At 39.1% G+C, this 140,827-nt stretch overlaps 13 protein-coding genes across 21 annotated transcripts; 5 read left to right on the top strand and 8 right to left on the bottom strand.

Annotated features, from left to right (window-relative positions):
- Window positions 1-277: 277 nt before the first annotated feature.
- aPKC (protein kinase C iota type) lies at window positions 278-33,032 on the top strand. 3 transcript variants are annotated; one of them, XM_014352125.3, is made up of 10 exons: window positions 278-423; window positions 1,981-2,056; window positions 2,981-3,198; window positions 27,467-27,517; window positions 30,176-30,261; window positions 30,500-30,785; window positions 31,005-31,541; window positions 31,643-32,112; window positions 32,305-32,420; window positions 32,853-33,032. In XM_014352125.3, exons 1-10 carry the CDS (start codon window positions 279-281, stop codon window positions 32,938-32,940), a joined length of 2,073 nt encoding a protein of 690 aa, XP_014207611.2. In that variant the 5' UTR covers window position 278; the 3' UTR covers window positions 32,941-33,032. The 3 variants fall into 3 exon arrangements, with proteins under 3 accessions (XP_014207611.2, XP_014207610.2, XP_089453306.1); XM_014352124.3 differs by lacking the exons at window positions 278-423; window positions 1,981-2,056; window positions 2,981-3,198 and adding an exon at window positions 13,206-14,211; XM_089597180.1 differs by lacking the exons at window positions 278-423; window positions 1,981-2,056; window positions 2,981-3,198 and adding an exon at window positions 13,206-14,211 and having other exon boundaries at window positions 30,500-30,713; window positions 31,053-31,541.
- Window positions 32,945-34,047, top strand: LOC111643138 (uncharacterized). The gene has a single exon (XM_023390345.2). The coding sequence runs from the start codon at window positions 33,190-33,192 to the stop codon at window positions 33,598-33,600; it is 411 nt and encodes a 136-aa protein (XP_023246113.2). The 5' UTR covers window positions 32,945-33,189; the 3' UTR covers window positions 33,601-34,047.
- A 3,814-nt stretch (window positions 34,048-37,861) lies between these two features.
- On the bottom strand, window positions 37,862-44,705 carry LOC106638778 (transcription elongation factor Spt6). Its single transcript, XM_089597179.1, has 7 exons — window positions 44,061-44,705; window positions 43,296-43,574; window positions 43,075-43,200; window positions 42,719-42,879; window positions 38,606-42,639; window positions 38,157-38,499; window positions 37,862-38,070 (listed from the first exon to the last, which is right to left on the bottom strand). Exons 1-7 carry the CDS (start codon window positions 44,097-44,099, stop codon window positions 38,013-38,015), a joined length of 5,040 nt encoding a protein of 1,679 aa, XP_089453305.1. The 5' UTR covers window positions 44,100-44,705; the 3' UTR covers window positions 37,862-38,012.
- A 6,949-nt stretch (window positions 44,706-51,654) lies between these two features.
- scf (Calumenin B scf) lies at window positions 51,655-53,719 on the bottom strand. The gene is made up of 4 exons (XM_014352127.2): window positions 53,325-53,719; window positions 52,442-53,006; window positions 52,244-52,359; window positions 51,655-52,169 (listed from the first exon to the last, which is right to left on the bottom strand). Exons 1-4 carry the CDS (start codon window positions 53,424-53,426, stop codon window positions 51,981-51,983), a joined length of 972 nt encoding a protein of 323 aa, XP_014207613.1. The 5' UTR covers window positions 53,427-53,719; the 3' UTR covers window positions 51,655-51,980.
- Window positions 53,720-55,931: 2,212 nt separating this feature from the next.
- On the bottom strand, window positions 55,932-74,830 carry hrm (solute carrier family 16 member hermes). Of its 2 annotated transcripts, XM_089597197.1 has the most exons (7): window positions 74,773-74,830; window positions 74,014-74,693; window positions 59,433-59,660; window positions 59,224-59,350; window positions 58,931-59,110; window positions 57,991-58,841; window positions 55,932-57,898 (listed from the first exon to the last, which is right to left on the bottom strand). In XM_089597197.1, exons 2-7 carry the CDS (start codon window positions 74,174-74,176, stop codon window positions 57,429-57,431), a joined length of 2,019 nt encoding a protein of 672 aa, XP_089453323.1. In that variant the 5' UTR covers window positions 74,177-74,693; window positions 74,773-74,830; the 3' UTR covers window positions 55,932-57,428. The 2 variants fall into 2 exon arrangements, with proteins under 2 accessions (XP_089453323.1, XP_089453322.1); XM_089597196.1 differs by having other exon boundaries at window positions 74,014-74,813.
- A 5,809-nt stretch (window positions 74,831-80,639) lies between these two features.
- LOC106642142 (uncharacterized) lies at window positions 80,640-81,769 on the bottom strand. Its single transcript, XM_014356859.2, has 2 exons — window positions 81,739-81,769; window positions 80,640-81,631 (listed from the first exon to the last, which is right to left on the bottom strand). Exons 1-2 carry the CDS (start codon window positions 81,767-81,769, stop codon window positions 80,640-80,642), a joined length of 1,023 nt encoding a protein of 340 aa, XP_014212345.2.
- A 1,699-nt stretch (window positions 81,770-83,468) lies between these two features.
- Sln (monocarboxylic acid transporter silnoon) lies at window positions 83,469-96,715 on the bottom strand. The gene is made up of 9 exons (XM_089596372.1): window positions 96,614-96,715; window positions 96,169-96,551; window positions 95,238-95,704; window positions 91,169-91,312; window positions 90,682-91,089; window positions 90,138-90,300; window positions 89,631-90,044; window positions 89,267-89,487; window positions 83,469-85,992 (listed from the first exon to the last, which is right to left on the bottom strand). The coding sequence occupies exons 1-9, from the start codon at window positions 96,713-96,715 to the stop codon at window positions 85,802-85,804; spliced, it is 2,493 nt and encodes an 830-aa protein (XP_089452498.1). The 3' UTR covers window positions 83,469-85,801.
- A 6,394-nt stretch (window positions 96,716-103,109) lies between these two features.
- Window positions 103,110-104,380, top strand: Gip (hydroxypyruvate isomerase-like protein Gip). Its single transcript, XM_014362198.2, has 4 exons — window positions 103,110-103,455; window positions 103,523-103,695; window positions 103,765-103,884; window positions 103,969-104,380. Exons 1-4 carry the CDS (start codon window positions 103,142-103,144, stop codon window positions 104,154-104,156), a joined length of 795 nt encoding a protein of 264 aa, XP_014217684.2. The 5' UTR covers window positions 103,110-103,141; the 3' UTR covers window positions 104,157-104,380.
- Window positions 103,447-109,276, bottom strand: LOC106646219 (uncharacterized). 2 transcript variants are annotated; one of them, XM_089596650.1, is made up of 13 exons: window positions 109,114-109,276; window positions 108,210-108,829; window positions 108,013-108,125; window positions 106,721-107,938; window positions 106,432-106,643; window positions 106,233-106,361; window positions 105,846-106,156; window positions 105,628-105,758; window positions 105,472-105,561; window positions 105,189-105,293; window positions 105,033-105,118; window positions 104,686-104,939; window positions 103,447-104,614 (listed from the first exon to the last, which is right to left on the bottom strand). In XM_089596650.1, the coding sequence occupies exons 1-13, from the start codon at window positions 109,261-109,263 to the stop codon at window positions 104,506-104,508; spliced, it is 3,528 nt and encodes a 1,175-aa protein (XP_089452776.1). In that variant the 5' UTR covers window positions 109,264-109,276; the 3' UTR covers window positions 103,447-104,505. The 2 variants fall into 2 exon arrangements, 1 of the variants encoding a protein (XP_089452776.1); XR_016293345.1 differs by lacking the exons at window positions 103,447-104,614; window positions 104,686-104,939; window positions 105,033-105,118 and having other exon boundaries at window positions 105,225-105,293; window positions 105,680-105,758.
- Window positions 109,277-110,817: 1,541 nt separating this feature from the next.
- Window positions 110,818-120,251, bottom strand: LOC106645215 (palmitoyltransferase ZDHHC15B). The gene is made up of 11 exons (XM_014361195.2): window positions 120,197-120,251; window positions 119,643-120,100; window positions 119,141-119,167; window positions 118,970-119,064; window positions 118,585-118,705; window positions 118,279-118,502; window positions 118,021-118,150; window positions 117,628-117,754; window positions 115,928-116,011; window positions 114,342-114,511; window positions 110,818-111,105 (listed from the first exon to the last, which is right to left on the bottom strand). Exons 2-11 carry the CDS (start codon window positions 119,761-119,763, stop codon window positions 111,092-111,094), a joined length of 1,113 nt encoding a protein of 370 aa, XP_014216681.2. The 5' UTR covers window positions 119,764-120,100; window positions 120,197-120,251; the 3' UTR covers window positions 110,818-111,091.
- Window positions 120,252-124,609: 4,358 nt separating this feature from the next.
- LOC106647539 (uncharacterized) lies at window positions 124,610-126,447 on the top strand. The gene is made up of 4 exons (XM_014363989.2): window positions 124,610-124,763; window positions 124,885-125,557; window positions 125,654-125,784; window positions 125,869-126,447. Exons 1-4 carry the CDS (start codon window positions 124,732-124,734, stop codon window positions 126,356-126,358), a joined length of 1,326 nt encoding a protein of 441 aa, XP_014219475.2. The 5' UTR covers window positions 124,610-124,731; the 3' UTR covers window positions 126,359-126,447.
- Window positions 126,448-126,470: 23 nt separating this feature from the next.
- On the bottom strand, window positions 126,471-136,048 carry tho2 (THO complex subunit 2-like protein). Of its 3 annotated transcripts, none has more exons than XM_089597155.1 (27): window positions 135,655-136,048; window positions 135,250-135,293; window positions 135,046-135,137; window positions 134,863-134,976; window positions 134,669-134,784; window positions 134,456-134,586; window positions 133,998-134,377; window positions 133,741-133,919; window positions 133,070-133,662; window positions 132,745-132,979; window positions 131,323-131,440; window positions 131,092-131,254; window positions 130,827-131,008; window positions 130,459-130,743; window positions 130,084-130,392; window positions 129,884-130,012; window positions 129,684-129,812; window positions 129,359-129,616; window positions 128,681-128,844; window positions 128,477-128,636; window positions 128,259-128,361; window positions 128,161-128,195; window positions 127,979-128,092; window positions 127,848-127,905; window positions 127,555-127,616; window positions 126,894-126,958; window positions 126,471-126,649 (listed from the first exon to the last, which is right to left on the bottom strand). In XM_089597155.1, the coding sequence occupies exons 1-27, from the start codon at window positions 135,819-135,821 to the stop codon at window positions 126,619-126,621; spliced, it is 4,416 nt and encodes a 1,471-aa protein (XP_089453281.1). In that variant the 5' UTR covers window positions 135,822-136,048; the 3' UTR covers window positions 126,471-126,618. The 3 variants fall into 3 exon arrangements, with proteins under 3 accessions (XP_089453281.1, XP_014219414.2, XP_014219423.2); XM_014363928.2 differs by having other exon boundaries at window positions 126,472-126,649; window positions 128,477-128,606; window positions 128,684-128,844; XM_014363937.2 differs by lacking the exon at window positions 127,555-127,616 and having other exon boundaries at window positions 126,472-126,649; window positions 128,477-128,606; window positions 128,684-128,844.
- Window positions 136,049-136,575: 527 nt separating this feature from the next.
- On the top strand, window positions 136,576-138,117 carry RpL31 (ribosomal protein L31). Of its 3 annotated transcripts, none has more exons than XM_014363968.2 (3): window positions 136,576-136,650; window positions 137,140-137,370; window positions 137,887-138,117. In XM_014363968.2, the coding sequence occupies exons 2-3, from the start codon at window positions 137,150-137,152 to the stop codon at window positions 138,035-138,037; spliced, it is 372 nt and encodes a 123-aa protein (XP_014219454.1). In that variant the 5' UTR covers window positions 136,576-136,650; window positions 137,140-137,149; the 3' UTR covers window positions 138,038-138,117. The 3 variants fall into 3 exon arrangements, with proteins under 3 accessions (XP_014219454.1, XP_014219446.1, XP_089452687.1); XM_014363960.2 differs by having other exon boundaries at window positions 136,635-136,695; XM_089596561.1 differs by lacking the exon at window positions 136,576-136,650 and adding an exon at window positions 136,806-136,829.
- Window positions 138,118-140,827: the final 2,710 nt, after the last annotated feature.

Below are 140,827 nucleotides of genomic sequence, written 5' to 3' on the forward strand. Positions count from 1 at the left end.
ACCCCATCCCCTCCTTCCGAATATCTTGGATGTAGAAAAAAAAAAAAAAAAAAAAAGGAAAGGCTAAAAAAAAATCCAACAACCTCTCCGTGACAGTACCCGACGTGGCCTTAAGCCGTCGTCTTCTTAAGCACCACGACAAAAGGATCAACAAAAAAACAAACTGTATACGCAAGAGCAGAGCCACGTGTCGGATGGTGTCGGGGCGTTTGACAATAAACTCCGATCGTGTCGTCTCCCCCATGTAATATACTCGCGTGTCCATGGCTACGAAGATGATGACGACGGCTGGGATAACGAGCCCATCGAGCGCCCCGAAACCAGCTCAGTACGTCCTGCTGTTGAGCAAGTCGCGCAGGAGCGAGCTCTTCTTCCTCAACTCCGGCTTCCTGCTGGAGATGACTCTTCGCAGGGTGTTCAAGGGTGAGTGCGGCCACGTCGTGCTGCTACTGACTTATTGGTTCCCGATCGTTTTCCTTTTGCGGGATAATTCGTCCTGTATGGAATATGTATAGTGTTCATTGGGGGCGAAAAAGTGTTTTTTTTTTTTTTTTTTTTTTTTAACCCGCTGATGTTACATGGGCAGGAAATTTAATCAACTGGCGAGGAAAAATTGTTTGCCGATTCCGGTCCTTGTGCAATTCATCCAGTAAAACTGTGTGTGAGAATTGATGTCAAACACGAAAAAGAGAAGGTCACGACCATCGAAATATTATGCAAAAGTTTCCCCCCCCCCCCTTCGTCCAAAAATGTGGGCGCACGTGCAAATGGACTATGGATCGGTTTTCATGTATGGCCGATTAATTTTTCACTCATACGCAGTTGTACATATACGCGCTTACTAATGTATATTCATAGAACACCTAATATACTGTATACTTTTGGATATATTGTTAATCTTTGAAAAGTTCATAAATGTAAAAGTACGCGCTGGATCACTCAGTATAACTCGTTGTGTTGACAAATTTTAAATCACCCAAAAAAGGCAATAGTATTGAATTACACCACAAAAATATACCAATCACTATCCAAACTCGTCTCGACTATTGTAAAGATCAGCTGTCCACGTTCGTTTGCTTTTACGAGTCGGACTAGGAGTGTACACCTAGTTTCCCAATGACGAGATTATAAGAGCTGTTTTTTCGGACGACAATAATAGAACATTAGATAAGAGTGTAGCCACCAAACTCGGGGTCATGTAGGTATAGTTGTGGTGGTACACTAGTCAATTTGACAAACTCCTTCGATCTCTTGTGCTGCTTAGCTAATTTCAGTGTGTCAGTTTTCCCCATAGCGTTGATTAATCACGTACAGCCTCCTTTGCCTCTTATTTTCATACTACGCCCTCTTTGCATGCTTTACAACGTATAATTATTTACTTTCAAAAAGTACTTTGTGCACGGATTACGTCACATTGCAGTTGTAACGATAAAACAGATCCATCAGTAAAGAGCACGAAATATCCATCCGATCTTTGTCTAAAAACGTCCTTATAACAGCACCACGTTCCACTTGCAGGTGAAACAAAATTGCCATCAGACCAAGTGTTTGAAATGTACGAAATCACTTAGCACGCGCGCATCGTATAGTATGCGCTTATTGACCAATTAACAGGTGCAGGAGAGAGAAAATTAAAACGGCGTGAAAACAGCCTACTCGCTCGTTTTGCGTACATATATACACACATCTTATAGTATACACGTAAACGCGCGACTCGTGTAATATTAATACATGTACACGTACATACAAGCAGCCGATGCAGCGACGCAAGAGCGCACGTAATAACAATTACGTAAAGCCATCACCCAGAGTAGCGAAGTAAACAGTGTCTCTCTTTGCAGGATATCGATGCGTATCACGCGCGAGTGATGATGATGCTGCGTACATATACATAATTATAAAACACCTTTTTTTTTCTCCCTGTCCCTCTGTAATATTATATATTATGATAAATCGAGGGCTTCTTTTTTATTGTTGCAGGCAAGGGAGCGCGTGCGAGGATGCCCACGCAGACAGCGGATAACGATGACATTCGCGTGAAAATCGTCTACAATGGGTGAGTTTTTTCTCTGTTTGAAATTTTCGAGTCTTTTTGAAATAACGTGCGGTAAACTTGCTTGTATGTATATAGAGATGAAAAAAAAAAAAAAAAATCCCAAAACATGTAATTTAAACTTATCAAGATATGCGACGACGGACAATCGATATCTTTTTTCCTTTTTTTTTATCGGCTGCCGTTGCTTGAATTGATTATATGCTCTGCACTGTCGCTTCAGGCTGCTACACAGTGGACGCGTGAATAACAAAGTGCAATGTATGGAAGTTAGTGAGAGAGAGAGACGTAGTTAACGCCGTATACTTATTATTGGGATCTTTGTTTTGTCACCGATCGCTGCTGCGTCTCTGGTTTCAATATGTTACGTTGTGTTTACATTTGGGTGGTCACCAAATCCTTTTTTTTTTTTTTTTTTCTTAGTCGAGAGCAAACATAATTAGGGCGGTCAGAGAGGCTTCTTCGGCTTTTTTTATTTCGAAGGCGGAGTCGTGAAGAGATAAGCCCTCGGGAAAACCTTAATGAACGATCCCGCCTCTCTCGCCACCCCTCAGCCGGAGCTTCTTGAAAACTCCTTCCTCATCTCTGGAACGCGCGAAATGAGCAGCTTCCAGCTTACGTGGTCACAAAAAAAAAGTCTCGATGGGGTTAATTGGGATGGAAAAAAAAAAACAGGGCACGTGTCGGTCGATTTCGGGGGTGGGGCATAAAGTTGGCTCCGTATACATCTTAATGACGTCGTCGTCGAACGAAAAAAAGTCCCAGACGCGGCAGTATAGCAGCGCGTTGCTAATTAAGAGTCCATAGCTGCAGCCTTTTTTCTCGTGTTATCATCGTATCTTCTCGATTGAAAAAAAAAAAAAAAAAAAACAAAAACAGGAGCCGAGTAAGGTAAAAGTCTAGAGCAAATAACCGCATTTTTCGCAGGGAGGTCCAGATCACGTACATCACCGCGGGAATCAGCGTGGACAAGCTACGCGAGGAGATGCGGACGATCTGCGGCTTCGGTAACCAGGCCCCGGATCAATTTACCATGAAATGGGTCGACGACGAGGGCGACCCCTGCCGCATTGCCTCCCAGCAGGAGCTCGATGAGGCCCTCAGGCTGTACGAGCTCGAGAAGGACACCGAGATCACCATTCACGGTTAGTACTTGATTTTTCTGTTTTTGTCCAATGATTTTGGTTTTGCTATCACTAGAGTGTATATTTCTCTAGAGATGGATTTTTAATTGTTTCGTACACCTTTGAAATTAAATTCACGTGTGAAATTTAAGCGAGACGAGTGACCACACCAGCAAACCCCCAATTTTCACTTGTTCCCAACCAAAGACTCGAGTACAGATGAATCTTTTAGGGCAACGAATAAACTAGCAGATAAGGAAAGGAGGTATACGAGGATGTGCTTCGGAAAAAGTAAAAGAGCCATGGCTGGAGTTAAAGCGCGGCTTAAGGTCCTTAAAGCTTTGGAAGGATAATTAATTTTCCGGGGGTAGTCGAAGAGTTCGGGAACTTGCGGTCGCAGCGATTTTTTCCCTCATCATCTTTATACGCTTTTTTTACAGTACTTGGGATCGAGGAAAAGTTTAATTACCCTCTTCCGTCGAGTTTTACCGAAAAAAATATTTGAGCTGCTCGGATATAACTTTATCGGCTCGGGGATCGAAAAAGTTTCACGGCTTTAAAAATATTTCGACCTTTATCGAGAGTATATTTTTGTTCACAAACTCGAGTGAGTCGATGGATTGGCAAGTGGTCAAGAAATCATGAGCACGTTTGTCTTTGTGATACGCCGCTCGGGCTGTTTTCCAGCGATTGAACGCCGATTCCGTTCGCATCGGCTCTCCGCGAGTATTTCCGGAAAAGTATTATACATTGAGTAAAGTCAATCGTCGAAAGTGCCACGCGGAAATGACATTTATTACGATTTCCGAGCATTTTCAAAATAACAAAAGATCGAAGGCTTGCCAAAGGGGAAAAAAGTTATTGCGCCAAGATACCCCCCCAAAGCAAGTCAGCCGTGTTTTTGTTACAGGCTATTTCCTTAGCGAAGCCGATCAAATGGAAAAATTCACGTTCGTAACAACCAAAGAAAGATGTTAGCCATGAGCTTACATCGACCGGTTTTCGGAAAATGTACATACAAAAGAAAAATAAAAACGAGAGCTTTTTTCCTTCTCTGACCTTCTCTGCGTTTCCTTCGCACTTCAATACGTACAGTTACGCTTGTTTCCTGGTAAAAAATGTTTCGCGTGCCATTTTCAGATGAGAAAACTTTTGAAAACGCGTATGCAATCGAATTTCGAATCAGAGGAGCAGAAACGAAAACTGGATGTATCGACGATATCTTGGAATTGCAACTCACAATTCACCCGTAAATTTGTTGATAAAAAGAAGAATAATACACACGACAGCCAAGTTTCGCCTCATCTTTTCACAAACTTTTCTTCCCCTCCTTCGATCAAAACTTATCCCAACAAGCGCACACGTATACACGCGAGTATAATATAGAAAGTTAACTCGAGCACAAATCGCGTGGACGATCGGTCAGCTGGAAATCCTCGCAAACTATGATACGTACGTAGTGTACGCGATGAACAGCTGCACGTATCCGGTGCCTATATATAATTGCGTGCTCTTCGATAGATGTACCTATATGTATGTGTATACACTATATCCCATGCACGGGAAAGTAAGCTTTTCGTAGCGTGTATACATATATACATATATATCCTCCCTTGCACGCGATAGTCCTGCCAAATCGACGGCGTGATGGGCCCTTATGAAGATTTAAGCTGCCGCTGCGATGCGAGGGGGGAAAGTTTGATGTTATTTTTTGCCGGTGGATGGCCGCGTTTACGATCTATCGATCGAACGGATATGGGTGCTCCGGTGCAGGGGTGGCGGTAGAAGACGTTTGTGCAAAGTTTAAGTTTGTTGTTGGCTCGATTCTCCCTCGTGTATAGGTATACGTACATCATTCGTCCCTCATAGGCTCGAGGTTTGAGAATCTCCGATTTTCCCCTCCTCCACCTCGATTTGCTCCGAGTACTCAAAGAAAGACAACAACCAACAACCCGATCACTCCCGAGTATAGTCTCAAAGGACGAGAAGTAAATTGCCGAGCTTTTCGAGCGATGCAGGAAAACCTCACCTCGCAAAAAGTAGATTGCCACTCCTTTCCTTGTCGTTGAAAAAAAAAAAAAAAAAAAAAAAAAGAAAAAACTCCGTGATACTCGGATGAAAGTGCAATAAAATTGTACTACGCGCAAATATCGCCGCCTTCGTGGAGCGGTCGATCCATTTAAACCCCGGTGACAAAGTGCAAAAATATATATATTCAAAGGAAGCGAGATAAGACTACGGAGGCACCCTATATATATAAATGATGTATTATATATATGGCGGAAAGAGATGCCAGATGAGCCGTTATTGATTCCCCGGTAGCGCGCCCTTCCTCAATTTCCTCCCGAGTGAAACCTTGCATAACTCATCGGGATATCCCCACCCTCCTTCTCCTTTTTTTACCTATCGCGAACAATAGATCCTCGCTCGGTCTCCCTTTTCTATATCACCTGTGCGACGTTAACAAAGAGGACAAAAAGAGAGAGGCTATCGCGACCTTGGCCGGAGCAACGAGAGAGAGAGAGACGGGGAAATAATCTCCTGGAGGCTCCTCTTACTGGGTCAGGGCGTGACGAATCAAATATACGTGTATATATTACATACATGATACATTTCTTTCTTTCTTACTTTGGATCCTTGGGTCTTTATTACCTCCGCAGCATCTTCGCTCCGCTTCTTTTTCATCCCCCTCCGTACGGGGCCCTTCAATTATTCCGTGCTACGAAATTCGCAGTCTCCTATTGTCCCTCGGGCTCTTTTCTTAAGCAATGAGAGGAAGAGCTGCGGGGGAGAAATTATCTCTCATACGAGTCCAACGAAGCAGGAGTTTTTTAATTGCCGACTTTGTTTTTTTCTTATTTTCGACGTGTAAGAAGAAAAAAAAACCGAACGTTTGTCTCATCCGTGTCTTCGGCTCGTAAAGGACTTGCTGGACGTTTAAGCGCGTGGCTCGATGGCTGCAGACTCGTTTTGGTATACCATTATGTATGTATAATTATAATTTTGTGGTTTCTTCAACTTCAGAGAAGGAAGGGAGCCTTGTAAATTGTATGAACTTGAATAAAAAAAGAAGCTTCGACTCAATTATTTTCTGATTCTTTTCAATGAAATCCAAGGGTGGGGTGTGTATATAAGCTTGTGACTAATGAACTCGATAGAGCTCGATTCGAGTGAATCACCATCCCTGAAGCCACGCAACGAATCAACTCGACAGCGCGTATATTGATGCCACTGCGACCGATTGAGCGTGTAATCCGTTCATTTTCCTTAATCAGCTATACACTGTCCAAACGTCATTAATTTTCTAATTAAGAACAATGATTTTCCACCTTTTGTTTTTCTTTTTCTTCATATCTTCCCATGTTGGTGCTTACCAACAAAAGTGTATCGCAAGAGTTTTCTCCGATTGGAAAACGGATAATCTTTCTCAAATGAGTAATCGACGATGACAGCAATGCTATATATATATATACATACCAACGACAGCGTATAGCAACGAGTTTTTATTTATCGTGTACAATAAAGTAAGAGATTTATCCCACGGACGCTGCAAAGCAATTGAAGCGACTGATTCATTGCCCTGGGGTTTTCTAGTCAATAATAAATTACGATGTACAGTATATATACAACATTGTCGTGTCTGCACTTGACTCGTATGGTTTATGTCCCTGTTATGACTGTCGATTTTAGTCTTAAGTAAAAAAAAAATCAAACGATTACAGTTTCACTTTGCAACACAAAACAAATGAAAACGCCCAATCTCTCGAAAGAGGAAAAAAAAAAAAAATCCAACCTATGATTACCAAAATGAAAATATCTCATGGTCGCGTACATTCAAGAGATCAGAAGCGTCAAGCGAAGCGCGCGCGCAATGATCCGCGGTGTAAGACGAGCCGTCGGTGAGCGCGGTAATGTAACAACAAGTAAGTAGACGAGCCGCGTGCAAAAGATTCACGTATATATAATCTCACCTCTGCTGCACCTTTCGTACACGCGTGCATCTATATATATATATATATACAAGTAACGAGAAAAAAAAACAAACAAAAATCCAGCACACTCGCGCGCGTCAAAGGCCCCTCTGAGAGACCCCGCCGCCCATTTTCTTTTCCCGAGAGAAGGGAAAAGAGAGAAAAAAAAAAAAACCACCACCTCAGCGCCAAAAGGTGCATTAGCGGCGACGAGGTGTTGGAAAAAGTCTTGGAAGAAGAAAAGAGTATGTGAGGGTGGCGTCGCTGAAAGCCACCGTGAGTTGACACGCGCACGCGGCGAGTGGGAAATTGTGCATATGGGGGAGACACGAAAGAGATCTTATGCGGATATGGATTGTTTCCACTTTTGACTGCAGGTAATCCGGGCGAGCTGGTGATATGGTTAATTCCACGGGATCAGCCGGCTCCTTGTTACCATTCGATTGAGCGACGTTGTAATTTGAATGGACAATCAGAGCCACCAGCTAAGATCTTCCTATGCTCTCCCGGTCAAAGGGACAATGGGATCAGTACCAAAGTATGGAAATTAAAGAAAGAAAAAAGTCCCATCTCTTTGTCGATTGGCTTTCGGATCGCGTTGCTTCGTCCGCGCTAAATTAAAAGCACAGCCGTGTTGAAGCAACGTCAAAGAGAAGAAATGTATATTATATACTCCTATCAACTCCTGCTCGATGGTGCTAGGTAACGAGAGTTAACTGCTTCCCTCCCCTGCCCCCCCCCTCCTCCCGTGAAATGGCTCAGCGATTCTTTTTGCAGGTTCGCGCATCGGTAAACTGCAACTCTGCCCGAGTTCAAGGGGCTGGTTATTTTCGCTCGCGTGAGAGAACGCTTTAGATCAATCCGGATGTACTCTTATATGTATACTTACCCTTTTTTTTTGTTCTGTACAAGTGCTCGCATTTTTTTTAAGAGATTCGTTTCGATGATTTGTCTCTTCTATACTCGCTCACGCCTCTGACACTTGAGTTTTGATTCTCACAAATTTGGATTTTACCCCCCAAGGTATACAAATAATGAAAAAAAGGCGAGGCCTATACCTCCCAGCTCTATGTCATTAACGCATGAAGCAATCGTTTTTACCTATATGCACTGAAATTTAATTACCCTTCGTATATTTGTCCTTTTTATTATTCCGCTCATTTTACGTACGTATAATTATAAGTTTGCCTACCAACAGACAGAGCTGGCGAGGCTCGCTCATTTTCCTCGCGCGTTATAAATTTAACGTCCGTGTGTATCTACATATCTGCTATATATACGCAAACTATACTCCAAGTCGACCAGAACAGAAATTAAGTATAGATGTATAGATGCCATATATATACTCTACATACCCTATAATATATTATATACACGCGACTTGAATATGCTAACGAGCAGAGAAGCTTGTCTACAGCCGGTGTTGTATCGTGAAATTGTTCGTGGAATGGTTGATTAATCAAATGATGTATCAATATATTATTCATCTGGAGTATTTCGATAAAGTCATGATTAACGGAGTTTGTTGGTTTTTACGCGAAGGTACGGATCTATATACCTCCTCTGGTGCTTTGTTGGTGTCTTGAAAATCGTGGGTTATGCAAAGAAGAAGAGGCTAAAGGTGTAAATTATACAGCATAGGCTGAACAGAGCGCCTTGATTATCTAATTTCATCGATTGGATGATTGTACCGGTAGATCGGGTGTTGCAGGCGATAGTTGTGTTATGCCTATATGTATACCCACTCATCGTTATTGCCGGTGGATTGGCGATGCTACTTTTGCCGAATAATTGCTGTAACGCATAAGTGCCCACTTTACCTTACCATTGTACATTGTTTGGTTGAAAAATCCCATTTTTTTATGAGCTTTTTTACACCGCTCTATCGATACGGGATTATATAGTTTTTAAGATAATTTTTATTCTATGGAATCACCATGATGTTACAGCTGATATGTGATCTTTGCGACTCATCTGTGGACTCTATTGAGTTAAAAACTATCGAGTTGATGGACTAAAAAAATTTTAATAAGTAGGATGAATTCTTTCGACTTCACTCATTGTCTTCATCCCAGGGTTCAACGTGAAAAAAAATCCAAATCTTCACCTGCACAACAAACTCACTCCAATTCCGTATTAAAACGCTCAGCTTTCTAACCAACTGAAAGCCAATTTTGACTTCATCCCTTACGCCGTTTTCAGAGAGAAAAAAAAAAAAAAAAAAAAATACGGGCGCAATTAAACGAAAATTCGTGTACGCAAGTTACAAAACAATGTCGCTTTGCGAGCTTTGCACGTAATATTTTTCGTACATCTACAAAAGCGCGCCCTTCCTCTCTCTCCCCCAACGTGCAGCTAACGAGGTCGCGGAAGGGAAAAAGCTCCCTCGCGAGGGCCACGCCCGGTATACGACGGAGCAACAAAAAAAAGTTCATTGAGCTGCAAGCACGAAAAAAAAAAAAAAAAAAATAGGGAGCAATAAAATACGAGACGCCTTGCCTGCTCGACGATTAAGCAATAAACATGCACATTCGAGTGCACGACAATCGTCGCTGCTGGTTTCTTTGCTCCGGGGCCAGTTATACGTGTACCAGCCGCGCGGCTCTCGAGCTTAATTAATTGCGGAAACGAGCTTTCCCTCCCACCCTCTCGCCGCTACTGTATATATACGCTATACTGCGCCCGTTTTTGCAATATATACGCAAGAGATGCAGGGCACGTAGCGCATAGGGTACATTTCGTTTCTTTTTTTTTTTTTTTTTTTTTAGTACCACGTGTAGGTGAGAAGAAAAAAATACAGTAAACTTGCGATTGCAATTTTAGTCCCATCTCTACAAAAACAATATATAAACGCACAGGTAAAAATAATACCATTCCGCGCCGTCGCGTCGGACGATTGCTCGATCCATATCCCGTCCGCTGTGGCGTTGGCTTTTTCCTTCGTCCTCCTCCGCGTCAGTCGAGCAAATCAATTTCCGGCGTGTCTCAATTTACCCGATGCCATATGTATACACCGGTAGGAAAAAGGAGCCGGAAGAAGTACAAGGATGATAAAAAACGAGTCTGACTCTAACTTTTTTTTATTACAAATTTCACTTGGATTAGTACTCGAAACAACATGTATGATTTTAAAATAAACAATTATTCGCATTTGAGAAAAAACGAAAGAGGAAGTATATATATACGCGTGGGGTACAACCGAGCCCCGATCATCTTCACCCACAGGAGATTCTGTACGAGGAGAGGGCGCTTAAAAATTTAAGATCCCCTTTCCCCCCACCCGACCTTGCTCCAACTTTCTTGATTCACGTCGCGTCCTCCCTCCGACCTTTCCCTCTTTTTCGTGCATTGTGCACAACACGACGGACAGTACAAAGCGCCTATATGGTTGCCCAAGATCTCGTGCTTCTTCCGTAACATTGCGGACTGCAATGTTTTTATCATACCCGAACGAGAGAGAGGCGATGCGTCTTTCTTTTCTTCTCTCTTACTTCCCGTGTACTTTATATATACCTATAATAGTAAATATATTTCCCCATACTTGCTTTCTCTTATTTTTTGCCTCGGCGCGAATCGAAGCGCTTCGTTACTCGATAATACGCAGTCGAAGCGGCAATTCAATCAGAGTCCGCCGCCGATCTCTTGGATGGAAATTTCAGTCCCTACTCCCCCGTTGACGACCTTTCGGCCGATCGCTCGTAACGTGAGAGCACCCGTACGCCTCTATACGACACGTGAGCTTCGCCGATCGAGGTGTATTGTCCGCTGGTAATTGAAACCGGCTATGTATATATATACACCGAGGAGGGGGAAAAAAGGGCTGTATATAGGTGCTCGTTGTTTAAAAAGCTCTAGCCGTTTGAATGGCCAATATCATTGGACACGATAGTAATGTATATATATACCCAATGGATTAAAAATCGATTTCGGATGGCAACCCAATAAACGTCCAGCCAAGCCCAACGGAGCTAAAGCAACAACAGTTATAAAATCGGCATTACCGTACACGTCGCGTGGGGTGCGGTGGTGTGGCGCCCGACGAGAAGCCAAGGATGCCTCTTTTCCGCGATGTACGCGGTCAAATAAATAATTATATGTATATGTACTTTTGCACAAAAAAAGGCGCTATACAGCTCCGACCGACTTGGCTGCTCGCTCCTTCATCCCCCGCGTGAGCTAGATCCAAACGTTACAGAGCATCGCTAAAATATGTCCCCGCACTGACGTCCCCGCATACGCCCAGCACTTTGGTCCAGTTCCTCCGTGACTCTGACTGATATGCACACGCATCTCTCTGTGAATATAGGTATGTGCAAATGTATATAGCGTCGCGTATATTTACACATGACATTGCACAGAGGGACTACAACGAGCACTGCAGCATCAGGCAGTTGATCGAAGGGGGGATACACGCACCCAACCGGGTAGACTTGCGCCGTTGGCTAAGGGGCAAAAAGTAGTGCGCACTTTTCCCTTTTCCGCGCGTCCCCTTTGTACGTATCGCTTTGCCTCTTTTTCTTCCCAACGACTCGGTTGCTTGAGCAACGATCATCCGCCCACCGGAGCGATTTTATTTTCCCTACCCCTCTAACGAGCGCGGTTTAGCGAGAAAAAAAAAATTATCTTCTCGTGTGGTACTTGAACGATCGTTTTCTCGATAAACAGGCAGCAGACAAAGCCACAAAGCGAATCTCGAGCGCTCGCCAAGACACGTGGACTGTATATACCACATGAGTAAAATCATCGCATTACATCCGCACAAGCGCAAAATTGACGAGGGGAAGAAAAACAAAAAAAAAAAAAAACAAACGCCGGTAATAAAAGCGCACGGCCGCTTAGTCAAAGGAACGATGTGGGGTGGGGACAGGCCGACCCTTACGAAAAAAAAAAAGTGAGGGAGGGAGCGCGCGCACTGGCAGACTCACCCACTCGCGACGGGGGTGTCCGGAGTTTGCGCGTTTCGGGGGTGTATAGTCGCAGGAAAGAGGGTGGCGGCAGCGGCTCGGAGCGAGCACATAGGAAACGAGGCGAGCGAGCCGGGTGGCACCGAGAGTAGTGTGGCTGAAGCGGAGCTCGGCGGCCACCCGTGCCCCAGCAGTCTGCAATCCGGAGCGCGAGTGATAGGAAGGCTCGTTCAGTGGTCGTCGTGGTTTTATCCCCCCCCCCCAGCCTCCTTTACGATTGAACTTTGGTATACACTAAACGCTACAAAAACAATGAGCTCGCGCGAGCTTTAAGGGTGAGAGAGAGAGTGTGTGCACGTAGACAGGACCAGGGCGAACGAGCTCCACCCAGGATCGCAAGGAGGAGCATCGCTCCTTTTTACGCCTCGACAGGCCCAAAATTCACAAATACAACACGGTACCGACACACCAAATCGCGCCATACGCGCAAGGAAGGAAACAATAAAATAAACAGCCGTGCGTGGGCGCGCTCGCGAGTGTGTGTGTGTGTTGGTGCACCACATATTTATAAGTGTATACATAGGTATACATAGCAAGAGACATTCAGGAGGTGCGTGAGTGCTTTTGTGCGGAAGGAGTAGGACGAGGGGCACACACGTAAAGTAAACACGCAAGTCGGCAGAGGAGTAGCATTGAATGTAACCACACGTATATGTGTATATATGTACGCGTAGGGTGCCGAGAGCAGCCCCCATCGATCGAGGCTGCGCCCCGGTGCTGCTCCCGCCGTCTATAACCTTCTTCCCGTGGCGCCACACGGCCCCGGGACAAGCGTCTCGTGTCTCACCCACCCCCCGTTTGGTATTATCCCTTGCTGGGCAAAACCAAGGAAGGGACGGAGACAAATAACACACCCACACAAGCGCTGTACTCACAAGGAGATGAAGTAGAAAGAGGAGGAGGAGGAGGAGGCAAGGTCGAGGAGGGTCGCATCGGCACGCAGTATAGAGTATGGCTCGAGGCTCCGTGCATCCGTCACGTAGAGGCAGCCAGTAGCTCGAGGGAAGGTGCAATCGGAAGTCTGATAAATAAACAGAGAGACAAATAAATAAAAAAAAAAAAAAAAAAAAAAAAAAAAAGAAAATCAGGGGGTAAGGTGGTAGCAATGGCCTGGGGCTACTGGAGCGCGACCTCGGTGAGCGACCGGGGCCGCTCGCCTCGTCGCGACCGCGACAAACACCAGGGCAGCAGCGCCCACGGCTACCTCCAGCAGCACCAGCAGCAAGCGCCCGGCAACAACCTCCTCCAGCAGCAGGAGCTACAGGTTCCCCAAACCTCCCAACAGCAACAGCAGGAGCCCAAGGTCGCGGAGCTCGTCACGGTGCACCACACCGAGCAGTCGCAGCCGTACCCGGCCCAGGGCTCCACGGCTGGTCTGTCCCTCTCGGCCGAGCAGCTGTTGCACGCGGGTGGCTCCGGTACCCAGCACCAGCACCAAATCCAAGCCGAGCTAGCCGCTGCCGGTGATGCCCAAGGCGGTGGCCTACAGGACCGCCCGACCACCGGCAATACCTCGGGCTTCCATCCCGCGTCGTACGCCACCTTGTCCACCCGCGCCCGCGCCGAGAGCCTATCCTCCGGGGTACGGCCCACTCCGAGCAGCTACCCACCCACCTCCCTGAACCACAGCCCCGTCGAGAGCGACTACGAGCTCCTGCCCGGCTGCTACGGTATCCACCATCGCCACGACCACCGCCACGAGGACCGCCCGCTCCCCCAACGCCGGGCCACGTTGTCCTCCTCCTCCTCGTTGCCAGGCCGGGACCACCACCTCGTGCACGCCTCCTCGCGGATGAAGCTCATCAGGGACGACGACGACGACGACGACGAGGAGGAGGAGGGTCTCATCGAGGGCTTGTCCGACGTGGAGTTTGACGACGCCCTCAGCACCGAGATCAGCAATTACCCGAGGTACGGGCAACAGCAGTACCTGCACCACCACCACCACCACCAGCCGTCGGGTTGTCTGTTGCACGGGATGCCGGCCTACAGGGTCTCGGCCTCCGAGAACCCCTCGCCACCCCTGCCCCCGGCCATGGCTGCTGGCGACCACACACCCGGTGGGGACACCCAAGTCTGGCTCGATGACATCTCATGGGGTACGTCACTACCACCGGATATATCGAACCACCATTACGCACTTTGCATATCTTTACGATCCAATGTTTATCATACCTACCCTCCAAATTGTTGGAGACAAACGGTTATACAGGTGGGGGAGGAGGGGTTGTTTGTTCGTATAGCACGACAGCAACGTGCCCCTTGAGATAAAATCTCCCGAGTAGATCAACCCTACTTGTTCGTCGACGAGTGACAAATTACAACGTGTTGACAACCCCATATATGTACAGTGCAGACGGAGAAGCAAATCCAAAAAGGGTCAAAGGGATAAAAGAGCCCTCCCCCTTGGTCGTCCTTGGACAATCGGTAAAGTTTCGCTTCCACCCTCTCTTTTGCTGGAATAAGCTTGGTACTTACACGAGGGGCTACGTGTATACAAAAAGTACGTACAGGAATCACAAAATATGTATATACGTACAGGAAGATGAGAGGAGAGATCTGGTCGAGTTTTCTTTTTTTTTTTTTTCTTTTTTCGCGTGACGTACGTGACGTGTTGCTGGCGCGTTTGCAGAATATAAAACATATACGTACTATACGTACGGGGCAAGTGGCGGAGAGAGAGAGAGAACCGGCTGCACACGCCGTGGACGTAGGGTGATGTGCACGTTCTTAAACCCACGCGCCCACGCTCCTTTTTTTCTTTCTTCTCTTCGACCCAGATGACAAAGTTTTTGCGGGTGTAATAAAAGTTTGCCGGCCTGCTGTGGTGATTGTGGGGTATTTTTGTTTTTCAACTCTTCCGAACGCGCGTTATTACCCGCGTTTTCGCAGGATAAATTATATGCGCCAGGGGATGAAACTTTTTTTTTTTTTTTTTTTTTTTTTTTTAGGGTATCGTGAGCATGACGTGTCTCTTCGCACGCGGCGCCTCTGATCGATTATATTGACTTTCAATTGGACTTCCAGCACTTTTATTTTCTCTGATCGGCTCTGGGCGTTTTTGGGGTACGTCACGGAAATCGTAAACACTCGCGACACGATTGCACTTATACGGTTAAAAGATTCGTGAAATGACCGAGAGATTATTCGTTCTCGCGTGCCGAGGACCGGAGATAAAAATTGCTTGTTTGAAATAACGTTGCTCTCCCCTGCCTATATAGGTATAACTTTAATTGTACTGCGGGAATTCGTTCCGAGAATCGGTGCCCCCGGATAAGTATATACATTTAAATCCCTTTGATCACGCGACCCCCGTGATTAATGCTAAACGCGTGAAAGAAAAACTATTCACATTTATTTTCTTACTCCCCCATTAAGTACAATCTGCATTAATTTTGCGGGGAATTTTAATGAAATATGACAAAAACCGTGCAAGGTTTACATGTACGGGAGGGTTATAATTTAAATTGATAATTTTCCAGTGTACCAACTCGCGCATCGATTAATTTGCCGATTTCCTTCAGATAATAAATCCCATGTACCTGTGAGCAGGGAAAATATTTAATTTACTCGCTGACGGACACGATTTTTAATTAAACCTAAATTTATCGAATCATCTTTGTGCGTAATACATCCTGCATATATATATATAGGTGATTCTTAAATATATGCACTGAATTTAAAAGGTGAATCACTCACACTTAAATCATCAATTTTAATTACTTTGCTGCAGATCCATTAAATCACACTTATTGTTTCGAGTTGATGAAAATAAATACAGCCACCCTCGTAAATTTTCATTAAGTAAAAAAGTACGTTAACATCGTAGGCAGCAATCTTCGCCTCGATCTATCGCTCTTTTCGACCACTTTCTTCCGTGCCTCCTCTCACCACGTACAATATACACGTATACACATTTCACAATCTTAGACAGCCGGCGGCCGACGCCCCGGTATATTTGCATCAGCGACGACTGCGCGGGTCTTATCGCGTGCATGATTATTTTTGCATGGCAATCGCCGTCGCCAGACGACCAAATACAATGGCACACAGCTGCAGCCTCCTTACCCTTATAGAACACTCGAGGGGGGGGGAGGGTGCAAGAGCTTTTGCAAAGTAAAATTCCCTGCCGGTCGCATGTATACACCTATACGTTATGTACACCGGCTGGCCCGTCTCATGTAATATTTACGCGCCGAGTTTAAACTCCCTGGATATATACCTACGCGTCAAAGCGCTTTGTTCTTTTATCTCTTGCATACAAAAATGTTGTTGAACAAATGCACGATGTGTTTCAGAAACTTTCTTTCCTTCGTCCCCCCCGTGCACGACTGTATGCTTGTGTATAATATTACGGTTTCGCGAAACTTTTTCAATTACCCATACTTCCCTCGGTATATCCTCCGAGATGGCTTTTTAATTGAAGCCCCGACGTCGATCCTGTTATTTCCCCCCCCCCCTCCAAAAAATGTCGGCAATTAACACGGATGCCCCACCCCCCCCTGGCTTAGCAAGGACCCAACCTTAGATCTCGATTCTCTCGGTTATATATAGGCGTCATTAGCGCGAGAGGAGGAGCACAAGGCCTCCACCCGCGGCTTATCAATTTGTGTAACAAACGCACACTTGTTGTTCCTGCACGTGCATCCAACTACATCGCGCAAAATATGGGTCAACCGAGATGTACTATATGGTATCAGTCGGTGGACAAAGATTTCGGTGACACGCTTCGATAATATGCAAGAGAGGCGTATACACTATCCGCGTGGGTAGGTGTATATATATATATTATACTCGTGGATGGTGATTGCATTTCAATTTCGCGCCTCGCAGTGTGTGTATCCATACGTACACACGTATGTACGGAGTTCTCTCGCGAACGAGCTGGAAATAAGAGCCGAAGAGAGGGAGAAGAAGAAGAAGAAGAAGCAAATAAGCGTGTAGGTAATAATTGACGCTGATTGGGCTTGATGTGCACTTGAAAAGACTAGTTTTATCCCGATCGCTGTTTAGCCGCGATTATGAGCGATGAGTATCGCCGACACGGCTTGGCGCTGAATATAATTGTTGATACTTGCGAGAAAAAAGGATTGGGGGGGGGGGAGAATAAAGAGGCGCCACGCGCTCGTGTCATCGCGTTGTTGTTCTTCATAAAGGCACTTGCGTCAAAAAGACTTTCCGTGGAATAAAGTGCTGGGATACAATTACGTACTCGCGGACGCGCGTCTTTTTATCGCGAATTCGACGGATGGCTTCAACGAGTCCCCCGACCTTTTCCTGTGGATTCATCTCGCGATGATAATCACAAGGGCTCGATTGAAAATGAACCAAAGCATTCGAGGGCCGACTCGAAGTTCAATCTTGTCTCATACGTGTGACTCCTGATCTCGTTTTTCCAACACGATTTATTCTTTAAAAATACATCTTCTTTACCAAATAATAAAAATCCCGTGTGCTCTGTTAAATATACTTAACTCTCTGATGCTCTCGTACCTGCAGCATACATATGCTTTTGATATCAGCCAAGTGACCTCAAAGCAAGCAACATCGCCTCTCCCTCTCGTAAAATCTTGAGAGCGAGGCCCAAATTCTGAGCAGCGAGGGCGATGAATAATCCACTGCTTGTACAAGACACTGCAACACACACACACACATATATATATATATATATATATACGTAAGGATTGAGGTAAGGCGACGGAAGGTCCTTGCGGTCTCGTCGTCTCTGGTACAGGATGCACGTAGGTAATAGGTGACCTGTGTAGGTATACATCATACAAGAGCCTATCGAGCCGAGTTAGCGGATTAACGGTAATGGCCCTGTTACCCAACACCCAGACCATCTCATCTGGTCGTGCAATTAACCCTCAGTGGGTATTACCCTTTGCACACGCGAGCGCAGTTTCCATCTTGGGTTTGTGGTGATGTTGTACCTTTACATGCAGGTATTGCACTATAACATAAAATACATATTCAAGGGATGATATATCGTACGTATGTATGTATGTATAAGCCCCGTTGACTCGAGTTTGATCTTTGCAGAGCTTGTATACTTGCAGTTATATACGAGTAGGTACTCCCTGGTATACCTGAACCGAAGTAGATATCTCTCGGGAGGAAATTGCATCCCTCGTGGTGTTATAGTGATCACATCAGTGGATTCGGGTGACGATAGAAATTACCCTTTTTTTTTTTAGATTTTGTATAAATTATCGTAACAAAGTTTATCAAATATTTTTAAATATATTTTTTTTTTTTTAAGTAAAAGCGCTAGATTGAAATGTAAATTTTGCCGCACCAGTAACAACTACGTTACATGTTACATTGCAAACTCGTGTGTCGCAGGGCAATAATGCCGGTGACTTCGTTTCCGGGTAATGTCATCGGGACACGCGTAATATACCTTTGCCCCCCTCGCGAAAAATCCACTTTTGAACCCGATCTAGCGTTCAGGGACGCGCGGCCGACTAAAAAAAAATTCGATACCTCCTCCGTTGTACTGCTCGCAAGGTACACAATACTTGCACATGCATGTGTAAAATATCAAATAGACGTATAGGTATAATATATTGAACGCACACATCGCAACGTTATTTTTTCTTTCTCTCGATTGGGATTTTCATTATTCCCAGCAATGCTTTTGTTTGCCGTCGAAGTGAAAAAAAAAAAAAAAAAAAAAAAAATTCGCACAACAAAAGACCCGAAAGAACAGTGAATCGCTGGGGTTAACTTTATTTGGGCTGCATATACCCTATACCTCTCATTATCGCTAATGACGCTTTCGTTCGGCAACGCGTTCCATTATAACTTTTGGGGTCGCGATTATTTCGGTGCAGGTCGCGTAGGCCGCGGTACATCCCCACGAGGGCCGGGTGTTGCTGAATAATACACCTCGAGGGCTCAAAATAAAATAAGCGAGAGAGAAAAGATGGGAACATTAACTTACCACGAGATATTCGAACGATATTCGAGTGGTTCGAGTTAATTATAGATGATTGGGAAAAAAAATAGGGAAAAGACCTTTTTTAATACCTTCTTCGTGTATATGTTGCCCGTGACGTGCCGTCGTTCAACTTGTCGTGGGATCCCGTGCACACAATACTTTGGTACATTAATCGATCAGTTCTATAGTGTGAGCGCTAGTTCTACTTGAATACTTATCTCACATTTATGATGAAAGCCGTGCTGTGTTTTCTTCGACTTTTTCGATGAATCGCTACATACATATACGTTTATCCGCAATTGTACTTATGTACCCACTAATGTTACAAAAACTCCTCGGTGCCTTTATTTTTGCAAATAAATAAAAATCAAGTACATATATAGATTCGTCCCATGTGCATCGGAGGAGAAATAAATGAGTCGCGCGCTGTTTACGTAACACATGCATTGTATGCATTGGCAAAGCAAAAGGGAGAATGAAAAAAAAAAAAAAAAAAAAAAAATTGTCGAGCAAACGGTAGATTGAATGCTCCAAGGGATGGATTTTCCCGAATACATGTGTACCTATATAATGGCACACCGAACGAATGCAGGTCAGGAGAGCGAGAGAGAGTCGTATACGGCAGCTACATATGCATATGTATATACACTGGAGCTGTATAAGAGTAAATGGATGCTCATACGTGCGACGTGATTTAAACGATTTAAATCAAGATTAAATCACTGTTAAATCTTAAATTATTTTGAATCATTGGTAAAAATTATAGTTAGTAAAAATAACTCTGTAAATCATTTGTATAGGTTAAAAATATACGCATACGTGTGTTGTTTTCCGTACACGTAACGAGTATGAAGAGTGAGAAAAAGAGGAGGCGAAACGAGCTTTCATGAGCGATTTGGCTCTTCTGTACTTATTGTCTTGCACGCCGATGGTTCCTCATCGATTTGGCCTCCCCTTGCCTACAGGTTTCTAAATCTCTTTGCCGATATATTCGATTTTTATGGCGCGATTATCATTCAAGAGCCGTTAGTGGAATGTCATCGGTGCGTCCTGTATCGTGTACCCTTGATACGGCTATGGACATGTATCGACTTGGAGGGAGGAGGTGTATGATGTATGGCATCGAGGTGTGGGAAGCAATAATGGTATATACGCTTCGGTTTTATCCTCATACATACCATGTTGTGTTGATTTTTACCGCAAGAAACATTGAAAGAATTTGTTTAAATGCAGAAAGTTAAAATTCGTTATTTACTTGAACGAAAGAGTAAAAAAAATATACAGAGAATATTCCTCTTTATTTAACAATGAGCACTTTTCCTGGAATGAAAAAAAAAAAAAAAAAATCATGTTACGGTTGTACCAAACACACGATGTATGATAGAACCACGATGTTCAATTTGTTGAGTGCATCGTGCTCTTCGCTCTGTGCATGTACAGTAGGTATACACGTTGCAGCAACAAAAACGTAGAGACAGCGTTTATTAAAAAATATTTGATGTTTGCGCAAGTTTTTACAATTTACGCCCACCCAAACACGCACGCCAACACCTTTGATCCCCCATTCCCCTCCTCGTATGTTTTTTCGCGTGTGTAATCTCTCTTGGGCATTAGACGTGAAAAATAGATAAAAAATTTGCGCCATGTTTTAAAATTTTTAGCTTACACGCACTCGCAAAGGATTACATAATAGGAAAAATAACAGCACAAAGTCTACTACTGTTACCTTTAAGCATAAAAAAAAAAAAAAAAAAAAAAAGAGCCAATCGTCGTTTACTCTCATCAGCATAAATCTCACCCGCCAGCACTTTTCTGTCCACTATTACAGCTGCAATGGGCTTTGTTATCAAATTAGCACGAACCGAGAGATAGCTCGAGCCAAAATCCACTCCGGAACAATCAGAGAGGAGATACTTTGCATAAACATCGATGTGCCGCGTAAACACTTCTCTGCTTTTCTGGCCCTCTAATTGATTACGTCCAAACATCACCGTCCCTACATTTACATAGCCGTGTATTTTGCAATAGAGCAATCGATCCGAAGACGAGTCTCACTACTAAACAGGTTAAAACTGGATCTTGCGATTTTGCCAGTCGTTATCGTACGCTTTTCACCCAAGTGGCAATTAATTGGGTCTCTGATTCTTTCGCGATGAGGCGCGCGAGGATAAGGGCTGTCCTTGCGTCCGTGGGTCCGGGGAAGAGTAAAAAAAAAAAAAAAAAAAACAGAGGGTGAGGGCAGATTACACCCCGAAATTGCTCCCGTAATTCATTTCGTGGGCGCCCGCGTGTAAATTTCGCGTCCTTTCCTAATATCGCACATATGATGTACCTGCGCTTAATGTGCGATATATATGTGGTAACGTTTATGCTACATACATCTACAGACATACACATACTACAATTATTACCCGAAAGATAACCGGGGATGACTTGAAACGTACTCTAAAGACGTAGAGCGCTTTTTTTCGCCCTCTTTCTCTCAAAATTTCGTGCACCTCGTCGATTAATAATACCCACCTCACCTTCTGTCTTTTTAATTTCGGTCCATTAATATTCCCTACGATGTGTTGTCATTGAAATTTATCAATGGCTTTGATGTCATCCAAATGGGTATACGCAGCCAAAGACAAATATGTCGTCGTCCCGAACCCATCGGGTAACTCGCGTGACCACCACGGCAAACTGAAAATCGATTCCGATAAATTCTCAAAATCGTCGATCAATCGATTTTCTTGCACGCGTGACCTACACATATCTACGATCATTCGGGAGTCCGATACAAAAGTGTAGCAGCGATGGACCACTGCTTGGCGTATAAGACATCCATAAATATGTACGATCGTGTAACCGACGCGTCGAATGAAACTTGGCGTTCGCGAAAACTTGTATCAATTGACGAGGCACGTGTGTCCTTCAATGGAAAAGAAAAAAAAAGGGCGTATCCAAGCGGTCCCGGCTGGCGGGGTTCCAAGAGCTTATTTTCTGGCTCTCCGCAATTATATATAATACAACACAGTCCGCATATTTATGGGAGCTATGCGTGACAATGATGCTGTGTGATGGTACAATGTACTGGTGTAGGGCGTGGACATTTTTTTGTTGATGGATCGGCTGTTTGCGCTTTTCCCTACATCTCCTTGAACCGTGTGTGTCTCTAGCACCTTTTAAGGTTCTCCGTTCTAAAAGAAAAGCTACTTGAGCCAATTGTCTGACGTTTGGAGGGATGTGAGAGGCTCGAGCAGATGTAATTTATACACAAAGTGAACTCTGCAAATGTTACAAGGGGAAAAAAAACTGTCTCTTATTTTCTTATTTTAAAACGATAAATATCAGGCTGAAATTCTTCAAAGAAAAAAGGTTGGGGAAAAAATTGGCAAAAAAATAACCTGTGAATATAACTGTAAAATACACGTACTGAAGAGTATTTCGTACTGTAATATTTTTATCACGTCCTAACCTTGATCCATCACATGAGTGAAAAAAAAAAAAAGATGTCGAAGAAACAGCCGCTATCAATCACTGAAACGATTCATTTCCTTTTTCGATACACCTGTATTGTTTTTTTTTTTTTTTTTTTTTTTTTTTAACTTGAGTATATCAGAATGTTTACACACACACACACCGGAAATATATATTTCAAGCTGCTCCAAACACGAATATTCCATCATGAGCCATCGTAACAATAGCTGCCAAATAATACGTATACGTGTTATTTCACCGCCACTTGGAGTACCTACGACTCTTTTTTCCCAAGAAATCGCCGATCCGATTTTTGTACGAGGACCGATACCAGGACACAATATGGTACTCGTGAATGAAAGAATTAAAAAATCACGAAAAATCATTAATGGGCCAAAAAAAAACAAAAAAAAAAAAAAAAAATCTCTATGAGCTTTAGATAAATCCAAATATCGATTAGCCCAATGGCCTCTTGAAAAGCAAAAACATTAGAGCCAGACTCAGTGATGAAAATATATCATCGTCACCATCAGCTGGCTCAGCGATTATTTACGCAACCAAAATAATAATAATAATAAAAAAAGCGCAACTGCCTTCGATAAGCCCGCACTGCTAAAAAAAGGTCCAGCACACGCTCTAGGTACCACTAGACGATAAAACTAAAAAAGAAAAAGAGGAAAAAAGCTATGCAGTCATCAAAATAAAGAAGCAGAGGCGGAAAGGGAGGTCCGATAAGCAGCTTTGTGTCGAGGAGCTTTTCCCTCTCTCTCTCTCTCTCTCTCTCTCTCTTTTTATTGATCCCTGCGCCACACGTACATACATATATTGTATACACTAACAAACACCCAATCCAAGATAGTATACGTAATAAAAGCAAAACGTGTTTGTTTGTACGTCTCTATCTATCGGCTATCGTTATCTCTCCTATACATATACACAAACGTATATATATATTCGCGCGTAAGTACCTACTTTGCGAGGAAAGTCACGGCAAAGGTAACAGCGACGGTTTAGTTCGACGATAATGCGAGCCACGACTCGACGGCTGCTCATCTGCCGCGTCCTCCTTTGTTCGCATCCTCGGCAACGACGACGTTTGACTGGATCGTCAACGCTTTGCCCGTTACCTGAACAAGTACTCTGTGCGCAACGTGTACCACAGGCTACATCCACATCATCTTTTGTCATGGTGCGCGATTGTCAAGTGACGCTGATACAAAGACATTAGTTTTTTTGTCCTTGTCAGATTAGTACACGAGTGGTAAAAAAAAAAAAAAAAAAAAAAAAAAAGGAATTTTGGCCTATTATTGTACATTTGAAGCTGCAGGTGTCGCGAGGTTGTTTTTTCACGCGACGGTGTACAACATATGAGCGCTGCTTTATCTTATCGATGAGCGAGCCGAGCGAGATTTGGTCAAAGTTCACAATGTGTCAAGTTCAATAGGATTATATTACATAGGTATATATACGTATATCGAAATGTCCACTAGGTGTATGTAGGTTTATGCGTGACCTTGAAATGCATACTTGAGATCAACGAGAGCTTTTTTTTCAATCAACGGGAGAGAGGGCGAGACCATGAGTACCGAGTTCTACTCGGCGATGTTCCGGGCCGCGCTGATCCACGTCTACCCGCTGCCTTACCTTGATTTTCCTGCGCTGGTGCAGGTGCGCCGTAGCAACGGGCCCGCCGACAATGGCCGTCAAGGTCTCTGCAGTCAGGTATATTTAAAAATTTACGGGACGAGCACTGCGGAAACTGTAGGATATATAGGCCGAGTACGCGAGAGGTCGCGATACATTTTTACACTCCTGCACGTTGTAAGGCGTAAATTTGTCATTAACACGGTGCCATTTTCAAATTGGAAGGCGAATACATTTGTTTTTCTCTGCGTTGGTATTATGTCACAAGTAAATTTTTTTTTTGGGTAAATTAAGATTTAGTTTCGTTCGAGTTGGCTCTCACTAATTTATGTCCCGGATCCATGGGTACACCTACCTAGCCATACGATAAAAAAAGTTCATCAGATCCGAACTTTGGTGGGAGCAACTTTCTTTTCGTAAGTACCTGCACTCCGCGCCGCCACTACACAATTACGTTATCATTATCATTATTTTTGCTGTTTGTTATTTCCTGGGATTTCCCGGAGCACGTATATATACATATGAATATACCATATTATATTTTTTGCCAGGTTTTCTTGCGCCCCTCGAGCTTTTAACACTCGGGGAAATACCATTTCATTCTCTCTCTCTCTCTCTCTCTCTTTGTCCCCCCCCCTCACTTTCTTTCTCTCGGGGGAAACAATGAGATTATTTTCGAAAGCTCGAGGGAGGGCCTCCCTTTTATTTCCTTTTCCTCCGGAGAGCCATGCGAGCTGGTCCGGCCTCGTCGTCCTAATTACTTTTTATTCCTTTTCACGTGAGCCTCTTTTGTTTTTTTTTTTTATTAATAATCGAAAAACACAGAATTGATGTTTTTGATTAGATGATTGGGCATATTTTTTTTTGTTTTTTTTTTTTTTTTTTTTTCGTTCGTTAAAAAGTTGGAGGGGAAGGGAATGTTTGCCTTGTCAGGCATCTCGTTATAAATATCCTCGAAGATTCTTCTGTCTCTACAGCGTGTAGACGTTAATTCCAGAGCATATGATAACATTGAAAATCGCAAAATAAAAGGAAAAAAAAAAAAAAAAAAAAACAAAGGAAGAAACGAGCCGAGAAAAGCGCAATGCCGTGTAAGTTTGCGCGCGTTTTGTCAAAGAGAAAACAAAAAAAAAAAAAAAAAAAAAAAACCCTAGATTTTTACGTGCAGAGCTCGGCTGCCGCTGCGACAAACTGCGGTCACAAACTTCGTAAATCTCCCCGGAGCTTCCAGTATATCCTACTCCTTACAGCCCCGAGACACTACCCTCGGCGCCCGTGCCGCTGTAGCTCTTCCTTCGGCCCCTCCCGAGTTGGCAAAGCTCCCTCGTGCTCGCGGATCGGCGCCAACGACGCCTACAACGACTCGTCGCTCGAGCACTTTATGCGAGCCAGAAACGAAACCACGTGCCTCAAAGTACGCCTCTCCGTGTGTTGTATGTATATACGTACACTGTTTTTTTTCCTCCCCCCCCTCTGAGCGCGTGTGCGTATACATACGTACATACACGAGTAAAGTTACAAGCTGCAAGCTCTGGCTTTCGCTTCTTTTCTGCACATTGGTCGCGTGAGGCGTGAGATGTTTGGGTGGGGCTTGAAGTTATTCAACAACAATGTTGTATACGTGTGACTTTTGATGAATTTTTTTTTTTTTTTTTTTTTTTTACCCACACACATTAGGTACATCCCAACAGAACCACTGGGAAAAATCGATGACGATCTTTTCCTCGGTTGGAGAGGGAAATTCGAAAAGGGAGGAAAAAAGCAAGGGGGTAGTGGCGTTAGGTATACTGATGCACCAAAGTAGGCCATTTTCCCTCCATTATACACGTGTACATCGGTGTCTCACATGCATCCAATAGTCGGTCCTCTCTTGTCTCTTTCCTTTTTTTTTTTCGCGTGCACAAGTGGTGTATTACAGCGATGAGGGAGGGAAGTCATAGCAGAGACTCCAGGAACGTAAGAGACGAGCATGGCTGGGGGGTGGATCTGAGCTCGTTACGAGGCTGCAGGTAGTGAGAACTCGCGGGTGATGGTGCTGCAGTTTTATTTTTCAACTCCGCAAAGGTGGCGTTTTTGGATTGCTCTCGAACCACACGCGTAAGATATATAATTTAAAAAAAAAAAACAACGTAACTTGATACGTAAATCAGCGGAAAAGGGGAGAAAACATCACCTAAAGTCCCAAGGTAATCTCAGCGCGTGTCAAGTTAAATAAACTCGAGAGCCATCGCAATGATCATTCCTCGGTGTATCTTTTATTCTGCCCAACGCCTCCTTAACTCGGAGAGGCGCAAATTTTCCAGATTCGGTTACGAAGATAGAACGAAAACTCATCTCTCTTGTATACGTAAATGGATAAGCACCTAAAAGCAAAGGGGGGGGGGAGAGTATATATTTGAAGAGAAAAGCGCGTCCAAGTGAGCGGGAGATATAGATTTACGGAGAGCGACTTTTTGATGTACTATATACGTGTGTACACACGGCACATAGGAGATTATATACACGGCGTGAATCAGAGACTAGCCCCAAAGAAGCTATAGCAGAGCAAACACGAGCGTCTTCTCCAAAGAGAGACATCCATCCCTCTCCCCTCGAGGCGCCTCCGAGTCTCCAACTTGACCCTATCGTGTCACGTCGCTCTTTAACGCGTCTCTGTCTCCGTTCATATATACGTGGACACTTTCGAGTCGGCGATTGTTTGTTTTTCCATCATAGATCGCAAACTTTGGAATACCATTTCTAATCCGCAATCGAGCAAACACGAAACTTTGGGTGTTGTTGTTGTTGTTGTTGTTGTTGTCGTTACATTTTTATAAAATGCAAACATATTATATAATGAGCCCGTATATTTATTGCCTTTTGGAGTGCGACGAACAAAAAAAAAAAAAAAAAACCCCCGTTGCTCATAAATCAGCGTTGGCGTCCGAAAAATAGATTTAGACTCGGATAACGTCAAAGTGTATAACGAGAGCGCCCACAATAGAGTGTACCTATGTATATATGTCATAACGAGGAGGAACAACATTATTCCGAGCGGAAAATCGCACCGATAAATTTCATTCCTACACCCTAATGCTCCAAAGCTCCACCCAGCATGAAACCAAGTCACGTACAAAATATAAACGTATATCGGTATCATTAATTTCTGTACTGCCCAAAAGGGTGTGGACGCTATAGTTTCGCGCAAGTACAAAACTTTGTAGGCATACTTGGGTCGTTTTGTGTAATGCGTACAAACATGAATTTCCATTATGTTTATATTTTAAGCAATAATAAATGTCTCCTTCTGCTTTTCTGTGTTGCAGTCTTTCCCAATGTACCGCCTGCGCCGGGGATGCCATGCCAGGGCGAGGACCGTAAGTATAACATGTATACGTCCATACAGACTTTTCCATGGCCAGGGACCCTCGAGAAATATTTTTTGATTGTCTTTTTTTTTTTTTTTTTTTTTTTGTCATCGATTGTTTCGAGACTATACTGTTTTCAATCAGGGAGAAACCAAGAGGCAATACTTTATCGTAAAATTGGAAATAATTGATGCAACAGAGAATGAAAAGAAAGAAAATTCAAAGCTATCGAATATTTGCCCCTTGTGTGTACGGGTATTATATAGTAGAGAGATAACCATTTAGAAAGAGCCGAGGAAGCGAAACTGCAGGTTTGGTTCGGCAAAAATTCGCCAAGAGCAAAGGAAAAACGGGTCAAGAGAAAATGGGGGCAGGGGGAGAGGGGATATTTTGCCTTCGGGAAAAACCAACGCTAGCTCGCTAATTTAACGAGATCGTGCTCAGAAAGGCCTCTCTGTTTCGAGATTACGTAAAAAAAAAAAAAAAAGTTTTGGATTGGTAGTGTTTTAGGCACGGGAGTGAAAATTGACTCGAGTAGTAAAACTTTGTTTCCCGCGAGCAAAGACTTTGTTAATAAATAATACGTCGAGTTAACTTTCGTGCTCCGCAAAAAATTTTCTGTATACGCTCGAATGAAGTGAAATACGAGATATGTATCAAAATTTTTCCAATCGGTGATTCACGCAAAATCGTAGAAAATGCTGCGCTTCGACTCAATGTGCCCACATAAATACAAGTCGCATATAGAGGCGACACTTTTCGACTTCATAAATAAGGAAAACCATACAAAGCTCCTCCCATTGAAAAATACCTTTCCGGCTTATCGTGAAAATTTTACTGCAGCCGCGCGCGCGCACGTGTCCCTCACGTTGGGTATCCCCGGATGTAATATTTACAAATGTACCTATACTTATGTAAAGGTCCAACACTCTCTCGAAGAGGACCCTGTATATATAATGTGTACAGTGATGCCGGTATAATTTCGTACCTACGCGTATGTATAGGTATATGTTTATGTGTACCGTCTCCGTCACGTGTAAACTATAACGTTTTTGTGCTACAGTTTAGTTGCGAGTGTCGGACATGGAAGAGTATGAGGCGGCAGTGTGTTACCTGCGGATGCTCATAAGCAGCTTTGCACAGCCAGGTGTGGTTTTTCTTTCCTTTCACATTCCTTGATTTCGGGTAGTTTTTCACGGTGAACAAGAGAATAGGAACAAAAAAAAATCAAAGAATTTTCAAAGCTTCCTCGAAATTTTACGGCAAGTGAGAAATTTACGAAAATAAGTCACGTTCAATAAATTATCTAGTTGAAATTGCTGTTTTGCGTCGAATGTGTTGTAGTATAAAATATAGTGTTCACAGGCTCGTGATGAATAACCAAACCAATTTTTCTTTTTCAATTAGATCTAATAGTTGTTTTCAAAGGCAATTGATACGCGAAGGTGCCAAACATCGCGATACAATTATTACAAAATATTTTTCAATTCCATAAGGATATTTGGATCAAACATCAATTTGGTTACTCATTTGCCGATTTACAGTGAAGGTGATATCATAACCGATATAGTGCCGTAAATACGATATATTTGACGTAAACATTTGTGTGGTTTTCTACGAACGAATTCGCGGATTTTGTCATACCAATCTCCGCCCGTAATCGAAACCACGTGTATACGAGGTATATTTTCAAGCAAACGATTTTTCACGCGTATATAAAGCACGAAAACTGTATCCTCCGATCAAGGAGTCACGCGAACTGTGTATGAAAAAAAAAAAAAAAAAAAAAAAAAAAAAACGTGCGAGAAAACAAGGTATAATTAATTTCCCTCTCACGCCCGTCTCGGAGTCCCTTTTTTTCTTTTCTTTAATTTATTTTGCTCTATTTTCCTATAGCGAGCCCGAAAACGAGCACAGTCTCACACGGAGCCGCAAACAGCTCGGCCTCAATTAAGACGCCCCTCTTATATGTACACACGTACTGCACGTGCACCCACGTATTAACACCGAGTGCAGCACACGGGACGTCAGGGAAAATTATCCGAGGCCGATTTTTCGCCGCCCCGACGAGACGCGCGTTGCTCTTCCACTACCCCCCCCCCCCCGCGAGTGTAATATGTATACCCGAGTACACTTGAGCGCGCGAAAAAAGATGTGTGTACACCGAGAGTAAAGACTCGTTGACGGCGATGGAGCATTGAAAGAGATTGAGCAGCAGCTCGAGGGCTTTCCCTTTTTTTTTTCTCATGTATACGAGTACCCTTTTTTTCATCCCCCTCCCCCTTTTTCTATACGTATATACACAAAGTTGTAACGTCTCGCATGTAGGTATACACACGTGTATACATTTTTATCGAGCTTTTCGAGCCATTTGCTTTGATCGAGGGCATTTGTATTTTCTCGTGGGGTTCATTCATTCGAGGGAAGGAGTTGATCTCGTTTATTTACATTTTTATACGACTTATCGAGCAAAACAAACATTGTACGCAAACTTAAATGAAATAAAAAAAGGGCACAGCTTTTCAATTTTCCCCAAAGGGAGCAATTATCCTTATCGTAAAGCGTGATGATTATATTTCGCTCCCCATACGCATCGGATCTGGGCGCTAAATCGAGTGTTGTTTTTTTTTTCTCCTTCCAATCTCACCTTTTATTCGTTATCAACAGGGAGTATCTACAGACGCGGTGCACGCAGATGGAGAAAGCTCTACCGGGTGAACGGACACATATTCCAGGCCAAGCGTTTCAACAGGGTAAGTTGCTTCTATTACGTGCATATTATACCCACAATCGTTGCCACAGACCTTTTATGAATGCGTACATATATACATTTACACCGACGTGGTCGATTCGGCATGAAATTAACTTTATGTAAATTTTAATCTCACCAATCTCAAAGTGCAATGTGTTCGAGCTCGTTAAAAAACCCCCCTCAACCAATATACATGTATAATTATGAAAAATGAAAACAAAAAAAAAACAATTTTCCAGCGCGCCTTTTGCGCCTTCTGCCAGGACCGAATCTGGGGCCTAGGCCGCCAGGGTTTCAAGTGCATCCAGTGCAAGCTCCTGGTGCACAAAAAGTGCCACAAGCTCGTGCGCAAGCCCTGCCTGAACCAGCAACAACAGCCGGGCGGCCCGGGTGACCAGCAGACCGGCGAGCGGAACGGCGAACAGGCCCAACTCGACTCGTCCCCCCAATCGAGTCCTCAGGGGATACACCTCGACTTTTACCATGGCACCGACAACACCAACGAGGAGGGCGCCTACGGCCGACGTGAGTTCCTTTTTTTTTTTTTTTTTTTTTTTTTTTTTATCAAGTACTGCTCTCATCCAAAGAGTCGATAATGCTTGGTCCGAAAATCGGCGTTGTTTGTTACGTCTAAAGAAATAAGCAAAGGACATTATACCGTATAACATACTTCGAAGCGGTCGGTACATTTTACCGCGAGGCATCGGTAAACTTATCGGAAACCCACGCGTCTTTGTTCCACAGTTGGTTCGTCCAAGGATCACCAGCACCGCTACAAGGACAACAGCAAAGCCAGCTCGGATTCGGCGGGAGGTTCAGCCGCGACGACGGGCCCGGGCGAGCTCGAGGGTGGCGAGGAGCTGGCCCTGGACGAGATGGCGGGCGTCGAGGGGGCGAGCGACCGGCAGTACAGCCTCCAGGACTTTGAGCTGATACGGGTGATTGGCCGCGGCTCGTACGCCAAGGTGCTCATGGTCGAGCTCAAGGCGACAAAGCGCATATACGCGATGAAGGTCATCAAAAAGGCCCTGGTCACCGACGACGAGGACATCGACTGGGTACAGACGGAAAAACACGTCTTCGAGACTGCCTCGAATCATCCCTTCCTCGTCGGCCTCCACTCGTGCTTCCAGACGCCCTCGAGGCTCTTCTTCGTCATCGAGTTCGTGCGGGGTGGTGATCTTATGTTCCACATGCAGAGGCAGCGCCGGCTACCCGAGGAGCACGCCAGATTTTACGCCGCCGAGATCAGTCTCGCCCTCAACTTTTTGCACACCAAGGGTCCGTGACTTACTTTTTTTTTTTTTTTTTTTTTTTTTCTTCTCTTCTGTCCGTTTTTCGTGACAATTCTCATTGTATCGTATGTACGAATGCGCGAGCAGGTATAATTTACCGGGATCTGAAGCTCGACAACGTCCTGCTCGACCACGAGGGCCATGTCAAGCTGACCGACTACGGCATGTGTAAGGAGGGTGTGCGCGAGGGCGACACCACGGCAACCTTCTGCGGCACGCCGAATTACATAGCGCCCGAGATCCTGCGGGGCGAGGATTACGGCTTCTCGGTGGACTGGTGGGCTCTGGGAGTCTTGCTTTACGAGATGCTGGCGGGCCGGAGTCCGTTCGACATAGCCGGGGCCTCGGAGAATCCGGACCAAAACACCGAGGACTACCTCTTCCAGGTCATACTGCAGAAGACCATACGTATACCGCGCTCGCTCTCCGTCAAGGCTGCCTCGGTGCTCAAGGGTTTCCTCTGCAAGGAGCCGGCCGAGCGCCTTGGCTGTGGTAGCCGGAACGCCTTCACCGACATCATGAACCACCCGTTCTTCAAAGCAATCGACTGGGAGATGGTGAGGCCAAGTTTTCCTCCTTCGATATTACGAATGTAAACCTAGATACTGCGGGCTGGACGGACAGATATACTGACCTGATTTTTCCGATGCCTTTTTCAATTCGCAGCTGCATATCTTTTTATTTACCTTTTCCTCCAACTCCTTTCATCATAGCTAACCGATGCTTTGCGTTTAATGTGTGTGTTGCAGCTGGAGCAGAAACAGGTCACGCCGCCGTACAAGCCGCGGCTGAATTCCGATCGCGACTTGGCAAACTTCCCGCCCGAATTCACGGACGAGCCAGTACATCTCACGCCTGATGATCCGTAAGTCGCTCTTTTTCTCCCTTGTCGCATAGTTCGTCCCCATCCTTTTCCTTTTTTTTTTTTTTTTTCTTCGTGGCTTTTCGACCGTATTTTTTTATTCCCATCCCGCACGTGCTCTGATTGAGTATACTTTAAGATTTTTGTGCAATATAATCTACAAATACGTACTTGTACAAAAATATTCTTGGCTTTTGAAAGCAGAGGTCTCGGTGAGGCCGTTTCGCTTTGAATTATGCAGCAAATTATTCCACGAACTTTAGCCCGTTGTTCTCTTTGACTTCTTTGTCCGATGAAAGTTTCCCAAGTTTTCTTCCCCCCCCCCGCGTGTTATTCTAGCGTTTTGCAAGCTCTCGGATCGTGCTTTTGTTTTTGCGTACATCTGATTGATGAATTTCAAGTGATGAATTATTTCGTGATTTCTGATTTCATCAGGCGAGTGATCGAGAGGATCGATCAGACGGAATTCGAGGGTTTCGAGTACGTGAACCCGCTGCTCATGTCGTTGGAGGACTGCGTGTGACAAGAGACGCCGAGCCAAGAAGCGTCGTACAGCGAGGAGGATCAACACCTCGCCATCGTGATCCAGCACACCCAGCACCAGCAGCACACCCAGTACCAGTACCACCACCAGCGGTTACCAACTTACATACCCACGGCCTACGATATCGAGCTCGAGCTGGCCCAGCAGCAGTTGCTTCTGCGACAGCACGAGGAGCGCCATCGTCAACTCCACCAGTCGTACATATACGAACTGCAAGACCGGCTGGCCATGCTGCAGTTCAACGGGCTTGACTCCCGGCCCCGTCACCCGCCCCTCGCCATACCGATCGCGGACGACAACTCTGCCCTGCAACATCGGCTCCAGTACAACCGGCAGCCACCGCCGCTCTTTTTCATGCGCTGCATGCAGAGCGACGACAATTACAACAACACGGACTACAGTCTGCCACCGCCGCCTGCCTTTCGTTACGACAGCCCAAGCAGCTACTCGAGATCGTTGAGTTATACAGACGCCAGCTACGATTCCATGAACTCGAGCAACAACACGAACAACAACAACAACGAGGCTGGCTCGTTGATAAGCAGCGTCTTCGATGAGAACGATTACGACGATGTGGATGATGACGAGATACCCAAGAAAGGCCTCTTGAAGCAGATGTTCTGTCTTCCGTTGAATTAGAATATGATCCATGCAACAATACCCACATGCTAGAGGAACGCATGAGTCAGTTGCCGAGTGATGTGCCGTTGTTTTTTCTTTTATTGGTGATGAGCACCGGCTGGAATATGTGGATTGGTGCTGTCTCAAAAGGCTTTTTGTACGCTTTGATATACCACACGTGTCTGGAAAATGTCAAAACAGAATAGTAAAAAAGCCAAAAAAACAAGTCCACGAGGTTGGGGTAATTTTTACAATCTTGAAATGAATTTGCATTCTTAATGATTATTACAATGAGGATTGGTTGTTGCAACCGATTTCAATGAGATTTCTTTTCTTTTTTTTTTCCGTACTTTTCCTTGCATCTGAAGTATTCAGCACTAAAACTTAATATAATCAATAGCGACACGACATTTAAGTATAGAAGAGCTTTAAAATTGTAAAGCAAGTAATTTATAAATAATTTGATCGTGAAAAAAAAAAATGTTTTTTTCTGTCGATTGAGACTGTTTGCGTTAACTCGAAGAGAATTCCTTGAAAACGGCATTTTATGTGCCATTGAAAGTAGGTAGTTAGTTGAAGAATGGAAACTGATATTGAGCCGTGATACGTCTGAGATGATGACACGTGGAAATGCGGGAGAAATTCACGTATAGATTTACATTGATAGATGGAATACAATCACATACTTAAGGCAGGATTTATATTTTTCGATTATAGCAGTGGTTGAATCTATATCTTAATATAATTGAATAATGAAGCTGCGTAGGGTCAAATTTTTACAAGAAAGACTTTTATCTTCAGGCGGAACGTGAGATCTCAATAGATAAGGGCTTTGGGCTTTTGAGCATTACACAATTTTGAAAAGTTTTTTAATGAATTTTTTTTAATTTTGTAAATACGAGAGAAATAAGCTCGAAAGTTCAAAAGCACCTTCTGAGGATCTCGCGTCAAATTGGAATAGATTTTTTTTAGGCATTATTTTTTTTGAATTTACCAAGTATAGATAATTTTTTGTAATCATCAACAAACAATTATTGTAATTTTGAGGAAACAAATACCTTGTTTTTCCATAAGATTAACCATTCCGAATTTTCAAGTTAATAAAAAATTTTGAAAAAACAATAAAGAGAAATATACATACACATATATATATATATATTCACAAATTTTCTTCCAACACTTTTTAATGAGCCTTCTTTGCCTCACTTCCAATATAAAATAATAACTTTTAATTGAGAATTTGAAGGATACCTGACTACTTGCGATAATTACCATTCCAATGAATATAATCGACTTGTGGTCATTCGTTAAAAAATAATCAAGTACATAGCAGCTTCAATAAAAAATACACACACATTTGTATAAGAGTAACTCTATTATCTCCATCTATATTAATATTCGAACGACAACGTTTCGAGAATTGATATTCAACTTAATTTAAATGAATTTGCTGCTTTGCATGATAATTAAATATACATGGTTAATTAGATAGGAAAGTCATTCAAATCAAGTTGAATATATTCCATATTTATAATACAAAAATTTTCTGTTCTTTTAGAGAAATACTTACTATGGTACAATTCAATTCAACACTCGTAAAATTACGATGAATTCATAGTGTAACATCAGTTTGGATAAAATGTCGAATAACTTATAAGCAAAGAGAAAGAGAGTATAATATAGGTATTGTCTGCAAACAAAACGGTATTATGTATTTGAATTCCAAGCGAACAAAAAATCATACACGCAATAAATATTAAGAGAACCAGTGCAGTTTTATTAAAGTTTATTAAAGCTCCTGATGAGTGTAATATGAAAGAAAAATGAGTTTGTACATATATATAGAGAAAGGAAATTGTACTCTAAAAGTCATGATGGAGCTATTTGACATGCACGCGTAGTTAGGAGTTATTAAAAGGTGAATGTTTGTAGTTATATTGTAAAATAAATTAGTGGAAAATTAATAAGAGAAAAATAAAAGAAACCAGTAATTGATATGATATAATGATATTACTTAGAGAAATAATGAAAATTCAGAATAAAGTAACGTATAGGAGAGCCAAGATGCTTGAAATATGTATTTGGAGTTGAAAAAACATTTAGAATAACAATACATGTATGGTAATACTTTGAAATTAACTAAACATCATTGGCAGCAGAAAACCAAAGGTTTGTAATAGAACACAGAGAAAATTTTGGCAATTTTTCCAATTTCTTGTCCCTTGATTGATGCTGCGTTTCTACTAAATTACGTGTCTGTAGATTCGTCTGTATTTACTGAAAAAAGTTTAGAACATATTTGTTCAATAAGAAAAACGAAAAATGAAAAAAGACGATTATTCTCATGTTGAGAAAAATTTGCAAAAAAATTTTCGAAAACATTTGTTACTTGAATTTTTTGCATAAACTGGATCATGTGTGAAAGATATGTTATGAAATCAGAGGCAAGAAAGAACAAGCACTTATATATATATATTCCCGTTATTCCGGTTATAATTATTGCTATAAGCACAGAATATTGATTAATGTTGAATTATAAAGAGAAATTAATGTATAATGGCCTGATGCTGTCTGTTGTGGGTGTGAATATTGCAAATTTGAGATAAAATAACACTGAATTGTTATTGATTATGTGAACGTTGATCGTATTTTTATAAAGTTTAACTTGCATTTTGATTGGTATTACAAACTATAAATTGTCTAAATGAGATTGGTTGACACTCTATGTATTTGTTGTCAGCAGATTAGAATGTAAAAAAGTTATTTTCAAGTGTGTGGCATTCGTTCCTCAAAAAAAAAAAAAAAAAAAAAAAAAAAAAAGAAAGAAAAAAAAACACAGGTGTGAACAAGAGCTATTTACAGAAAAAAATGCGTAAAATCTGTAAATAAGAATAATACAATTATGTTAAAAACAGTATAAATTGACGTCGTAGTTACAATTTGATAATTTCGTAATATAATCTAAAAAAAAAATGAATATTACGAAAAATAGTGGAAAGATTGTTTGAGGGGAAATGAGTCGTCAAAAATCTTGTGAATGTATATATTTATAGTTGATGCGTTAGAAAGGATTATTTAAGAAATCTAAAGGGATTGCCAATTTTAAGATAATAAAAATGTTGCTACTGAGATTGTTTGCAGAGGTCTGATATTTCATTTGAAAAGCGAGAGAATGGCCAATTGAAATATATAATTACATTTGCGAAACGTATCTGTAAGCTCAAATGTTGTTAACTCTTGACGAGTTTATAATTAGGTGTTAATTTTTAATTAATTTCTTTAGACGAAAATTAACAGTAAAATACTAAACATCATTATATCTATAATCATCCACTTATTATGATCCAAGCATTTGACTATTTTGTTAGCACTTTATTGAGCATTTGAACGGATTTTTATTGAATTTGCCAACTTCGTATGGGTAACACATTCTCGAGCAATTTTAACTCATAATACAACATAGGTATTTATTTTATGGTCATAGCTTGTATGGTTTAATTAAACATATTTTACAATTCGAAAATTACTATAGACATTTGTATTGTAGTAGTAAATACTTGTTCATCGGCTTCTGCATATGTTGTAAATTTTTTTTGTTTCATAAAAATATTGGCAATGCTCGTTTGCTCTTGTTTACAAATTTTTTTGTATGCGTAACTGGCAGAATTGAGTATTTACTTTTCAAAGGAAAATAAACTTTAGCTAAAAATTCACAAACATGGGTCTGTATCTATTTATTAAAATCTTTTTGACTACCCAAATTTTTTTATTAAAATACTTTTTCGACCCATAAAACTAACAATTAATCAGTTAACAATCAATTCAAGTAATTAAGAATCTAAGTGAAATAATGTGGAAAAAACTTTTCTGACATGATTTATATCTCAAATCGTTTATAGTATAGTAAAATGAAAAGAGCAAATATTGTCGGTGATATAATATGGGAAGTGTGTGAGTTAGTGTATTCAAATAAGATGAGTAAATAAGTATATACTTATGCTCAATATTTTCAAAAATTTAATAGTTTACATCCTGCAAGTATAAGTTTAGTAAATTTCAACCATATCATCTTTGGAATTTTTAATAACTAAAAAAAGAGCTTTTTCACGTTTGCAATGTTAATCTTATAAACCTATCACTCTTTTTCGTGAGAAACCAACAAATGTACACAATCAAAATTCTGAATATTGTGTGTCATACGTCATTCCCTTGAAAGTCAATAACATTCCATTCTTTTAATATAGTGTAAATGATTTATGAATTAAAAAAAAAAAAAGACTTATGTATTTAACAATTGCTTTTTGTTTGGTAAAACAATGATACACTTAAGACATGTTTATTCCTTCATTTAAACATTTCTTATAACATATGTTTTATTATTAATTAAAAATTTATTTATTTTTATGCAAATACCCTTAACCTACACTTTCTCAACTTTCATCATACAGTGGTGTGCCATCTCCGCTGAGACTCATACTTCTTGGGCTCCTGAAAAAAACATTTTAATAAGATTTCATGAGATAAAAATTCATAGCCAACAGTAAGCCTTTATTTTTCATCAAAATAATACTAACGATGATGATCTGGGAGTTCCATTTGATTGTCTAGCCCAAGCAGCAGCCGCTTTCGACCAATCCGTATTCTGTCCAAACTGACCACCCGACATTGCATGATGACTGCCAGGAGTTTGCTGCGCTGGCGTCTGGTAGGGCGTAATGTACGGTGTTTGACCTGAAGGGGTGTAGGGGGTGTTGATCGCATATGGCGTACCATGCACGGTACCGTATCCCGTGGCTGTGCTCGCTGCACCAGGCGTTTGTGGGTAATGTGGTGTCTGGTTGGCCACTTGTGATAACGAATGTAGCATGTGCCTCGGCATATTTTGCGCCACTCGTTGAATCGCCTCCTGGTTCATGCCTGCAAGCAATAAACAATTAAATGAAACAACGATAATTTTATCCAAGTGTGTACACAGGACATATTAATGTAAAACGGTAAAGTTGAAAAAAGAAAAAAATCTTACCATTTATATTTACGCCGCCACCAGGTGTATTGGCGTATACCCTAGGTGTGCTGGGAGTGTGTTGTCCTGGAATCGGATCTCTGAAGTGTTCTTTGAACCAACGGAAAAGATCGCTGACTCGCGAGAATGTGTTTGTCCTAAATCTAAAACCATCCGGCGTGACTGAAATGTACTCGTGCCGGCACCGAGTACGAGGAAGATACGAAAGCATGAACTTTCCGGGGTAATTCTTAGCCGCTGAAACGACATACGGTATACCTCCTGGATTCTCCTTCTTTTGTTCCTTGAGAAGTTCCTCTGATTTTTCCTTCGAACCCATGATGCTGCCCTTATAATATTTAAAATCAAGTAACTCTGTAGCATAAGCTGCCATGGGATTGATGTGTCTGGCTATGATTTCATCGAGATCCTCAAACTCCTCGTTGCCGATCCACAAGCTACGTCCTAACGAATATTTGTTCTCTTTGCCCTCTTCGCGCACATCGATGTGCTGATGAATACCTTCAGTTACTTTCCACGTAACTGTCAGATGATCGTCGCCCTTACTCGACGGCCGAATGATGGCCTCACCCTGCTGCATCGTCTGCATGAGCTTCTCGGCGTCAGCGTAAGTGATATTGCGGAACGACGGGTGGATAATGACGCGCGTCACGTACATCTGACGCTGACTAACTTTCTTCGCCTCTTCTTCCACGAGATTGTCCTTGGCTTCGACCTCTGCGTCGTAGTAAGGATCCTTCTGCGGCCTCCAGTCGTTGTTTTTATCAGCGAGGTCGCTACTTTTACTCGTCGCTTCCACGCCAAATCTCTCTGGCTCGATCTTGACTATGCGACAGTATATCCGATTTCCGATCCGCACTCGTTCCTCTGGATTGGTGACATGCTTGTCCGACAAGTTCTTTATGTGAATGTATCCCGAGACGCCGTTGTCCAAACGCAACCGGATTCCGACAGCTTTGCCAGGACACGCGCCCGTGTCGAAGTGATTCCAAACTTCGGAGAGTTCGGGAAACTCGTTCTTCAGACAGAACGGACATTGCCAGAGACCCGTCTCGTCGTTACGCACTGGATTGGCTTGTTCCAGCTGTTCACCCTTTGGCTTTCTGTAGCTTATCCCGACGACTGTAGTCTCAAGCAGCTTGCCGACGTAGAAGGTTTCGGGAGTTTCTTTCGTCAGCATGTTGAACAATTGTTCCGGATTCGGCGGCTGGTATGTTGGCCGCAGGTCCTTGTAGCGATTGTTGAGCTCTGACCTGATATCGTAAAGGGTAATGCACTTGTTGCCAAAGCCTTGGCGCTCCAACTCCTCGGCAAAGGCATCGAGGTCGAGATCTTTGAGCCTCTCGGGTGATTCGAGGATCTCCTCGAGGGCACCGCCGTGATTCGCATCCTCGTCGTCGTACTCCAGGGCATCGACAGCCATCTTCCGAGCCCATTCGTAAGTCTCGGGGTGAATACGCGAGCCGTCGAGAATCTCGACGTAAGCCTCGGTGCTGTCGCCCAAGCTGTTTGTGTCGACCTTAACGAAGCCCGCGCAGTTTATATAAATTTTCGGACCCATGTGGTGCAACGTGACCAGTTGCGATCGATTCTCGAGCCGCTGATTCGTTTGCTTCAACAATTTCATAATGTTGGCCGCCTTACGCGGACCTAGACCGCTGATAAATTGCACAAGACTAGAATAGTAAGGCTGTTGGACAGCTTTGTTTATGTCAACGCCAACTTCGCACGTACGATTCACGAACTCCATGTTGATGTTTTCTATGAGATCTTCTTTGGACAGTTGATCCTGTAGCGGGTGATATTTCAGGCAAAGTATTTCGTCATCGGGGTTGCACAACTGACTGAACTCGAATAGAGGATCCTGAAGGCGTCGAGCGAGCGAAATTGCCTGGCGCAAGAGCTCGGGATAATCTAAAAAGTCCGACACGCCCTTGTGACTGTTTGAATAGATGCGAGCCAGTTCGTTGTCCATTATTTCAACATTGATACTTGGAAATTGCTCTTCCATCGTGAGCGCGGTAATAACTTCTCTTATATCTTCGGCGATCATCGTCGCTTCTCTCGACTCACCTCCAATGACGATCACGTGGGGCTTTCTCGTAGCAATGAAATTTCTTAGAGCCAACATATCAGCTTCTTTCATGGTTTTGTCGCTTTCTCGAAAACTATTTTTCTTCTTCAATATGTGAGGCAATTTTAAATGATCAATAACTTCACCTTCCGGGGAAACAACACAAGTAAACGAAGCGACGGAAAAATCAGGCACATAACTAAGACCCATAACCCTGAGACCTTTACTAGTGTCCCAGTCTTCCTCATCCTCGTCGGGGAATTCACACTTGTAAGGTGCAACCTTAAGCCAATTATACATTTTTCGTGCACAGTGGCGCATTACACAGTCTTTGGATTCGGCTAGCAGCATTGAGCGAAGCTCTTTCTTCAAATCAGGAATCACCATTTTTGTCAAAGCCATTTCAACACTACCTACGCGCAGGGCGTTCCAATCTTGGACATTTTTACTAAACTCGTCTCTAACGTAGAGCTGCTTCATTTGTTCCACATAATTATTTGTAGTACTACCTTCGATGTTATCGGAAAAGGATAGCTCAATGAGCTTTTCCTCTTCTGCCATAACTAGTTTCAAAAATTGATCACCAACTAAATCTCTGACAGGCTTGCCCTTCAGGTACTTCATCGTGCTAATCGGATGATTCTCGTCAATCAGCTTGATGCCTTTTTTTGTAGGTCGAACAGAGATCTTAGCCTTTTCTTTATAAACCTTTCTCACAGACTCACGCAGCAAAGGCTCCCTTGCAAGCTGTATTGCCACCATGAGCTGAGCGGCCTTTAGTACTTCTTCTGTCGTTTGGAATTTTTGACTGATAAATTCAGCAGCTACTACACTGGGTTCGTTGGGTTCCTGATCGACTTCGTAGATTTGGTACTCTTCAGCAAGATTTTTGGCAAAGTGTTCTGGTGGCAAACCAAATTTTTTCGCCAAATCTTCTAATCCTGCCTTTTTACAAATTGAGTAAGGACCAGAGCGAATAGTATGCTTTTGCGTCGCATCAAATTCGTCATACTCGTCATCTTCTTCGGGATCTTCAGGAGGCGGTTCTTCGCCAGCTTCTTCGGCATCTGCGATCTGTTGTTTGCGTTTTTGTATCCTTTCGATTCGACGCTTCTCTTTCTCCTCTTTGCGAACTATCTCTTGCATTTTTGATATCTCATGACTGTAATAGAGCATGAAATGACGATAGCAGTCATTCAGTTCTTCGGTCGTTTGGACGCCTTCGAGCTGCTTAACGTCCTCTTCCTCAATGATGCGCATGTTATCGGGAAGAGGTGCATCTATATCTTTCATTATGTGATCCTCCTGATAGCGTTTCATTCTGCGGAAAAGATTTAACAACACTTTTTTGCGTTCGTTCCATTGACACCATTTGGCATCATATTTGTATACCTTCCACAGATCATTGATGTTTAGCTCTGGAAGAACGTATTCTTTGCGATAAAAGGCAATAAATGGCACCTCTTGATAAGTGTTGCGCATGAATTCCAGAGCTTTTTGGATTTTTCCAACAGTTTGCGGACCTTTCTTGGCACGCGTTTTTGCCTCCTCGGTTAAATGAGAGTCCTGTACTGAAATATTTTTCCGCACAAACGCTTGATTGTAGATCCATTGAGCTTCTTCCGCGAGCTCCTCTTCTGTAGCTGGTGTAACTGGTGTCGATCTAAGCTGCATACGCTCGGGAATGTCAATTTTACGAATGTCACTGTCCATTTCAGTAAAGAAACCACGACGAATATCGCTTGGCTCGTATACTGTATGAATCGTACGCCCTGTGCTTTTCTTCTTTGCAGCCTTTTTCTTTTTTCTCGGCTTGTCTGCATCGTCTTCATCAATATAGTCATCTTCCTCATCTTCCTCATCTTGCTCTTCATCCTCCTCTTCATAATCGTCGCCATATTTTCTAAACTCGTCAAAATCATAATCCACTCCAAAAATATCTTGGGCCTCTTGAAGAGCACTGTAATTTCAGTTATTGTGTTTAATTGGTAAGCGAAAACATACATTTTAAACGTTTGGGACTTTTTAGATTTTCTTACCTGTCTGAAAAGATGTGCTTTTTCTTTTTTTTACCTCCACTGATAGGTCTACCATCGTCATCCACAATGAAATCATCGGCATCAGACTCTTCTTCACTTCCTCCGTATCTATCAGCTTCTGGGGCAGGTCTCACACTACGTTCGCTTCTCCTTTCATCCTCCTGTATAAAAATAACACATCATAATTTGTATTTAATAACTCTATAAGTGATGGTTTAATGAAAAGCAGCTATCTTAGACATACCACTAATGTATCTCTTTCCTAGCATGATAAGCATGAAGTAAGCAAAAGTGCAATGAGCATAAGTGTAAGATTACGTTTTCAGCAAATAATTTGCGTTTATCTGAATACTTACGTCACCAGACCCCAATTCAGATGGAAAAAGTTCGTTTGCGATAGCATCTCTTTCCTCCTCTGGCTCTTGTTCTTGCTCATCTTCAGATTCTTCAGCTTTTATTCTTTTCAACCGTTTAAATCGTTTCTAAAATAATCGTTTATCAAAGATTTCTCAATTTAATTACAAAATGAATTAACTTTTATGTTAAACCAGTTTGAAATTAAAATGGATTTGCTTACTCTTTCAACTTTAACACCGAGATTTTCTTCAATAACGTCATAGTCTTCTTCGTCAAGACGGTCATCAAAGTCTTCGTCATCGCTTTTTTTTCGTTTTTTAGAATTGGTGGAATTATCGCTATCCTCTCCATCACTTTCGTCTTCCTCAATAGGGGCATCGTCTATGAGATCTTTAAGCTCTTCTCTAAGCTTTTCTTCGTCATCTTCCTCTTCCTCTTCACTATCAGAGGCAGCAATTCTTTTCAATTTTTTCTTGTCTTTTGCATCCAACATTTCATCCTAAAATATTCAAGTAGATCGTAATGTAATGCTTTACATGACTTATTACGAAAAAATTGTATTTACAGGAACATCACTACTATTCACAATACAGTTTGAATGTAATGAAGGACTCAAAAATTATTCATTTCCTATGAAACATCATGAAAAAGCATAATTATGATTATTTTTGGAATCCTGAACTAAGTGAATGAAATTACATAAGAATTAACCAAGCAGGTGTTTACAATATTTTATTAAAAACAAAAACAATGAGAAAAGAATACAAAGTAGCTTCCAAAACATCCAGCAGTACTCAAGGTCTTTAACCAGTATAAATATAAATAACTTATACGTAGCCAGACGTGTTTTTCTGTATAGGAATCCGACAACAAAGATACGAGCTTTACCAGCAAACCTCGAAGAGGCTGCTCTACGCAAACAATTTTTAATTTTACTCTTAAAAGAGATAATAACTATACATAAACAACAATAAAAGACACCAACCTCACTCTCCTCGGCCTCGGAGTCTAGGAAATCGGCCATGGCTCCAGCCGAATTGAGATGATTTCTCTATCGAAACTCACGGAGACGTACTCAGGGAGACGACCAACACTAACTGACCGTCTCCCGATTTTTCAACAAAAGTTTTTTGCACTTGCGTTTTTTGGTCAATACTATTTATAAACACAATCGTCGTCCTTGCAACAATTAAGTACAAACTACAACCAGCGAAAATCTATTCTCCAGAACGCAGGTATACCACACAGTCGTTACGACTTGCGACACTTGCAACATACAGGACACCAGGACACTGCAGAGAGTGATACAGTATGGTGTATTATGTGTAGTGAATTTAGAGGTTATTCATCAGAGATGAAGATACTGCGTGCCAGTAGAACAGCATAGGTATAGGTACACAGGTATACACTACACCGCAGCATCAACAGTAAAAGAGAAAATCGCTCGTGAGTCTCGTGACCTCGTGACGTCACGCCCACACTATACAGTTTCACACACAGCTCCCTCGAATCTTGGAGCTTATAGATACTTAATCTGATTATTTACCTCCAAAACTCCCCAAAAATGTCTTTTAATAGGCCATACATTTTAGGAGTCTGCAAGACATCTACAAGTAATTAATCTTTAGAAAATGTGTTAACTAGTAATAAAGTATACACTACTCGCTAGTTAGAGTTTACAATTAGCGCTGTCTTGCGCGGCTGATTTGGAACTAAAAAGTGTCCTTTTTGTTTTAAAGAAAGTCACTAGCAAAATTTTCTAGGCTATGGGTGTATTCCGCAAATGCTGCCAGCAGTTAAGTTACGTAGGTCGTGGTAACGCCGCATGGTCGGGCAGCGCTAGCGTCAACCTGTACTAACTGTCGGTGGGTTCCGCATGTCAACAAACTTTGATATTTTTTACTATTTTCTCTCCCATGCCATCTGATATTTCGGAGTTTGTTGACATGCGGAACCCACCGACAGTTAGTACAGGTTGACGCTAGCGCTACCCGACCATGCGGCGTTACCACGACCTACGTAACTTAACTGCTGGCAGCATTTGCGGAATACACCCATAGTCCGCAGGCTAAGTATACGTCCTTAACCGCCTTTTTCACTAACGTTTAGAATAATGATTGAGACAATCAATGATTGTATCATGAGTTTTTGTATAAAGTTCAATTTATACAAATAAGTTGGTAAATATAGGCACACATGATTAATATTTAAACATTTTAAGCTGTATAAATATATAACATAGATTCCAAATATGCATTATTACCGCTGGAATATGCTAACAAAACCAAATATCCGTCTTTCTCACCCAGCAAAATAATAGGTATCTGTATAATCCTGTATCAATTTATTGCACACATGCGAAATGTTCAATGACAGTAAACAATGACATAATTTCAAACTTTACTTTTAACTCTTCATTTCACACGTAATTTTACAATGCAATTGATAAATTATTATTCATACAAAAGTATTAATATTCTTATAGGAGGTCGATTTTCAGGCAAAAGATTATTTGTAAACTGGCCGTAAACAGCACAGCCAATGTCAACTTTTTATTTTCTATCTACACAACTACTTGCGGCTGGTTTTAGCGTTTCAGATTTCTAAACTAAAAAGTGGCCCTAAAATTCTGAAGGAAAGCGTTAGATATTTTAGGCCCTAGAGCCATGTTGTCAATTATAAACCAGCCGCAACTTATTTGACAGATACAAAATGAAAATTCAACATTTTCTGTGCTGTTTGCGGCAAGTTTACAATTTATCTATTACTCGAAAGTATACATATATAGGAGGTCAATATTCGTATAAAACATACACTGCAAACTTGCCGCAAGTAGCACAAACATCGTTAATTATTTATTTTGTATCTATTTCAAGAGTTGCGGCTGGTTTATAAGTGACTAAATGGCTCTAGAGCTAAGCTGCCTAAAGCTCTCCTTCAGAATTTCAGAAGCAATTTTTGGCCAAAAAAATCACGACCGCTAGATGGCGCTGATCCTAATGATTATAACTACTTATAGTAGAGCCATTTAATCAATTATAAACCAGCCGCAACTAATTTCGTAGATACAAAATAAATAGTTAAAGATAATTGTGCTACTTGCGGCAAGTTTGCAGTGTATGTTTTATACGAATATCAACCTCATATATATTTATACTTTTGGGTAATAGATAAATTGTAAACTTGACGCAAACAGTGCAAACAACGTTAACTTTTTATTTTATATTTATGAAATTAGTTGCGGCTGGTTTATAAGTAATTAAATGGCTCTAGGGCTAAGCTGCCTAAAGCTCTCTTTCAGAATTTCAGAAGCAATTTTTGGCCAAAAAAATCACGACCGCTAGATGGCGCTGATCCTAATGATTATAACTACTTATAGTAGAGCCATTTAATTAATTATAAACCAGCCGCAACTAATTTAGTAAATACAAAATAAAAAAATAACATTGTTTGTGCTACTTGCGGCAAGTTTGCAGTGTATGTTTTACACCAATATTGACCTCCCTTATATTTACACTTTCGGGTAATAGATAAATTGTAAACTTGCCGCAAACAGCACAAACATCGTTAATTATTTATTTTGTATCTATTTCAATAGTTGCGGCTGGTTTATAAGTGATTAAACGGCTCTAGGGCTAAGCTGCCTAAAGCTCTCTTTCAGAATTTCAGAAGCAATTTTTGGCCAAAAAAATCACTACCGCTAGATGGCGCTGATCCAAATGATTATTACTATACTTATACTAGAGCCATTTAATTATTTATAAACCAGCCGCAACTAATTTGATAAATACAAAATAAAAAGTGAACATTGTTCGCACTATTGGCGGCAAGTTTACAATTTATCTTTTACCCGAAAGTATAAATATATAGGAAGTCAATATTCGTGTAAAAAATGCATTGTAAACTTGCCGCAAACAGCACAAACAATGTTAACTTTTTATTTTGTATTTACAAAATCAGTTGCGGCTGGTTTATAATTGATCAAATGGCTCTACTACAAGTAGTAATAATCATTTGGATCAGCGCCATCTAGCGGTAGTGATTTTTTTGGCCAAAAATTGCTTCTGAAATTCTGAAAGAGAGCTTTAGGCAGCTTAGCCCTAGAGCCATTTAATTACTTATAAACCAGCCGCAACTAATTTCATAAATATAAAATAAAAAGTTAACGTTGTTTGCACTGTTTGCGTCAAGTTTACAATTTATCTATTACTCGAAAGTATAAATATATAGGAGGTCAATATTCGTATAAAACATACACTGCAAACTTGCCGCAAATAGCACAATTATCTTTAACTATTTATTTTGTATCTACGAAATTAGTTGCGGCTGGTTTATAATTGATTAAATGGATCTACTATAAGTAGTTATGATCATTAGGATCAGCGCCATCTAGCGGTCGTGATTTTTTTGGCCAAAAATTGCTTCTGAAATTCTGAAGGAGAGCTTTAGGCAGCTTAGCCCTAGAGCCATTTAGTCACTTATAAACCAGCCGCAACTCTTGAAATAGATACAAAATAAATAATTAACGATGTTTGTGCTACTTGCGGCAAGTTTGCAGTGTATGTTTTATACGAATATTGACCTCCTATATATTTATACTTTCGAGTAATAGATAAATTGTAAACTTGCCGCAAACAGCACAGAAAATGTTGAATTTTTATTTTGTATCTGTCAAATAAGTTGCGGCTGGTTTATAATTGACAACATGGCTCTAGGGCCTAAAATATCTAAAGCTTTCCTTCAGAATTTTAGGGCCACTTTTTAGTTTAGAAATCTGAAACGCTAAAACCAGCCGCAACTAGTTGTGTAGATAGAAAATAAAAAGTTGACATTGGCTGTGCTGTTTACGGCAAGTTTACAAATAATCTTTTGCCTGAAAATCGACCTCCTATAAGAATATTAATACTTTTGTATGAATAATAATTTATCAATTGCATTGTAAAATTACGTGTGAAATGAAGAGTTAAAAGTAAAGTTTGAAATTATGTCATTGTTTACTGTCATTGAACATTTCGCATGTGTGCAATAAATTGATACAGGATTATACAGATACCTATTATTTTGCTGGGTGAGAAAGACGGATATTTGGTTTTGTTAGCATATTCCAGCGGTAATAATGCATATTTGGAATCTATGTTATATATTTATACAGCTTAAAATGTTTAAATATTAATCATGTGTGCCTATATTTACCAACTTATTTGTATAAATTGAACTTTATACAAAAACTCATGATACAATCATTGATTGTCTCAATCATTATTCTAAACGTTAGTGAAAAAGGCGGTTAAGGACGTATACTTAGCCTGCGGACTATGGGTGTATTCCGCAAATGCTGCCAGCAGTTAAGTTACGTAGGTCGTGGTAACGCCGCATGGTCGGGTAGCGCTAGCGTCAACCTGTACTAACTGTCGGTGGGTTCCGCATGTCAACAAACTCCGAAATATCAGATGGCATGGGAGCGAAAACAGTAAAAAATATCAAAGTTTGTTGACATGCGGAACCCACCGACAGTTAGTACAGGTTGACGCTAGCGCTGCCCGACCATGCGGCGTTACCACGACCTACGTAACTTAACTGCTGGCAGCATTTGCGGAATACACCCTATGTAGCGGAGGGTCTATTCGAGCCGATCTACTAGACCATACGTTCACATCCTAAAAGTTCACTAGTCCCCGTAGCGGAGGGTCTATTGGAGCCGATCTACTAGACCCTACGCTCACATTCTAGAAAATTCACTAAAAAAATTTTCTAGGCAAAAGTCCGTAGCAGAGGAGAGTCTATTAGCGTCCGGTAAGAAAATAATTACAGATTCCTGTTATATTGGCGGAAATCCCGGTTGTATCGACGCTAGATTGTCAGTAAGTATTGATTGTCAGTATGACAGATACCACACCTGTAAGTGCCGTAACTGATGACTGTCGGTATTTACTAATTATCTGGCGTCAATACAACAGGAAGTAACGTCATCGCAGCAGAACTCTGCAAATAATTTTTTATCGGCCGTCGGTCTTTCTCATGCATGCACCCAGATAGCATCACGTGGAGAGCAGGTCGTGCAATAGCTGTGACCGCACCTTGTGCTGTCAGTCTGCAGTCATGGTGTCGTCACAGTATGATATAGCATGCTGTGCAGCCATGCATGCTTTTATTGAAAGTCGAAATTTGCAGAAAATATATATATATATTTAGCGGAAAATTTTCACTGACTATATATAGTAACTTTTGCTAGTGACTTTCTTTCAGAAGAAATAATATGATGTTTTTTTAGTTCGGAATTAGCCTCGCTAGATGGTGCTGATCGTAAACTTAAAAAAAATTAATCATAGCTAGCCGACGACAGTTGGCCAGCAGGAGTCATGGTATAACCTACGTAACTTTACAGCCTCTGATTTTATCATTCTGGTAAAGAGAGCGTGGTGTAAGATGTACGTGAAGTTATGTGTAGTAATTAAAGAAATTACTACTTAGTAATGCCATATGGTCGATTTTATTAAACCATATGAATATCTCTATTTTTAGAGGTCGACTTTTGAGTAAAAAATAGATTGTAAACTTGCAGCAAACAGCACAAACCACGTCAACTTTTTATTAACTATCTGTAAGATTAGTTGCGGCTGGTTTGTGATTATCAAAGTGACTTTGCTGTAAATAGCAAGAGTTATTTGGATCAGCGCCATCTAGCGGTCTTTATTTTTTGGCCAAAAAACGGCTCCTAAAATTCTCAATCAGAGCATTCAGGATTAGAGCTATTTAGTCACTTATAAACCAGCCGCAACTCATTTTGTAGCTATAAAATGAAAAAATAAGAATATGTGTGTTTTTGTAAAATGTATTTGTAAAATGTGATAGTAGGGTCTAGTAGATCGGCTCCAATAGACCCTCCGCTATGGACATTACCCTGTAGTAAATTTTCTTAGTGTATTTGTAAAATGTGATAGTAGGGTCTAGTAGATCGGCTCCAATAGACCCTCCGCTATGGACATTACCCTGTAGTAAATTTTCTTAGTGTATTTGTAAAATGTGATAGTAGGGTCTAGTAGATCGGCTCCAATAGACCCTCCGCTATGGACACTAGCCTGTAGTAAATTTTCTTAGTGAATTTTCAAAAAGTGAGCGTAGGGTCTAGCGGAGCCGCTCCAAAGACCCTCCGCGGTGGACACTAGCCTAGTGAGTTTTACGAGTGAATTTACAGAAAGTGAGCGTAGGATCGATCCAGCGAAGCCGATCCAAATCCAATACTTATAATTGAGTCATAACGGAGATTTTGAAGATTTTGGTTTTACAAAAATAACAAAAATTTTAAGTTTGGTTTGGCACAGAGCAATCCAATCCTGTTTAACAAACAACATTTGTACCCACATGTAATAATTTATAAAAATTAGTTCTACGCAATTTCAATGGTTTATTTATATTAAATATTGTAATATTATTATTGCTTACTCAGGTATTAGAATTAGAAAAGAATTCTACTGGGTTTCATATCATTATTTATACCCTTAAAATAAGATTTTAGTATAAAAATAACATTACTAGTGCAACAAAAAACATTTTGAGAGGATAAAAATTATTTTTAATCGATGAATTACACGGTATATGTCGTGAGTCTTTTGATCTGCAAGTACATGCTTCGAATTCGTAACCACCTACCTGTAAATTTAATTTTATATTTAAATTTAAAAGTGTATTGTCGCACAGTTTTCAGTGATATTTGTCAAGTCCTTGTCTCACCTTTTGAGTGAAGCAACCTTTTTCAATGACATTAATTGTATCTCGTACCATTTTTCCACAAAAAAATGAGCTGTTGACAACTAGATTTCGAAACTGAAGGTAAATAAAAACGACAACTACCTACTTATGTACATAATTTTATACAATACTCGATAGTTTTGAATACTCACTAGCATTGTTGAATTTGTACGTATACTTTACACAACTGTAACCTGGTCTTAAAAGACATCCATATTCCGATCGATTCTTATTGTGCCATATGTCGGTGAAATTTGGAAGTGATGGATTAACTAAAATATTTAATTTTTTCATTGGAAAAGTTCAAAAGACCACGAACTTTCTAATTGTAAAATAATTAACTTACCTTCAAATGGTTCGATACAAGGAATGGTTTTAAACTTGGGATCAGAACAATTTCTATCTTGTTCTGCACCAAATCTGGGCCCAAGCCAAGAAAATTTAAAACAATATGGTTCTCCCTGTTTATATTGATTTTTTAAAAACTGTACGCCTGGTTTAATGTTATGATTAGACAAATTATTCACTTTATAAGGAAGAAAAAGCAAAATTAACATCACCTGATTCGCTATTAACGTTATAAAAATTTAGAAGTAGTAAAAGAACGAAATAATTCATTTTTTCAATTTTATCGACTACAATAGTATAACAATTGCTGCAATGTAATCAACTATCTTAGGATCATTGAATACCTCATTTTATATCGCTGGTTAACTGATAAGATACCCCAACTTGATGGATATCTACAGCAATTGATGAGTAATGTGAGTAATAAAAACTTTGACAAAACATAATGAAAATCTTATAATTCTATTAGTTTTATTTCTTTGGACAATGTCTCACTTATAAAAATATGATAATTTTTCAAGTGGGAACGATATTTTTATCATCAAAATACATTTGAATGGCAGCATCAGCAGTATATAAGATTAATAAATTCATGTAGGTACCCACTGGCACAGTATGCAGTAAGTATTTGTCATGAGATTCTATAATCATATGAAGAACTTTTTAGTTCTGAAAATATAGAGTAAAAATTTTTCTCAAACATCAAGTATAAATATAATTTTATCGATAAATATGTATATTTATATTTATAACGTATAAAAACTTTTATAAATTTCTGAAAAATCTCTCGGTCGCGTTAAAAGCGACTTTAAAACTCGTCGTGTCGCGTCAGGGCTTCACCAAAGTCCGTCGCCTGCGAGCCCACGAATGTATCGTATTTTTCCAAGATCTCCTCTTTTGTCAATTTTTGATCCGCGTCGGAGTCTGCTTCGTAAATCAAGTGCCGCGCTTCCGCTTCAGCATGATCAAAGTCTGCCGGCAAGATCCAACTTTTAACCTAAAAGATGATACATCATTCGCTTATCAAAGTTCGAGACGGATACCAAGAATGAAACAATAAAGTGTATTTACCTCTTCGTGGTTCATAAAACCATCGCCATCCTTATCACGATGAGACATAAACTGTTCCTGCTCATTTAATACCCACTCAGGTAATTCTTGACCATCTTCATCTTTGTACATGTCACCTGTGATTGAGAAAAATGTTGATGAGCATTTACTCTCACCATTTTCTCAATTATATATTTGTTTAGCGAAAAAAAAGCTTACCAATGTATTCTGAGAGGGAAATCTTGCCGTCCTTGTCCTTGTCAATATCCTCTATGGTCTCCATTACAACGACATCTCGCATGTAATCGGTCTCCTCCGGATGCAGGAAAGCAGAAAACTCCTCCTTGGTTAAAGCATCATCATTGTCCTGGTCGGCAAAAGACCAGCGCCTCCTATCCCTCTTCTGCATGGTAGCATAAGAGTAGTTATCATCTTGCTCTTTAAGGCTCTCGACATCTTTTTCATCCAGGGAACCATAAATCATGTTTTTGTACTCTGGCCAAGTTACGTTCTCTTTATTCTCCGGATTATGGGACTTCCATTGTCTCTCCACGTCGTCTCTGATGTAGCGCCTTTGAGTATACCTAATCCAATCTTTGAGCTCTTCCTGGGTGACAAAGCCATCCTGATCCTTGTCAATTTTGTCAACTATCAGGCCAAGTCTCTTTGCACTCTCCTCAGGAGTCAATTGCTCAAATGTCTTGGCTTCCTCTCCCAGAAAAGCTTCGTGATCGTAGGCTGGATTGTGATGGGAGTTTATGAAATGCTCCTGATCACTCAAATCCTATGACATTAAAAAAATACTAAAATTATCCGCATGTTTGACCAAAAACTTATAAATATCTTTTCTTATAAGCATATCAAAACCATTTGTGTTTTAAAACTGACGATAACTATTATTGTGTCAACATTTCCATCTTCACCTGAATTTAAACAAAAAAATATTGTCATCTACATAATTTTCGTCATCAGTCAGTTTTTGATATTGTTTTTATGATTCTTACACGTCATCGTCATCATCAATAATTGATGATGAATTGTGAATGATGAAACAAACGAAGAAAATAAAACCGGCACTTCCACATGCCCATTAATACCTTACCTTATCAAGAACTCGATCTTTAGACTCATCCTCTGATTTTGGTATCGCAGTCGCCAGGACAATTGTTACAACTAGCAAATAAACAACGAGCAGCTTCCACATCCTGGAGTCCAAAAAGTACAACAATGAAACAATCACACACACGTGTTTAACAAACTTTGTACTCAAGTGAGAGGTGTATGTCCTAATTGAGAAGTTAAATCTCAGTCCTAGTAAAACAATAGTTGCAGCAGCAACAGTAGGAGTGACTTATTGGTCTCCAGAGCCGGACTCTTCCACATCATCACCACAGAAAAAGAGAGAGAGAGAGAAAGCAGCAACAGCAGAAAGCCTCTAAAAAAGTCGTGAGGCACTGCTTTTCTTCTTCCGCCTTCACCAACGACGTACAGATTCCTCCGCCGCGTGCTTTTTTATTATGACGTTGCTGTGTTAAGCACTATACGTACAAATGCACACACATGCTGAGATCCCAACGACGACCCCACCAATATATAAATTACACGTATATGTTGCCGGCATGCTACTTTTTTTTTTTTTCTTTTCTCTATTGGTTTTTCACGGGTTTTAAGATTTTTCCTCCGACTGTATGATTAATTGTTTAATTATTGACTTTACTTGGTTGAATTTTTTAATTTATTTCTTTATTTTTCTAATATTTTGCTTGTTAACGTGTGATGAAATTTCACTTGATATTATCGCCAAGAATTAATAAACTAACAAGTAATTTTTTTTTTGTTTTTTTTTTTATTTAGTACTCATGATAAAAATAGGCGTTGGTCCAATAAAAAGCTAGAGCAGTTTCTTGTTATCAAAACATCTGAAAATAAAAAAAATCTCAGCGAAAGAGCTTTTCCATCCGATCGAGAAAAAAAAAAATCGACCGATTTTCGTATCGATTTCCCTTCTCAAGAGGGATAGTAGTGCATATGTATGTATTTCACTACATCCCGGAGTGCCGATGTGGCGTGTTGAACCGACGACCTTTCCCCATAGGTTCTGCGGCCCGTGAATAAGAACACGTCAGTGCGACACGAGCGTAGTAAGTAATATTACGTCTTAATGGAAATCTCATGTCGGATGCAAAGAACAATGAAAATGATTCTTTTTTTTTTTTCTTCTCTTAACTGATAGTATCGGTTTGATTTTTTAATATACTGTATACTTAGCGTTCATGTAAAAATCCATTGACAGCAAAGGTAGTGGGTGGCATGGATGCTGGGATTAAAAAAAAATATATTTATAAATCGTTTACTTAATAGTTTATAATCCATGCACATTTACACGGGTCTTTCACACAATGTTTTTTAGGCACATTGGCTCGAAAAGTTGAGTATTTCAATCTCAATAAACTAAAATATTTAAAAATCAAATCTGCTAACAAAAAAGTGGAAATTACGATGGGTTAGAAAACAAATTTTAAATATCTCCGATTAAAATAAATAAAGTTATTATTTCACAAGCGCTTGTAAAAATAATATCCTGTTGTCGACAAAATCCTGTTTACGTAGTAAAAAAAGTTGAAATTTTTTAAATGAATTTTTTAACGTCCATAAAAAATATGTTGAGTATTTTCAGAACATTAAATATCTTCGATGAACAGAAGGATACATTAATCAAGGGTAATATTAAAACAATACGTTTCTTTCATAGTCGATATATGCATGTGTATATATCGTTATATATCTTTTTATTCACAAAAAATCTTATGTTTACTCTCTTTTGTAGCACAAATCTCATGTCACTTGTACAACGACAAAGATAGAGGTATTCGCTTAAATTTTACATTTTTAGTTTACATCAATAAGTAATAATATTAATAATACATAGCACAAAGCTGCTGATGATCTCCACGTCGTCACATAATCTTATGCATATATTGAAATTGTACATTCTGATACATTTACTTCGTTTTATCTTTAATACGTACGTTTCGTATTATTCTTCTATAAATATATGAACCTTTTATTCCTCTTTTTTTTGTCATCATTACATATATAATACATATTTACAAAAACAAAAAAAAAAAGAAGATAAACACGATAGAATCTTGACATTTTGTGCTATTTTGTTTTTCATTTTATTTACTAAATATGTATATAACATTCGACGTATTGCATATTATAAGTACTTTCTCGAGTGTATGCAGTCAAGATTACATTGTGCAGGTTCCTTCGCGATTCTTTATAATCTTTTTTTTTTTTTTTTTTTTTTTTTATATAATTTTCGTATCGCGCCAGGATTTATACATTTATTTATAGACACATTTTACTCGCATAAAGTATAAGGCAAGACATTGTTTATTTTTACCCTACCTATTCATATATGGAAAAAGGATGTGTGAGATAAACGATTCGCGAGAAAATGCACGAGTTTGTCTTAAATATATAGCATAAAAATGTTTATCTATTTATACGTATATTTTGTATTTATCCATCATTTTGTCTACGTTAAAGATTTTTTTTTCTAGCAACTTAATTAACGTTAAGATAATTCAAAGGAAATGCAGTTTCTCTCATCGTTTCGTACGACCCTCACGTCCTTTAAAAACATTATTAACAAAATAAATTGTCTACCTAAGTATTTTTTTATTTTTTATATCATTTATTTATTAATTTTTTTTTTTTTTTCCAATGGGTATGTATGAAAATACACCTCAGTTAGCATTTTCATAGCGATAACAACTATACAAAAATTTTAAATAAAATATATGTCTATATTTTGTTTGTTTACTTAACAAATATACCTCGTAAAAATCCATTTGTCAACAGATTGATTAAAAATTTTCGCACGTAATTAAATAATTGTTATTTGTCATTTCACGACGTAAGCTAAAATGATGAAATAAAATAATATAAGGCATACATGTATGTAATACGTAATAAAAATGAAATGATAAATTCGACAAGTCCTCTATGGCTTATCGGCGCGCACACACACATACATTTACAGGATTCAAAAAGCGTGGCGCCAAATCTTTCAAAATACTTGAATGCAAAAAGGCTATTTATTACATATGGGACCGTGTCTTACGAAAGATCATCATGTAAAATCGTATTTCGCGCTCGACGTATAGAAGATTTTATGCAAAATTTATGAGGGACATACACGACGACACATTGCATTAAAATATTCATTTTTTACGAAGAAAAAAAAATAAAATAAAAAATATCTTGATAATTTTTGATACGACGTTATTATAAAAAACTTACAGTTATTTTTGTAATTTAATAATTCTCGAGCCTCGAGACTGACATTTTTTTTTGTTTTTATACATAAGGAGCTGGCAGTGTCAAATAAAAAACAAGAGAAATTACAATTGCAATCGTTAATTTCGAGGTGATTGATCATACGCATCAAAAAATATTTCGTTTATTGATGCGGTAAGAAGGTAATGATTGAAAATATTTTAAAAACAGTAGTGTCGTATGTAATACGACCTATATCGCGTCGAAATATTCAAATCGGCATCTCGGACAATCTGTTTTTTTTTATTTTTTTTATTTTTTCATTCAGGCACTTCCACGAGAGATCCATTAAAAATGCCACGCGTATTTGACGTTGCGCAACGCCGCGGAATCGTCACGAAATATAACAAATTTGCTCGCCGTCATCCGCGAAGGATGCAGTTGGCCGCTTTGTACACAATATATTTTATACACGCTTGAAAAAATATACAAAACTGCACCTGTACATTATTATAGTTTACTTTGTATTTCTCTTTAACATCCATATGGACATGGTAAAAATGCTTCTTATACGTAAATACAAGTAAAATTAGGGACCAAAGAAAGCCTCTGTTTGCGAACACCGCTTATATACATACGTAACGTTGAAATTGTTCGCTGTTTTTTTTTTTTTTTTTTTTTTTGTTTTGCTCATAAACACAAGTCAGCTAACGAATATAATGAAACATTATTCGCTTGAGACAACTCCTGTGCAGTGTTAATAAAAACAAAAACGTTTTTTCACCCATTCGTTAACAGCACACTCAATTTTGGCAAATCGTTTCGCAAAGAAAAGAAAATGAAAAAAAAAAAAAAAAAGGCGAGTCAAGCCGTTGAAATAATCTTAATACTGACGCTCGGCTCAACAAGTGTCCCCGCGTTACAGCTTCTCCGGCAAGTGCAGCGCGCTCTCCTCGTCATTGTTGGCTTCGGTCCTCCTCCGAGCCGCCTGGCGTCTCCTGATGAGCGGCACGAAACCCCAAATGAGGGCCCCGGCAATGAGTATGATCCCCAAAACGCTGTATATCTTGCCCCAGTCGCCCAACCGTTCCTCCAGAGCACCGCATATTGGCGGCCCCACCAGCTGCAAGACCCCATTGACGAACAACGATATACCGTAGGACGAGGTGAGCTTCTCTATGCCCAGCATGTCGGCCATCACGACCGCCGTCACACCGACGTACACCCCCGAGGCTATCCCGAATATGCTGCAGTAAAACGCCACCATGACGTAACCCTTGGCGATCGGCAGGATGGTCAGCGAAACCCCCGATATGAAGAGCCCGCCCACAAAGTACCAGTGCTTCGGCATGAGTTTCGTGTCAGACAGCGCCGCTCCGCCGATCCTTCCTACACGATTTCACATTTGTTTTAGTTTTTTTTTTTTGCAATTTATGTAAACACGCGCACCCACACAATATTGTATACATATAGTGAGTTACCGGTGAGGTCGAAGAGCGAGACGACCGATAGCAGCACCGAGGCCTGCTCGTCGGAGTAGCCGAGCTGGAGGGCGTACAGGGTCAAAGTGATGACAAAGTTCGTGTAGCTGATGGCATTGGTCGAGTTTGAAATGAGGATGACGAGGTACATGGGGTCCCTGAGGAGGTTGCAGTCGAAGAACCGGTTGGCGGGCTGCTGGTCCGGCTCCTCGGCGGCCTGGTGGTGCTTGGCCTGCTTCTCCGGGGACTTTCTGAAAGCCGAGCTGATGGCGTTGAGAGTCAAGGTGGACGCGTACTCCGGGTGCAGGGCCGTGAGGGTGCTGCCGTGGTAAGGGGTGCTTATGTAGTTGAAGGAGGAGGTGCTGGGGGATAGGGGCGGGGGCTTGGTGGATTGGTGTTGCCGGCGGACGGCCTGCATGAGGGACCGGTTGCTCTCGGAGCCAGCGCGCTCCGGGACCGCGTGGAGGGCCGGGGTGCTGTGCATCTGGCCGGCCATCTCGCGGTTGCTCACCGGCATGCTGATCTTGCGCGTTCGGCCCTGCACCGCCGGCTTGTAGTAGTTCTCGAGGGCGACGCTCGACGCGCTCTTCGGGACGGTCGGCGAGGTGGCCCCGTTGCTTCTCGGCTCCCCCGGACTCGTCACCGCGATGTTCACGGTCTCGGCCAGGGGCTCCAAGATCCCACCGGTCTCCTCCCCGTCCTCCTCGGCTTGCTCGTCGCCCAACTCCTCCACGGTGATGGCCCCCTCGTTGGCCGGCTTCGCCGGGATCAGGTGTTTCTCCACCGGCTGGTACAGCAGGGCGCACGCCCACACGTTCAGAGTCAGGGCGCCCAAGATCAGCATCGTTTCCCTGGAAGAGAGAGGGGCAGGGGGGAAGGGGGAATGTAAACGATTCAATACATGTTTTGTCGTGATATTGGGGTGTTGAGGGAACCTTACCTAACGTCAAAGACCTGGAGCATTTTCGTGAGCACGGGAGGGAGGATGATGGAGCCGAGGGAGCTGCCGGAGATGCAGAAGCCGTTCGCCAAGCCGCGCAATCGGACAAAGTACGAGGTGACGATGTAGACCGTCGGGGGAAAGGCCAGACCGGCACCGATGCCCACGAGTATCCCGTAACTGAAATTCAAGGGTACACGTATGACACGGATAAAAAATATATATATTTAGGTATGGATGAGGCTCATTGTGAGGTATTGGTGTATAATACATGTATATTAATTTATACTCACGTTATGTACAGGTGTTCGATGCAGGTGGCAAAGTAGCTCAGCATCATTCCCGCCGCGGCGAAGGTGCCGCCGAGCAACGTGACCGTCCGATACGAGTATCTGACCGAAAGTACGCTCGACAACGGACCTATACGTGAAATGAAGAAAAACAAACTAAAAAATTATTGCATACGGAGGATTGTTTAAGCAAAGCCCATATATATACTCACCCAAGGAGCTGTAGAGGAAGTAGCAGATGGCGGGGATCCAGGATCCATTGGTGGCTTTGGCGTCGAAGGTCGTGAGGAAGGCGTTGTAGAGGACACCGAAGGATTTGATGCCACCTGGTATCAGTACGTTGACCATCACCGCCGCGATCAGGACGAACCATCCCCAGCCACCGTCGGGTGGTATGAGCTCGCCCTCGGCTACCAGTGCAGCCGTGGCTTTTGCTTCCGCTACGAAAGGCAAAGGTTTTTTTAGACCAGCTCAGCCATGTCTCGTTTTGGATGCATCACACGGAAAAAAGAGGCGAACCAGTTTGAGCTTACAACTGTGCGCTGGAGAATTTAAAAGAAAAAAAAACAAAAAAAAAAAAAAAAGAGATGCAACTGTTTTGTAACTTTTTTTATACGTAAGATCGTTTTTGCCTTTTTGTCCTCGGTGTAATAGCTGTAGGTGCGTTTTAAACGAACCACATTTAATCACGAGATGATGTTTTGTGTGCGCCGTCTCTCAATTACTGTGCGCTAACGACATATACAGTATATAATATACGTGAGCGAAACTTTGAAATAACCCTACACGCGTATACATTGCAAAGCTAACGCGTCGAGTGATATCAGCGAAAAACAAACCGCGTGCACGCGCCTTGGTAAAAAAAAAAAAAAAAAAAAAAATGGTCACTATTCGTCCATTCCACAGCGAGTCATCAGGGGCAATTTCGGGACGTTTATATGTCGCGTCTTTTCTCGAATCGCAAATTGACGATAAAATTGCGGAGCGTTTTAATAGCGTACACCGAATCGACTTTCTGACAATATCTCTTCGTTAAGAGGGATGGAAGAAAAAAAAAGAGGCCGTGACGAGACCGTCTCTTTGGTCAATTGAATGCAAAAGACGAAGCGGCAGTTTCCAAACTGGCCCATTAATTGCATTGACCAAATCGCCCTAATATGTGTATACGTATATATATATATATAATACCCACGTATATGCCAATTGACGGATGCACAGTCGCGCGGTTTACTTTACTTCGCGCTACCTATATTGTATATTACCGCCTTGGCGTGGCACTTACGTCTGATCATATTATTTTTGCACGTCCGTGTCTCTCTCTCTCGCGGTGACGATGCAAATGCGCCCTCTTAATTCTAAGTTGATGCGGCAAGAGTAGTTTCATTGGATCCCGACACTTTGAGCAATCGAGCCAATTCAGGGGTACTATAAAAACATTTAATAGCATAGTGGGAAACACATATCAATGGCGATCGGGACGGGACGGTTTTTTTTTTTTTTTTTTTTTTTTTTTTCATCGACGAGTCACTAATTGGCTGCATGATTGCGTCGGTAGTTAAAAATTTCCTTTTTCTTTATTTATTTATTTATTTTTTTGTTGTTGTATTCATTGAATTGTACAAATTCCAAAAAAGAACATAGTCCCCTTGACCTGAATAATAATAATAATAATAATAATAATGATTTTGTTTTCAGTAAATCACATGTTTACCGAAGGGGTTCCATGGATCAAACAAACAAACAATTTGACAGACAGACATACGATACATGTATACAATCTACGCTTGGACTTGATTGACTGGTATCGGCAAAGGCTGTATGTTTAATAGTAGCTGTCGTACAAGTCCTCCGGGTCGATGCTGAGCTCCCCGTCCTTGCACAAGGCGATGAGGGCGACACCCGAGGCCAACAGAGCCACGGCCGTGCAAACGAAGCCGTGGACGGCGTTCCAGAAACAGTCGTACAACTCCTCGTACAGATACCAAAGGGCGTAGGCCAGCGCGAGACTAGCCGCTCCGTAGACCAGGAGCCTCAAGCCGGACTTGACGAGTCGGAGGCTGCGCTGGACCAAACCGGGGGGGTGTCGGCTTCGCAGGGCTGCGCACGAGGAGCAGAGCTGGGGCTCTCGGGCACCTTTTTTTTTTCAATTTTAAATCCCACGCAGTTGTTAGAATGTATACCTACGTAATATTTTTGTGTGTGGGGGTACGTAAATCGACTCAACTCATGATTGGAGCTTGAGGTTCGCCTTCGGTGCAGCATCGAACACGAGAGAAGGAAAAACAAAAAAAAAAAAAAAAAAACAAAGGCTTTCACACTCGGTCGACTGGCATACGCGCACTGCGAGGTTATTCACCTGGAACTTTGTTGATTGATAATGACTCGTGATATACATAAATGTATTATATTTAACGAGATTTTATGCAACGATGACCCTGTATACATCTCCGTCCGTCCGTTTTTCGTTGGGGAGGAGAGGGTTTTTGCAGCGAAGCACCTTTGCGATGAAGACCACGATATTTATTCATGGTTAGATGTACTGACGGGTCCTCCACATATATGTATGTGTGTGTGTGTTCGTGTACTGAGCTTGCAGATGCAGTGTTGTTCTCCTTGAAAGAGCTTGCGAGGATGTAACACCTAAAAAGGTAGTAAAGGGTTTCCTGTTGACTTGTATTTCATTTGAAAAGACGGCAAAACTGAATTTTTTGCTCCGTTACATTTTGAGTGTCGCACAGTGTAAACTATTTTGCGATTAATATGTTTTTATTAATCTGTTATCAATTGCATCACCAATTTCCTGCCATATGGACAATTTCAATTGTTTGGATCCAAAGTAAACGTGCTTCTCCGTCATGTACAGCTCTTTAACACTGTAAAAGTGCAATTACGACGAAAGTACAACTGTCCCCAAGAGCAGCGATCCATCCCCTATACTATATCAAATGGGACATCTATGCGATGAAAAATTATTTTGTTCGTAATCCTAATACAAAGCAGAAGAAAAAAAAAACCACGCATATAGTAACAATGGCACGCGCTAAACATCAGAGACGATTATACTAATATTATGCGTTAACTCGTGGAGTAACGAGGAAGCGACTCCGCACATCAGACACGTATTCATACCTAAGTGTATATATATATATATATATATGTATGTATATGTATGTGTCACATAATGCAAAACGGCTGTGGAAAAGTTCATACTTAACAGATAATAGCGTATAATTTATGCACATGCATATACTAAGCTGCACGTGTGTCGTATCGCTCGGAAAAAAACACACGGTTGAATTTTTTTTTTTCTCTTCTCTGTTCCGAGCTGAACAGTCATAATTCGAGTCGAACGTTGCTCGGTTAACGTGAACGCAAGTATATAGGTATGGATTAACTGAGAGCGATTTTCCTTTAGAAAACAAAAAACAAAGAAAATAAAGTTGATGCAAAGCGAACCATCCCTTGTATTGTACTACCGAACTTTCATCACGATTGGCTGCACGGCTTCATTGTACAATTAATAATACTGTTTTCCTGTCTTTCGACCTGAAAAGGAACCGATAGTTGTAGAAAAAAAAAAAAAAAAACGACTTTGGTTACACAATTTCCTTCTCACGCGTGATTCTTGAACCATAAGTCGTTCATTAAATGCACACATATTTTTCATGGTACATGGCTAAATAACATACATATGCGTACACACACTGCACACAATATCGTCTCGGATTTCGAAATGAAAGCCAATCGGTTCTTCGAACGCTGCTCTGTAATTTTTTTCTATTTTTTTTTTTTTTTTTTTTTTCTCGTCCGATTAGGCACAGCTTCCGCTCTCAAATTTAAAATTGTACACCACAAGCGGCCTGCATCACCTTACGTGCGCTGCACATGGTGGAAATTTTTAGGGTGTCCGTCTCGCCGTGGGTAATGGTATACACGTCGCTCTCGTCCGCCGATGGCAATATAATACAGCCATAGGAGCGGAGTCAAAGAACCTATACATATACACGTGTACGGTATACAACAACAGCGGCAGCCGAAGAATAATAGCTAAGGTCGAGAAGAAAACGGACAAAGACGGGCGCGGGCAACGAACCATCGTCTCATTGATGGTTTCTTTTTCTCCTTCTCCTCTTTTTTTTCTTTTTTTTTTTTTTTCTTCGAATCCCCTCCGATGTTCCGAGGCGCAGTCTCCGTGTCACGTGTCGAAGGAAGAAATTTTCCATGACCCCATACAAGTTGGTCGCTTTTTTCCAAATGGAGCCCTCTCCGCGTGAGTTAGCCCCTCGGAAAGCCAAATCAATAGTCATCGTGTTACTTTGTCCTTCTCCGATGACTCTACAGCTATGGTGCGGATACTATGTTATACTAAACGTGGCACGTGTACGAAAAAAAAAAATAAAAATATGGGGATGGCTCACGGTTTGCTTGTTTTTTTTATTTATTTATTTTATTGTTATACATCACCTTCTTAGCGAAAAGCCGTTGCAAGGGTTTATGAGTTTATTATTTTTCTCGCTTTTTCTCGCTCCCTGTCCCCGAGGACAGATACTATTCTAAAACTCTATAGCTCTTTGCGCGACTCTGGTCATATTTTTGTCGGACAACAGTTTCAGCGGCTGGCACGCCTGATATGCAGAGATATCAATTATGTGCTTTGTACATGATTATATATACCTATATACGGGCGAGATAAGAGGACGCAACTGGCTATGCGTGTAATAATGTGCCATCACAACTTTATTTTTATATGCGCACAAGCTCGGTTGGAGTTGCATGGAAAATTTTTTAAATGGGTACATGAATGAATCGTGCACGAAACCATGTCCATTGTGCTGATGTTCTATGCATTTATGTGCATGAAAAATTTATAAAAAGCTTTGTTAGCTAAAAATATACAATTGTGCGATATTATATATGTCGTTTAGAATCGTTATCGGCCAAATGTAAAATTTATTATACGATTATAAATATCGGGGGTTATGCGAGTATGTGTGCGTGTGCGTGTAAGAGCCAGCGATCAAAAATTGCTACCTTGCCTTTTTCCACTCTACCGATGTTTCGCTGTGTTATTTACTTACTGCGCGTAAAGCGGGAAAACTCCGAGTTTCCGTGTTGAAATCGAGCACGGCAAGTAAGTGCTGGTATATATCATGCACGCGTGTGAAGAAAAAATTATGTGTAATGAAAAACCAAAGTTTAAATTTATATTCACGAGACCGGATTTTTTTTTTTTTTTTAGTCGATATGTATTGTTGCACCTTGAAAAAAGAACTGGTGCAATCCAAACTTCTTGCGTGGTACTTATCTTTTTGTAAAATTTACCTAAGGAAAGAGAAAGGAATTCGTTAGAAATTTCGCTGCGAGTGCATGACCTTTTTGAACATTCATGTGCATTTATATACGTGGATACGAATATGTTAATCATCATTCCCCTTGCAACTATATTTATGCATATTATAAACTGTGCTTCAACTGTAAAAACAAAAAAAAGGAAAAAAAAATTTTTATTGTTTAATTTCCGCATGTAACGTCTTCAAAGTTAAAGGGGGCGTGTATTCCTGGTTTTATTGCGTCGCAGCACGGATAAACAAACAAGTGCATAGGAACAATCTAATCACACGAGAATAATCTCAAATTGAGTCATCTCCTTTTTAAATTAGTATCCATTTGAACGCTTTATTTTCTCTCTCTGTGCAAAAATTAAATAAACAGCAAAAGATGAAAATCCACCAATGAGCTCTGGGTGATCCAAAAAGCGACTTTTTTTTCACCTCCATACCTACGAGTGAGCGTATGTGCATATAAAAAAAAGGAAAGGTCAGGTTCAACGCGAATAGTACACATGTAATATCGTACGCCCAACGCAGACAGAAGAGAGAGAGAAATATAACGTAAGTATAAATATATGCATGTGCTGAGTGCACGAGGTTGAATATGCAAAAGCCCACACGTGTCTTTCTCTATACCACGCTCATGCAGGTACCGCTGTATGAATTTTTTATGGAAGCTTTTTTTTTTTTTTTTTTTTTTATTATTGTAGAGTCAATACGAAACACAAATTAGTTCATAAATTTGAAAATAGATATTTAAGTGCTTGCGTCGTTAATTAAAAACAAACAAGCAGAAGAAGCAATTTTTGATATTGGTGTTACACACGGTTAGTGGTCGATGGTCAATCATAGTAATCATCAATTAATTAACTAAAAATCAACAAGTTTCGTATAACCAAGATGATATTCTCCCTTGAAATAAGACAGTATTTTTTTACACCGAGAACATATTATTCTTGCTCAAAATGAATATTTTCTAAAAGTGAGATCATGTATAATCTTATTTCGAGAGATTATTTACTTGCGAATGTTTTCTCGAATGAAAGAAATTTTTTTTTTTCAGTGTTTCAATTCTTGTAAAAAAAAAAAAAAAAAGAAAAAACTTCTCAATGGAATTGCTCTAGAGATTATTGTGCGACGGAAAAAAGAAAATCCAAGTAGCCAAGCGGACGCCAGCTTAAACTATTCATCCAAAGTACGGCCAACCCTCCACTGATTCTTGGCACGGAAACTTACGCACAGAGCATCACTCGTTTTTTTTTTTTTTTTTTTTTTCCGGGCACGTTTTAACGCTGACCAATGAAGACTTGGCCTACACGGGCCCGTTGCGCCTCTTTCTCTGACTTTCGTTCTGTGCCCATAGTGATGGAAAGTTTCGCTGATCGTTGCCAGCAGAAACCTTCCGACACGCGCCACTCAAAGCCTGACACAAGCTCTACACAGGACAGTGAGGATTTTCCTTAAAATTTTTCCTTTTTTCTCTTTTCACCTTCAACTGCGCCACCGCGAGAGCTCTGGTACTTTTCTCTTTTGGTTCCACCGCAACGAAAAAGAGAAAGAGAGAGAGAGAGCTTTTTGAAGTTTGACTTTTCAAGGCTAAAGTTTTTATTTCGGAACGAAAGAGGGTAATATTTTCAGGAGCAAAATACCAATGTTGAAAGAGAAGGAGAAAATTATTTCATAACCCACCCCTCCGAGCAATCATAATTAAGCTCTCTCGAGCTCATCGAGCCTCGTACGATCTGCAGATTCAATTTAACGCGATTACGAGTCAACAGCGGCTGAATGAAAAAAAAAAAAAAAAAAAAAAAAAAAAAAAATCATACAGCCGATATAAATAATTATTGCGGCAAGTGTACACATGGAGGATTGGTGTAGGTAAAGAGGGAAAAAAAGCGTCGGAATTACAAAATATACGTGACTTGATAATGCCAAAAGATATAGAAGGAGACGGGCATTCGTTTAATGAACCCTGAGCGCGGGCTATAAAGCTAGATGTAGCGAGCCAACGGCAATTTAATCGCAATCTCCCGCCGCGCACCTACAAATGAGCGGTTGTGCAGCCTGAAATTAAGTGATACGGGAACAAAATCTTGGAGCTAAAGCACCGGCTTTCCATGTGCACGTGCGCCAAAGCATCTGACGAAACAACGTGGGACAAATCGAGATCACCCTCTGTCGAATATGTTGGGTGTACTACTTATACACCTGGAGCTGGAAAACGGACGTACATGATATTTTTTATGCTGATTGGAAACTGAGTGACAGTTCAGACGGTATAGAAACTGTGTTGCATACGTGTGGTTAGTACGAGTCACCCGAGATTTACTCTTCTCTACGATAATTCCGTGTGTGCATTCATTAATTTCATCTATCGATGCCCTAGATCTTTTTTGGGAAAAGTATTTTTACCGAACCCGATTCCGTCCTATGATTACTCCGTCTCAGAAATGAAATCACTCTCCGGAGGCTTCGATATATGGGTACACAAGAGAGTATCATTTTTATGGTAAAAATTATTTTTACTATATATTTACTCTCACTTTTTGTTCTCATTTCTACTTTTGTCAGCCAAGTCGAAGAGTCGAAGAGTCGTTGTACCGAGGAATATATACATATAAATTTTAATGCATCAACTATTAGGCTTTTCATTTTTTTTTATCAACACGATAAGAAAAACAGCAAACTGCGTTCAACTATTAATCCACACATTTACATTACAACATTTATTTATATATAACTTTTGCAATGTGATATTTAAAGCAAGTCAAAAATACTAATCAAATTTTTTTTTTCTAAATCCAAATCACTCAATTTTCCACGTTACGCATGGTTTTCAGTGATATCTACATGTACATCGATTTTTATCAAATAATTGCTTATCAATGTCTTTTGATTTGGAACAAAGATTCTGTTGACAGCACAGATAACGAGAGGATAATCTGACCTACTATTCGTGTGCACAATATTTGTATTTCATCAAGCGAGAGAATTTTTTTTTTTTTTTTTTTTTTTTTTTTTCAGAATTTCAAAAGACTCACAAAATCCAAAGAATCGATTCACCTGCTACGTTAATGGTTGACCTCGAAAAATTGATTGCTCGGAAATGTCCTTGTAGTTCGAAACGATTCCAAGCAACGCTCGAGTTTTTCAAGTCCAAAGCGATTACAATATGATTCACTAGTTGTTGAAGAGAATTTTTTCGATATCGCGCATCGTTACAATACCGTTTATCAAACGACACACGTCCCGATTAATCACAAACTTTGTTTCATCGAACCTTCACAACTGTACGGATATTCATCCTTGCGCGCATTGTTTCCCCACAGCACACCTGCCCAAGATCGAGGATATTGGAAAAAAAGGGAAAAAAAAAAAAAATTGTAGCAAAGAGAGAGGAGCGCAAGGTTCTCCGGCAACGAGGAAAATAGCACTCTGCTGAAATCTAATTCTCTCAAACTTCGACCTTTAGACGTGCAGCGTCACTTCCGTGCTTTTAGCCCGCGTTTTATCGGAAAAACAGCAAAGTAGGGTATCCGCGACATCTTTGTACTGAATAAATTGCGATGACGGAAAGTTTTTTTTTCTCGCGACGCATTAGAGCAACTGCTGCAATTACTTGTGCCCAGTATACGTGCATAGGCGCGTCGGATAAATTGTATTTATAGACTATGGATAAATGATTTATCGAGACCTTGAAATTCTCGTGGTCCAAACCGCGCATTGATTAAAAAAAAAAAATAATAATAATAAATAAAAGTGCAAACAATCAAACGTGTATTATATCGTGCAATGGCGAGCTCGTAAATGATTGTTCTCCCCATGATTTGCAAGAGCCATTCGACGAAAGGAAAATTGTCATTCCGAACCACTGACGGTCTATACGTATCCGATGGGTGATCGGATTTCTCTATAAGCGCCTGCGCGCCATTTCTCCGATCCAATTGACCTGTCGTATACTCTCGCGCGCGCGTTACGAGCTTACGCGCCTCACTGCACGTACAGTACACTCGCACGCGAATGCTCGATAGAGAGAGAGAGAGAGAGAGAGAGCTAATCAAAAACTCGTATTCCCCGTAAATCTCATCGTTTTACGTGTATACGGTAATTTTTCTCTCTGATTTTACAAACGCGATGCATGTACGCTCCGACTTAACGATTCACCGATCGGATGATTATGTAAAACTTGCGCAACGCGCGTACGCAATCGTTTTAGATGAGAAAATCTCAATTGATATTCTACGCGTGTGTATTTTACCTGCTCCACGCCGCTATTGATTCTTTTCCCGTGTTTTATACAAGTGCCGAGAAAAACATTAAAAACAATCAAGTAAATCATCGCGTGACGATCTGAATTTGCACCGGAACTAGCATATACATATATATATATACACTCATTGTTTCCAAGGACATTGCGGAGTGCGAAACAGTTGTAACATCCACATCACGCACTTGGCGCAACTTATATGTATACTAAAACTTAATTGGTATTAAATAAAAATTAGCTTCATCCCTCTTTCTTCCCCGCCAAAGCTCGGGAGGAGGAGCTTTTAATAGAGTCAGGGCTAGGTTCGCGCGGCCGATGCTTTTTATAGGTGCACGTGAACTTGCCCCTCTGCTCCACGTGGAAGGTTTTTCGATTCTTTCTTTTTTTTTTTTTTTTTTTTTTCTTTTTTTTTTTTTTCACTCTCTTTCTCAGCAAGCCGACGGGAAGAATCAATCCGGGTGCAAAAATCCGAACTAGGTCGGGGTTCGGATGAGCTTTTCGACGATGGATTGTTCTGGGGCAGAGGGGCTGTGATACATGCTCCGAAAAAAAAAAAAAAAAGTTTTACAGCAGAACGTCTTTCGCAATTTTTTGCGCAATATAGAGCGCGTTGTAGTTGCAAGCTTCTTGGTGTGTCATCAAATACAAATCAAATTAAAATCTAAAATATACGTACACAAAGGTAGTGTCATTTACTGTTTGTCTCGGTGCACACTAAATTAATAACTACTGTAGTTCCCTTCGTATACACCGCTACAAATCAAAATGTTCATGTCAATTAATTCAAGCGTCAAGTGAACGACACAATTGCAACCAGCCGATAATACGAACATCGGAACAAGCAGTATGCAGCTCGTTGAACATATACCTCGGATTGATAAATAATAATTGGTCGTCAAACACACGACACATGATATACAAAGTACCAATGGCACAAGCAAGCGCTGTGTGTAAAGAATTTCAACGCCGCGAGCTTTTATCCGCAAAGCTTATATATTATATACACGTAGGTACAATATGGATACGCGACGCAAGCATATACATACACACAGAGTGAGAGTGAGAGAAAGAGTCTCGGTCAAGATCACCGAGGCCTATACCGTACCAACACACACACACACACACAAATGTGTGTACGATCGCGTTGCTGCTCACCTTTTTTTTCTCTTTCCCTCCCTCTGTGATCGCATTATTGTAACCGAGCGAGGAAAAATGTGCTTTGGTGGTGGGTGACCTCGAATTTGACGCGGATGTAAGCTCGTTGATGTTGCAGCCGAGGTGAAATGCAATGCGTGCACACGAGGGACAATATTGTCCCTGCGACATTTACACCCACGCCTACAACAACAACAGCAGCTTTCAGTCGGTCGTCTCTTGTACCTAACGGGATGAGGCTTTTTATTTTTTTGTCGATTGTTTTGATCGGTTAGTTGGGCAATGACTTGCGCAACGATCGGATACTTCACGCGAGAGAAAAAAAAAGTCCCCGATGAAGCATTTCTTTTATATGACAAACAATTTATTTTATACACGTAACGAAGAGCGTCGTTGCAAAGACAGACAAACGATCTCTTCCGTCACCGCTGAGGCTTACACGAGGGTCGTGGACACGCGTGGATATACACAATACACGCGCTTTGTTGTGCAACGGTGAAAGAGAAATGACGCACGTGTGTATAACACCGCAGAGCAGTCGATTCAAGCTCGCGTGTAAAACGCGACCGCAACAGCTTTTTTACACAACTTTATTGTATGCAGTACGCGCCGATGGGTTTTGTATACGGAGACAACGTCTTTCACTCGCAAACTTATGAGTCAATTAAATGTAAAATTGTTGGTTTCAATGCGCTAATTACGCGATCGATTTATCGATAAGTTCGGGTTTGGGGACATGCACTTTGGCCCATCAAATGTTAGGTAAGTTAGTTTACTGTTTTGAGCTACGGCGAACCTACACGTATATCTTATCGATTAGTTAGCCTCACCATGATATACAAGCAAGCGTAGGTATTTTATTGTACCGATTGAAAGGATAACCTTTTTTCTCGCGATATGATAAGAACAACCACTTGAACGTCGACTACGAGTGTACGAAGAGATCCTCCGCCTGAGCGTCAACGTGTGGGTGTAATAAAAAAGTCACCTATCGTTCACGTGACTGCATCACATGTGCGCGAGAGGATATTACGAGTTTTTTTTTTTTTTTTTTTTTTATGAAACGCAAAGCCAAAAGATAAGACAAAGCAAAGTCGCACAGCTCGTAAAAAGATCGTTAAAGACCGCCAAGCTGGTGAATTACAACAAAACCATCGGTTCGACCATCGGCTCTGTGGATTCTGCTCTACGAGTGCGTGTGCACTAGAATAGACGATTGCTCGTACAACATCCGCATGGCAACGCGAATTACCGAGCGTTTAAGAGCAAGTTTCCGCGGAAACCAAAAATAAATCGGACGGTAGGTATATGCACTCGTGGACATTTTTGGCCGATCGCCCGGCAGGGCGCTGGTGTCGACACGTTGTCCCGTTCATTCATACGATCGTTTAGCACGACGGAAACCAACAACAACAACAACAATGCCCAGCACAATGTGTACGGCAGGTTGGAATCGATCAATTAGACCTGAGGTTGTAATTAACGAGGAATGCGAGCTTGACCTTGGCAGGGGGAAGAAAAAAAAACGACAATGGCACGCCAAAGGTGATTAGCTGGCGGTGCGTCGTGGAAAGAGAAAAAATGTCACAAACGAGCGGCATGATGTCGCGCCGATGGTGGTGGAACATTTTTTCGCTGTCGAGAAAAATAACTCGGTGTTTATTTCTTTATGTGAGCTAAAAACAAATCTGCGTCAATATGGATTTAAAAATATGAAAAAAAAATGTCCCTCGCTCGAAAAAAAAAAAAAAAAAAAAAAAAAAAGAGGACTGTGTCAAAGGACGTACAAAGCAGCTTGAAAAAACCAGTTGCCAAAAAAAAATGTACGTGTTGTGTATTTAGTCTATATGTAATGACACACTCGACGCACTACTTTTGGTAAATTTAGCTACACGTGTACACAAAGGAGGGGCCAAAACGGAATTTCTCGTGTCTCGGGGTGAAAAGAGTCGCGGAAGTAATCAGCGACGTACGTTAGGGCCGATTTTGCGCGCACAACGCGCCGTGTGTTATCCAAGAGCACGAATTAGGTATATTGCACTCAATCTTTTTTAAAACACGCTTCGCGCAAGTGTACAATTCACTGAAATGGTGTTGAAAAAAAAAAAACTTTTAATAACATTCAAGATTATTTGTGCTACTCTGTTGGTTTTATTATTGGATCGTGAATTGTTGTCATTTGCTCTTATCGCGCGCTGTTGTTTTAAAGTCTATTTTTTTTTTTCGATTATAATTTTTTGCAGACATAAATACCAACGACGTTGTTATCTGTTTATGTCGTCATTGTTGTCATTGTTATGTCGACATAGTCCATGGAGTAGAACGTTGCAAGCCGCCCATCGATCTATATCCACACATGTCTTGGTTGGTCGTGCAAACTTTATTACTATTTATCCTTAGAGTGTGTCCAAGTTCAAAAATGAAAGTCACAGATAATGGAGATACGTGCTTTAAAAGATTTTTCCAAAAATGTTATGCACGTTTTTTGCTGGGAAAATATATTGTTTCATAAGCATATACAATTACAACCATTTGGTCCGGGAAAAAACAGTTTTATTTCAAAATACTTGAATAATAATGAAAAGCATTATTTTCGCTGGTAAAGTTTTTTGCGCAAATAATAACGAAAAACAAAAAAAAAAACCGTACCCATCCCTTGATGTCACTTTTATAAAAAAAAAAAAAAAAAAAATGAACGAATTACATGTTGAATATTAAAAAATATCGATTCTTCTTTACGCACAATACCGTGACTACAACTCCCCAATATCTGCGTGTAAATGATTGTGTTATCATACACACGCGTTGAATGAAGCAGCCTAGCAAGTTGTAAAACCGAAACAGCTTTTATAGTCATGTGGTCTGCATTAGTGATGTATACATCGGCAATATAAGTCCGCAATCGAGTGTATAGGCACCTGTATTTATATATGATGTAGTCGAGTCAAGGTCATTCTTATTCCGCATTCAGGTATACATGTGCGTCGAGTCTTTTTGACTCTCCAGGCGGTGCAAAATGCAAGTAAGTAGTATATACCTGATGTAAGAGCTCTTAGGGGGCCGATGACTGATTTCCACGCGGTCGTTTTCGCGAGAGATGAATGATTTGGAAAGTCGGGCAGGGGAAAAAAGCATTTGTCATCAGAGAGTCGTGGTGAGTAAAATTGTACGGGACCCAACGAAAAACGACGTCGGGAAAGTTTTTAAATTCATACAAGAAAGTCGAGGGTAAGAGAGAGAGAGAGCATCGGTTTATTTTCTTCCGCGGGCAGTAGTAGAGCACGCCGAGATGAGAAAAACAGTTTGGGAAATCGGCGAGTGGGACAAAACGGAGAGACCACCAGTGGAAGCACACGGGTGTTTTTTTTACTTCTTCCTGCTCGCGTTGCTAATGACTAATTCATAAATAGACAGTCGGTGACGGCTCTCTTTAGAAAGTCGGTCACGCGCTTTTTTTCTCTCGTAACTCAGCGAGATGACCGTTTTTAAATTATTCAATGTACATTTTTTTTTTTTTTTTTTTTTTTTTTTTTTTTTTTCGTCCAAACTGAGATGGTCGTGTTTCGGATGAGCTATTTGTTTTGTATTTGTCGTACACTCGCCATGGGATGAGCTACTCTTGAGTGTAAAACCATACATTTGCGTGGTATAAAATTACACGCGTTACGTGTGTATACACGCACGTAAAAAAATCGTATTGATTGAAGCTCCGAGTACCACTGTTGGCGTCGCAAAGTTTCACAATAGTTTTAATTAGTGGCCGCGATAAGGAATTGAAAGAAAAGTCTTTATCTGCACGAACAACTGCAAGAAAAAAAAAAAAAAAAAAAAAAAATGCTAAATACCAATGCGCGTCCGATAGCAAAAATTCTGGAGGGTATTATTATATAGGTACTTGAAAAACTCGCGTAGCCAACTAACGATCATAGTTGCCGAATAAATGTATGGCCTATTTATGGTACACGTAGCGATTGTTGATGCATCAAAAAAAAAAAAAAAAAAAAAAAGAAAAAAGAAATTATTTAAAAAAAAAATACCAACCTTCCTTGGTGGTGCCGTTCATCCGTCCTTTTTTCCCATTGGCCACGTTGTTCTCACCCATGACGAGCTGATACTCGCCCTTTTTACTGTTGACGCTGTTCTTCCGATCGGCCCCGAACTTCATACTAATCCCATTGTCCTGGTCTCCCTTGTCGGTCAACATCTTTGATTTTTTTTCTTTTTTTTTTTTTTTTCGTTTTCTTTCTTTAATTTACACGAGATGAATCATACATCTATATTACAATGGGCTTCGTACCTATGTACAAGAGATCGATCAACGTACTACTTAATTTTGTTCGTCCTGCCGCCTTGGAAGCTTCATTCAACTGTTACTCACACGCACTGCTTCCCGTTTCTCCTCCCGAGCTCCGTATGTACAAACACATGTACCATATGTGCAATATAATTATATTTCCCCTCTATCCCTCCGTTTTATTTTTTATTCCCATACTCATGTATAATATACAAATTATATACATATACGCGTATACCCCCACAGGTAAAACGTGTGATAAGGACGCGCTGGGGGTGGGGGGAGGGGGTTGATTTTTTAAAGAAATCTTTCCTTATAGCTTCCTTCCTGCTCTCGCTCGAGATCACAGCCTGCGGCTGCGGCACCGGAGACTCCCGTAAACCTCCAGGCGACCCCTCTCATCCTCGCAAGAGCCGCGTTTTATACTCTATCGTCATATATATACATATATATGTATCACAGGCATCAGCAGTGGCAAAAACTCGTACACCTGCCAAGTAGCATACTTTTCTTCTCTTCCTCGATCGCTCTCGGACGCGTGACTATATGTATGCACATATGTGTATATACTGTTATTATATATACCGATTGTACTTGTTTCTGTTTTTCCTTTTTTTTCTTTTTTTCTTCTTTTTTTTGCTCTTCAACAAGTGTCAGGCAGTCCTCCCGTGGATGGTGGTCGCGCCCGCGAGACCCGACTCGTCGCTGTCGTCGCCAAACAACAGCCAAGGCTTGTGCTCGGTAATACCGATCTCCACGAGAACAAAGAGCCGCAGCCGACCGGCGGCTTTTCTCCGACACCTTGGACCGCACATATATATATGTATATGTATAATATGACAACTGAAGCTTTTTTTCGTTCGGTTATCTTCCTTCGAAACTCACTGCAAGCTCTCGGGTTGAATTTTTCGCGGGCTATAGCCTGGACGTCATTACATTAGCACGAGGTCGGGCCGAGAGGGGCGAAAAAATCGATCATTCCGTCCCAGTCCGATTGGCTCGCGCGTGGTGACTTACGGTGCTTGCGCTACGAGCTTTTACTCGCACCTCTCGGGGGCAAACGGGGAAAATCCACCCTCTGACTGTAGGTGATGCACCCAATCATGCATATATATATGTATATGTATATGTATATGTATATACGATGTACGTGACGTTTTTTTGACGCGCGTCTCTTCGTTGGCGGGGTTGAGCTTGTGATACCTGTCCCCTAACCTCAAGCTCTTTGCCCGCGAGCTTTTTCTCCCTCCTCCTCTACCTGCAGCGAGGCTTTGCGTTCAATGGCACCGTGCGACAGCTTTGCGTGCTCCCGAAACAATGGCTGCTCCAAAATGTTGTTGCACCAAGCACGCACTCCCAGTGATGAAAGCTTTCCGCAAGCTCGCACCCTTTTGCAATGGCTTACTCGAAAAAAATGACAAAAGAGACTGTCCGGGTGAATTGCGCGTATATACGACTTACGTGACGAAGAGAGAAAGGCGGTGGGCCAGAGATGGGAAATTTGAAAAAAAAAAAAAAAAAAAAGAATGAAACGCGCGCGGACGAGTCGACGATTATCACTGTGTACCTACATACGTGCAGCCCGAGGAAAGAGGACTCCCCGTTCGTTGGTTCGTGCGGCGCGCGCGACGACTGCTCTCTCGCGCAGCCAGCGGTATACAAACTACCGATCAGCTGTGCTTACGACAAGGGGGGGGGACTCTGTACACATGACGAGAGTATATAGGTATAAGTGTGCACCGTCCTCCCCCCCACTCCTAGCGGTGTGCCTGGGAGAGCCCACACGGCTGTTCCCCCCCTCCCCCAACTCTCTCTGTGTTGTCTTACCTCCCCCGATTCCCTCGGAGCGCCCAGACTCCCCCATCCGAGAAGGCTCTTTCTTATCTTATCCCCTTTGACGATGATGAAACTTTTTAATCGTCCAAGTTGCGGTGATGTGCAGGTGAAGAGAATTTTACATCTAGTTTCACGTAACTGTTGATCAATTTGACGAATCGTGCTAGGCCTATAACAATCGACTATTTCTTTTTCTTTTTCGTTTTTTTTTTTTTTTTTCTCTTTTGGAAAAGTGTCTGTGGGTAGGAATAGAAAAAAAAGAGGATGCGCGAAGAGAGCTTTTCATCGGAGGGGGGCTTCGATCGGATCGAACGTCGTGTACGCGGAAGTAAAAGATCGATATCGTCTATATTTCTTTTATCTGTTTTTCACTCCAGTGAGTCTGATGTGAAAGTGCGTTGTTATTTTTTTTTTTTTTTTCTTAACAAATTTGGAAATGGCCCGGAAAAGTGTATCTCTCGTGTTTTTTCATTCGTTACGTGATGTTAGTAATACCCAAATTTGTATATTATTATTATTTATTTTTTTTCGTAGAAATACGCTTATATATGTACGCATTTAAGATAATTAAAATGTTTCCTTTTCTGTTCGTATCTATGTTTGGGTTGAACACTTGTTTTATTTTTCCGTTACAATTTTATATTTTTTATATTTTTAAACATTTTATTTCAAACGTTTTAGAATATTATCTCGAGTCATGAGGGATCGTTTTATGGAAATTTCGGGAGATTAAAATAATTTTTAGTTGTCACGATGACTCTCTTGACACATCTTTTTTTCTTTTTTTCTTTTTTTTTTTTTTTCATAATTGGATGGTAAAAAAATTTTTTTAGGCCAATATTTAATCAACAACTATACCTACAATGACATCTCATCGTTTCTACGCATTTATTTATACATTGATTATTCAATCAATTCACGTTAATTTAAACTCTTTGCTCATCGCCTCAGTATTAACGTGCCAAATTATAAATGAGCCAATGAACTCTAAACATGGGCGCCTTTCTTGACCGTCAGCAATAAAACACTTTCAAACTATCATCGTTCATTTGTCACCGTTTCCTTTTCAGGTAGTTTTCGTTAATTTAAATGAATATTAATCCAAAAAAAAAAAAAAAAAAAAAAAAAAAACAAAGAAAGAAAGAGAGAGATCTGTGGTGGAATAAATGAAAATTAATTTATTGCCACTTATCCAAATTAGGAAACAAAATTTTAATTGTTTACTATTTATAATCGTTGCATTATAAATCGTCTCTATTATCGTTAATTGATTTTTTTTTAAATTTAATTTATTGTTTTGTATGTACACATGAAATAATTCACTCGATGATAACACATGACGGATACTATACGATACTTCTTCGACAAATAGGCCTTGCACGCCCGCTCTGCCGGGATCTACGGTGGCTCGGTGGGTAGCGTGTCGGACTTGACGCTCGAGATGCACGGGTTCGAGTCCCAGCCTATGCCACGAGCAATGTGCACCTCTGCGATTTTCGCATGTGCCTGGTGTTTTAAACACCCACCGATGGATCCTGACACTGTCCTCGCTCTAGTAATGGTGTGCAGGATGGTGATGATAATAATAATAATAATAATAATAATTGGGAGGGAGGACGTGATTGCCTCTCTCCCGCCCTATTACCACTTTCAATTATATGTTAATGGTAAGAAAAAAAAAAAGTTTTTTTGCATATAATTTATCTTATGTTTATCATTTGTATCTATACGTCATAAAGCATGCATCACTATCAATCTTTAAATCGAATAAGTATATCGATAAGGAAAGCTCTATTTCTCCATTACAAATAAGTATTTCGATCATTCTGATATTTAAAAAAATAATCACTAATTTTTTTTTTTTTTTTTTTTTTATTCTATTGTTATCTCTTGAAAAAAAAAAAAAAATGTCTATCGTGTCTCTAAGTATATACGTGTAACTTACACAACGTATAATCGACCGCTAAAGTATTCCACATACGCATTAACTTACATAAACATGCCCAAGTGAGCGCCAAGCAGTCTCGACTGTAAGTTACCGAGAAAATCAAGTTCATCGACAACACAGTACTTATCTGTTTTCTTCCTCTCACTCGTACGGACAACGTATTAGCTGCGTTACTGTACAATGAATGGATATTTTTAAGTTTTCCTTTGTTTTCAATCACTCACAGAATTTTTAATTTAAAATTCTTCTCAGTTTCCATGATCAATAAAGTTTAGCAATCGATATTAGGTAGACTAGTGCACGAGGTCGTCACAAACAACCTCCAAAATATTTATTTCCCTCTCTCCGGAAAATGTGGCTTTGGTTGAGTACTTATGAAAAAAAAAAAAAAAAAAAAAAGAAAAGAAAAGAAAAGTAGTCGCAGGCAAAAAAACATTGCCAAGACGACATTGTCGTTGGAGGCTGAAAAGAAAATTAAGCGAGCCGATAAATTTTTCCCGCTTACGTGTGCGAGGAGGAAAAAACGTACGACCGTATGACACAAAAGCGTGTGCTGTTGGATCGAATAGCTGGCATTTAAAGAGTTACACCGAATTGGATTTGTGTTGCGTGAGTCTTTTTGAAGAAGAAAAAAAAAAAAATTTCTTTTCAATGCGCAATGTCAAGCGTTTGGTGAGTAATAAAAAGGCGTGAATTGATACGAGCACTTGCCACGTTAAAGCGAGAAGAAAACAAAACAAAAAAAAACAAAGCTCGCGATCCGAAATAAAACGAAGCGTCTCGAAAATGTATTTTGTGTTTGATAGTATCGCGTACGCATGCAGAGCTTACGTAAGGAATGAGATCACTGCGCACGAAAGCTTTTTTTTTTTTTTTTTTTTAACAACAAACATCAATCGCCGAGGTATTCCGGGTATCTTTTGTCGCATCTATCGAATCAAGTGGTTGTTTACATGATAGCGCTGGGGAAAAAAAATTATTCCTCGCATCTTGCTGATGATAGATGGAAGAGTCTGGTTTTATCTTTTTTCTTTTTTTCTTCCAATCGTTACAATCAACTACAATTCGATAATCGAGGAATAAACACGATTCAATCTCGAATAACACAAAAAGTTTGTGAGGTACTGTTTTTATTGTATCAATCATGAAAATATACACTTCACGGTGACTTATAACAAGCTTTGAATGCCTTACGTGCCTCAATCGACTGTGGTTGTAACATTGGTACAAAAAAGTACTATTGATAGGAAAAAAAAAAAAAAAAAAAAAAAAAAATTACACTCCATCGCGATGACTTTTATTTTCTTTCTGATTTAAAAAATCCAGTTAATAAAATTTTCAACCGAACGCGTGTACCTATACGTATACAAACAGACCACATATCTTCGTTTCAATTGAGTACAGCGTCTCAAGGAGGAAATCGCCGCCGATGCGGGCGAGCGGCCAATTAGAGACACCAAAGATTAAGAGCTCTGCTACTATCGTGTGTGTGTGTGCTCGTCCCACTGGCAATTGGTGATGCGTACACGCGCTCCGGACAATTAGATTGTATTTTTCCTGTTTTCAACGCGCCAACGACAACCAAAGGAAATATATATATCATTCCCGCGGACCATACCGATCTCACAAAAATATTGGTCAAATTTGTTGGAAATACGCGTCAGATGGTTCGATTATGTGCGGCACATGTATAGTTCCTGTATAACGATTTACACCTGCGAGTTTCAGTCGAGCAAAGTAGAGGTATACGATTGAGAACGGATGATCGTGGAGAGTTCGAAACTACAGAACCGCGGAATTTTTTTTCTCCTCCATCACCGAAGTAAGATTATACATGTTTACATACGTATAACCAGAGCTAACTGGAACGTCGCGTACACACACACGCGCGAGGGTCGATTCCGCAACGCGGCCCGCTAAGATCCTGTTATTCGATTGCCGTCTCTTCTTAGTTTTTTTTTTTTGTTTTTTTTGTTTTTGTTTCTTAATCATATATCGCCGTCATCATCGCATGACAACGACGAGGAAAATCCTTAGCCACCGCAGAGATGCCGCGAGGAAGTTGTTGTTTGCGCGACCCAATTGTCGTTTGCTCGCGGGCAATAACGCGTCGCTCGATCTCTTTTTTCTTTTTTCCCCGTCGAGTGTTTTGTAGAATTGAATTGTTATCTACACGCCGACCCGTTTGGCTCTGTTTTTCTTTTTTATTTTATTTTATTTTTTTTTTTTTCCAACGATTGGGGGAAAAAAAAGTAAAACTCGTTGTCACGGAAAACAAAACGATTCCGAGACGAAGCGTCCTTCGCGCCACAACAGCACGGACGAACGAATCAAAAATTATTCCGCAAAATCCCGCAACGACCCGGTATATATTACGTAAGCCCAGGTACATATAGTTATCGGCGCTCGGTTACGTGCAGCCCTCATTCATCATCGGATCTTCTTTCCTGCTGCTGCCGTTGCGTCATCGGAAATCGGCCGAGATAATCGGTCGGATTACGTGCACTCGCCGAGCGAAATCGATACCGCGACGCAGAGCAGAGGAAGACCATCTACACAGTAACTCGAAAAACAACCTTCCCATCCCTTCTACTCGCTAAAGTACTCCACGGCGACGCTCTCCTCCCTGTCGCTACCACCGCCTCGACCTTCCACGCGTCGCTCCACCGATTCTCCAACTCTCTGTTCCCCAGCGGTGCGCAAGCTCCTCCTGACGAACAGCCGCTCTTCTCTCCGGTCGAACGACTGCACAACCTTTCCCGAGCCACCATCGCTCTCCCTCCTCCTGGTGGCTGGGCGAGGTTGTGGATCCTCCACCCCGAGCAAGGCCATGTCCGGCGAGTCGAGCTCGTCGCTCGTCACCTTGATCCTGCGCTCTATCCCCCTGAGGGCTCTCTCCAGTCCCTCTCGGGAGCAAGTGGGCGCTTCTAAACCGCGGGGCTGGTCGTTCCTACTTTTTTTCCCGCTACGCTCCTTCGACCCGAGCTCTGCGCACCTCCTTCTCAGCTGGTCGTCCAGTTTCTCCAGCCTCCTCCTGACCCTCTCGAACCCGCTGCTGCTCTTTGCCGGTTCTTTCCTGTTGGCCACGCCGATTTTACCTCCCATCGGCGAGTCACCCCTCCCGGGATCGGTGGCTTTCTTCCTCCTCCTCCTCCTCTTCCCCTCGTCGAGCTGCACATATGTGGGGCGACAAATTGAACCGGGGCTCGGGTTGGACGAACCGGTTTTCCACGGGTCCGGGATGCCCTGTAGCATCGGCAGTCCCCGCTCGTTCCACACGTAGTCGGTCAGCTTGACGTACTCCGAGGCCGCCCGCGCGTTACCCTGTGTTCTGCCTTCCCTCCAGGTGAGGTACTCCAGCCACGGGTCCGGTATGCCGGTACGGAGCCTAAGGAGCGGGTCGTCCCTCGGGGAAGCCTTCGTTGTCAGGACGACGTAGGGCACGGCTTTCAGAAGACGCGCTTGGCGAAAGGGGCCCGGGACGACCGAGTGGATGACGTAGGCGTCGCGCGACCTCGGCACCGTCCACTGGAGCTTCCAGCCCTCGTTGGTGCGCACCGGTGACTTGGAGCACGGGGGACCTCAAGGGGGGGGGGGACAAACAAACGTGTTTAGGCCTGCCTTAACCTATGCGAACGATGGTGCAGGGCTGAGTTTTCTTTCTTATTTTTCTTTTTTTTATACTCACTGTTACTGCATCTGCGGAGTGATGGTTCCATTCTTTTTTTCCTTTTTTGGTTCATCCAACAATCACTTTTTTTTTGTTTTTAGCTGATCCTTGACACGAGGAGCTAATTGATCGTTACATGCACCCGGGTAATCGTGTATCGAGTGAAAATAAATTCAACTACGTTTTTAACCATTTCAGGTTTTGTTTTATTTTATCAATTTTCATTAATTTTAGACAATAGTCGAGTCGTCGCAAATATATTTATATAATATAAATATCATTAGGTATTTGTGTTCTGTATATGCGAGGCTCGTACGTATAGGAAAAAGAGAGAGAGAGACAGAGAGAGAGAAAAAAAAACACCACATCGTCTTATCCATCACTCGTATTTTTTATCATCTTGGTAAATGTACAATGATAATCATAATTGTATATTTATATATTTTTTGTGTATAAGTACGACGAAAAACTTGGGCCACTAGGCAAATCGTCCTTATGTTTATACTCATCGTTGTCATACAAATCGGGGGGGAGGGAAATTGTTTTTTTTTTTTTTTCTCATTCATATTCGTACACGTGCGCCCAGTTTTCTTTGTTCGACAATCAAAGGCCCAAGAGGGGGAAAGTTTGAGAATAGGTAAAACTCGTCCTTATTTTTCTTCTTCTTCTTTATTATCAAAGTTTTCTTCGTGTTAGTCTGTGCCCAAAATCACGAGGTTTTTCACCTCTTATATACATATATATTATTTTTTTTTAAACACGTATGTACATATACATCACTTAAAAGTACAATATAAACTGTCGCTGTGACGCTTCTTTTTTTTTTTTTTTTCTCGCATAATGCAGCGCCACTCGCTCCGAAAATTTTTTCTTTTCTTTTTTTTTATTAGACCCTTACCCGCGGTACAAATACAGTTTTTTTTTGTTTTATTCGGCACTGCCTACGTCTTTTTGTTTCGTAGCCGTGACAAGCACCTCGAAATTCATTTTACGCCTTTTCTAAGCACAGCCAGTTAACACACGCTTTTTGAAGATTTACAAAACTCACTTTCTTTGTAATTTGTTTAATTTATATTTTTTTTTTCAGGTAGCCAATATCGTTTTGTGTACTTTCAAATAAAAAATTTTTCTTTCCGAGAAGCACCATTATTTTTTAAAACAAAAAATACGTGGTAATAGTAACAATACATAAGAGCATAACACTTTAGCAACTCATCAATTACAAGTATGATGAAAAAAATGTGTACGGATTAAGTTAAAAATCATTTCTATTACAGTTAATAACGATCGCGAAATCGATGAAATAATCGATGCATCGTGCAGCTGATGGTTTTATACAGTGCTACGGCTTCTTAATTTTGATACTTGTGAATTTCTTTGTTTTTTATTTGTTTATTATTATAATTTTCTTAAGTCGCTTAAAATAGGCGAGCTTAAAAAGCAGGCACTCACTTTACCATTGCACATATTATGTACTTACTTGAGAAGTAAATTAATATTTTTTTTAACTAACTTTCCCTGCCTCGTCGTCATCACCCTAACACAGCCATTAAATTTATTCAAAACACGCGCTCTTCTCCATTTTTTTTCCTTCTTTTCGTCTTCCTCGTTTAACTAATTTTTTTTCTTTAGTACTAAATCATTTTCAAAAATGGAAGAAATTAAATCAGATACCTATCTATTTACGTGAAGGCCTCCATGAAAATTGGCTTCGCGCGTTCGTAGATTTTTATTTATTTATTTATTTATTTGTTGTTTTTTTTCATCATAAAAAAGTCACGGTTTTACAAATCATTGCTTAGTTCACTAAAAGTGCATTTCGCTCGTAGTGAAGTAGTGTGTGTATTTTTCTTTATAATATGTACTCGATAAAACGCCTAATTAAGTATGATAGCCTTCTTTTTCAATCCGTTTTTCATTGTGTTCCTCAAAAAATACAATTACAAGTGTCACATGCGTCTCAACCAACGTTTCGTCGTATGTAACGACAATTTTATGTATGCTGTTTATTCCATCAATTGCAATATTTTTTTATTTATTAATTTTTTTTTTTTTTTTTCAAAACTTCGTAAAAATACTGCATCAAGATGCTACATGAGTTTTTTAATCTAATATTCAAATATTATTATCTAACAACTCTTTGTTTGCGTTTCAAAGTAATATCCAAAACGTTAAATGATTTTACAGTCCTTGATCTTGGAGTGTACGTACTATCGGACTATTAAGAAAAAAAATGAAAAATATCATTGTTGAAATAGTTTTTCGAGATTGATTGGTTAAATCAACTTGAACATGAAATCGCGTTTTTCGCATTCAAATACAAAATGATACGTATATCGGTATAACAAGGTGTACGTGTATATGAGGAAAAAATTTGGCTTGATTTTTTGTTTGAGTTATCGGCAGTTATTCAACACTGAGTTAGTCGTCGATTTGTGTATTTTTTCATATACGTACTGGTATTAAGAGTATATACCTACATATGCAGGCGTGGGAGAAAAACGTGACTCGCTAATCAATAATAATATGTCATCATAATTCAACACAGACACAACGTTCTCGAAACACGTAACGTACGTCTTACAAATAATTACTTTCTCTTTTTTTTTTAAATTATAATTTTTTTTTTTTTTTTTCGGTATGACATAAACATATGCGCAAGCACAATTAACGACTAGGAGACGCGTTTAAGAACGTCTCGATGCGGTTCGGCAAAAAACAACGACTTGGGGTTAATTGGACACTAAGTATTATTTTGTCTTGCTTCCTCCGAAAATTACAATGTTTAAGTACCAGCATATATTTTCTCTTTTCTGCTAACGACAAAATCACAACTGTAAATACGGTCTGGCTTGAGAAACGAGATTTTCGAAAAGCGAAAAATTCATTGAAAACATAGATAGAGGAATTATACAGCTATTTGTTAAAACCATTATTTACCGTAGCTATTTTTTAAAAAATAGATAGGGATTACCAAAGTGGAATCAATAGTTTTTTTTTCCTACCTTTTTACAGGAGCAACAAAATTAAATTTGACGATACTAATAGGTCGTTTGATTTTTGTTCCATTATGATGAGATAACGTGTCTCATTTATTTGCAAAAAAAAACATCGTTTGTGGACGAATGTATTTCAGTGATTTTCATGATTACTCTTTAACAATCACAAAATCGTTAAAGTGTAAAATTTAATTCGTTATTTTTTAACGATTAACATTAACACTTAAAAACTACACGTACTTCAACGTTTGTTGATATCATTGAAATAATATCTGGTAACTTTTCACAATATTACTATATAAGGTATATCAGTTCATAAGAAAAAACCACGGTTAATTTAACTTAATGTAGTTGTTATCGTCGACTTTCGCCGTTAAAAAGATGGCTTTCTTTGATATACACAGAACGTAACGTATGAAAGGCATATAATTAATTGAAACTTTCGCAGATATACGTATAATTCGTCGTCGACGTTTTTGCACGTAAACTGATTAGGTACATCAAAGTCTTGGTAATCAAAGTAAACTTTACGTGTACGTACACATTACGTCGGTGTTTCTCTCAATTAATTTTCAAATTAACTCCCAGTGTTTCATATGTCGTTCAATAAACGTATGTATATATGTATAAAATTACTAAAATATAACTGTTTTGTTCAACTTTACAGCTATATATGCGCTACACACGTGTAGCTACATTTGATAGTAAATAAGTATAGTTCGTTGTTTTTAACTTAGAATTAACTTTACGAAAAAAATTCTTGATTTTTAAATTATTCCAGCTGTCTTTGCGACAAATACTCGACTTTGACGAGCCGACGACAATTTTTCAATCCATAACTGTGTACCTGTGATACGCAGCTTGGACGAGAATGTCAATCAATCCATCCCCAGCAAAAAACTCGAATATCGCAACTTTCAAGCCACACGCATCCAGGAGCTTGGCTTTCGTAAAAAAAAAATAAAAATGCACAAAAAAACAGTAGAGGAAGTACAGATAGCCACACAATTTTACACGCCAATTATTTGAGCACTTGCCTCCTCTTCGATATGTAAAAAAAAAAAGAAAAAAAAAAGTGCTCTTTATTCTTTCGTCATACTGTTGCTGTCCGCGTCCCTTACGTCGACCTTTACCGCGTCCTTGTCGTCAGATTCCTCGTCCACGTTCTTGGGATCGTCCGAGACGAGAAGTAGAGGCAGACCTCCCAGGACCATGCACGTGCCCATGAACAGGAAGCATATGTTGTAGCTGCCCGTCACGTCGCGCATCAAACCTGCAATGTGTGCACCAAGTTTATATACATATTTTTACTTGGACAAAATACCAGAAAGGGTAAAACGGGTTCACGTGTGTTAATATAAACATACCGTGGGGTTTGTTTGTTTTTTTTTTTTTTTTTTTTTTTTTTACTCCAGAAGAACTAGAATTTTTTTTATTTTATAGAATTCTATGCCCACCAAATAAAGATGAAAAGGGGAAAAATAAACTTGAAGGACAAAAATAGCCAATGGAGCGAAAGAAGCCATTGGAAAAACTTTCCAAACGAGGGTACAGTGGAAAGAAAAGGGATGAAACAGAGTCAACGACAAGTGCCCTATAACAACGATGTATACGAGGAGAGAGAAGGGCATATATAGTCGATCGAAAAATGTAATTGCGCCCGGTTTGGAGTCATTTTATCGTCTTCGCGAGATCTCGCTCGCTCTCTTTCGGCTAATTGCGGAATTGTTTGCTCTCCGATACCGTCATCGTTATTCTCGTCGCCGAGAAAGAGATGTGAATGTGTTTTCAACCGAAAGCGCGAATCCTATCGAGGGGGACATTATTGATTTGTTTTATAGGTACGGCTGCTCGTGTCTCCACCAGACCAGAAATTGCAATGACAAAATACGTAAAAATGGTAAATTTTATGAAGAACAAACACATCTTTTTTATTGCCCTTTTGCAGTGAGAAATTTGTATATTGTACTATGAATTCGTGGACGCAAAAACCGTAGGACTTTCAAAACACACTTTTTGTTTCATCAAACTTTGAAAGAGTTTTGGTTATTTAACGAACACCGAAACAGTTTATATTTTATGTAATTTTTAAATTTCATAAGGAATTATGTTTTTAATTAATTATTTCAAAAAGTAGTTCACGGATTTCCAAGCTCGTAAATATTACTGCGACGACGATGGAAATAGATACTCATGCAAATAAACCCACAGCATCGTTATTATTTCAGGTTCACGTATAAGTATATCCCCACCGGCCCAACCACACGGATAGTTTGAGAAAGAAAGACATGTTGTTACCAAATGTGGGTCAAGTGTTGGATTGGCCTACTGCTCTTTATGTTTATCGTCACAAGCATACGTCTGGCCGTCAGTATTTTTATCGGAATGTCATCGCATACTTTGCGGGACAAATAACGATTAACACGCACGTAATCGCGGTTGATTGTCATTTCGATAACGACGCGGTAATCGCGTTGCGTAACGATTTACGTATATACTGCACACGAAAAGTGTTTCGAACAACCGATTACCGATTTTCTTCTTTTTTTTTTTTTTTTTTGTGTGACTTTGTCACGAATCGAGGAGGCTCTTTACTCATTTATTGATTAAATTTTTTTTATAAATAATCAAGATATCTACTTTGACGTGCAATAATATAAAAAAGAGAACAAATGATTTTTTATTGATTTTGCATTTGTAGAACAAATACGTTTTTCCGAAGCAACGTTTGAAAGCGACACACGTGCACGTCCAGTTACACGCGTGAAAAAAGCTCACGAGGACTCCCTCCCCCTCCTTTTGGTCGACGGACGACAAATACTTATTCATTGCTGTATACCGCGCGCAAGGCCACGCGATCAATTTTTCGCTTCGTTTTCGCGGCTCAACGAGACCTGAAATCGGATCCTCGCTTATACGTCCCCGTAGCGTCGATTTCGCGGGGAAAATATTCATCCCACGTGCAAAACGTCGTTTACTCTTGTTTTTTTTTTGCTTCCTCCTTCGATTAATACCCGCCACGTTAAGCGTCAAGAGAAAAAGAGAAATGTACGTGTGCGCGGCGAGTTCACTTTTGCGATCGATTTAATTAATTCCAAAGAAGCATTTGTCCACATCGGTAATGCAAGGAATGCCATTGTACGAGGTATATGCGCGATAAATTTTTCACGTGCGCCTTTCAACGCCAGTTGAAATGTTGATTGTTAATAATGAGCGTTCATTTTGCGTGAAAACAAAAAGTCAATTACGATGATTAAGTACCAAAGGGAAAATAATAATATAAAGTCAATGGCAGGTGTATAGAGCTCCTTTCATTTATCAGTAGATCCGCTCGCTGTTATTGCTTGAATCATTGATGAAACTTTGTCTACATGTACCTATGAGACGATAGTTTCACGTATATATGCTTGATACTTATCAATGTATGTGCTGGTATAGTCACGTGAGGCTGAACGATTTTTCGTACAAAAATTTGCACCAGCGATTGACCCAAGAATATAAAACAATGATGTCAGGGACAAGACAAAAATGACAAATTAATTACTCGCAGATTCGACGGAACGTGTCCTTGCAAACATGTACTCGGATACACGAGTGTAATTTGAAAAAGAAAACATTCAATGCCATCGGTCCTACATCTTCGGAAATTAGTCAATTTGTAAGTTTAATCCACAAACCGAGCAGATAAAGTACCTACAAAACTGTGCGGTATATACACATACACATGAATGTTAAGGATAAGATTAAAGTTAGAGCCTCATTATCCCGTACCCTCATTTGAATAAATATATTATACCCTCGGGACACGCGATGAGCCAACATCGGCAAGACAATTACTGTACTCGTTTGGCCAAAAAAAAAAAAAAAAAAAAAAAAAAAGAAGAAGAAAAAATTTTTTTATCAATTTAATTGCCGTCACAAGTATAGCTAATATGACAGTCGTGCCCGAATATATCCCCGAAGCACAATATCTGCGAAAAACGAGGAGTGATCATCTACAGCTGCTTAAAAGCTCTCCCCCGCGTGGGCATGTGCACGAGCTTTCTCGCCGTGTACGATGCGTATATTTGGTGCCTTCGGAGGAGGAGCTTTTCGTCAGCCCTCGAATGGTTCTCTCTCTCTCTCGGGGCTATTTATAAGTGTCCTTTATATTTCCGTTCGATTATCTCGTTTGAACCGCCGACGCGCGGAGGGACCCACCGTTTGTTCAATCGATACGCCGATCGTCCTTCGAAACCGTGTTTTCCGAATAAATATTTACTCGGCTTTCGGCTGAAAATCATTCGGCTGCCCCACGCCCATGTGGCGCTGCAATTAATTTTGCCCGCTACATATCGTATATGTATAAAAGAATACACGCCACATAGTCATATACCGATCATTCGACGAGCAAATGTATATTTTGTACGTTATTGATGCCCTCCCCCAAAGACTCGCGCGTTTTGGAGGCCAGCCAACCCCATTTGTAACATGTGAAAACAAAGGAGAATCTCGAAAGGCCGAAAAAGGAGGTAGATGCACGATGGAGAAAAGTGTGTATGTTTTACCTGCAAGTGGCGGTATGGTGATGGCACCGACGCTCTGGAACATGCGAACGAGGCCGTAGCTGGAGGATATCTTGTCGGTGCCGTATTGATCTGCCAGCAGCACGGGAACCAAGAGGAACCAGCAGCCCAGGCACAGGCCGTAGATACCCACGGACACGGCTAGGACGTAGAACGAGTGGGCCAGGGGTATTATCAGCACGGCCATACCCGCCCCTACGATGCTGGTGGACGCGAAACACAAACGTACTTGTATATATGGCGCGAGGGAAAAAAAAAAAGAAAAAAAAAAAAAAAAAAAAAAAAAAAAAAAAAAAAAAAAAAAAAAAAAAACAAGAGTCAAGTTGGATGGTACGGTTGTGTGTACCTGCCGATGTATCCCTTCCTGCGATCGAAGAGCTGGAGGTCGGAGAGCCAGCCGAGGCCGAGTCTGCCGCAGAGGTCAAAGACCGCGGACACGGCGACGAGGTAGCCGGCCTCTGGTTTCGTGTAGCCGCTCCCGTGGACGTAGGCCGGCAGGTAGTAGAGCATGTACGGGCTGCCGGTCGACATGAGGCTCACCGACAGGCACATGAGTATGAAGCGGGACTCGCGCAGCAGGCTCAGATCGATGTACCGGCCGATCCGCTGGCCCAGGGACTCCTTGGAGGCGCACACCTCGGCCGTTAAATTACGAATGGCTATTTGGGGCTGGCTGAGGCTCGCCGTTGTTGCGGGGACGTCGCCCGCGCTGTCGCGAGGACCTCCAGGGCAGACCAGCAGCGCCGACGAACGCAACGACCTGTCGATCGGAGCACTGTGTTACTTGTACACTGTTTTTTTTTTTTTTTTTTTTTTTTTTTTTTTTTTATGGTTACAAGTAAGGGATGGCGACCTCTGGGACGAGCGGGACTTGTAGAAGCAGGTCGAGTCGGTGGACAGGTCCTCGACGCTGTGGAGTATGCTCGAGCTGCGGATCTTTGGGATCGGCCTCACGCTCGGGCCCTCGCCCATTATGTCCTTCTCCTCCTCGCTGTCGGTCAGGTCTATCGCCAGCTCTAAATGCACAGCCGTACGTTTTACATACATTTTTTTTCCCCTCCATCCCCCAGATCACATGTATACATCGTGTAAAACGATCGAAAAAAAAAAAAAAACAAAGTAAAGACTACATAGGGTCGAGGGTTACGTAAAGTGTCCGGAGTTTGTTTTTCTTACATGTGCCGATTACGTAAACTTTGAAAAAAAAAAAAAAAACAAAAAGGAAAAAAAGGAAAAAAGAATGGCTTCGAGTCTTTACGTGACGCCAGAGATAGAGAGTATAAGGTATGAAATGTGCTCTTGGAGTTGGTGAAATTTTTGTTAAACAGTAGAGTATCGAGGATTAAAAAAGTCTACAGGCATGAAAAGCAAACAAGGAGGGAAAGCCGAGGACTGACCGTTGGCCCGAAAGTTCTGGTGGAAGAGCTCGTTGACCATGTTGTTCTTGGCCGTTTGGTCGTGGGCAAAGAGCATCTCGAGTCTCTGCCTGGTGTCGTGGCTCTGCTCGTGGTGGAGTTGTTCCGCGTCCTCGTTGGGCCGCGCTTCGTCCTCCTCGGGCTTGTGGTTGTTCTCGAGGGGCCTGTAGAGGCTGGCGCTCGCGCACACGTGCAGCATGCAGCCCCCGAGGATGAGGAGGGTGCCGTGGAAGCCGTAGCTGGCGACGAGGAACTCGATGAGCATCGGGAAGACGAAGCTGCCCGCGGCCGTGCCCGAGACGCAGATGCCGTTCGCCAGGGCTCGGTGCTTGTCGAAGTACTGCGACACGAGGATTATCCCCGGTGTCGTCGACAAACCGCCGCCGATGCCTGTGCGAGTCCACATAATGTTTTTTTTTGTTTTTTTTTTTTTTTTTTTGTTCACAGAGATAGGCTTTTCATCGCTCACCGGTCAAGACGCCGAAAGTGAAAAGAAGATGGATCAAGGAGGTCGCGAAGTAGCTGCTGATCAGACCCAGGGAGCAGAACAAACCACCGACGAACACCACCTTGCGGCAGCTATACTTTTGGCTCAGCATGCTGGTCACGGGTGCTAGAGGGAACGTTTTTTTTTTTCTTTTTTCAATAACTGCTAGTTTATTTAATTTTTTTTTTTTTTTTTTTCTGATATTGATCCGAAGAGTTTAGGCGGTTATGTCATTGGTATTTCGTTCGGTTGCATCGAGACGCTATATATACCTGTAAAGGCGAGAGGGGGGTAGTTATACCCGCTTACCTCCTTACACATTGTACGTATACAACATGTAATTATATTTCACACGTGTAGTCGTGAATAATCGAATTTACCCGTGTGTATTTACTTACGCGTACAGAGTAAGAAAAAAAAAAAAAAAAAAAGACAACCTACTTGCGAGTGCCCCTATGTGGGCGTATAATCGTCTCGCGAGCTTAACGCTGACGTAATCAGCTCTGTAGGGAGAACAAAATAAAAATCGTTCGCTTCTACCTTTCTTATAATTGTTGAAACCTTCTTGGAGCTTCTTTTCCTTTCGCGTCCGAGAGAAGTAAGCTATCGACTCGCACGGCTATTCTTAGATCATGGGTACCTATACATGCACTTACCGGCGATTGATTTTCCCTTTTCTTTTCTTTTTTTTTCGTATGGTACGCCGGAAGGAAATTAATTTAAAGACGAGAAAGAGGGAAAATGATGTTTTTTTTTTTTTTTTTTTTTTTTTTTCCTATTTCAATTGCGTAATTCGCGGTAGTCGATCTATACTTGGCTGATCGATCGGAAGAGAAGAACATGACAAAAGCTGAGAGTCTTAATTTCTAGGGGGACACGACGGCAAAAAAAAAATTTGATTTCCCGTTTGACTCGATGGAGAAAAAAAAAGTTATCGATGTGGGTAAGCCGATCGGTAAATAGTGCGCGCTGCAATGCGGTATTAATTCATACGATCCGGAGGAAGCAGGAGCTCGTCAGTTTTACAAGTGTACGTTGTTTCCTGCGACGTAACACTTTAATGCTTCTAGGAGGAAAGAAACGTCAAGTTCTCGCGTTTCGTCTGCATTTTCATAAAAATGTAAAATCATAAGAAGCAGTCGAGGCACACGGGAAATTGCGCAGTGCGGAAATTAAGCCCCTGCACTTTAAAATGGAAAACGAGAGTTTTGGCCTTAAAGTTTTTATATCTTTATTGTTTCGAATTATTTTGCAAATAATTGTGTGCAGTCAGTTTATATGGCTATAAATTTTAATTATAAGAGCGCATTTTAATTTCTAAATTGGAATCATAAATTTTACTTGGTGAATTTACTGTCTTTTTGAAAATTAATTGAAAGACCCTGTTCACCTTTTTTTAAATATTTCACTCTTAAAAAGTAGATAATTTTCGCAAGTCCACGTGGTTACAACGAAGAGGTAATTATTTTTTCTTTTTTTACGTCCTAGTTTACTTTATGTAATGCGCGTATAAAAACGTACAGAGGCATAATATCTTCTTAGCATTTTTATGTATTGGTACTTACTGGTATATAACGCGGACATAAAAGGTAGTTAAAATGAAACGATTTAGACCGAGTTTGCCTCCACCGATTTTTTAAATCCATGCATTTTTGTTTCTTGAGTACTATTTACGTACATGCTTAACTTGAATTAATCTCAACAAAATGTTGGTAAAATTTAAATAAAAAAAAATATTTCTATCTTATTCGCTTCGATGATTAAAAAAAATTTTTTTTTCGTAAAATATGAGTAATCATGAGTAAACTTGGACTGATTTTTCGTCGCTTTTGATACACCTTATACGCCAAAATAGATTTTCATTCAAAACCTACATGATTCCCCGGAACTCGCGTCGATTCCCTACGCGAACAAAATCGCCCTTCGAATATCGGACGCGCACGAACTCTCTCGCTAGCTCATATTGGTACAGAATACAAGCTGTGCCATACACACATACTCGACATTGAAAAAAAAGTTTTGGGGTCTGCGTGAAAGCGAAAACAACAGTGTATTATACAGCGGCAGGAAATGAATTACCCCGGAGCTTCCAAGTTTATTTTTTTTGCCGCTTCGCTGAAGCGATACTCTAGTTTTTTTTTCCCTTTCCCTCCACGCCCCTTCAGTTTCTTTTTAAAATTATTATTATTTATTCTTTCATTCTTTTCTATTTTTATTCTCGTTACTTTTTTTTATTCTTGGCAAACTACGCGGTCCTTTTTAACGCACTTCCAAGTTTGTTTCCAACTTTGTTTTTGCTTAACTAAATTTAGACTCAATCGGTCGTTAAAAAAAAAAAAAATGTTCGTTTTTTTTTCTTCCCGTCAACTTTTTCAAAGTCCTCAAGAGAGGAAGCGCGTAATTTTTCGACCACTGACGTCATATCTCGCAATGAAAACCACCGAGTATTTCATAAAAAATACGCCAACAAAATTCATCGTGCAAAGCTGCGCGCGTGCGATGATTTACCTGGTCCATAGCGAAAAATTCTCAGGAAAAGGAAAATCGTTTGCGTTGAACGAAAAACTACCGATTGTTCTGCTCAAACTACAAAATGTATTCATATCACTGATGACCATATTTTTTTTTTTTTTAGAAAAAGAGTCGCGTTATTTTTCGACAAACTCCCGAGAAACAAAATAATCCAAAACACCTTCGATCCAATTACACGCGTACATATAGTACATAAATGGGCAAACTTTGTTTTTCCCACTTGTATAAAACGTGTATTATGCACCGGCAAAATTCACCGGCCCAGCAAAGCTTCCCGCGCCCTCTCTCGTTGCACCTTGGCCAGGCCTTGACCTCGACCCACGCTCCCTCTCGGCTGGCACTCTGCGCTTGCACTCCCGGTGATTTCAACTACTTATTACACGTACATTATATCAGCACAATTGTGCATCTCATCGCTTATATTGTTCCATACATATATGCATATACACGTACACGTAAATTTAAAAGCTCGTGCACTCGGATGACCGACAAATACCGAAAAAGAATCAAAAGCGGACCGCCAAACTGCATGATGCGCTGGCGCGGTCACGAATTGCGTTGGAAGTACGTTACGGGAGATGTTCACTGATTCGTGAACTTGACGCAAAGTCGGAATATTTTTTTTCTTTTTTTTTTTTTTTTCACACGTGTGTGATTGATTGGCCATCTATTGTTCGTGATTCCAATATATGGAGAGTAAATATTTAAAAAAAAACAAAAAAAAAAGGAAATAAAGTGCACCTCTGTACATAAATTGCAGGGAAAATTGATGACGCACGTGTGTTGGGTATCTCTTTGGAAAAAAAAAAAAAAACATTTGTGCGCAATAGCGCTAAAGTACTGCAACGCACTCTATTTCCCAATGAACGAAAAAAAAAAAAGTAAATTAAAAAAAGTCAATACAGCGTAAGCAAAAATAATGCACTAAGTCGGTCTTTCTCTGCCTCGAGCCAATGAGAAATAAAAGGCTACGTCGATTATCATCGCGTTTCCATAGGCTCGAGCAACCACCAGAGAAAGATGGAGTAGGACACACACTATACGCGCAAAAGAATATGTCATATTGTAAAAAAAGAGTAGATGCCTCGACATGGTTTTCAATTTATTTTCAACTGCGCGACTAAAAAAAAAAAAAAAAAAAAGGATACGTCCGGCAATCCGGTTGGAGCATCATCAGTTTCAATCGAGAGCTTTTGTGGTGGGTACAATTAAAAATGCCCTTACACGTCAAATGCACGCGAGAAAGCGACAGCGCGCCGAGTATACACAAAATCAATCGTATCGTCGCTGGCCATCGGCGAGGTTGGCCTCTATATTCATTACCGGCGATGAGTACTACAGGATTGATGGATGTACGTATACGGTTGGTTGGGAAAATCATTATTCGCCGTTGAATCGCGATAGGGAGACAAAACTAAACCTTTTTTTTTTGGAAAATGTTGATTTGCCGGTGATGGGGGAAAAACATCCTGCAGGGGTATATGTAATGTATGAAAAAACAACGGCAACTTTGACTCACCCAAAGCCAAGCAGAGGCAGGACAGTATGGCCGGGACCCAGGAGGCGAGGGAGGCCGAGGCGTCGGTGAAGGTCTCCATGACCTCGACGTAGAGGACGCCGTAGGACTTGACGAGGCCGGCGACCCAGAACTGCACGAAAAAGGCCCCAAAAACGACGACCCAGCCGTAACCACCGTCCAGGGGCTCGAAGCTGACCTTCACCTGCCTGCGCGTCTTTTTTTTCCTCGGCTGTTTGCTTTTCTTGCGGGCCCTACCGCCGAGGGCCGAGGTGCGCTTGCAGCCCTGCAACTCGCGCGACTTGGCTATGAGCGGCCGAGCCGTCAGCGAGGAGATGGTCAGCAGGTTGTCGTTGTCCTCGTCGTCGAGGGTCTCGGGTGGGCTCAGGTGCGGGGGTACTATCGGGGTCGACGTGGCTGTTGTCTGCACCACCAGCGAGGCCGGCCTGTAGTCGTGCAGGTAGTGGCTGCTGTCGCACACACGAGCCAAGACAATTAATCATTTCTTCCTTTTTTCTCTTTCCTCGGTCGTAGCTTTACGGATATTTAATTCAACCATCGGCAATTTGCCATTCACCATCAAACAATGCGTGCAACGTTTAAAATAAAATAAAAAAAAACAATCCCACTGCTCTTTCTTGAAAATCACTTTTTTACGTGGCAGAGCTCCCCTTTTATCTTAATTTGGATGCAATTGGGTGTCGTCATCTGGATGACGGCTCCAAAGGTGGAAAACCAAGCAAAGAATAAATTAAATATCGCGATTGCCCAAAAAATCATTAACTCTAGGTGTTTTGTCACCCGGACGGAAAAACACCGTCAAACGTTATATATAATATTATAAGCTAATTGCTTTTTGTAGCAATTAAACGTTCAATTAAAAAAAAAAAAAAAAAAAAAAAAAAAAAAAAAAAAAAGTTCTCGAGATACTAACTTTTTCGCCGAGTCGGAATCAGCGTTGCAGTTGTCGTAGACGGGCGCCGAGTGTATGGAGAAGAGAGAGCCCAGCTGATTGTGATTGTTCATGTTCTCGTCGATGGCATTGTTGTGCATGTGGTGGACGTGATGGTAAAAGCCGTGGTGGTTGTTCGGTATGGCCTCCTGGGACGTGGCAGTGGTAAGCGACGACGAGTTGTACTGATGCAACAGGCCATCGCCATCCGCTTGGTAGTAGTCGTTGTCACCGCCCGAGGTGGCCTTGACGGCAGCGGCCTTACGGATCTGTACCCCCGGCTGTTGCTGGGCGTGACTGGTGTGGCTCCACTCGCGCGGCAGCGACATGGTACCAGCGACTTTTTGTCCCGGGCGAAAATCGTACTTTTGTTTTTCGTGCCGTTTTTATGGCCGCCGGTGTTTTCGCGCTTACTGCAACCACGGGCTTCGTTTGGGCCGGCTAGTATGGGATCGGCCTCGCTGTTGATCAGCTTACTGCTGCTGCTACTGCTCGCGGGTCGACGGCCGGCGCGAGAACCGGGATACATTGGACCGCCTTCGTGGGTGCCTCTGCGGGCCAGCTCGGTCGCAAATATAATTATATTTTCCTTTTTCTTTTTTTTTTCTTTTTTTTTTTTTGTTTTTTTCTTCCGTTTGCGTGCCTCTACTGCTGCTGCTACGTTGCTATCTCTGGAGGTGCCGCTTGCGAGACTGGAGAAATCATACAAGGGGGGAAAATCGGTATTAGACCTTTTTTTTTTTTTTCTCTATAGTTCTGTGGCTCGAATCGAAGGAAATTAATGTTGTTTTACACGCGTTGCGTTTAAAAATAGCTTGAACATCGTTACTTATGCATACGTGTAATACGAATAAGACGAACGCCCACTCGGGATGTGTATATGTACATAGCGACGATAAGACTCTGGACGTCACAACTTTTATGTGTCACACGCGTGCACTGCGAATAATATCCATACGCATATATATTATGTACATCGGGTCTTGCGTGTATATGTATAGGGTGTTGAAGAAAGTACGCGTGACTTTACCTATACTTTTTTCTTTTCTTTTCTGTTTTTGTTTTTTCCACCCGTTTTATTGCGCGGGTCGACGATCCCTACCTGAGAAGCAGGCAGTGCCAACAATGAGATATGTCAGGGATTTTTCATAGCTTCCTTCATTATGTTAGCTATTTTCAAAGTTTGGGGAAAGGTAAACAATCGTATACGATAGAAAAATAATATTTATTTAGCCATATACTTAAAAATAAGTTTATGAACGTGCCTGACTCTTCTCTTAGCGGTTTGAAAGGTAAAATAATACACCTTTATACTAAATTAAAAAAAAAAAAAAAAAACAATTGATATGCTCTAGTCTAGAATAAAACATTACTTTTCCTGGACTAAAATCGGTAATTTTTCAGGAGTAGTAAAAAAGAAATGCCATACCTGCAAAATCAAGAACTTGGAGATGTAATCGGCATGACAACACGTACACAGATGAGATAGAGGAGTGTCTGCAAAATGCCTTTATTTTCCTCTCATCTGCGATATTGCGTTATTGGACCCTCCTGCGGTTGTTATCGTTGGTTCGATTGCTTAGCACGTGCCTCCGTTACGCGCTCGAACTGTAACATTAAGTTTGGATTTTTTTATTTTTTTTTTTTTTATTATTGGAGTGACAAACAAAAATATGCATACGTGAGATCGCACATTTAAATCGCCGAGACGCTTGAAATTTAAACTAATTCGTATGCATTGTTGCTTTGGAGCGTGTAATGAAAAAAAAAGGAAAAATCGATATTCGAAAAGACAGAAAAAAAAAAAAAAAGAGTTACTCGTAGAAGCAGTATTTTTTTTCCCCTACTGGAGTCGTCACGTGAAACAAGCGTGCAGCGAACGGACCTTGCGGAATGCCAGCAATTGACACGATTTCGCTGACAGATACATTGTAGTGCTATATACACCGAGAAGCCGTCGATGTATACTATATACACGTACATGACAGTGTCCGCGTCAGTTTTCACACCTAAAAGAGTGGGCATGTACGCAAGCTCGTGCTTTTTTCTTTCTTTCTTTTTCGCTGCACGCCTAACGAGTATAATGACACTTTTACCAAAATAATGATACCCTCAAAGGCGATCAATGTCATCACCCCTAGATACTGCTCTCAATGAAAGTCTGATGAAAGTATTTGTCACTGCTATACGACACACAGTTTAATCGAATTTAAAAGCTACAAAGTCCCGTGTACGTACACGTAACGTGTAATATAACTTATTTTTTGCTTTTAAGCATGATACATCGGATACTATTGGGAGAAAAAAAAAAAAAAAAAAAAAAAAAAAAACCCGTTATAAAATAACTGCTGTGGCCAATGACGAAAATATTTCCGTCCAATTAAAATATGAAAAACACAGGTATAGTAGTGAAATACACTTGAGCAATTCGGCCGGACTTACCGAATGATCAAAAGGAAGAACGACACATTTTTCCACAGAGCGAGCGAGCTTGGAAAAATGTAGTTACATCAGCTCGGCAGAAGAGTAGGAAAAAGAAGAAGAAAAAAAACCAACAACACAAGCGATTAATCCGACAAAACGCAAAGCTCCCACACCTCCTCTCTGTCCCAGCCATTGCCCAACTTTGTGCTTATGTACCCTGTATCCATATAATTTGCACTCTACTATGGTACAAGTACACGTAAATTAGTATCTCGTGTTCTTCATCCCCTCGGTTGTTTTTTTTTTTGTTTGTTTTTGTATTTTTTTCTTTTCCTCGTTGTACTTGCGCGCACACACTATACACGTATGTACGATCGCCGAGCAAACAAACAAAGCCACTGTACTGAAACGTATGCTGTACTTACCAAAAAAAGCTCCTGTAGCTTGCAACGAGTACAGGAACACAGGACAAGAACCTACTGTGCAAGCACCCGTGGCTACTGATACAAACAAACGAAAACACACACGTAAACGCGCATCACTCCATTTTGGCACATCATCCAATCGGGGGTACAACAATGATAATGTACAGAAGAAGGAGCGGAGCCATAGAGGAATACCCCGTAACCCACCCTCTGTACGGAGTACTGGCGCACACAAGTATATAACAACACAAGGAGCCACCAGCTGAGCGTGCTTGACGCGACCTCTTGAAAGCACTGCGTGCTTCGATAACTCGGAGCTTTTTTTGCCCTACACCTTTCGTAAAAAAAAAAAAAAAAAAAAAAAAAAAAAAAAAATGGCACACGAAGCCTACCCTTACTCTTCGCCTTCTTCTTCTTCTTCTGCCTCCCGTGTGGTCTTGGAGCTTCGTTGTTGCAGCAGAGAGCTTTTTTCCTTTTTTTCACTCGTAAAAAAAAACAAACAAGAGAAACAGGCCAGACAAAGGGACAATATACACGCGCGGACTTTTACGGATAACATACGTATAGAGGCAAACAGCTGTAGGCGGCCGAGCGCGAGCGAGTTGCAGCGAGAGAAAGAGCTGCCCAGCCGTGAATGATATTAAAATGCCTCCTACTCTTGTATTTGTACGCTCTCGGGTAACACTTGCGCTTGCACTGTGCATGCGCAAGCTCCCCGGCACCTATATACGTATACATATGCGCCCATGGGGTGTCGCTGAGCGGAAAACTTTCGATCGATATAAACATAGGATTGGAAGCCCACACGTTTGCTCCTATACTCGCATGTGTAATATACTTATGGGGTATTTAATGTAAGGTGTATATACAAATACATGTTGGGTCCCTCTTTGTCGAGCTTGCGGATCGAAGACATTTTTCGGTTTGCGAGGCTGCTTTTCAATGTGTACCTATATATACTGTATTACGTTAATTTGCTTATGATGATTATTCTCTAGGGTATACAACTCGTATAGATGCGACGATCGAGATTATCTGACCGAAGCTCCGAGGCGGGGAAAGAGCTTGCGGCGATACTCGTGTTGTGTATCTTTTGTCGCTGATGGATCTTATTTTTATTTCGTTCACGATAAGATATTCGGGGGGATTTATTTTGTCGATTGAATTGGTCGCACTGGCGACGAGAGCCAGCGGTGCTGAATAGAATCCGTAGAGACGCGCGTCCGGTGATGATCGTTTAATTTGCAATTGTAATTTTTATGGCTACGGATGAAAATATTCCATAGTACTTTATGAATATGAAATAGTAGGCACAACATACTATTACATCCAAGATTTTATTTCAACGGAGAATGAAAAAAAACAAACAAAAAAAAACAAGATTATTTCGTGTTGGGTACGTTAGAAGTAAAACGATTGTTTGGTATCGCTTTGAACTTTTTTCAATCAATACGTAGGTATATCTCTTTATGGATATGTGAAATGCAATGGTTACAATTATCGACACCCAACAGATTGTCGACCCACATATTGTATAACGTGTATATTTTCATTTATTTTTGGTCGCCGTACCATACTCACTTCTCGTTTTTCACTATTCATTGTTCTCTAACAAAAGTGTTTATATCCTCGTCAATTGTTTCCATTTAAATTTTTACCGCAGCGATCGGAAAACTTGAGCTCGGTTTTTTTTTTTTTTTTTTTCTTTTTTTTTTTCGTTCCCAATTGACGAGCAACCGCACAATCTCCATTTGTTAATCGTATACTCTCGTCACTCCGACAGTTTCCATTAGCTTTATTTTTCAGGCTTCGCAGTTCATCATTAGCTTCTTCTTTTTTTTTCCCCCTCTCTGCGTAACAGTAGCATGATTGATGCAGCGCGGAGAAACGTGATCACTGATACTGTACCTATTTGAATTTTTTTTTTTTTTTTTTTTTCATCTCGCGTACATGTAGTTAAACGCGTCATCCCTTTTCGAGCGGAGGATAAGGGATGAGAGTGGGGATGGTGATAAAAACGCGTAATATAATGACGCATCGTCATCTCGCGTGACAAAGGCATCATATTTTGCTTTGCGTGGCTTATGTAGCGAATTCATAAAATATTAACCAAAGTGTGACTTTAAAGCGCAATTTTAAATGTGCAATAAACGAAGAATATTCGAAATCGTGGTATTAGGATTGTTTCCTGCTTTGCCTTGTATCCGTCGATAAGCGTATGATATACATGCATATACGCGAATAAAATAAATAATAATTAAAAAAAAAAAAAAAAGGACAACACACCACATATGGCGTTTAGGTATACTTTTTGATATACCTATGTATACAGCGTGAAAGCTCGCAGAGAATGTACTCAAGTGGCTCGAGGTAAAGGGGTATTCAGTCAGCTTCGATAGGTTTATTTTAGTTTTTTCGAGTATACGCATTATATCGTTCATCGAATGGTATGTATTTTTACATGCAACACACTCATTTCTTAAATTTTGTTCACGTACATACAATTGTAAATTTGAGGAAAAGCATTTGCACCGCAAGCTCCGAAAAAATGTGTCAAAACAAAAATCCTGATCGTTACTAGGGTGGGGACGGCGCAGTGTGACGCAGGCCAGTCAAATTATGATTTGCAGTCCTGAAAATTCGCATACAGTATTATTTGAGTATGATACACAACATATCAAAAAAGCACCCTTGAATCGAAACTTTTTAATTCAGGAGTAATTTTACTGGGCTATATGTACACACAATATTTAATTTACGGTCAGCGCCAATCTAGCGGCCTCGATTTTTTTGCTAAAAGTGGGCCCCTTAGGCTCTATAAGGTATAAAATATACGTGAAGTTATGTGTAGTAATTATAGTAATCACTACTAAGTAGTGCCATGTGGTCGATTTTATTAAACTATATAAGTGGAATATTTATACTTTTGGAGATTGATTTTCGGGCAAAAGATAAAGTATATACTTGCCGCAAACAGCCCAGACAATATTAATTTTTAACTATAGTCGTGATTACTATAATTACTTATACACATAACTTCACGTACACTCACCATACCTTGATTCGCAAACCGCGAAGTTTGAATTCTTGAAGTAATTTATCGTATTAAAACACGAGGAACAACCATAACCATAAAATAAAAATATAATGATAAACAACTATCATATTAACAACTATTGAACAATCTTAAAATCATACTTTATGTTTATTTGTCATTAAAAAATTTAAGAATTTAAACTTCGCGGTTTGCAAATCAAAGTACGGCGAGTGTATATCTTACACCGTGTTCTCTTTACCAAAATGATAAAATCAGAACATCTTTACCGACTAGTCTATCGTGTCGGTGTGGCAGGGAACTTACTTTATTGTCGGCACAACAGTACCGTATATTTTACCGGCCGTCGATCTTTGACAGAATTTTTTATATATATATAAACAAAAAATAGAGGCCGCTAGATGGCGCTGACCGTAATTTAAATGTGTGTACATTTAGTCCAGTTAAATTACTTCTGAATTAAAATTTAAAATTTAGATTCGCGAAGGCTTTTTTGATAAATTGATGCAAATTTTCAGGACTGTAAAAAATCAGCGTCATTGAAAAAACGGAATTCTGAGATTCATTACACGTTTGTAACTATAGACTAGTGACAATTTGAAAATCAAAACATTTGGCAATGCATATGTGTACTTAAAACAACAATAAAAAAACAGGAGTGTCTCGATAAACGTAATTTTTTATAATTTGTTGTGTGTCGTATGCGAAATTACTTGACTTAAGGGGAAAAAAATACTTCGTTTCGAACATGAGCAACGTAGGAAAGCCGAGCAACAATTTAAAAAATATTTAAATTTTGGTGTCATTTTAAATAGATTAACAGATTTAATTTATGCGTGCATACGTACATCCACAAGTAGAAATAGCTCCAATACTACTGTAACATTTCTTTTCTTACAAAGAAATAACGATTACTTGCTAAGAAAAATGCAGCTGATAAGACTACGATAAAACTGATAATAAAAGACATTATATAATGTACGTTTATAACATAGATTTCTAGTTGAAATAAAATTATTTACATCTTGTTATCACTTGTTTTCAGAAAGGAATGAAAATGGCTCTTAAGTTTTGCAGTAACCTGTCCTTTATGTTTCAAGAGGAAGCAAAGATTATTGACAGGTATCAATTGGCAAAAAATGCTGGATTTAAGGCCGTCGAAACTGGATTTCCATTAGGTTTCACCATGCAGGAAGTTGTTGATGCAAAGGAACTGGCAAATGTCCAACAGGTTCTCATTAATGTATATACAGGTGATACAACGAAAGGAGAACTTGGATTCACTGCTGTTCCAGGAAAGGAAGAGGAATTTAAAAGTAGCATTGAACAGACAATAAAATATGCAAAGGCCTTGGATTGTAATAAGTAAGTTCTTTGATTTTTACAAATATTTACATAGAACAATAATTGTCTCATGAAACATGGAATCCAGGATTCACGTTATGGCTGGAAAAGTAGAAAACCCAACACATAAAAACGATGCTGTTTATGAAAGTAATTTAAGATATGCTGCCAGCAGATTTGAAACTGAAAATATTATAGGACTTATTGAACCAATTAACGATATTACTGTTCCAAATTATTACATGAATAATTTTCAAAAAGGTAATTTTTGTACATTTCTCGCAGCAATGAATACAAAACGTTTCAAAAATTAAATTTCAAAAATTTTAGCCCTGAATATTATAAAAAAAATCAATAGCCCTCGTTTAAAGCTGCTTATGGATATTTTCCATTTGCAGCTTACTACTGGAAGAATTACGAATACGATTGAACAATATCTTCCTTACATTGGTAAAAAAAATTTTTTGAGTATCTCACTTAAAGAATAATTTATGTTAATGTAGTTAATTTAATAAGTTAATTAATTAATCTTAGGTCACATCCAAGTAGCTCAAGTGCCTGATAGAAATGAACCAGACACTGTTGGCGAGATAGATTACAAATATGTATTCTCTTTGTTGGAAAAACATGGCTACAATGATTATATTGGCCTAGAATACAAACCACGCACAAGCAGTTCAGATGGACTCATGTGGATAAAAAGTTTTGGATACAATCTCTGAACTGTCAATGCTGTTGCTTTGTATACCATTGTAAATAAACAAAACAATCGAAAGTCTCACTGATAAATAAATAAATAAACGTAACAGCATTGTTAATAAATTTCAAGCACTTGTAGAGTATAAAAATCTACTGCAAAAACTCTCCTCAATCATAAACAGAACTTATTATCAGTGGGCGCGCGTGGCCAAATAAATTACCAGTTACCCTTTAAAATAAATATTCTTCTGACAAACTAATACTTAAATAAATATTAGTTAACTATTATATAATACTTTGATAGACTGGTGAAAATAAAATTTTTTTTGGTAATTTTACTGTACATGGATATTCCATCTTCGTAAATCCTTCTCACTTTACAACAGAGGATTGGTCATCTGATAATAATTCATCATAATGATTCTGATTCTCGTTGTATGTCCATACAATTTTTGACGGAGGTCGTAATTGTCGTGAATTTCTTGATTTGCACAATTTGTTTTAATTAAAATTTTGCATGTCAACATAGATTTGTATTTGGTGTTTACTTACGTTTTCGAATTTTGTTGAACATTTTTTTTTTGATCGAGCAAATTTCTGTTTCGTAATTTCAAGTTATAAGTTGATTCTGCTGGTATCTCTTTATTTACTCGTGTTTTGATTGTTGAATCATCAACCTTATTTGGCACTTTAACCGGAGTTCGGTTCAACAGCTTGTTCTCTTCTTTTGTTATTCTCCCAGAGCTTCTCATATTACTTTCTGTTATGTTGGTTTCGTTTTTATTTTCTTTCTTTTTATTAAAAGCCTGCAAAAAATTAATGACTTACAAATTCATTAACTACCAACAAAAATGTAGGTGCTGATTGAATATACTAAATATTATTAAATTTCTAATTACCAAAGGCGTTTGATTTACCAACGATTTGTCAAACATATCTCCTGGTTGATAAATAGTGTGCAAGTCTTTAGTTACTAATCTTTCTCCTAAAATTAAAATCATAACTCTGAATTACTTAAGTCGAGTAAAAATTTTTTGTCAAACTTAATTGCTTACCTTCCCAAAAGTGTAAAGTTGGTACGCACTTGCGTCCACGCGAACTTGTTGGTATTGGCAAAAGATCAATAGATGTATTGTTCATACTGATAGATTTTTCTAAAACTGTTATGGATGTTTATTTTTATTATTTTTTTTTTTGCATGCGTAACATAATAATTTCAAAATTTTATTAAAAGATTTCAACAAATTTAAGAATACGCATGTCATTTGAACTACTAAGAATGTTTCTTCAAATTATAAAAAAATAATTATTTATTTTTATTTTTTTTTATTTTGCTACCTGGCAGTAATTTTTTCCATTCTTTACAAAATTCTTCAATTTTTGCAGGACATCCAGTCCGACAGTGATTCAGCAGTTCCTTTGGCACGACTAAGAAGAGCCCAAATAATAATATTTAAAAAAAATTTTAGTTCAGTAGCTATATAATTAAATTACCATGTTTTGTATCATTAACGCCTCCAACTAGCATAAAGTATTCATTTCTTACAGTTTCAACTAGTGTTGCCGAATGTCTTTTTATTACAGGGTCAGTGGTGAATTTTCGGTGAACAACATGTCCTGCTTCGCTGTAAGCAAGACGTAAATATAAAATATTCCAGTCATCCTAAAAATTTAGTACATTGCAAACTAAAACGAATGGTAAAATACATTACTTGAGTAATTTTCCTTCAAATACCAAGTTGATTTTCTTTTTCAATTCATTTTCATACATGACGCAAGGTATCCAATATGTTAACAACTTTGGATTTTCCTTAGAACCGAATGGCTCACTTTTTAGTGCCTTCTCATTTGTGAGTACTTTTTTTTTCTTCAAGCATAATCTAGACTTTCGTTCTTGTTCTTCTGTGTTTTTGTTTTGATTTTTTGATGATTCTTGTAAAACTTTCTCATTATTCCCATTAGTTTTTTTCAAAGCGTCCAAATGTTTTTCCTCACGGCCTTTGTCTACATAACTTGATTGTGACTATTTTAAAGATAAAAATTGGTAAGACATAGTTTATTCAGTCGTATATAATGTATGATTTACATAGAAATCGTACCGTTATTTTTGAGTTATCATGTTCATCAGAAAAATCTTCAGAGTCGTAAGTAAGAAAAGGATGCTTCATCAGATCATCTGTCAATTTATCGTTTTTTTCGTTATCATCAATATCAATATGCGACAGTTTCTGAAAAATAAAATTGTCAGTAACTGTTTGGAAGGTTATACAATTGTATTTTTGATGAATAAATAATTACTTGTCTTTTAAGGGGAACATCTTCATTAACAATACTGACATCTGAATAAATTGTTTTTGGATTTCTCGATAAACCCCTAGATTTTAAATCAATATTTACTATCTCGTTACTTTTAATAATCGGTTTTGGTCTTTCTGCAACCCGTTTTTTAGGAGTTGTTTTATGATTTACATTTTCAGCACCAATACTTTTAGCATAAGTGGTTACAATGCCTAGAAATAAATTTAAAAACTTTATAATTCTCACAACTATTAAACAAAATTAAAAAATGAATAAATAAAATATTTACCTTTCCTATCATCATTACAATTAACATTTTCGACAAGTGGATCATGACTTTTGGGAGTTTGCTTATTAAGAGTGGATCTATTATTTATTTCGTTTTTTCTCATTTGCCTACTTTCATATTCATTTTCTGTTATGCTTATGCTAGAATCATCATGTGGCAGCAATTTTTGACCATGAACAGATTGAGCCAGTTTCTCTATCTGCTTTTCATTTTGAACTTTTTTTTTCCCTGCCATACGAGTTTTCACATCTCTGTAACGTTCAGATCTCGTCCTAGGCTTCAAAATGTGTTGCACAGGGATATTTGGAATACCCATGTATGCATCACTATCTGAAGAATCAGTCATGACAACTTCACCATCACGACCTGCAGTCTTGGGATGATTCAAATTTCCATCAAGCCGAGACTTTTTATTTGGATCAGTGGATACATTGTCATTTGATTTTTGGCGATTTTCTTCGAGTTTAAAAGTTTCATTTTTTTTCCTTGAACTACTTGAAAGCTCGTCTGCATTGATTTCTTGAGATTCGGAAAATGACGCAATACTACTGCACTTTAAACAATGTTGTAGTTGACATTTAGTATCCATCTCACTGCTTGGCGTAAAAGACAAAAGATATCTTAAACAGTCAATGAGTTGAATAAATTTATCCAAATACTCGGGAGGGCAGTTTTTATCACCAAGATTCAAACGTATCACACGAAGTTTATCTTCTTGTAACATTTCATGTAAATAAGCAGAATACTTTAAATTAGAGCAATTGTTACTGAAGTTTGAACAATCTTTAGAATTGCTACAATCATCATGTTCTTTGAAACCATTAACATCAACTTCTTTGATTTCAGAATCATTTGCCAAGTCTTGTACTTTTTTGTTTACTGTTTCAGATGGTTTGACCGCGACTTTTTCTGCACTCGATTTGCCACAATTCTGGATACTGTCTGTCTGAGATTTTGAATAATAGCCTGATGATGTAGCATTGTTCACGGTAGTATTTGAATGATGCACAGCTTCTTTAGAAACGACATCTTTGTTTTTAAACAAAGTGAAATCGGTTATTTCAGTCGCTAAATCATCATCACTATCAGTTATGGGAGTGGGCCATCTGAATGATAACTTGCAGCCCTTAGCTGTGTAGTTCTTCCATAACTGATGTACATTTTCCCAATCATCTGGAAAACCATTGAAAAATTTTCCACGAACGTATTCTGGTAACTCTAAAATGTGATTATTTTTAGTTTAGCTTATATGAAAGTAGTTGAATCGGTATTTTTAGAATCATGTTAATTACCACATCTGTCATCTACAATGTTACCATCTAAAAGATAAATGTGTTTATAAACCGACTTTACTTTATTCCTTGATAACCTCTGCATGATGGGTTTACTCCTAGCTATTTTCCCGCTGTAAATTAATTCTTTGAGTTATAATTTAGAGAGAGTAAGGAAATTAATGTTATGAAGAATGCGTCAATGAGATAAGTCTTACCAGTCTGCTAAAGTTCCTTTTATAATCATCTCTCCATGGTCATTTAGTAAAATTCTCCAGCGTTGGAAAACTCTGTGAGCCTTAGAATCTTGTTGGAAGACACTATTACTATTATCTTGATGAACAGAGGTATTTGACGAGTTTGCATTAGTTGATTCACTGATTTCCCTCTCAGTATTGCTCCTCTTACTTAGTTGACTCCATTGTGTGCCCTTTGAATCATTTTCAATTGTGACTTTTGGATGATTACAGTACACTGAGGTGACAGGAGGAGGTGGCATAATGGCTCGATCTCTGTCAAAGTCACTTATTGGAAACTTTTTGACACTGGAGGTGGCAATTGGCAGGTTGGTGTATCTCTTAACTACCAGTGCCTTGTGCAAGTTGCTACTGGACGATACAACTTCACTTCCGACCCTTGACACTTGTAGCGATGGATTTGCAGCAGTTGTGTCCATAGTGTCTGCATTGATACTTGATAAACTTGGCCAAGTAGGAGACATACAGTAACCTTGACCCAAGTGAGTTTTGGCTTGTTCCATTTGTTTGATAAATGTTAGCTTTAAACTCCTCTCAAGTTTTTTGTAACGTTCTTCTTTTTGAAGTTCTCCAAATTTTATCTACAACTTACGCTTTATCAAACATTGATCTTTGTGACATACCACATAAATTCAAATAAATAAAGGTTTTCAGATAACAAAAACAATACGTCACAAAAAAAAAGAAAACAAAAAAGCTTAATTTTTTTTGTTTCTCTAGTAATATCAACGTCGAACTTCATCATCATTTAACATTACTTGTATTGCTGTTGAATTTGAAAACACAAACGAAAACAAAGGTACTTATTTGAATCATCTGACAACGAAACGTACTGCCTTGAGAATTGAATACAATGCATACTCACACCAACTTCTGAAGAATTGTGATCCATTTGTGACCAGCTAAAATGAACAAGTTCTTGTAGGATCGTTAAATAAATACATTCGGTGCACAAAAAAGCATAAAATTGCAACTTATAATAATTCTTGAAAAGCATAAACGCAACAAGTTGCATCGGGTTGCACACGCGCACGCGATTGTTTTCTTTTTCTCTCTCTCTCAGAGATAGCGGGAAAGAGAGTAACTAGCTTTTGCAGAGTTGCCAAACTTCAGGGTGTTTTTGTTAGTAACATTTTTTCCTCGCAAGGGGTAAACACTGTGCAATGTGGAGGGAAAATTTGAATCGTACAAATATGCGAAACAAACAGCTCAGTATTACCTCAAGCATGGGAAGGGGGGAATAAAGTATTAATCAAGTCTTTATTGTTTCATCAGAGTTTATTTACAATAAATTGGATTATGAATCTAGTTTTTAAAATAACATTTTCTCGGTTATTTACAGCAGACATGGTTTTTGTTTCTAATAGAACGTGCCGACAAGAAAAAAGAAAAATTGTACAATCGTACGTCATAAGTATACAAAAAAAAAAACATCTGCTTAAAAAAAGGGCATCTTATTGCTCTAGTTTTGTCAACTTGAGTATTAACTTTAAAATTCATTTTGTCATTAACAAAAAAAAAAAAAAAAAAAAAAAAAACATACATGGTTTTAGTTGAAAAAATATTTTTAATGTTCAATCATAGTCATCGTCACATATTCATACATTAAATTATATGCCTTATTGCACTTACAGTTTTTACTATTTCACTGGAGTTTAAAAAAAAAATATACAATTTATTCAGTAAAGTTTTTGATCCGCGTACAGTACACGCTAAGATAATTTATTACAATTAAAATTTAAAAATAATTTGTGACACGTCGATACATTTCAGTACTTGCTATAAAAAGAGAAAATATAACGTAAGTAACTTTGAAAAAACTTACACACTATCATTAAGTAGCTGCAATATAAATTTTAGTCTTGTAAAAGATCTGGCCATAAAGATAATAAAAAGAAAAAATTGCTTTTGTAACGATAGTGCAAATCACAACAGAAATATAATATTTTTTATGCGATCCGGCACTTGAGATGTGCAATCAATGTAAGTAACATTATTCTGTCGACGAATGTAGACTAGAAACAGCAAAAAGTCGTTTGTCATTTTATTGAACACCATTAACGTTTATAAAGTATTATGAAGCTAATTGATAAAATTAGCTGTATATAAAATTTATATTATCATCATCATCATCATCATCATCATCATCATCATAAATTATGATGTTAAATTGATTTTTAAGTGAAATCACGAATGATATTAATAAGTGAATGATAACAATGGATACAGTTATCAACTTCACGAATTAATAAAATCAAACTTTCAATGAAAATACGCTAAATAAAGTAAAATTAACAACCATTAAAAAAACTTATCTGAAGAATTTAAGTAGTGAAAATGATAGGAAAAAAAAAAAAAAAAAAAAAAACTACATACGAGCAAAAATAAAGTAGCTTTGACAAAAGCGAAATAATTTTTTTAAACAGATAGAAATGCATTATTCATCATTTTGTTGATTTGAACAACTATTGGAGAAAGCCCTGAAGAAAGTCGTCAAATCGACCGCATTATTTCTAGCACATTCGAAAAAAAAAGGAAAAAGAAAAAAGTACATTGCACTTGGTCGAAGAAAAAAAAAAAAAGCCATGAGAAAGTTAGAGCATTTGAGTTTTTCCCTTGCTTTTTTTTACTTGTACGCACAACACATCGTAGTCTCCTATACAAAGAGTTTGTTTTTTGTTTAACATAAAAGTATTACACTTTTCCATCTTTGAAGTTGATCTTTGTTGACGTAGTATGTTTTTTATGTACATGTAGTATACAATGTATCTGCATGCAGGAGAAGACGGATCAGACCACATTGGCGGGTTCGATGAGCGGCTCGTTCGTTTTCATTTGGGGACCTATGACAGCAGTGCTAGAAAAGCAGTGGCAAGACAGACACACGGTTAATCGGGTTTTCATCATAAGTACCATCTTTTTTGTTCTGTTTAATAGGATAAACACGCGTTCAGCTGCGTTTTTTTGATGTTTATTGAATCTTTTTTTAAGTCCTTTATTTCAGGGTAAACAATGACATGATGAAGGTTAATTACTTTTGTTTTAAAAATGGTGTAATATGAGTAAGAGCAAAAAAAATCATATTTTTTTTTAATTTAACAACCATTTAAAATATTAAACTTGTTTTTTTTTTTTTTTTTTTTTTTTTTTTTACTTATGTTGCAAACGTAATGTATGTTGATTCATGTTTTGCGACTGAACTTGTGCTGTGAAAAAAAGTAATTTTGAAAAATTATTCGTGATCTATTAAACGTGGAAAGAAAAAATAACACTTTTCATTTGTTAGTTCTCACGTTTGTAAGAATAAAAGCATGCACTCGAATAAAATTATTTTTTTCTCTCAAAAAAATGTATACTACGATTTGTAAGTTTTACAATAAATTTCAAATACAAGTATCGTTAAAGTAACTTGAATATATATATATAGTGTACGAAATACATTAGAAAGTAATTGTTATGAAACGAAACGGACACAACTGCCACAAACTGAGTTGGTTAGTCTATAGAACAATGTATAACAAATATTACCCCATGCCAAGAGCCAATATCGTAGCTCCCTGTACCATAGTCAAGTCGTCTAATGGCGACCTACAGATCATATTATACGATTATACTGGAATTTTTTTTACATACTTTACACGTGGGTAATTGAAAATGGACACAGTTTTATCTTTTTTAATTCTGGGTCACTTAATATGAACATCGGTCAGTTAGATTTTTTTTCTCTCGATTTCCTTTTCAATTTCGTTAATCAAACATGCTTTTACAAAATAAGAATCAACAAAAAAGTGGTTAGTTAAACGTAATTCATACTCGTTATTGAATAAAACATACTTGGATTTAGTAATTACTGAAATGTTAGTAGTGGAAACAAGCCGTATCGATAATTCGAACGTATAGGTCTAAATGATCATATCGTTTATTTTGTTTCGTATCGTATAGCGAAGAGTTTGTAACGCATAGAAGTATTCGGTTTACATCAGTCGTGAATGTGTAAAACAAAAGTTGAAACAAATTATAATTGCGTACAAAAATTTGGTTTTGCGCTTGTATCTCCATACTTTATTTTATCAACATCCACTCTCTTCATTGCTTCTCTCAGTTATTGTCGACATTGAATTGTTTTTATAAAATGACAAACATTTTATTATTACTATTGTTTATTTATTTTTTTTTTCAATTATTCACGCTCAGATTACTTTTACCTCTTTTCATGTCCTCACGAACTCATACTATGAGATCGTTTCTCAAATATTTTACATTCACAACCGAACAAAAAAAAAAAAATTTTACAAAAACTTATTATTTTTACTATTTAGTCTCCTTACTGAATCGTTACGTATACTTAGATCACTACTGTACATTATATGTATATTACTTTTTTACAACATATTTTCGGGATTTTTCTTTGATGAGAGGAATAACGTATGCATCTACAAACAGGGAAATTAATTTTTTAATAAAAATTATGTCCGTACAAAGCGCCTCTTATCAGGAAAGTAACAAATCGGTGGTGGAATTTCTTTTACTGCTTTGATTTTGTAGTATGGTTTCTAACACCACTTGGAATGTATTTAATTGTAATATGTATGGGGACTAGACAAAAGTGTTTCAAAACCGGCTGTACACATGTTGCGTACAAAAAAAAAAATATATATATACAAATAAATATTAATATAAGAATAATCCTGGAAAATTAAAAATCTAAAAACTATTTAAGGAGTTAACAAATACGTAACTTTTATGAGGATCTCATTAAACGTTATAGTTTTCAATATTTTTGTTCTCATAAGCAATACTAAGTAGACTTGTATTTTATTTACTCCGTATTTATCGAATATCCTTTCCATTATTTAAGAAAATAATTTGAAAAATAAAGTCCATCGTCTTAATCTATATTTACACGAATGACTTTTTTGTATTTTCCAAAACAATCTCATAAAAGCTCCTTTGTTTTACATAATTATTGGAACGTTTTTTTTTTCACATCTCCAAATTGTTTTTGTTAAATATCATACAAATTTCACCAAATGCAAATTGCAATCAAACAATGGACAAATTGGCCTAAATGCATCTTGTTTTGACTCTCATCTTTCACACACGAGAATTTCTTATACAAAGATCGATCGAAATAAAACGCCCATTTGAAACAAACGTCCAATATGATCTCGATAAACCCTTTTTTTTTCTCGCAATCTGTGAAGTCCCAAAAAATAGCCTGTAAATTTTATTTCAACCGCCTTGGATATAAAACACTGCAGCGATGTGCAACGATTCCATTGGGCGACCAAAATCGGCAGGTAATTCCTCGAAAAACCCCACAGTGCTTCGTACGGTACAATACCGTATACGATTTCGTACGACACTTGCCGACGATTGCGGACACCAAAGATTCAATTCGGACTTTTTTTTTCATTCAAAAGGAGCTCCGGTATGGCATTTTTTTTTCTTTTTCTCCACACCTTGCTCTGAAAATTATAATGACGCTGTGACGCCAGCACCTGGTTTTCCAAAGACCGAGCAAGCCCACCCCGCAAATGAAAATCCAAACTACTTAGCTCCCTTTTGCCCGCAATCATCGTCAACACACACGCATTCCCCGCGAGCAAACTCCTGTACCTATGTAGGTATATATATTATGAGCGCACCAGCACACCGAACTATCCATCAAGTCCAAAGTTCTTATTCGCTCTCTGTTTTTTCATTGGCCATATTCACTTGTTTTAAAACACGGTACTTAATAAGTATACGCGCAGCCACAATCAATGCAACACGGGCGCAGCACGGCGGTGACAATGACGAGACCGCGCATCGGAGTGCATGCAGCTGAGATCGCACAGGTGGTGGTGTATACAACATATAATATCACAACGGAGCACGTGCAATGAAAGAAAAGGAAGGAAAAGAAAAGTCAATGGCCTCGAAGATTGTGATAATGGTTGGCGAATGCGACGCAGAAAGCTATGGTCGTGAGTATGTTCAAAGACGAGACAATGGCAACGAGACAGAGGGCGAGGGTGGTGTCGGTGCTGTCGGCGGTGGCGATGGCTGTGGCGAAGGAGTCGCTCGCGAGATCCCGAGACTACCAGATACCTGAGCGTATGCCACGGGCCACGTGGGAGGGCGAGTCGAGCTCGGTCTCGTCGCCGGCGTTATTGTTCCCCGGTGGTGAGCCCCCGCTCCAACGCTGCGTCTCCACCCCTAGGAGCGTGTGCCGGTCCTCGTCGAACTGGCGCTCCGGGAACGTCACGCCGTCGCCGAAGCTGTAACACACAGGGCCCTGCAATGCCTGTCGCTGCTGATGCTCCATATATGAACGCTTCTTCCACCGGCTCACACGACCGCGCGTCCCCCCCCCCCGCCTCCTTTTGTGCGATAATTTTGTAGATATACCGATCAGTTGGCAAACGTTTAATGGATCGTCATGCCGTTCATTTTGTAAATCGTGAGTGGTCCGTATGTATATTACATTTTCAAACAATCGGGTGGTGTTTATTATTTCACGTTGACAGGTAGGTGTGGCAGAGCAACGATTTTCAACGATTTAATGGACATTAGGAAACCAGGTGCACAATACCTCCGAGGCTGGGGTAACGATCGCGTTATATGGGTGTATGTTAAAAATTAATGATGTCGATTATCGGTACACTAGACTAATTTGTCGAAGAGGCAGGTACTTATGATTATAATGTACCTGCACTTGTACATTGTACTATGAGCGAGTGTGATTTTGTACTTGAAAGTCCGATTTATTTAATGATGATTATTCGCTTCACTCCAACATTACCTAATCTGTGTTTCATGTGTATATGGTACACGTTACATCGAAGCGTGTAGGCATATGGTTCAAATGGTTTTAAGCTCACAATCGTACAATGATCATCGTGAACATGTACAACATGTAATTTCTCTTGTTGGATGATTTGGCGGATGTTTTGGAGTACGCGAATGGTCCATGAGAGTATGGTAAAACAATACTTGGCTCACAAAATAAACGGAACTCAATCGGACATGTAAGTCGACAAAAGCAACCAAACAACAAATGCTCGTAAGAACTATATGCTACAAAATTTCTTCAATATACAACTAACTATAAACATCGTACTTCTAAATTAAATACATACATATAACATATACAATGTCGTACAGTACACAACACAAGAGGCAAACTTGTACACTCAGTTGTATATATATAAATATATAGACACGCAAAAGTTAAGCAGCGAGATAGTCTTGTTAGTTTATGAGTATAAGGAGATACTTTTATTGCATTTTTCGCGGGAAAAGAGAAAGTTTACAGCAGAGAAAGAGGAAATGGCTATTATACTACGTCTACATTGTTTAAGAGACATGCACATGCTACATTGTTGTACGAGCTTTATTTTGTTTGACGTCTTTGAGTTTTAAAGCTTGACACACCTCTCACCTCTTTTCATCATCATACGGTGTTCGCGGGTTTAAATTTCTTTACTTTTTTTTACACTGTACTCGCTACAAGGGATGGAAGTATTTTTTTTTCTCACAATTCAATAATTGACATTAGCGTGAAATAATATAATTATCCCTTATTGCGAGATGTCAGTGCAAACGGTATTAGGAAGGATAATTTTAACGTAAAATCTAAAGCTTAAGATTTATGTGTTAAAAAGGAGCTGAGAGCTTGGAAAATAAATGCTAACCTGTTATCGGTACTTCCCATCGAGTTGTACGTATTGGAACCTTGAGGCTGCGAGCGTACCGGAAAGACCACTCCGTTCCCAAGACTAAAACACACATGTGGCGGTAGCAACCCCCCGGTTTTTAAAATAATTCGTTTTTTTATTTTTTTATTTTTTTTTTTTTCTTCACCTTGACAATAATCGCGTTTTTCTTTGTTGTCGAAAATAATATAAGATTTCGTGTTTTCATGAATAAAACAAATGTGGTTGAGGCCATTTCCTGACTTGAAGCTATCGTCGTGAATCATATTTTCAACTTTATGAGGGTCTTGCTTCGACAGGGAAAAAAATTTGTTCAACAAAATCCCGGAACGTTTCATTTAGAAATTCCAAGCTCCACGAATAATTGTACCCATAGAATTTGGAACAGCCATCAGAGTTAATTGAATTACCAAATTAAAATTTTTTTTTCCCATGACAGGCTAGGGGCCCTTATAGAATAAAACCTTGTTTTTTTTTTAACAAATATTTTTACCTCCGAATAACATTTCCAATTGATCGCACGTGCGAGAAAAAGTAACGTCAGTGCAACATTTGCTTAACAGATTTCGAGAGATTAAAAAAAATGTCTTGTATGCTATAACTTATACGTAATGTACAATATATACTTGAGTAATAATAGCATAGCAACAATGAATAAAAAAAAAAAAAAAAATACGTAAAGATACATGAGTAATTAACATAAATACTATATGATTGTGCAAAAGACAATATAATACTGTGCAAAATAAATAACTATCAAACGGCAACGAAATAGCAAGCAGCTTGAAGGTGCAAAACCTCACATGATTATTCATTTAAAGGAATGCATGTCATAATGTAAATATATACTGCATATAAAATTTCAATAATATACATGTACAATCGAAGATAAAATATACACAAAAATAAGAAACTAATAACGCGACGTTAGCCATCATTATACGTTACATATTATATTCGAGCAGGTATTGTGCAGATGGTCTTTCACGCGTTTTTCATATATATATATATGTGTATGCAATATATGCACATAAGTACTTATAGACGTATTGACACTTGCCATTGTTGTCGTTTCCATGTGGTATTAAAGCGTGTGCACGCGTACTTATTAAGGAAACACGAGTAGGCGTAGGCGTCCCGACTGACTAAACTACTGACCCACTTTTGGTCTCTCTGTCGAGCTTATTTGCGTTCATATCTCCGAGAAAAGATCTCCCGTATCGACGTCGATGTTATGTAATGAAAAAAAAAAAAAAAAAAAAAAAAAAAAAGTACGTGTAGGGACGTTAAAGTAAAATAATTCTAATCCATCTAATCAATGGGAAGCGTGTGACTATTCAAATAAATTTGCTGTGTACTACAAAGGCCTTCTTTTTTTTCTTCTCTCTATACTTGCTTCGCGCCACGGTATGTGATTGGCAAGGATCCAGGTTTCATAAAGACTCGCGAGTATCTTTGAAAACTTTCTTAGAAGGCGTTTGGATAAATTGACTTCAGAAGAAGTCATCTATGGATACATGTCATCAACTGATTTTTACTAAATTGGCTTGCAATGCGCACGATAATCAATTTTAAACGGAATAACGGAACGAAATACTTTTATAGTGTGAATTCTCGTTCATGATGCGATTATTTTAAAGGCGTAAAAATTAAAGATTGTTTCTTAAATGCGAGCTTACCTAGTGAAAACAGGTAGGAACCATAGTCGACTATTGTCACCAAAAACTTCTTGGAAGTTATTGTATCTTCCAAGGCTGAATCCATACTTATCTTTTCCAGCGCGGAACATAGGAGGGTGAAATGCCTCTGTAATCATTGTGAAAGAAAAAATTTTTTTTTTTATTACATAATACATCGGAATGTTGTGTGTTACTATTAAAAAATTAATCAGTATGTACTTCAAGAACAAAATAAAATGATGACAATACTTTTTTTTTTAATGACAAACTAAGCATTTCAATCTAGCAGAAGTAACAAAAGGATTTTAATGTTTTTAATTTATCTATAAAAGAATTTACTGTACTAAAGAATAGTAAACAATAACAAACACATAATACTTAAAAATTATTTACCCAATGTCGATCTGTTGTGCCAGATAAGGTAGCAATGGTAGAAGAAGAGAAAATTAAGACTGATCGCGAACATGAGTGCGATAAAAAACAAGATGACAAGGTGAATTTTACCCATTTCTCCTAGTTCACCCTGAAAATTATGGTTTTTTGATACACACGAAAATCCTCTGAATTTCTCTTTCAACACACACATCAGAGTGAATGTGTAGAAGATAGTGTTATTTTGGGTACCATTCCACAATCATTAGCCACACTTACCTTCCAAAATTGTATAAAATATTGCAATGTCGTTGCAACAATAAAAATACAGTACAGAAGAGCATAAGCCAAAAATAACATGAAGAACTTGTAATTGTGGAAGCCTACGCAATTATTCACCCAGGGACAGTGATGGTCCATTTTGAGAACACATGTGCCACAAACGCTGCAATGGTGTGCTCTATCTGGTTTAACCAATTGACACACTTCGCAAAATCTAATTTCTGCAAGATAAAATTGGTTTTTTCAACATACTTTTTTTAACAGTTGAAAACGGAGAAATTCTTTGACATCTATTCATATTACTTCCTGTTATTGTCCAGTTGGTGATTGGCAAGTCTTGAGCAAATCTTTCTAGGACTTGCCTGCGAGCATCTTCGCTCTCTGCTTGCAACAGTTTTTCCATCTCTCCAACGGGAAGTTTAAACTAAAAGAATTCATAAACAAATTGTAAGTCTGTGTGAATAAATCAAAGCAGAAATAAACGTTCCAAGTTCAAAGAATGGCAATCGTTAAAAATCTTATGGTATTTGTGTAACTTGTGCCAATGTTTATACAGTTACATTTATCAAGTGAAATAGCTGGAACGTATTTTCTGCTTGATTTAACTATCGAGATATAACTCAGCTACAATTTGAAAACAAATCATTAATCAAACTACATAGTATAGATGAAACAGAGCTTTGTTTACCTTCTCTGGAACCTTTGCTAAATCCGTGGCTATGGTCTGCCAATAAGACCATATAAATAGGAAAAACAATATATGAAAGAAAACCAAATAGAAAACTGTTGAACAAAAAACATTTGTTAATAAGCAGATCTGAAATGTATGCCAACTTATTAATTTTTGAATAAAATATACCTCTGAGAACAATGTTTTCGATGGTATCTGAAATGGAAAAAAAAAAAAATACATAACTAAACAAGTTAACAAAAACTCAATATTTACAGAAAGTATTGTAGACCAAATAAAACATGCATTCCCGCGCATTATAGCTTTCATAGTGGTGAAATAATAGTGCCAGAAAAGCACATAAACTATTTCACAAAGTCAATGTTTCACTCAGTAGGACTAATAAACACTCACAAGCAAAACTATTCAACTACAGTATGTATGTACACTTCATCAGCCACAGCCACTTTGATTCACACCTCATTTTATCGCTTATCCTTCCGATCAAACAAACACAAAAGCAATCAAATTGCTGCCATATCATCAGATCATCACAGTCATCACTTTGAAATTAATCCACTAAACCAAACAAATACTGCACACACCATTGGATATACTTGTGCACCTTTCAAGCAAAGTAAAGCAAAGCACACGTATAATAAGCATCAGAAAAAAAAAAAGTTTAACTCACAAATGCATAGCGGCACCACGTAGGCATAATACGACCAAAAGACGACGGAGAGTATGAAGAGCACGGGTATCCACTTGACCGCGCGGAAGCACCACCAGCACCTTCCGCCTTTTCCGTCCATCCTAACAGTCGTCGTCGTGAACTTGTTCGGTAGTAGCCGGTGCAGTTTTATCGCAGTTGTTGGCTCCCTTCCTTCAGCTTCTGCTCCTTCTCTCTCCTCGTAGTCTTCTTCTTCGAGATAAAAATCGTCACTGAACTTCGATCCTCCTGCAGCACCTGACGAGCTTTTGCTTCTGTTGTTGTTGCTGCTGTTGCTCGAGCCTGACCTCTTCTCCCATTTCTTGTAGTAGGCTGGATTGGTGCGATTCACGTTCCAGGGTGACGGCACACTGCTGTGAAGCAGGGGAGCGCCCACTGAGAATGAAAGAGCCACCGCTTCTCTCTGTCTTTCTTTCTCTCTGCAATATGTTGTTTACACGGTAGATCCCACTCTCTTCGAGTACCTATACCACCTATACTTACTTAACACACTCTTGACTCTCTTGTATACTTACATGGCAGAAATAATCAGAAGAGAGAGAAATTGAGAATCTTTTATACTCAAGTAGATATATGTGTATGTGTTTTATTTTTATCTGTCTATATACTTAGTACTCTGTTTAGCTTTTTTTCGTTTTTATTAATGCAGTTTATTTTTTTTCACTTCAACAACCAAAAAGCTATAGGGAAAATGTCACTCAGACGTCACGCGTACCTATAGGCATCGTCTGCATGGGAAGGGAATTAATAATATAATACAATTTGGCTCATAATTAAATATAGAGAAGTATAGGTATAGCAAGAGTTTACATTAATGTCACAAATTTATATTCGATAATATACTTATTGGGCTATACAATCTATTAGCTAATTACATGTTAATTGTCCTCATAGAAGTATTAACATTTTATTGAGTGTATTTACTGTTACAATAATTGAATCTTTCATCAGACACAATTTTTTTCTTTTTTTTTAATTAATCGCTTACTTAGAGCTCTTCCGGGAAATTAAATTGGGTGAGGTGGAGAGGCGAAAATTTAATTGTTTAACCCGTTAATTACATACTTAGTCAGACTAAATAACGTTGTAAATAATGATGTGTGTAGTGAGGATCATCTACTGTCATTCGAGCCACTAATATATTACAACGTTATAAATAAACCTGATGAAGCATGTGTGTTATCGGCTTAATTTTGTCCTGTGTTGATAATTTTTGAGTCAATTAAAATAATAAAATAACAAAAATAATACAACTAAAGAATTAAATAATATATAATGAATGCAAATGTACGACTACGTTGTACACACAGTGAATTCATATTATTTTTTTTAATTATTGTTCTGTTTACTGTTAGCGCCATCTCGCGAGTCTGATTTTGAACTAAAAAGTACCATATTTCTTTTAAATAAAGTCACTAGCAAAAGTTACTAGGCTATAGTCTCCGTAGCGGTCCACTCTGCCATAATTAGTTTGCCATCAGCCTATGCTACAACATTAGTGAAAACAAGTTACGGAATAGGGAATAGGTATACTTGTAAGTGTAAGCCCAAAGTGTATAATATATATAGGGTGTTTTCCGCAATCGTCACCAAAATAGCAGACGACAGTCAACAGCGATTAAATCTTCACTTTTTTCTCGACTTTCACGTCGTCTGCTGTTTTAACTTGCAGATTACGGAATATATTTGTTGACTTACTGACCTGACGGTATAACGTATAGAGCGCAAATTTAAATTACTTGCTGGTGACGACGATTGCGGAAAACACCCCAAGCGGCGTTACCACCACGACCTACGTAACTTTACAGCCTCTGATTTTATCATTCTGGTAAAGAGAGCACGGTGTAAGATGTACGTGAAGTTATGTGTAGTAATTAAAGTAATTACTACTAAGTAATGCCATATGGTCGATTTTATTAAACCATATGAATATCTATATTTTTGGAGGTAGACTTTTAGGTAAAAAATATATTGTAAACTTGCCGCAAACAGCACAAACCACGTCAACTTTTTATTATCTATCTATAAATTTAGTTGCGGCTGGTTTGTAATTATTAAAGTGACTTTGCTGTAAATAGCAATAGTTATTTGGATCAGCGCCATCTAGCGGTCTTAATTTTTTGGCCAAAAGTGGCTCCTAAAATTCTCAATCAGAGCATTATGGATTAGAGCCATTTAGTCAATTATAAACCAGCCGCAACTCATGATGAAGCTATAGAATGGAAAAAAAACAATACATGTGTTTTAGGCGGCAAGTTAACAATCTATTTTCTACCAAAAATTGACCTCCTATGTGTTTGTACTTTTGAAGATAAATTTTCAAGCATAACATGGATTGTTAACTTGCCGCCAAAAACACATGTATTGTTATTTTTTTATTTTATAGCTTCATCATGAGTTGCGGCTGGTTTATAATTGACTAAATGGCTCTAATCCTGAATGCTCTGATTGAGAATTTTAGGAGCTACTTTTGGCCAAAACGCCAAAAAATAAATACCGCTAGATGGCGCTGATCCAAATGATTATTACTACTTGTAGTAGAGCCATTTGATTAATTATAAACCAGCCGCAACTGATTTTGTAAATACAAAATGAAAAGTTAACATTGTTTGTGCTGTTTGCGGCAAGTTTACAATGCATTTTTTACACGAATATTGACTTCCTATATATTTATACTTTCGGGTGAAAGATAAATTGTAAACTTGCCGCTAATAGTGCAAACAATGTTCACTTTTTATTTTGTATTTATCAAATTAGTTGCGGCTGGTTTATAAATAATTAAATGGCTCTAGTATAAGTATAGTAATAATCATTTGGATCAGCGCCATCTAGCGGTAGTGATTTTTTTGGCCAAAAATTGCTTCTGAAATTCTGATGGAGAGCTTTAGGCAGCTTAGCCCTGGAGCCGTTTAATCACTTATGAACCAGCCGCAACTTTTAAAATAGATACAAAATAAATAATTAACGATGTTTGTGCTACTTGCGGCAAGTTTACAATTTATCTATTACCCGAAAGTGTAAATATAAGGGAGGTCGATATTGGTGTAAAACATACACTGCAAACTTGCCGCAAGTAGCACAAACATCGTTAATTATTCATTTTGTATCTATTTTAAAAGTTGCGGCTGGTTCATAAGTGATTAAACGGCTCCAGGGCTAAGCTGCCTAAAGCTCTCCATCAGAATTTCAGAAGCAATTTTTGGCCAAAAAAATCACTACCGCTAGATGGCGCTGATCCAAATGATTATTACTATACTTATACTAGAGCCATTTAATTATTTATAAACCAGCCGCAACTAATTTGATAAATACAAAATATAAAGTTAACGTTGTTTGCACTGTTTGCGTCAAGTTTACAATTTATCTATTACCCAAAAGTATAAATATATATGAGGTTGATATTTGTACAAAACATACACTGCAAACTTGCCGCAAGTAGCACAATTATCTTTAACTATTTATTTTGTATCTACGAAATTAGTTGCGGCTGGTTTATAATTGATTAAATGGCTCTACTATAATATAACTAATATAAGTAGTTATGATCATTAGGATCAGCGCCATCTAGCGGTCGTGATTTTTTTGGCCAAAAATTGCTTCTGAAATTCTGAAGGAGAGCTTTAGGCAGCTTAGCCCTAGAGCCATTTAGTCACTTATAAACCAGCCGCAACTCTTGAAATAGATACAAAATAAATAATTAACGATGTTTGTGCTACTTGCGGCAAGTTTGCAGTGTATGTTTTATACGAATATCGACCTCCTATATATTTATACTTTCGAGTAATAGATAAATTGTAAACTTGCCGCAAACAGCACAGAAAATGTTGAATTTTCATTTTGTATCTGTCAAATAAGTTGCGGCTGGTTTATAATTGACAACATGGCTCTAGGGCCTAAAATATCTAAAGCTTTCCTTCAGAATTTTAGGGCCACTTTTTAGTTTAGAAATCTGAAACGCTAAAACCAGCCGCAACTAGTTGTGTAGATAGAAAATAAAAAGTTGACATTGGCTGTGCTGTTTACGGCAAGTTTACAAATAATCTTTTGCCTGAAAATCGACCTCCTATAAGAATATTAATACTTTTGTATGAATAATAATTTATCAATTGCATTGTAAAATTACGTGTGAAATGAAGAGTTAAAAGTAAAGTTTGAAATTATGTCATTGTTTACTGTCATTGAACATTTCGCATGTGTGCAATAAATTGATACAGGATTATACAGATACCTATTATTTTGCTGGGTGAGAAAGACGGATATTTGGTTTTGTTAGCATATTCCAGCGGTAATAATGCATATTTGGAATCTATGTTATATATTTATACAGCTTAAAATGTTTAAATATTAATCATGTGTGCCTATATTTACCAACTTATTTGTATAAATTGAACTTTATACAAAAACTCATGATACAATCATTGATTGTCTCAATCATTATTCTAAACGTTAGTGAAAAAGGCGGTTAAGGACGTATACTTAGCCTGCGGACTATGGGTGTATTCCGCAAATGCTGCCAGCAGTTAAGTTACGTAGGTCGTGGTAACGCCGCATGGTCGGGTAGCGCTAGCGTCAACCTGTACTAACTGTCGGTGGGTTCCGCATGTCAACAAACTCCGAAATATCAGATGGCATGGGAGCGAAAACAGTAAAAAATATCAAAGTTTGTTGACATGCGGAACCCACCGACAGTTAGTACAGGTTGACGCTAGCGCCGCCCGACCATGCGGCGTTACCACGACCTACGTAACTTAACTGCTGGCAGCATTTGCGGAATACACCCAGATTACGGAACAGAGCGCCAGTTAATTCAAGGTAGTTGACTTACCGACCTGATGGTAGCGTAGAGCGCAACCTTAAATTACTTGCTGGTGACGAATGTGACGATTGCGGAAAACACCCAAATAATGGCCCATGGTAAGGTCGGGTAGTCATGGGAATGCTATGTTGTAGGGAGAACATTTTTTATGTTATTGAATGAAATAAGGTGTTGTGTAGTGTTTTGTACATTTAAATAAATTTTTTTTCTTCTATTTTTACCCAACAATACGTGATGGAAGATGACTACTCTACTGTTTATTCATGGTAAATGAACTTTACTGTTTAAATTGGTCTAATTTATTATAAAATGTAATCAACACAACGGGTTTTGTGCATAGGTTATGCTTGTATTCTCTGTTAAAACAATTTATTATTTTATTATTAGGGTTGACAAGAGTGGAATTATTTCAAATATTCGAACACATCTTAGGCGAAATTTAGTAAATGCCCTGAAAAATCGAGATTTGGCGCAAAGATTTGTAAATGCTACTCCAAAATCAGCCAAACAGTACATTTATGATTTACTCATAGCTGAGTATTTGTGGAATCACAATTATGTCTGTACATTATCAGTGTTTGCAAGTGAAGCTCCACTTTTAGTTAATTTTAATAAACACATTAGAACTAGCAATGAGCAAGATGACAGCATTACTGGACATAAACTACAGAATGATTATGTTCATCATACGTTAGAAACTTTAGGCATTGAACCTACAAAAGCCAAAGGTCAAAGTATTATAAAAAACTATGCAGATAATGATATGCCGCTTCTTCTGTGTATATTGCAATATATTAAAACAACAGAAGATAAGTGTTACAGTAGTGATGAACAACAGTCAAATGTTAAAGATACCAGGGGCATAGGAGTACAAACAACAGAGACTGGAGAAACTATTATTAACAAATTAACCAAAATAGCAATTGCCAAAAAAAAATTATTGCATCAAAAAAATTTATTTGATGCACAATTAAAACAAAAAGAAATTGAATTGAGAGAACAGGCTGCTCTTATGGAAAAGCAGCTATCGTTGTTGCAAGAGAAATTGGAGCATGCACAGGTAATAATTATTTACTAGTCTGAATTTAAAGAATTTCTTAATAATTGATTTTATTGATATATAATTGAAAAATAATATATTTGTCTCAAACTTTAGAAATTGATGTATGTATGTGATCAGAAAGAAAAACAACTCAATGAAGAAAAGCGACAAGAACAATTACGAATTTCACAAAAAGAAAACGAACTAGTTGTGAAAGAAAAACTTTTGTTGCAGGAAGCAAACAGGTAAATAATTTTCTGAATGAAACTTTCAGAATAAAGTCATCAATTTTTAAAAATTCAATTAAACTTTAAAATTGGCATTATTAGACTGGACAAAGAACGGGATAGTTACCGGCAGTTTGAGGGAAATTTGAAAAAGTTGCAAGATGAGCTTACAAAAGCTCAACACGAAGTGACTCACAATAAAGTACAAAACTTGAATCTTAATGTAAATAACGTGCAAGTGCAAACGGATTTTGAGAGTTTTATGTTAGCTCATAACGAGCGAAACCTTTTGAGCCAAGAGAAACAAGATTTGAATGGACTTGTTCAAGCTCAACAGGCGAGAATAGAACAGTTAACGTCCCGAGTTGTGCATTTATCGAGGAAGTTGGAGGAAACACAACTAAAAAGTACTCGAAACATTGAACTACCTTCTCCATGCATCAAATTGTTAAATACAAATACTGTAATTAGTGAAAGTAGCTCAACAGAAGATATAATTCAAGATGCTAAAAATCGTCTCCGTCGACTCGAGGAGGAAAGCATGCGAGCTGATCAGTATTACTTAAATTTTATCAATAATTCGTCGCACTGATTGTGAAAATTTGTTAAAAAATGTGAATAATTCAGTTTTCAGTATTAAGGGTGTAAAGTACAAATAAGAATTAAAAATGTTTTGATCAAGATCAAGTAAAACTTTTTATTTAAAAAAAATGAGGTTACACGTAATATAAAAATTGATCACTAGTGGTTTATTTTATTTTATTTTTTTTTTTACTTGCTCAACTCTAAATTACATACAACATTGAAACGTAGCAATATAAAATATAAATCAAATCCCATTCGCCACATCCACTATTTTCTCTTGGGATCGGTGCTTCTCCTAGTGATTCTTGTTTAAGAAAAATACTGTTTACTATGCCTGATATTTAATTCTGCTAAAAATAAAAGGTTAAAAGTAATTGTACAAAATGTGATTTCGAACGAAAGTAGTTATAAATCATACAACTTATAAAATAGTGAGTTAGTACAAAAATATTGAAATCGCTAAAGTTCAAACAAAAAAATTGCAGAGCAAGCTTTTAATAAACGATAATGAGCTGTTGAGTTATTTGCACAGAAAAGGATATTGTTTGTCACGGGTTTCGCGGCCCTCGCGCTCTTGTGTTCGGTCCTTCGCGTACGGCGATTTTTCCTGAAATTACACAGATAATTGTAGATTTCTTGTTTCTCCGTAAAAACTGTTATGTTTTATTTGCTTTTTTCTAATAGTTTTTCTTTCTTTCTTTTTTTTTTTTTTTTTTAGTTAAATCTCCGCTACTCTAGTTAACAAGTATCACCTATATTTTTTCTTGTCATTGTCTGCCGTTTCGTCTTATCGAATGCACTGGAGGCGGACGTATTTGTCAACTGAGGGGCCAAGCAAGGTTTTTCGTTAGAATAAATTAGTTAAGCATCAACATTGATGTATTCAAAAATTCGAGAGAAAAATAAAAAATTAAATGACATGACATGTAATAAGAGACATGCCATTTGAACAAAAGTTGAAACAATATTTTTCACTCTTGCACATTAACAGAATACTCAATAATTTCATCCAGTGCATTGCAGTTAAAATGCCATCCATTCGAAAAATGCATAATGTAATCATAGCAAAGCATATAAAAAAAATCACGCAAGTAACTTTAAATTAAATAAAGCAAAAATTGTATAAAATATCATGACGAAGCAATTGAAACAACGAGAAGGGGGAACAAGTAAATTTTCTGTTTATAACGTCCGTCTACCAACCTTAGTATAATGGTGTTTGTCTCTATATTCAGGCATGTCTCCGTTCTGATGAGTTCCCTTTGCTGAAAGGAATTAATTCAACGAATAATCTTTCAAAAAAATTTTTCTCGTATCACGGATGTTTAGAAAAAAAATTATAAGGCACGAAATCAATGCTAACTAACTACATCATTCTTTTTTTTTTTTTTTTTTTTTTTTTAATAATATAAGCAAACATAACAGTCAATCGGATAACACTCTATTATGTTAAAATGAAAAAAAAAAAAAAAATCAATGTAACTAAAATCACGAACCCCTATCGTCATCTTTCCTTCGCTTTTGTTCTGCTGGAACTACCAAATCATCTCGATCCTGTAAAAATTTCGTGAAGATTTAGACTATATAATTCGATTACCTAAAAAAAAGTAAAAATATAAATACATACTCTTTTCCGGCCCAATTTCTTCTCTTTTCGTACTTCTTTTGACTCCTCCCTTATTTTGGTTTTAGATGAACCACGGTCTTTTTTATCGGAAGTTGTTTCCGGTCGTCTTGTTTCCTACAGATTCTTTAATTAATATTTTACAAAAATATGATCAAGCTACTATTTGAAAATAAATTACGAACCCTAGGAGCGTTTTCAATTTTCCTTCGCTTGGGATCTGTTATGAAAAACAGAAGTAAAATTATTAAAAGCCCTATTTACACAACAGGTACTTATTTACCTCGATCTGCGTCAGCTGTTGGCCCTGAGCTTGTACTGCTGTTTGAAACACTGGAGAGATCTCTGTCAAAGTTGTCTGTATTTCCACTATAATAATGCTCATCCTAAAAAGTCATTTTAAAATGTTTACCTCTTAACATGCTTCTAACCGTTAATTCAAGTATTTTTTAATATTTCAAACCGTATGTTGATTCAAATAGTTTTTAATAATCGACTTACTTTACAATACTTTTTATCCTTTTTGTCACTTGAATCTTCTTCCTTGTAATCGTCCTTCTTGGAATATTTCTCTCGGGTCTCTGATTTTTCTCGACTACCTTCTCTCTTTTTAGTTTTGTCAGAACTATCACTGGAATTAAAAATGTGTTTAATAATTAAAGTGAAAAATAGAACACAGTACATTTCAACGAAATAAAAATTCATTACGATTGATTGGTAGGAACAGCTGGTCGTTTTTCCTTGATATCCTTCTCAGGACGAGAATCAGTGTTGTTTACTTCTTTTACAGCTACGCCATTCGTAACTTTTTCTGTATTGGATTCAGAGTTTGCTGCTGTTGCTTTTGCTGCTTCAGATGATTTAGCCGCCTTTAAGACAAAACGTTTACAACAAGATTGTCAGATGTTAATTTTAATCATAGTAGTATGGGAATACATTTAATCATCCCAAGAAGTAAATTTTAATAATACAAAAAAATGTATGAGATTAGCTATATGATTTGCAAAATTTTTTGGATAGTAAAAAATGTAAATAAAAACGATTATCAGACTTTATATGTAAATTTTTAATGTATTACAGGGTATTCATGCCCATAGACGTAAGAAAAAAAAAAATGACAAAAATAATTTAAACGTAGTGTAATTGTTATAAAGTTGTTACATAATTGTTGTAGGAGTTTTACATGATAAAAGGTGATAATAAAATAGTGAAATTGGTTTAAATGTGCGCGAAAAGTAAAAGTGCAAAGCCAGTGTCAATTAATTATACTGAAAGATAAATGATTTTAATTGATTTTTGAAAATAGGATCTGTAAGGGTTATAATTACGATTATTACATGAATTTCTATATATTTTTTTTTTAAGTTGTAGGAAAATACTTACTTTGTCACTAACGTGGTGAAAGTCTGCTTCAGGGATCATATGCGGTCCTCTGGCTTTCAATTGACCAAAATACGAAATGGCTAAAGCATGGAGATCTTGTCTTTTGTTACGTTCATCTTCACGAACTTTATCAACTTTTCGTTCGAGAATTTGAGAAAGCTTAGTCAAGACCGGGAAATGTGGCAAGATTTTGATGAGTATAATCAATGAGTTTCTTATCTGTACGTAATCTTTCGAGTCCAAGCACACAACTATTGCCTGTAAAATTAATGTTCATAATCAAAATGATTTGTAATTTTCAAAACGTATTTATTTCACAACTTACCTTTGTGATTTTGTAGTGCCATTTATGACAGACATGTCTGTAGTTTTCAAATCCAACCATGTCATTTGCTTCTGAAAATTGATTGCTTACACGGAATTTGGTAACAAAACCTGGATAATTACTGCACTCCTGTAAAATAGGGCGTAAATTTAAATTGCTTCTTGTGCACCGTAAAAAAAATCATTACGTTAAGTACGAACTTTATCAAAAATAGCTTTCTCAGAGTGCCACCTCATGACAGTTTCAAGCATGGCACATAAAAATCTGCCGTAACGGTTTGCCTCGTTTTCCGTGCATGACGTTACTGAGTAAGTGATATCACAAAATAGCTGAAAAATCATTGATCCGTTAATTCAAGTGCTACAAAGGAAAAATATATTTTTTAATTCTTTAAACTCACTCTGTCATAGCAAAGAAGCGTAGAAAAGTTTGCAGTCTTCAAAGAGTGGATGGTATGGACAAACTTGGCACAATACATCGAGTCCACAGTTGTGAAAGTACATCGAGGAAACAGACACAGCTGTAAAAACTGTGTTATCGTTTCGTTCTTTGCAGACTTTGCACTCCTTGACAAAAACCAAGAATCTTTTTCCTGTCTCAAATAGGCGTGAACCTTTTCAACATGCTCCTCTTGCTTCTTTTTCTCATCTTGTAGTTTTTCTATTAAAGCCGTATACTTTTCCTGCTCTTTCTTTCCTTTGCTTGCAGTCTAAAGTAGTACAGGATAAGTGTTTCTGCAGGACAACTTTTGACAAACAAATTGAAAACTACTTACCATGTCTTTGGAATCAGCAGCTTGCAAGGCTAGTTGTTTCAGCTTGTTGATCTCACGCTGATAGCTGTCAACGGGTACATACAAGTCGTACATCGACAATGACCAGAATGTTACCAAAAATTGCGGAGAAACATCTTCCCAGACTTTAGCAGGGTGCAGTGGACGCACTGACAGGGCGACTGGAGCCATCACAGCTTGAGCAGCTTCTGCATATTTGGCTTGTTTGATTGATGACGACATTTTTTTGTAGTTGGGATCTGCTTTGCGTAACGCGTCGTACTTGATCTGTAAATGGAAAAATGAGGAAGATCTTGAAAATCTCTGATGTTGCCAAGCAAAGTGATAAGAGTACGAAAGTGACATCTCACATTGATGGCATGAGTAAACATCGGCCTAGCAAGGAAAAATGCTACATCTGAGTGAATGTGGTAGTCTTGGAGCATAGAATGAATTGTTGGCAGCCTTTCAACGTATTCATCCACCGTCATGGTTTGCCCCAGGAAAGTACCGAATTGAACTAGTGCATCGTGACACTGATCGTACAATTTCCCTGTAAAGTAATTGTTAAAACTAAAAACTGTAACTTGAAGTACTCGGTGCAGTATTTGATAAAATTGATAATTTTCTACATACCAACTAGTTTTAAGTGAGATTGTTCCGTTTCTCGGTAAACAACGCAATGCTTTTGCTGAGCCATTAGTAAGCATAGTGCTACGGCTAAATCATGCTCAGATAGAGCTTCTTTGAGCCGTTGAGATGATTTTTTGGTGTTTCGTACTTGACTGAAATAGCCAGCCTAAAATATTGAAGGATTACAAAAAGCTCGTAACGAAATGAAACATTACGTAAATGATAAATAATTACTTCAGTACGTAACAGATCGCCACCAGCCATGGCATCAAGTTGATCTGCTGTTAGTTCTTCAGATGCTTCAATGCCTGCCATTTTTTGAACAATTTCTTTTAAAATTAGAAGATCCAAACTGGAAGAAAAATAATCCACATGCTGATGATTTTACATTATGAAAAGAGGATGAGATGTGTAAGAAAAGATGGTTGCTTTACAATTAAATATTGGTAACCTTTTTTTTTTTTTTTTTTTCAAAGATGTTATTTTGAAAATTTCTTTTGCAAGTATAAAAAAAAATTAACCCTTCAAGACCTATGCAACGTAATTCTCGATGAACATAAGAGCATCATTGAAAATTAAAAGGGAAAATTGTAAGAGCACCAACTTAAGTTTATTCCTAATTAATCGTCACTTATTCTCGTTGATGATCCGTAGAGTGTTCAGTCCACTCCATTGACGAAAACTCACACACGCATCATCTATCCAGTTTTTTTTATTTCCATCTGGATCCTTTCATTAATTTTTTTTTAATTTTTAAAAATTTTTTTTTAACAAAAATGAATTTCCCGATTCTCATCTTAGCTTTAAAAGGTAGGAGCTCTGAAAAATTAAAAAATAAGATTTCATAAACAGTTTTAAAACCATACTAAAATAAAGAGTAAGATTTCTTACCTTTGACGAGAATTATTTCACCGACGAGATTGGGAAGTTCGAGGACCATAGAGAGATTTTTTTAAAAATCAATTTCAAGGAAACATTCACAAAAGCTTTCTTTTAAAAAACATACGAACGTACCATTTGCATTTACATTTAAATCGATTTTTGATTTGCACGTTATGATGATATTTTTGTTGGGTTAAACGGAAAATAAAATTTGAGAGAAGTTTTCAGTAAGCTCCAGGTATCGCTTAAAAGAAAGAAAAATCCAAAAGTTCTTCGTGATACAGTTGCACCAAATTGTCTTCTGCTGTACACATAAGTGCAACATGTTTTATTGATCCTCACATATATTTCACACTCAAAGGCGATATTGTTTTTTTAGTTTACTTATGAAAAGTTACAAATCACAAATGTCACTTCAGTCTTTTGCAATATTAGAAAAACACTGATCATATGAAAGGACAAATGAATGGGTCGCCAGTTGTCTGAACTGGGTGTTGAATTCAGATCGTTGGTCTGTAATTTTTGATAAGTCATTAAAAAACCCTATTAAGCGCGAATCACTACCGTTCATATACAACTCTTATTGATCTTATCAATTTCAAAATTTTTATTGAACACAGAAATTGAGGTAATTACACTTATTTCGAAGTTTTTCTACGTTTAAGTAAAAGCTTTAGCAATGGGCGTAAAATAATTTTACAATTAAAGAACGATTACTTTCCCTACAAGTTATCACATATTGAATTTAATTAAATTTTATTGGTGAAAAATTACCTTTTTTGAGCCTTCAACATGTTGGCTACATACTGCAGTAGTCCCATGAGTTCAATGTTGTATTTCTTAAAAATAGCTCCACAGAAAGAAGCGAGCGATTGCAACCAGAGAGATATACTAGTTCCATCATGCTTGAAGCGGTTCTTCTCGGCTCCCACAAGTGCTTCTATTAGACAGTACCCCAAAACGTCGTAAGATACGTTGGTGAGATACTTCAGGGAATCGACCACAGGACCTGTTAATGAATTTATATGAAATTTTATTCATAAAAATGATACTCGTCAAGTAATGTGTAACAGAAAAATGGTTAAAAATCCACACCAACCTATCAAGTTATCATAGAGCTGGATTTGAACGAGAACGTAGTCAAACAGTACACCGGGTGCCGAGTGAGTCAGTTTGCCAATGGATCTGCCCACTGGCTTGATTGTTTCCTTGCTCACTCTCTTTACCACGTTCTTGATTTTCTTCTGTGCATCGGCACGTTTCTTCAGGAGCGCCGCATGCTGGTTCGGCGTATCGTTCTTCCATCTCGCGTAGAGCGCATAACGGTTCTGGTAGGGATAGTACTTGAGGATGTTCCAGATTTCTTCGGCTACACAGCAGTTGCAGTCCATGAAAGACAGAGAGGGTAGGAGAGCCACGTCGAGGATCGTGATTACGTCGCAGTAGAGAGTGACATCCTTGCCAATGGGAAGCTTGTTGGAGTCGAGATTACACTGCTTTATTGCGGCGTTACTCAGGCGCATTATTTTATACATGAGCACGGGATCGTAATGCAGGTTTGGACCAAGTACCACCAACATGGGAAGGAGGTTGTCATGTATGTCTTCCAGTTGGCTTAAGGCTTTTGGAGCAAGCGGACTCTTCAGAGGTGGCACTTTACGCCCTGGTAGTTTTGGATGGATTATGCAGTGTCTGAAACAATAAAGATTGATGTAAAACGTGTTTTTTTTTATTTTCACATTGGTGACAGTTAAAGATTTTGATACTTACTTCCTGTAAACTGGTTCAATGAGGGCATGGATGATCTTACACAGAGCTAGCGCTATTGGTTTTTGTTCCGTTAGACTGAAGTCGGGGAATCGGTTGAACATTTGCATAGCCACATTCCACGCTCCTACCTCTAAAAGCGCTTCACAAAGTCCAAACTTTTGATTGTTGGTACTCTTGTCCTATAGACGTTGAAATTAAAACAAATTACACCTGATCATTTCACGAACCAAGTCACACAAAAGTTTTTATAAGTTTACCGGAGTGACTTCTTTCTCAACATTTTCATCTTCCTTCTCTTTTGTTGAAATGACGCTCATTTTTTTAACATACTCTTTGGCCAATTTCATTTTGTTATCATAGTCTCGTATGATTATTTTATCGTCGGGAACGAGCCAAGGTAGTATATCGTCTAACATGATAACTTCATGTTGTAGCATTAAGGCCGTAAGCTTGTGTAAGGAGAACGGTGTTGCTTCAGTGGTAGAGCAATACTTGAATCCTAAAACTTCACACAAAACTTGACGATCGCTCATGTAGGAGCGAATAAGAGGAATAAAGACCGAATCGTCTTGTGGTCTGTTTTCAAAAGTTTCAAGTATGATATCGAGGACTCTGTTAGGGTCGAGATTAAAATATCCTGAAATAAAAGAGCAAAGATTTTTTTTTAACTGCACTGATTCATTTGAATGTATGAATTACATGAGTAAAAATTTACCAATAAGGGACTTGACAATTTCTAAAACTGAATCAACCTCCGTAACTTTGTGGTCTTGATTAAGTTCAACAATAAGTTTTGAGTAACCTTCACTTTCTTCTCTGAAAAGATTGAACTTTTTTTGTTTGTAACTGAAATGAGAAATTTTTACTTATAGTTGTGTATTTAGTACGACATAACCATTTGGCAGGAATGGCTTTGGTAAGAACTTACTAAAGCTTTGTCTTAACTTTGATAAACTTTGTTTGAAAGTTTAAATTCTTCAAAGTTCCAACATCTTGAAGAGTATCGGTATCAAGACGTTCCTTTAAAATTTTGTCTGTCAGGAACTAAAAGAAAAAAAAAATACAGTTAGTAACAGAATTTGGGAGTTTTCTGAGGTATAAAAGTCTTGTTACAAATAATACCTTTTCCGATTCCCTCACAATGAAGTAAAAATTACTTCTGTTTTCTCCCTGAACTTCTGTATCAATGAGCGTAAAAAGATCAACAATAGCTGAAGGTATTGAACCATCAACTGTCTAAAATATTAGAAATTTTATTGATTAATTGCATGTTTATTCAAGTTAAATGATAAAAGTTAAACATACCACAAGTTCACGTAACATCGTGACAATTCCATCTCTGTTGGAACTTCCATAAATTCCACTCAATAACAGTTCGTACAATCCCCTTCTCCATTCTAATACAAAGAACAGTACTAATTAGTGGTAAAATCAACAAACAAGTCAATGGGTGCATGTTAGACAGCACAAAGCATGCATGCATTATAAGATTAAAAAAGAAAAATTTACCTGCTACTTTGCCTTCCTTGTGCTTTAGCTTGATTAGCTTGATGCTGCAAACAGTTGGTAATTGAAAACATTAGTCCCCCTTTCGTATGAAATTCCCCATTGAATCAAAGAAGAAAACCAGAAGAAAGAGCTCTCAGGCAAAACCTCTTTATCTTTTCCTTCTCTTTCCTTTACTTAAAATAAAAAGCCCAACAGACAAGTCGACATGAACAACACAACGAGAGGAAAAACATCATCCAAACTAGACGACACAGTGGTCCGTCACCCAAAGAGCCGGTCGATATACATTTTATAGCGAAATACACCACTAAGGTTATATTTTTGCGAAACGCATAGAGCGTACATATGTACCCTTGACAATCAAGAAGAAAAACCAGAGCATCGACGTCTCAATCGTTCACTTACAATTCGGCTTTTCCCTGTTTATCCTTCCACGAGTCGGAGTTCCACAATTTCGACGGCATCATCATCGGCGTCGTACTCATCTTCGTCGTCGTCTCCGTCCCCGTCTTCGACGGATTCACTATATCTGCACCCCGCTTCTGTCTATTGATGATCGGACGCGAGAGCATTCAATTCACGGATTGTCGCAACAACAATTGTACGCACGAGGCAAACTTGTGCACATGCGACCACTTACTTTTCGCTTGTTTATTTGTAGTACAATTATTTGTGAACTTTAATTAATGGTTAAAAGGTTGATGCGCTTGAGAAACGACCGCATCGCAGTTGGGCTAGGTTAAATGGACTCCATCATGCCCGACGTTGGACTTGCACACATCTTGCAAAAACTAGGAGTATGTCTGTGTGAGCGTCTGAAAAAAAGTCATATACATACATACATAGGTATACATAAACTTGTCGGTGCCTGCATAGCCGGTCGTCACATTCGATATTTATCGCAAACTATGTGGGCTCAATTGAAAAATCTCCAGAACTGTGATTGGATAACCAAATTCGTTTGACGAATCAGAGCACTGGATTAGAAAATTGTTTGCGATATATCGAATGCCACAATTAAATGTCTCGCTCTCTCCTCAACAAACAATCAACAACATGTTGTATTGTTGTATATTTGTTTAGTGTTTTTGTTTTGTTGACTTTGGACTTTAACCTTCAGTTCATTTTTTTAAAATGTTTTTTAACTTCTTGACTAAAAAATAATACGTACAACTTGTACTTGTGGTAATGAACCGTATAAATTATCAGAGATTTATGAAAATTATTTTGTAATAATACTGTAAAAAAACAGATGTTAAATGAAAAAAAATAATCAAGAAGAAAATCACCGTTCATGCAAACTGAGCATATTACTGTCCAATAAACATGCGCGCGTATGAATCTTGTAAACACGCCCTGACTGGACCATATTCTTTTCGTGATAAACTGCCAATCGGAGAGGTAACGTGCGATTATTTTGTGCTACGAAAATCCGTTTTAATCAGTGTAAATATCATCTCTGCGATAAATATTTTTATAAAATTGATCTTGCAAACCTCCATTGAACGTTAATTTATTGGTATTTCATTCATTTTCTCTCAATTCGTTCGACACAACTCACCGAGAGTCCCACGCGAGAGGTTAATTCACTTGTTTACAATTCCAACTGTGCAGTTTGTGTGGAAGCAATTGTTATAATTTAACCAAGTGCTAATCGTCAATAAAACTAAAATATTTGGCTCATTATTTCTGTACGATCTCGAAATATACGCTTATGAAGATATTTATATCTCAGTCGTATAGTTTTTGTTGACAGTTGGCAAATCCTTGTCTACGCGTACCCCAGTGCAACAAATACTCGTCTAACGATTCGCGTTTGACCTTTTAATTTGGGAACCCAACAATCATCAACAAGAGCAAGTGTCTAACAGGTCGTGTTGTTGATTTCAGGTCAACAAAAATGCCTCGAGTCAAAGGAGACAAAAAAGCCCCTCGTATTGACGATGTCGTCACGCGCGAGTACACAGTTAACCTCCACAAAAGGTTACACGGTGTGGGTTTCAAAAAGCGTGCACCCCGTGCTATCAAAGAAGTCCGGAAGTTTGCCGAGAAACAAATGGGTACTCCCGATGTTAGGATTGACACTCGCCTCAACAAGCAGCTTTGGTCAAAGGGTATCAGGTGAGTTGTCGTTCATTGTTTTAAAGGGCTCCCAGCAAACACAATTTTTCAATATTTTCTTAAACAATTGTTGAGTAGTGTCTTGTAGACATCTAATGTCCAGAACTGTGAAAGAACCTTGAGAAATCGTGTTTTCTGGATTGTGGCTCCTCAAATTTTTATGTTTACAATGAGCTATAGCACCAAAACGTGAACACAGGTAATAAGTCACATTGCTGTAAAAAATATCTTCAGTTTTGTATTTTAAGCCTATGATGGTACCGTCTTCTTGAAAATTCAAAATACCAGTTGTCATTTGCAAGTGAATTTAACAGATAAAATTTTGAGTCCATTAAAATTTATAGTGCAAGCTTTCTCACTGTAGTGTACGTATAGTTACTATTGGTATTGTGAAACATAATTTATTTAAATGGTCAACTGCAATGTGCAACATCATATAAAATGCCTTAGAATATGTGTTACTACTTTTAACCTTGAATAAGGACAATTTTAATAAATAAAAATTTTGTTTTTCAGAAATGTTCCATTCCGTATCCGAGTGCGTTTAAGCAGGAGAAGGAATGATGATGAAGATTCCCAACACAAACTCTACACTCTAGTGACATACATACCAGTTGCCACTTTTAAAGGATTGCAAACAGAAAATGTGGATGCCAGTCAAGATTAGTTATTTAAAAAAAGTATAATAAATATTTTTGACTAGTATCTACTGCGGTTTTTATTTAAATATACATTTCGTAATCTTAATGTGAATTTGTTAATTTTTTTTTCTTTGGATCCTATCCAACCCTTTATTACTGATCCAAATTAAAGAGTCATTACCTGGTATTTTTAAGTACTTTCCTTTTACATTAACGTTGCTTCTTCTATTGTTACATAAACACTAATTTAAAAAACTAATAACTTCTTTAACAGTAGTTCAAGATTCTAATTGAATCAATTTATTGAATAATGCTTAAAAATACTTAAAAATTATTGAACAGTTGATTAAAACGAGAAAATACGTGTATATCGAAATTATATAATTGTCATAGTAAAATTACAAACTGAAAATCATACAATTCAGAGTCAGCTTAAGGATAGTCAAAGGAAAGCTGAACTAAAACTATGATATAACTATACAAGGAGTGAGACTTCCAGCGAGATTTTGGCAATCTCGGAGACTCGCCAACTGCTCATTTTTCTTTCTCCCTCACTTTCGGGCGCATCCAGTCGTCCCTTGAAAAACTAAAGAACCGAGCCCCCCCCCAATGCTAAACTGATTAAGAGTGCCTCTCTCTCTCTCGCGCCAACTGATGAAATTACACTGGAACTCTCCGTAGTGCACACAATCGTCCTAATGTTACACGTGGTAGTGTGGGGGATGATTTCCTCGCATTTCTTTTTGTCAAGCTTTATATGTATATATATATCCGTAGCTATGTAAGAGAAAGGACCACCCCCTGCAGTCGGTAGTCCAGTTTCGCGTCCCCACAAGAATTTCTCCTTAATAGCCATCCAACTTTCATCCTTATTTTTTTTTTCTTCGTCTCCGTGCTTTTATACGAGTTTCGGAAATCCAACTTTAGCTTCTTTTTCGGGGGTCCGTGCTTTTTACGACCATGAGGACGCACAAGCTACGTTAACTGCCAGCAAAGAGCCGAAAGCGTGTAATTAAGGCGATTGCAATTTTGATAATTACCCCTCGACAGCCCGAGGCACGCGTGTTTAGCCCGTGGCAATTGTCTCGCTGATGCTACCGCACACTGTTATTATCATTGCCAATTTTTGGAATAACGTCGAAGAAAGTAATCTCATGAATGTATACACGTTGAACGCACACTCACAGACAATTCAATGAACGTATACGTACATGTGACGAATCAAGGCGGTACGTATGGCAATTTCATTAAGTCGCAAATAAAACAAGGAGGGAACAACAACAACAGACTCGTACAAATTGTCGTGGGAAAGATCATTTCGGTGCATACATATATGCACACCAGGCCATCAGCCACTTGGAGGCTCAATCATCGATTAGCGAGTACCAGAAGTATCACTATAACCCACACGTAAAAGGCCCAGAAAAAGCCAAGTAATAAATAATGTACAGGAGGAGAGATGGTACACTAGATAGGACGACACCTTCGTGTATATACTCTGCGAGTTACGAATAAAACCCGCGCCGGCGGGATGCATTAAATTGCTCGTCCTATTCCTCAAGGGGTAACTCTGGCGTACAGGGGTGGGGGGGGGATGAATGATATTTAATCAGAAAGCCACGCGTCCAGCACGACCTTGTGGAAGTCTATACGTGGACTTTCATACGTTGTTGAGGTATATTATATCGGGTGTCACGCGCTTTGGGAGTATAGGTTTGTTTTTATTGCTCGCGATACGTTAATTGCGAGTATACAGGGGGGGGGATCATTATTGCTTCGGCGTTTGACTTTACGGGGGTATACATATATACACGGGAATTCGCGTGGGTTGATTTTTTCTTAGTCGTTACATTATAAGCCGGAGTAGAAAAAGAAAAAATTACAATCATGTCGATTGAAAATATATACGCGACTGCGTATAAATAACCGACGCAATCGTAACAATTCCAATTGTGTGAAACACATGCGTGTACTGCAATTATGCTGAAACGAGTGGAAAAGTATAAAGCCCACTTGTGTGGAATACGCGTCAGAGACAGCATGTGCACGTCAATATATCTCAACCAGATCCCAGTGAGTATAAGCACACGGGCCAATATGGTTGCGAGTTGTCGAAAGAGACAAAAGGACGAAAAAAAAAAAAAAATGGAAAAAAAGGTACAGGTCCACGCGGGTGTAGAGAGAAAGAGGGGCCACGTGTAATCACGCGAGTCACCTATACGACAATGTAATACAGAGAGAGAGAGAGAGAGTCGGTGGCGGTGATTCCCTTGAGGATAGCCCGTGAACGCGCGCGTGTCTGTGTAATAGGTGTATAACGTGAGAACAAGTGCACCGGCTCTGTCGCAGGGATACGAGAGGGTGGCTTTTATTGCCCATACGCGCGCTACCGTGTCTCATATTTCTTACCACCACCCCCCCCGCCCCCAATTCTCTTTACCCAAACTTTTGTTATGAATTAATTTTCACACGTTTTATTTGTTGGTTTTTATACGTATGACTGCTTCCCCCCTACACATGGGAATGCCTTTTATTTTTTGTTTGTTTCCGACAAGAAATACACACGTATGCAGAATTACACGTAACGTATAATTTTTAGTTTTAGTTGCTGACAAAGTATAGGTATGTACGGGTTCTACTCAAAAGAGTCGCCTATGAACATCTTGGATTAAAAAAAAAAAAAAGAAAAAAAAACTTGGCAGAGACTCGAACGTGATGCCTCGGGCAGCGAGTGACGAGATGACGGAGGGGAGGGGAAGAGAGTGCGCTTTGCAAGCTGGAAGAAGGACATGTAGCACGAGGAGGCTCGTCGAGGG

This window comes from Copidosoma floridanum, unplaced genomic scaffold (genome assembly GCF_036245765.1).
Source record: "Copidosoma floridanum isolate Cflo_tuat_1 unplaced genomic scaffold, Cflo_Japanese_pri ptg000030l, whole genome shotgun sequence".
Classification (NCBI taxonomy): Eukaryota; Metazoa; Arthropoda; class Insecta; order Hymenoptera; family Encyrtidae; genus Copidosoma; species Copidosoma floridanum.

Bases quoted from the DNA above. Each gene is read 5' to 3' on its own strand.
- LOC106645215 (XM_014361195.2), bottom strand. From the start codon at position 119,763: ATGGACGGAAAAGGCGGAAGGTGCTGGTGGTGCTTCCGCGCGGTCAAG. The intron at 117,755-118,020 runs GTAAATAATTTT...CAATGATTACAG, and splicing joins GCACAACAGATCGACATTGG to AGGCATTTCACCCTCCTATG. The intron at 114,512-115,927 runs GTTAGCATTTAT...TGTGTGTTACAG, and splicing joins ATGGGAAGTACCGATAACAG to CTTCGGCGACGGCGTGACGT.
- aPKC (XM_014352124.3), top strand. From the start codon at position 13,218: ATGGCCTGGGGCTACTGGAGCGCGACCTCGGTGAGCGACCGGGGCCGC. The intron at 27,518-30,175 runs GTAAGTATAACA...CGTTATCAACAG, and splicing joins GCCATGCCAGGGCGAGGACC to GGAGTATCTACAGACGCGGT. The intron at 31,542-31,642 runs GTCCGTGACTTA...ATGCGCGAGCAG, and splicing joins CAACTTTTTGCACACCAAGG to GTATAATTTACCGGGATCTG.
- LOC106642142 (XM_014356859.2), bottom strand. From the start codon at position 81,769: ATGGAACCATCACTCCGCAGATGCAGTAACA. The intron at 81,632-81,738 runs GTGAGTATAAAA...CCCCCCCTTGAG, and splicing joins ACTCCGCAGATGCAGTAACA to GTCCCCCGTGCTCCAAGTCA.
- Sln (XM_089596372.1), bottom strand. From the start codon at position 96,715: ATGTATCCCGGTTCTCGCGCCGGCCGTCGACCCGCGAGCAGTAGCAGC. The intron at 95,705-96,168 runs GTTAGTATCTCG...TGTGTGCGACAG, and splicing joins GATTCCGACTCGGCGAAAAA to CAGCCACTACCTGCACGACT. The intron at 85,993-89,266 runs GTAAAACATACA...CACACATTGCAG, and splicing joins CACCATACCGCCACTTGCAG to GTTTGATGCGCGACGTGACG.
- RpL31 (XM_014363968.2), top strand. From the start codon at position 137,150: ATGCCTCGAGTCAAAGGAGACAAAAAAGCCCCTCGTATTGACGATGTC. The intron at 137,371-137,886 runs GTGAGTTGTCGT...TTTGTTTTTCAG, and splicing joins CTTTGGTCAAAGGGTATCAG to AAATGTTCCATTCCGTATCC.
- LOC111643138 (XM_023390345.2), top strand. From the start codon at position 33,190: ATGCTGCAGTTCAACGGGCTTGACTCCCGGCCCCGTCACCCGCCCCTC.
- scf (XM_014352127.2), bottom strand. From the start codon at position 53,426: ATGTGGAAGCTGCTCGTTGTTTATTTGCTAGTTGTAACAATTGTCCTG. The intron at 53,007-53,324 runs GTAAGGTATTAA...TTAATGTCATAG, and splicing joins AAGATCGAGTTCTTGATAAG to GATTTGAGTGATCAGGAGCA. The intron at 52,170-52,243 runs GTAAATACACTT...ATCATCTTTTAG, and splicing joins GTTTTATGAACCACGAAGAG to GTTAAAAGTTGGATCTTGCC.
- LOC106638778 (XM_089597179.1), bottom strand. From the start codon at position 44,099: ATGGCCGATTTCCTAGACTCCGAGGCCGAGGAGAGTGAG. The intron at 43,575-44,060 runs GTTGGTGTCTTT...TGAATATTTTAG, and splicing joins CCGAGGCCGAGGAGAGTGAG to GATGAAATGTTGGATGCAAA. The intron at 38,500-38,605 runs GTAAGATTTTTT...TATTGCTTGCAG, and splicing joins TGGCGGCGTAAATATAAATG to GCATGAACCAGGAGGCGATT.
- hrm (XM_089597197.1), bottom strand. From the start codon at position 74,176: ATGTTGACCGACAAGGGAGACCAGGACAATGGGATTAGTATGAAGTTC. The intron at 59,661-74,013 runs GTTGGTATTTTT...TGCCTTTCGTAG, and splicing joins GAACGGCACCACCAAGGAAG to CGGAAGCAAAAGCCACGGCT. The intron at 57,899-57,990 runs GTAACTCACTAT...GAAATCGTGTAG, and splicing joins CTCGCTCTTCGACCTCACCG to GAAGGATCGGCGGAGCGGCG.
- LOC106647539 (XM_014363989.2), top strand. From the start codon at position 124,732: ATGGAAGATGACTACTCTACTGTTTATTCATG. The intron at 124,764-124,884 runs GTAAATGAACTT...TTTTATTATTAG, and splicing joins TACTCTACTGTTTATTCATG to GGTTGACAAGAGTGGAATTA. The intron at 125,785-125,868 runs GTAAATAATTTT...TGGCATTATTAG, and splicing joins TTGTTGCAGGAAGCAAACAG to ACTGGACAAAGAACGGGATA.
- Gip (XM_014362198.2), top strand. From the start codon at position 103,142: ATGAAAATGGCTCTTAAGTTTTGCAGTAACCTGTCCTTTATGTTTCAA. The intron at 103,696-103,764 runs GTAATTTTTGTA...CAAAAATTTTAG, and splicing joins CATGAATAATTTTCAAAAAG to CCCTGAATATTATAAAAAAA. The intron at 103,885-103,968 runs GTAAAAAAAATT...AATTAATCTTAG, and splicing joins ACAATATCTTCCTTACATTG to GTCACATCCAAGTAGCTCAA.
- tho2 (XM_089597155.1), bottom strand. From the start codon at position 135,821: ATGCTCTCGCGTCCGATCATCAATAGACAGAAGCGGGGTGCAGATATA. The intron at 128,845-129,358 runs GTAAGTATTTTC...TTTGTCTTAAAG, and splicing joins TTCACCACGTTAGTGACAAA to GCGGCTAAATCATCTGAAGC. The intron at 128,362-128,476 runs GTAAGTCGATTA...ATGACTTTTTAG, and splicing joins AGGATAAAAAGTATTGTAAA to GATGAGCATTATTATAGTGG.
- LOC106646219 (XM_089596650.1), bottom strand. From the start codon at position 109,263: ATGCAACTTGTTGCGTTTATGCTTTTCAAGAATTATTATAAGTTGCAA. The intron at 106,362-106,431 runs GTAATTATTTAT...TTTATTTTTCAG, and splicing joins ATGTTCCCCTTAAAAGACAA to AAACTGTCGCATATTGATAT. The intron at 104,940-105,032 runs GTAATTAGAAAT...AATTTTTTGCAG, and splicing joins TGGTAAATCAAACGCCTTTG to GCTTTTAATAAAAAGAAAGA.